The 144,179-nt window shown below is 44.5% G+C and overlaps 1 protein-coding gene across 2 annotated transcripts; it reads right to left on the bottom strand.

Moving 5' to 3' along the window:
• Window positions 1-53,107: 53,107 nt before the first annotated feature.
• On the bottom strand, window positions 53,108-119,212 carry SLC13A1 (solute carrier family 13 member 1). Of its 2 annotated transcripts, none has more exons than XM_066589889.1 (16): window positions 119,154-119,212; window positions 99,555-99,683; window positions 93,674-93,810; window positions 91,356-91,543; window positions 90,969-91,020; window positions 90,830-90,875; window positions 88,758-88,814; window positions 70,509-70,663; window positions 69,637-69,756; window positions 68,199-68,297; window positions 68,015-68,116; window positions 66,695-66,798; window positions 65,857-65,966; window positions 55,185-55,346; window positions 54,875-55,012; window positions 53,108-54,216 (listed from the first exon to the last, which is right to left on the bottom strand). In XM_066589889.1, exons 1-16 carry the CDS (start codon window positions 119,205-119,207, stop codon window positions 54,052-54,054), a joined length of 1,818 nt encoding a protein of 605 aa, XP_066445986.1. In that variant the 5' UTR covers window positions 119,208-119,212; the 3' UTR covers window positions 53,108-54,051. The 2 variants fall into 2 exon arrangements, with proteins under 2 accessions (XP_066445986.1, XP_066445985.1); XM_066589888.1 differs by lacking the exon at window positions 119,154-119,212 and adding an exon at window positions 106,253-106,370.
• Window positions 119,213-144,179: the final 24,967 nt, after the last annotated feature.

Consider the following 144,179-nt stretch of genomic DNA (forward strand, 5'->3'; position numbering starts at 1 on the left):
GCTGATTATATGCAGCATTAGGATCATCTCTCATGCCCCCTGATTATACTATGGAAGGGGTCTACCATCTCCTCCCCTCCCATTCTAATTTCCTTCTACAGAACTCCAATCTGGCCATAGAATTATTCTATCTGCTCTCTCTATTTTTCATTCAATTGGAACTCCCCATTAACCCTTTGAATTGTTCATCAAACTGTCGGGCGTCTCTTTTTATATGGGCGTGACAGTTTGGGGCTTCTTTTAACCAGACTTCAGCAGCGGATAATCCGTATTTCTGCTGATCTTTTAGCTGATTTTGTCCGTATTGTATCACATAATTCTTTACAACTAGGACTTTTAATTTATTTATTTATTCCACTCATCTCAATCACTCACACATTCGCTTCATGCAATATAAGACAGCAATACAAATAGTACATTATGTTAGTAGGCGGCCGCCCTCTTCATATTCTTAGTTACTCTATAACACAATATCAAAGAGAAAGTAATAGAAAGATAAGAAGTAAAGTTCCTGGACACCCCTGTGTCCCATGACGTCATCTAACCACTTTTTACGTGTCGCACGGAGTTAATTCTTTCCTGTAGCCTTCTCACAATGGCTATGGTCTCACATAGACTACTGCTATTGCCCCTTTGGCAACCCATTCGTCTATACTTCTCATTTACCTTACACATTTCACATAGACTACTGCTATTGTCCCTTCGTCTATGATTGCCTCTCATTTACCTTACACATTGTAAATTCTACTAACACTAAAGTATACAGAAGAAGAAGAAGAAGAGAGAAGAAAAGTTTAACCATTGTTATACTTACTACACGTTATCTGGGAGGCTTCCAAATTCTCCGGCTAGTTCGGAAAAACGTCACTGTTTCAGACAGGATGCCCGACTGGCCTCTAATTACGTCTAAGCAAGACGGAGGTCTTTTAATGATCGGAGAGTACTTCAGACCCACCTTTTCACAGCCAGGCTGTCCTCTCCCTCTGCAGTGAGTGATTCCGGCTCGAAGGACCAAAAATGTAAGGAGAATTTATGTGTTTATCAAAGAGAAGATGATCCCAGATCCCGTGCAGAAGTCTGAGCCCAGGAGAAATTCAAATCAAACCAACTTTATATGGTATCAAGTGATTTTCTGCTTTATTCTGAGGTGGACAAAGCATATATAGCCTAAATGACATCATAGCAAAACGTATATACCTTCAAGATGGATAGAATATATGATAGGCTTAAAATAAAAGTGATTAACATAAGTTACACCTCCTTAAGTGTATCTATTACATACAATAAGACCATTATGAATTCAGGAGAAAGGAATGCATGTAATGCTTTCCAGACCTACCCCCTGTATCTATAGTTTCCTGTCTACAGATATGCATACATGGGGGGTCTAGTAGATTCTCATCTTTCCTGAGAAGACATGGAGGCCTAAAGAAGGGTTACATTTAACCCCTTACTCATACTAGTATCATGCTCTACAATGCAATATAGAATAATTAACTGATACATTGATCTACAATTTTCTTAACAGTCGCTCGTGGGATTCCCAGCTCTTGGCTCTCTTTTGTGGCAGAACCACCTCTTACACGGAAGCTGCATCATAGACACATGCTCCTAACATTCTCTATCTTTTATAGCTACGTTCCTGACCTCCTGTATACCACTCCAATGCAATCTGGACCACACGCCACATTAACCCTTAGAAACAGCCAATCTGCCTTTTTATTGACCTCACTAATGGGCTTTAAACCTGCATATACATCTTTTTAAGGCTGTGACTTGGCTGACTACTGGCAACCAGGCTTCTGCTCTTTTTGCCAGGAAAGGGCACATGTCTTCAGAAAATGGATGTATAGTTATCTATTTCATTATAATAACCTTAGTAAACTGGATCCATAGATTCGGCAATGTAGAAGCTTTAAGGTTGGGTTCACACTTGGCGTATTCCCGTCGGAAATCTCGCGGTTTGGCTGCAGCAAAAACCGCGAGATTTCCGCCGGGAGAACCGTCGCGGTTTAAGCTGCGGCGGCTTTGAAGCAGCCCGGCCGCTTGCTTTTCCGTTGCGGCCGGCTTTCCCATAGAGGAGAGCACGGCCGTAACATAAAAAAAACAAAAAAACGAAAGTAAATAGACATGCTGCTTCTTTTGAAACCGCAGCTGCGGCGGCCGCAGCCGCGGTTTCAGCCGCACTTACCGCAGCGGATTAGCCGTCCCGTGTGGACGAGGTTTCTGAGAAACCTCGTCCACATGGCTGGCTAATCCCCAGATTAGCGGCCGCGGGCGGTTTTGCCGCGGGCGAATCTGCTGCGGCAGAACCGCGGCAAATCCGCCCTGTGTGAACCTAGGCCAATTGTTGACCTCATAAGTCCTAGGGAATTTATTCCCTTCCTATAACAATACCACATGGAACCTGACTAATCATAAAGTCAAAAGGAGAAATGCATGGACTAAACTGTGTTTTGAAACTTCACAAAAAATGTTATGGTTAAATGTTTCATACAATTTCTACGGTCCTGCGAGATACTTGTTACTGTTTATTTTATTTTGATATATACAGAAACTTTAATAAAAAGGGATTAAACATAAGTAATGCAGTGTACTATCCTAGTGATTGAACGATTGCATCTTCAAGTTCCCTTGAGGGAATAAAAGATAATGTCAAAAAACTAAACATCCTGACACAGCACACCTCTAATTACTGGGAGAACCAGTACCACTTCATTTTCGGACTGTCTGTTGACCGTGGAGAGAGTCATTTGGCTTCAGACCATCTGTGTGCTCTATCTGCCTGGCAGTGAGGCTGCAGTGTAGACTGACTGTGGAGCTGAAGGGAACTAGAAGTGCTGCAGGAACCCCCTCTCCCACAATATCAGCTCTAGCACACTTGTTCGACTTGCAGTTCAGCGTAAATGGGGAGGTGGGGGTTGTGGCACTGTTGGGGTTAACCTACTGAGCAGCCCTCTGTGCTCTATTGACTCCTCCCCTGAGGAGCAGGGCACTCTTGCTAACAGGCTACTCTGGTAACAGGCAAGCACAGACTATTTGTGTTCAATAGGGATGAGCGAGTATACTCGCTAAGGCACTACTCGCTCGAGTAATGTGCCTTAGCCGAGTATCTCCCCGCTCGTCCCGAAAGATTTGGGGGCCGCCGCAGCTGACAGGTGAGTTGCGGCGGGGAGCGGGGGAGAGCGGGCGGGAGAGAGGGAGAGAGAGAGATCTCCCCTCCGTTCCCCCCCGCTCTCCCCCGCAGCTCCCCGCCCCGCGGCGGCACCAGAATCTTTCGGGACGAGCGGGGAGATACTCGGCTAAGGCACATTACTCGAGCGAGTAGTGCCTTAGCGAGTATACTCGCTCATCCCTAGTGTTCAACATTATCAGTGGACACTTTTTTAACTGGCTGCTGTCTAGTAGCTGAGCTTGATGGCTGATTGTTGTATTCTGCAAGTATCCTGCTCTTTGCATATTCTGCTTGTGTGATAGGTTTTCAGCCAGAAACACTTAAGGACCATTTACACGGGAGGATTATCACGCAAAATTCATCCATACGAACAAACATGCATGATAATTGTTGCATTTAAATGCAAATCCATTGTTTACTATTCATTTACTTATCGTTTGTCGCTCATTTTCAACCAGCATAAAAAAATCATCGCTGGTTTACTCCCTTCTTGATGCGCCTAAATGTTCCCCGTCAGCCCTTCACATAGACTGTCAGAGACTGTCAGCAATACTCAGAAGTGACCTGTCTGTCTAAAAGCTCTGAATGAATGTTAACAACTAGCGGTGACATCAGCGTCCATAGTCATCTCGTGTAAATGGGGCATTACTGCTGCACCTATTAAAACAGAAAATTTTTCTTCTCTTCCCAAGCTGCCGTATGTGAGACTACATCATCACATAAAGCCATGGTTAATTTAAACCTGCATTCTTGATCATATATGGCCCCAAAGCGACTCATAAATCAGCCATGCAAATCAGTTTTTGTCATTTTTTGCAATATGTATAACAGACATTCTTGATTAATCGTGTAACAAAAAAGGTGGCAGCATATAATGATGCAAGGTGAACTCCTTGTCTAAAGGAACATGCTTTATTGTTTCATAGTTTTAAAATTTAGGCGACGTTTCGACCTACAAAAGGTCTTTTTCAAGCCTACAAAGACAATAGCAAAAGTGTATAACACTGGATATAAATCTACACATGCATATCTAAAATATTTACATGGAAATAAAACCACAAGAGACAGTCTAAAAACAGAATGATACGCACCAAAAAACTGCTGAAACACGGTATGGAATCCATGTTCCGTATGCCCACTGGGTGCAGCAGCTAGCTCTTAAATAGCATAGTGGTAAAAAGGTAATAGACATAGCTCCACCCATATGATGTCATATCCGGTTTGCATTAAATAAGGAGTTGCTTAGTAACCAACAAACAAAGGGCAAGGCCTAACCACAAAACTGTCAATGTATACAAAAGTATTTATTCATGCTACTGTGTCACATAATGCAGTTATCGCTATTAACCAGGCGCTACCAAGGAATAAATTTATATAGCTGATTAATCTATTCTTGATTAATCTATTTGTGGACCACAGCAGTAATTCCCCTTTTCGATGAGTCGATTCTCATTTGAATGAGTGAGTGACATAACTGCTACCGCGTTTGTACTCATTCAGCCTGTTTAGACAGGCAGATCATCGTTGAGAATCATTCACTTCTCGTTCAGTGTTTCACATTTTTTATTCTCCATCCTCGCAGACCTTGAATTTGGAACTTGGGAATCTTTGGGCATAAGGAAAATTGGAGATTTTTGTGAAAAAAAAAAATCAATATTAGATTTTCCCACACTTTATAAGTCGTTTCCAATACCTAGTAGTAGTATTTTTTGCCTTTCTAGGATTGCAACACACTCTTCGATGCCTAGATGTTCATAAGCCTATTTTCCCCAAGTCTGCTCTATTTTTTTTTTCTTTGCCTCTCCATCTTTTATCACGATTTTTTTCCCCTAGCTTCTCAAAGCAAATCTTTTCATATGCAACTATGTGACTAGAGCTTTAAACATCAATTCCAACTGGAGGGAAGAAGGATAGCACTGTCTTGGACTAAAACACGTTTCACATGGAATCAGGGCAAAAAAAAAAATACTTATATGTTGATATCTAACTCCTGCTAGACTTGCCGAAATGCGTTGCTTATGCCGGGCCTGTATGCCATGGGAGACAATATGGTCTGTTGTTTTGTTCTGTTCAACCCCTTCTTCATTCTGTTTATTTTTATTTTTCCTTTCAATGGTACTCAGTGATGGTAGACTATTTACTTCTACCCCTATCCCTATTATTATTTCTAATCTGTACTCATTATCTCTTCTCAACACCCGTTGTTCCCATATTGTGATATGTCTACCGAGTCTTTGTTTGAGACTCAGGCTGTTACCTCTCAAGTTTGTTTTATGTTAATTATTTCAAAATAATTTCAATAAGAAAATAATTATTCAAAAATAATGTCAAAAAGGTTATATAACATTTTATTTAAGGAAACTAAATTGCAGTTAAAAAAATATGTATTTTTTTCCCACAAAAAACCATTTTAAAAGCAAAAAATACCAAAACATGATTAAGAAAGCAACACCTATTAGGTGTTACCGTGGTCATAACAACCAAGACAATGAAAATATTTTGTTATTTTTCACACAAGGTAAAAGCCATAAAAAGAATTTAAGAAAGTAATGTCAATTTTCCTATTTCTCTTTTGTTCATCTCCCAAAAACCACAATAAAAAGCAATTCAAAAGTCACATGTATCTCAAACTGGTACCAATAAAAACTGCACCGCTTCCGGCAAAAAACAAGACCTAGCAGAGTTCCATTGCTAGAAAAATAAAAATGTTATGGCTTTTAGAATTGGTGATGGAGATTCAATAGTTTTTTTTAAAAACATTTTTATTGTGCAAAAGTAGTAAAAAATGAAAAAATCTATATAACCTTGGTATCACAATAATTATGCTGATCCAGATAAGAAAGTTATCATATTTGATAAATCGTGAACACTGTAAAAACAAAGGCAAATAGCAATGGCAGAATTTCTGGACATTTTTTCCATCTCTGCCCCAAAAGAAAATTTCATAAAAATTATATGTACCCCAGAACAAGCCCTCATACAAGTATGTCAACGGGCACTGCAGAACCCTGTCACTTATTGACATCTGTGCACTCCTCCTGTAATGGCAGAGTTTGGCCGTTTTCACTCTGTACCATTCACTGAACATTAAATTTAACAAAGGACCTGTGGGGTGAAAATGGGACTGTTGGAGGTACCCCAATTTTTGTGCTTGTTATCTCTGATGGGAAGCATTTTTTTTCACCTCACGTTTCAAGAGCTATAACTTATGTTTTGCAGGACAAGGTAGCATTTTAATGCATCATATAATTTATTGGAAAAGTTTAAAAAATTTGTAAATGGGTGAAATAGGAAAAAAAGGTGAATGCACCATTTTTCAGGGGGTTTGCTTTTGCAGCATTCTTGGTGCAGTAAATGACATGTTAACTTTATTCTATGGGTGAGTACTAGAGATGAGCGAGCACCAAAATGCTCGGATGCTCGTTACTCGAGACGAACTTTTCGCGATGCTCGAGGGTTCGTTTCGAGTAACGAACCCCATTGAAGTCAATGGGCGACCCGAGCATTTTTGTATATCGCCGATGCTCGCTAAGGTTTTCATTTGCGAAAATCGGGGCAATTCAAGAAAGTGATGGGAACGACACAGCAACGGATAGGGCAGGCGAGGGGCTACATGTTGGGCTGCATCTCAAGTTCACAGGTCCCACTATTAGGCCACAATAGCGGCAAGAGTGGGCCCCCCCTTCCAACAACTTTTACTTCTGAAAAGCCCTCATTAGCAATGCATACCTTAGCTAAGCACCACACTACCTCCAACAAAGCACAATCACTGCCTGCATGACACTCCGCTGCCACTTCTCCTGGGTTACATGCTGCCCAACCCCCCCCCCCCACCCTCCCGCACGACCCAGTGTCCACAGCGCACACCAAACTGTCCCTGCGCAGCCTTCAGCTGCCCTCATGCCACGCCACACTCATGTCAATGAGAAATCCAATCCTGTGCCACCGCCATCTGGAGCTGCACACCTGGGTATAGCAATGGGGAACCTATGTGCCACACACTATTCATTCTGTCAAGGTGTCTGCATGCCCCAGTCAGACCGCGTTTTTTTATAAATAGTCACAGGCAGGTACAACTCCGCAATGGGAATTCCGTGTGCACCCACAGCATGGGTGGCTCCCTGGAACCCACCCGCTGTACATAAATGTATCCCATTGCAGTGCCCTGGACAGCAGAGCTAACGTCCGATTAAATGCAGGTGGGCTTTGGCCCACACTGCATGCCCCAGTCAGACTGGGGTTCTTTAGAAGTGGACACAGATGCATTTACAACTCCCTGTGGACCCACAGCATGGGTGGCTCCCTGGAACCCACCGGCGGTACATAAAAATATCCCATTGCATTGCCCAACACAGCGGATGTAACGTCAGCTGTAATGCAGGTGGGCTAAAAATTAATTTGATTACACTGGAGGCGAGGGCCCACAAAAATTGCTGTATCAACAGTACTAATGTACATCAGAAAAATTGGCCATGGCCAACCAAGAGGGCAGGTGAAACCCATTAATCGCTTTGGTTAATGTGGCTTAATTGGTAACTAGGCCAGGAGGCAGCCCAGTTAAAATAAAAATTGGTTGAGGTGAAAGTTTCAACGCTTTAATGAGCATTGAAACGTATAAAAATTGTTTAGAAAAATTATATGACTGAGCCTTGTGGGCCTAAGAAAAATTGCCCGTTCGGCGTGATTACGTGAGGTTTCAGGAGGAGGAGCAGGAGGAGGAGGAGGAATATTATACACAGATTGATGAAGCGAAAAGGTCCCCGTTTTTGATGGGGATACAGAACGATGCTTCCATCTGCGGGTGCAGCCTACGTATTGCTTAGGTATCGCTGCTGTCCGCTGGTGGAGAAGAAAAGTCTGGGGAAATCCAGGCTTTGTTCATCTTGATGAGTGTTAGCCTGTCGGCACTGTCGGTTGACAGGCGGGTACGCTTATCTGTGATGATTCCCCCAGCCGCACTAAACACCCTCTCTGACAAGACGCTAGCCGCAGGACAAGCAAGCACCTCCAGGGCATACAGCGCGAGTTCAGGCCACGTGTCCAGCTTCGACACCCAGTAGTTGTAGGGGGCAGAGGCGTCACGGAGGACGGTCGTGCGATCGGTTACGTACTCCCACACCATCCTTTTACAGTGCTCCCGCCGACTCAGCCGTGACTGGGGAGCGGTGACACAGTCTTGCTGGGGAGCCATAAAGCTGTCAAGGGCCTTAAAGAGTGTTGGCCTGCCTGTGCTGTACATGCTGCCTGATCTCCGCGCCTCCCCTGCTACCTGGCCCTCGGAACTGCGCCTTCGGCCACTAGCGCTGTCGTATGGGAATTTTACCATCAGTTTGTCCGCCAGGGTCCTGTGGTATAGCAACACTCTCGAACCCCTTTCCTCTTCGGGTATGAGAGTGGAAAGGTTCTCCTTATACCGTGGGTCGAGCAGTGTGTACACCCAGTAATCCGTAGTGGCCAGAATGCGTGTAACGCGAGGGTCACGAGAAAGGCATCCTAACATGAAGTCAGCCATGTGTGCCAGGGTACCTGTACGCAACTTCCTCACTAGGAAGATCACTTTCAGGATCCTCCTCCTCCTCCTCCTCCTCCTCCTCAGGCCATACACGCTGAAAGGATGACAGGCCAGCAGCATGTGTACCCTCACCAGTGGGCCAAGCTGTGTCTTCCCCCTCCTCCTCATCTTCCTCCTCCTCCTCCTCAACGCGCTGAGATATAGACAGGAGGGTGCTCTGACTATCCAGCGACATACTGTCTTCCCCCGGCTCTGTTTCCGAGTGCAAAGCGTCTGCCTTTATGCTTTGCAGGGAACTTCTCAAGATGCATAGCAGAGGAATGGTGACGCTAATGATTGCAGCATCGCCGCTCACCACCTGGGTAGACTCCTCAAAGTTTCGAAGGACCTGGCAGATGTCTGCCAACCAGGCCCACTCTTCTGAAAATAATTGAGGAGGCTGACTCCCACTGCGCCGCCCATGTTGGAGTTGGTATTCCACTATAGCTCTACGCTGCTCATAGAGCCTGGCCAACATGTGGAGCGTAGAGTTCCACCGTGTGGGCACGTCGCACAGCAGTCGGTACACTGGCAGATTAAACCGATGTTGCAGGGTGCGCAGGGTGGCAGCGTCCGTGTGGGACTTGCGGAAATGTGCGGAGAGCCGGCGCACCTTTCCGAGCAGGTCTGACAAGCGTGGGTAGCTTTTCAGAAAGCGCTGAACCACCAAATTAAAGACGTGGGCCAGGCATGGCACGTGCGTGAGGCTGCCGAGCTGCAGAGCCGCCACCAGGTTACGGCCGTTGTCACACACGACCATGCCCGGTTGGAGGCTCAGCGGCGCAAGCCAGCGGTCGGTCTGCTCTGTCAGACCCTGCAGCAGTTCGTGGGCCGTGTGCCTCTTATCTCCTAAGCTGAGTAGTTTCAGCATGGCCTGCTGACGCTTGCCCACCGCTGTGCTGCCACGACGCGCGACACCGACTGCTGGCGACGTGCTGCTGCTGCTGACACATCTTGATTGCGAGACAGAGGTTGCGTTGGAGGAGGAGGAGGAGGAAGGTGCTTTAGTGGAGGAAGCATACACCGCCGCAGATACCACCACCGAGCTGTGGCCCGCAATTCTGGGGGTGGGTAGGACGTGAGCGGTCCCAGGCTCTGACTCTGTCCCAGCCTCCACTAAATTCACCCAATGTGCCGTCAGGGAGATATAGTGGCCCTGCCCGCCTGTGCTTGTCCACGTGTCCGCTGTTAAGTGGACCTTGGCAGTAACCGCGTTGGTGAGGGCGCGTACAATGTTGCGGGAGACGTGGTCGTGCAGGGCTGGGACGGCACATCGGGAAAAGTAGTGGCGACTGGGAACTGAGTAGCGCGGGGCCGCCGCCGCCATCATACTTTTGAAGGACTCCGTTTCCACAACCCTATACGGCAGCATCTCCAGGCTGATAAATTTGGCTACGTGCACGTTTAACGCTTGAGCGTGCGGGTGCGTGGTGGCGTACTTGCGCTTGCGCTCCAACACTTGCGCTAGTGACGGCTGGACGCTGCGCTGACAGACATTGCTGGATGGGGCCGAGGACAGCGGAGGTGAGGGTGTGGGTGCAGGCCAGGAGACGGTAGTGCCTGTGTCCTCAGAGCGGGGTTGGATCTCAATGGCAGGTTGGGGCACAGGAGGAGAGGCAGCGGTGCAAACCGGAGGCGGTGAACGGCCTTCGTCCCACCTTGTGGGGTGCTTGGCCATCATATGTCTGCGCATGCTGGTGGTGGTGAGGCTGGTGGTGGTGGCTCCCCGGCTGATCTTGGCGCGACAAAGGTTTCACACCACTGTTCGTCGGTCGTCTGCACTCTCAGTGAAAAACTGCCAGACCTTTGAGCACCTCGGCCTCTGCAGGGTGGCATGGCGCGAGGGGGCGCTTTGGGAAACAGTTGGTGGATTATTCGGTCTGGCCCTGCCTCTACCCCTGGCCACCGCACTGCCTCTTCCAACCTGCCCTGCTGCTGCCCTTGCCTCCCCCTCTGAAGACCTGTCCTCAGTAGGCGTAGCAAATCAGGTGGGGTCAGTCACCTCATTGTCCTGCTGCTCTTCCTCAGAATCCTCGGTGCGCTCCTCCCTCGGACTTAATGCCCTTACTACTACCTCACTGATAGACAACTGTGTCTCATCGTCATCGGCCTCCTCACCCACTGAAAGGTCTTGAGACAGTTGCCGGAAGTCCCCAGCCTCATCCCCCGGACCCCGGGAACTTTGCAATGGTTGGGCATCAGTCACGATAAACTCCTCTGGTGGGAGAGGAACCACTGCTGCCCAATCTGAGCAGGGGCCCGAGAACAGTTCCTGGGAGTCTGCCCGCTCCTCAGAATGTCTCATTTTCATGGAGTGAGGAGGGTGGGAGGTAGGAGGAGCAGCAGCCAGAGGATTCTGAGTTGCAGCAGTGGACGGCGCAGAACTCTGGGTGGACGATAGGTTGCTGGAAGCACTTTCTGCCATCCACGACAGGACCTGCTCACACTGCTCATTTTCTAATAAAGGTCTACCGCGTGGATCCATTAAATGTGCTATGAATGTGGGGACGCCAGAAACGTGCCTCTCTCCTAATCCCGCAGCAGTCGGCTGCGATACACCTGGATCAGGAGCTCGGCCTGTGCCCACACCCGGACTAGGGCCTCCGCGTCCTCGGCCGCGCCCACGTCCTCTAGGCCTACCCCTACCCCTCAGCATGCTGTATTACCAGGAATGCAGAAACACAACACTGTAATTAAATGTGCCGCTTATTGGCCTGTGGTTGGAGGCTGAGTTCGCTTACGGAACGCCAGGAAATAATTTGCCGCAAGCCTGCTGTAACACTTAGCTGGCTGCGTATTTATCTGTAGAACTACTACACCCAGCAGACACAGACCCAGAACACTGAGCAGAGTGACAGGCAGGCCAAATAGATTTTTTTCCTATATTTTTTTTCCAAAGGACCACTGCGTATATTCAATCTATAATATATGTCTTCTGGCCCTGCCTACACAATTCTGTCCCTGGACTGTGTGACGGAACTGCAGTGTTGCACTGTTATTAACTGCAACAGACCGGTGATTTCAGAGCCAGGAAATAATTTGGCGCAAGCCTGCTGTAACACTTAGCTGGCTGCGTATTTATTTGGAGAACTACTACCCCCAGCAGACACAGACCCAGAACACTGAGCACAGTGACAGGCAGCCCAAATAGATTTTTTTTCAAGATTTTTTTCCAAAGGACCACTGCGTATATTCAATCTATAATATATGTCTTCTGGCCCTGGACTGTGTGACGGAACTGCAGTGTTGCACTGTTATTAACTGCAACAGACCGGTGATTTCAGAGCCAGGAAATAATTTGGCGCAAGCCTGCTGTAACACTTAGCTGGCTGCGTATTTATTTGGAGAACTACTACCCCCAGCAGACACAGACCCAGAACACTGAGCACAGTGACAGGCAGCCCAAATAGATTTTTTATTTCAAGATTTTTTTCCAAAGGACCACTGCGTATATTCAATCTATAATATATGTCTTCTGGCCCTGGAGTATTACTGCAGGGCGCAATGCTCTGCACGGCCGATATACCAAAAAAAAAAAAAAGTGCAACACTGCTAAAAGCAGCCTCCACACTACTGCACACGGTTAGATGTGGCCCTAAGAAGGACCGTTGGGGTTCTTGAAGCCTACACTAACTCCTAACGCTCTCCCTGCCTCCACACTTCTGTCCCTGGACTATTACTGCAGGGCGCAATGCTCTGCACGGCCGATATACCAAAAAAAAAAAAGTGCAACACTGCTAAAAGCAGCCTCCACACTATTGCACACTGTTAGATGTGGCCCTAAGAAGGACCGTTGGGGTTCTTGAAGCCTACACTAACTCCTAACACTCTCCCTACAGCAGCTCCAACACGATACCACTGTCCCTCAGCTATCTCACAACGCATCTGAGGCGAGCCGCGGGAGGGGCCGATTTTTATACTCGGGTGACACCTGATCTCCCCAGCCACTCACTGCAGGGGGGTGGTATAGGGCTTGAACGTCGCAGGGGGAAGTTGTAATGCCTTCCCTGTCTTTCAATTGGCCAGAAAAGCGCGCTAACGTCTCAGAGAGGAAAGTGAAAGTAACCCGAACATCGCGTGGTACTCGTTACGAGTAACGAGCATCTCGAACACGCTAATACTCGAACGAGTATCAAGCTCGGACGAGTACGTTCGCTCATCTCTAGTGAGTACCATTATAACAGTACTATGTCTACAGATGTTTTGTTTTTGCTTTAATACTTCAAAAGAATTAAAACTTTAAAAAAAAGTTTTCTATCATAATATTGAGAGCCCCATAACTTTTTATTTTTCCATCAGTGGGGGCTCTTTTTTAAGGAGCAAGATATAGTTTTTATTGCTAGCATTTCTGAGTAGACGTGGCTTTTTAATAACTTTTTATCCAATTTCTATTGGCAGATGCAGTGACCAAAAAACCCACAACTCTAGCATTTTTGTTTTTTTGGTTTCTTTACAGTGTTTCTTTGCAGAGATAAATAATGCGATATCCAGCTAGTTCTCACTTTTTTGGAAGTGGCAGTACCAATTATGTCTATTTTGTATTGTTTAGATTGTTTTGTGGAAAATAGGAAAAAAGGGTTTTTGAATTTGTTATATTTTTAAAAATTTCATTTCACTTAAATTTTACAATTATTTTAGTCTCCTTAGGGTATTTGAAGTTGCAATTGTTTGATCGCTTCTATAATATAATTTTAATGATCAAATACTAAGCCTCTGCCCCAGGCAGGATTTAATATGTTTAAATACATTGTAGTCTTGGAAGCCTTCACTAGGCCCAGGGCTACAATGGCATTATGGCAACCATTGGTAGCCCAAGATTGCCTCACAGAGGTCCAATGGTGAGGTATAACGAGGGACATTCCCCCTCTGGCCGACAACCTACATGTCATGGTTTGATCATGCATGGCCATGCATGTAAGCGATTAAGCACCCACTAGTTAGCTCCCTATCCTATGGCTAGAGGATAACTTGTTTCTTTGTTAAATCCCAATTTATATAGTTTTCAACCTTCTGTGTATGCAGGGATTTGTTAAATTTCAATATTTGACTTATGTACAGGGGGATGTACATTTCTTAGGCCCTGTTTTAACCTTGGTAACCACTTCACTCATGAAGAAAAGTGCACCTTCTGTGGACTTTGTATGAATTTATATTTTAATTTCTTTTATATTTTACAGCCTGTTTTAAAAGAGGTCCAAGTACCAAAATACTGGAGCAGTCCTTTGATATCATAATGGAGATAAGTTGAAGCCATAGACAAGCCTATGTTTGTGCTGTGTACATATAATGTTGTATATAACAGTAATACACAGTATTAATATACTAATACCACAGTTAATGAACAGTGGATTTGAGCTGGTGGAAACTTTGAACATAGTTGCCTTGAATGCTTTCTTTTGACTAGCATTGGCACAGTTTTTCACACTTAGAATTGAATAATCATGTTGTGAATGGTCTTGCCAAATTTCATGTTTGTACAACAGTGGGAAGTTAGAGAATTAGTGGTCAGTCAGTCAGTGAGGGCTTTCGCCTTTATATATTGTAGAGGTGCACTACAGAGAATGGCCTGTAGGGGCAACAGACAGGCATTCTGGTGCCTGAGACAAAGGAAAACACCCACAGGTGTGGTCAGGAAGTAGGATCTAGGTGTTTATTCCTGCTACATTCAGGGGTAAAATGGGCTGCAAGCCAGAGAGAGGTCAAGAGAGAGACCTGGGCTGAGAGCCAGAGAGAGATCTAGAAAGAGACCTGGGCTGAGAGCCAGAGAGAGGTTTAGAGAGAGAGACCTGGGCTGGAAGCCATAGAGTTGTCCAGAGAGGGACCTGGACACCAGAGATACTGACCGTGTGCCTCAGGAAAGTTGGGTGAAGCATTCCTGAGAAAAAGGCTGTGTAAGATCTGAACTGAAGACAACTGGATGAAGCTGCCCTGGAGAGTGGGTGAAAAACACAGTTGGACTGTTTATTGAACTATATGAAACAAAAGGACATTTAAGTTTATTTGCTAAAGAGCTGTGCTGAAGCAAGCTGATATTGCTGTGAAGGTGAAAATAAATCAGAATTTGGAGTTTAACCCATTGGTGTCTACCTGTGATGTGAGCAAATGATCCCCGGGTTGCTACAATACATATAGATGTAGACTTTGTTGTATGGATTGATTATTGCTTTGATGAGCTTTTATAGGAGACATTGGAAGTATTATGAAATATGCGCTATTGATTAAATTGTTCTAAATGATTACAGTGTCAACCGATTACTTATGATGTACATTTTCTGACCCACAATATTATAATGTGTGATAAACCTATGCACTTTAATATGCTTTAGAAAAGCAAATTATCCTACCGAAACATTGTCTCTTTTATATGTGTGACACTGCATAATAAATAACAATTAGGCACCAAGAAGCCCCTGTGGCGCTGTAATCTTCTTATCATTTGGATGCTATGGGATTGCACTTCTGTGGTTATTGGCAGAAAGGGACTGAACCTCAGTACTGACTCTTTTTCTATATCTATTAGTTAAAAGCTGCCTATGAATGATTTATAAGAGCACGTGTAACAGCAGCATATAACAATAAAGCTAAGGGTCATGGAAACTGAAGAAGAAAGATGCAAACAGAATTGTTGTATAGGTTTAAACATTGAATCACACATGGTAACCATAGAAACATGATAGACAAGATAACCTTAGGATTATTAGTATGAAATTTTATTATATTTTGGCAGGATTTCCAAAGATAAATTGCTGCAGAACAGCTTGCAATTCTGGGTGTTAAAGGGGTTCTGTCATTAAAAACAAAAAATTATATACTTACCTATTGCTCCCCAGGCAACCTTACCTCTCCTCTTCTCCTCCCAAATCTTCTCCTGAATCGTCTAGCAGCCTGTGTCACGTGACCTGCAGCTACCCGATTTAGCTGGATCCGGTGATGTAACGTACATTGCGCTACATTCTGCTTCCTGCAGGTCAATGTACGCATACGTCACTAGTGACGTAGCGTTCATTGCCCAGGCAGGGAAGTGGTGGGTGTACACCACTGTTGGGCTGCTTGACAGCCAGGTGACGCCCCCACTTCCTCATTGGCTGGGCGCATTAATAGGGGGGTACCGGAAGGCACAGGGGAGAAGGCACAGCAGCGGCAGCGCAGAGGAGCATCAAGGGACAAGGCAGAACAGCGGGCCAGCAGCAAAGGCTCCTGCGACACAGGAGCTTCAGAGTGGGGCTCCTTCAGCGCCGGAGCATCAGGGGAGAAGGCAGAGCAGCGGTACAACAGCGGAGGCTCACAGCGGGGGAACGACACAGCCGGAGCAGTGGACCAATAGCGGAGGCTACAGCACCGCAGGGGAGCGTGACAACAGGGGACGGAGAGCAGAGCATCAGCAGGGCAGATCCTTGTCTGCAGGGGGGGAGGATGGAAGAGCCAGGAGCAGGAACTGAGCTCCCGCCCCCTCTCTGCCTCCTCTCCGCCCCTCTGCACTATTTGCAATAGGAGGGGGTGAGACGGGGGCGGAGCTAAGTCTCGCCGCTTAGCTCCGCCCCCGCTCCTCCCCTCCCATTGCAAATAGTGGTGAGGGGGCAGAAGCTCAGTTCCTGCTCCTGGCTCTTCCATTCTCCCCCCCTGCAGACAAGGACAGCATATATGTATGTATGTGTACATATATATATTAGAGATGAGCGAACGCGTTCGTCCGAGCTTGATATTCGTGCGAATATTAGGGTGTTCGGGATGTTCGTTATTCGTAACGAACACCATGCGGTGTTCTGGTTACTTTCACTTCCTTCCCTGAGACGTTAGCGCGCTTTTCTGGCCAATTGAAAGACAGGGAAGGCATTACAACTTCCCCCTGCAACGTTTAAGCCCTATACCACCCCCCTGCTGTGAGTGGCTGGCGAGATCAGGTGTTCGCCTAATATAAAAGTCGGCCCCTCCCGCGGCTCGCCTCAGATGCGGTGTGAGTTAGATGAGGGACAGTGCTGTTTATACCGGAGCTGCTGTAGGGAAAGAATTGGTAGTTAGTGTAGGCTTCAAGACCCCCCAAAGGTCCTTATTAGGGCCACTGATAGCTGTGTGTTGGCTGCTGTTAGCAGTGGCATTTTTTTTTTTCTCAAAATCGCCTCTGCAGACCGTTGCACCTGGCATTAGGGACAGAAGTGCTGCATAGGCAGGGAGAGTGTTAGGAGTGAGTGTAGCCTTCAAGAACCTCAACGGTCCTTTCTAGGGCCATATTTATCCGTGTGCAGTACTGTCCAGGCTGCTGTTGGCTGTGCTGCATTTTTTTTGGGCTTCTCAAAATCGCCTCTGCAGAGCATTCCACCCTCCATTGATACTGCAGGGAAAGAATTGTATAGGCAGGGCCACAACACAGTTATTATTCATAGAATATACGCAGTGCTGCCTTTTGGTGGGAAAAAACTGAAAACAAATCTATTTGTCCAGCCTCTGTCCGTCCTTACGGGCGGTGGAGACGTGTGAGCTGCGTGAAAAACATTGCTAAATCATACGCACCCAGCTACGCTTTACTGCTGGCTTCGCCATTTGCTTTCCTTAATTGGGAAAAAAAATTCCTGCTCTGCCAGAGTTATAATAACTCTGCTACCCTCACGTTCTGTGACACATAAGCAGGGACACAGCACAGTTATTAAACTTCTCATGTTCATAGAATATACGCAGTGCTGCCTTTTGGTGGGAAAAAACTGAAAACAAATCTATTTGTCCAGCCTCTGTCCGTCCTTACGGGCTGTGGACACGTGTGAGCTGCGTGAAAAACATTGCTAAATCATACGCACCCAGCTACGCTTTACTGCTGGCTTCGCCATTTGCTTTCCTTAATTGGGAAAAAAAATTCCTGCTCTGCCAGAGTTATAATAACTCTGCTACCCTCACGTTCTGTGACACATAAGCAGGGACACAGCACAGTTATTAAACTTCTCATGTTCATTGAATATACGCAGTGCTGCCTTTTGGTGGGAAAAAACTGCAAACAAATCTATTTGTCCAGCCTCTGTCCGTCCTAACGCCTGTGGACACGTGTGAGCTGCGTGAAAAACATTGCTAAATCATACGTACCCAGCTACGCTTTACTGCTGGCTTCGCCATTTGCTTTCCTTAATTTGGAAAAAAAATTCCTGCTCTGCCAGAGTTATAATAACTCTGCTACCCTCACGTTCTGTGACACATAAGCAGGGACACAGCACAGTTATTAAACTTCTCATGTTCATAGAATATACGCAGTGCTGCCTTTTGGTGGGAAAAAACTGAAAACAAATCTATTTGTCCAGCCTCTGTCCGTCCTAACGCCTGTGGACACGTGTGAGCTGCGTGAAAAACATTGCTAAATCATACGCACCCAGCTACGCTTTACTGCTGGCTTCGCCATTTGCTTTCCTTAATTTGGAAAAAAAATTCCTGCTCTGCCAGAGTTATAATAACTCTGCTACCCTCACGTTCTGTGACACATAAGCAGGGACACAGCACAGTTATTAAACTTCTCATGTTCATAGAATATACGCAGTGCTGCCTTTTGGTGGGAAAAAACTGAAAACAAATCTATTTGTCCAGCCTCTGTCCGTCCTAACGCCTGTGGACACGTGTGAGCTGCGTGAAAAACATTGCTAAATCATACGCACCCAGCTACGCTTTACTGCTGGCTTCGCCATTTGCTTTCCTTAATTGGGAAAAAAAATTCCTGCTCTGCCAGAGTTATAATAACTCTGCTACCCTCACGTTCTGTGACACATAAGCAGGGACACAGCACAGTTATTAAACTTCTCATGTTCATAGAATATACGCAGTGCTGCCTTTTGGTGGGAAAAAACTGAAAACAAATCTATTTGTCCAGCCTCTGTCCGTCCTTACGGGCTGTGGACACGTGTGAGCTGCGTGAAAAACATTGCTAAATCATACGCACCCAGCTACGCTTTACTGCTGGCTTCGCCATTTGCTTTCCTTAATTGGGAAAAAAAATTCCTGCTCTGCCAGAGTTATAATAACTCTGCTACCCTCACGTTCTGTGACACATAAGCAGGGACACAGCACAGTTATTAAACTTAGATTATTCATTCACTAGAGGCAGTGGGGCCTTTCGTTTTCCAAAAAGGGCAAAAATTATATTTGGCCTGCAGTCTTGCGCCAATTTATTTCCTGCCTGTGAAATCAAATCACTGGTAATACAGCATGCTGAGGGGTAGGGGTAGGCCTAGAGGACGTGGACGCGGCCGAGGACGCGGAGGGCCAAGTCAGGGTGTGGGCACAGGCCAAGCTCCTGATCCAGGTGTGTCGCAGCCGACTGCTGCGCGATTAGGAGAGAGGCACGTTTCTGGCGTCCCCACATTCATCGCCCAATTAATGGGTCCACGCGGGAGACGGTTATTAGAAAATGAGCAGTGTGAGCAGGTCCTGTCCTGGATGGCAGAAAGTGCTTCGAGCAACCTATCGTCTACCCGCAGTTCTGCGCCGTCCACTGCTGCCAATCCGAATCCTCTGTCTGCTGCTCCTCCTTCCTCCCAGCCTCCTCACTCCACTACAATAACACCTGCTCAGGAGCGGGAGCACTCCCAGGAACTGTTCTCGGGCCCCTGCTTAGATTGGGCAGCAGCGGTTCCTCTCCCACCAGAGGAGTTTATCGTCACTGATGCCCAACCATTCGAAAGTTCCCGGGGTCCGGGGGAAGAGGCTGGGGACTTCCGCCAACTGTCTCAACAACTTTCTGTGGGTGAGGAGGACGATGACGATCAGACACAGTTGTCTTGCAGTGAGGTAGTAGTAAGGGCAGTAAGTCCCAGGGAGCAGCGCACAGAGGATTCGGAGGAAGAGCAGCAGGACGATGAGGTGACTGACCCCACCTGGTGTGCAACGCTTACTCAGGAGGACAGGTCTTCAGAGGGGGAGTCAAGGGCATCAGCAGGGCAGGTTGCAAGAGGCAGTGCAGTGGCCAGGGGTAGAGGCAGGGCCAGACCGAATAATCCACCAACTGTTTCCCAAAGCGCCCCCTCGCGCCATGCCACCCTGCGGAGGCCGAGGTGCTCTAAGGTCTGGCAGTTTTTCACAGAGACGCCTGACGACCGACGAACAGTGGTGTGCAACCTTTGTCGCGCAAAGCTCAGCCGGGGAGCCAACACCAACAGCCTCACCACCACCACCATGCGCAGACATATGATGGCCAAGCACCCCGCAAGGTGGGACAAAGGCCGTTCACCGCCTCCGGTTTGCACCCCTGCCTCTCCCCCTGTGCCCCAACCTGCCACTGAGATGCAACCCCCCTCTCAGGACACAGGCACTACCGCCTCATGGCCTGCACCCACACCCTCATCTCCGCTGTCCTCGGCCCCATCCAGCAGTGTAGTTCAGCGCACCGTTCAGCCGTCGCTTGCGCAAGTGTTCGAGCGCAAGTACGCCGCCACGCACCCGCACGCTCAAACGTTAACCGTCCGCATAGCAAAATTCATCAGCCTTGAGATGCTGCCGTATAGGGTTGTGGAAACGGAGTCCTTCAAAAGTATCATGGAGGCGGCGGCCCCGCGCTACTCAGTTCCCAGTCGCCACTACTTTTCCCGATGTGCCGTCCCAGCCCTGCACGACCACGTCTCCCGCAACATTGTGCGCGCCCTCACCAACGCGGTTACTGCCACGGTCCACTTAACTACGGACACGTGGACAAGCACAGGCGGGCAGGGCCACTACATCTCCCTGACGGCACATTGGGTGAATTTAGTGGAGGCTGGGACAGAGTCAGAGCCTGGGACCGCTCACGTCCTACCCACCCCCAGAATTGCGGGCCCCAGCTCGGTGCTGGTATCTGCGGAGGTGTATGCTTCCTCCACTAAAGCACCCTCCTCCTCCTCCTCCTCCTCTGTCTCACAATCAAGATGTGTTAGCAGCAGCATGTCGCCAGCAGTCGGTGTCGCGCGGTGTGGCAGCACAGCGGTGGGCAAGCGTCAGCAGGCCGTGCTGAAACTACTCAGCTTAGGCGATAAGAGGCACACGGCCCACGAACTGCTGCAGGGTCTGACACAGCAGACCGACCGCTGGCTTGCGCCGCTGAGCCTCCAACCGGGCATGGTCGTGTGTGACAACGGCCGTAACCTGGTGGCGGCTCTGCAGCTCGGCAGCCTCACGCACGTGCCATGCCTGGCCCACGTCTTTAATTTGGTGGTTCAGCGCTTTCTGAAAAGCTACCCACGCTTGTCAGACCTGCTCGTAAAGGCGCGCCGGCTCTGCGCACATTTCCGCAAGTCCCACACGGACGCTGCCACCCTGCGCACCCTGCAACATCACTTTAAGCTGCCAGTGCACCGACTGCTGTGCGACGTGCCCACACGGTGGAACTCTACGCTCCACATGTTGGCCAGGCTCTATGAACAACGGAGAGCTATAGTCGAATACCAACTCCAACATGGGCGGCGCAGTGGGAGTCAGCCTCCTCAATTCCTTTCAGAAGAGTGGGCCTGGTTGGCAGACATCTGCCATGTCCTTGGTAATTTTGAGGAGTCTACCCAGGTGGTGAGCGGCGATGCTACAATCATTAGCGTCACCATTCCTCTGCTATGCATCTTGAGAAATTCCCTGCAAACCATAAAGGCAGCTGCTTTGCGCTCGGAAACGGGGGCGGGGGAAGACAGTATGCCGCTGGATAGTCAGGGCACCCTCCTGTCTATTTCTCAGCGCGTACAGGAGGAGGAGGAGGAGCATGAGGAGGATGAGGAGGAGGGGGAAGAGACAGCTTGGGCCGCTGCTGACGGTACACCGGCTGATTGCCTGTCATCCTTTCAGCGTGTATGGCCTGAGGAGGAGGAGGAGGAGGAGGAGGAGGAGGAGGAGGATCCTGAAAGTGATCTTCCTAGTGAGGACAGCCATGTGTTGCGTACAGGTACCCTGGCACACATGGCTGACTTCATGTTAGGATGCCTTTCTCGTGACCCTCGCGTTGCACGCATTCTGGCCACGACGGATTACTGGGTGTACACACTGCTCGATCCACGGTATAAGGAGAACCTGCCCACTCTGATTCCCGAAGAGGAAAGGGGTTCGAGAGTGTTGCTATACCACAGGACCCTTGCGGACAAGCTGATGGTAAAATTCCCAGCCGACAGCGCTAGTGGCAGAAGGCGCAGTACCGAGGGCAAGGTAGCAGGGGATGTGCGTAGATCGAGCAGCATGTACATCCCAGGCAGTGCAACAGTCTTTAAGGGCCTGGCCAGCTTTACGGCTCCCCACCAAGACTATGTCACCGCTCCCCAGTCACGGCTGAGTCGGCGGGAGCACTGTAAAAGGATGGTGAGGGAGTACGTAGCGGATCGCACGACCATCCTTGGTGACGCCTCTGCCCCCTACAACTACTGGGTGTCGAAGCTGGACACGTGGCCTGAACTCGCGCTGTATGCCCTGGAGGTGCTTGCTTGTCCTGCGGCTAGCGTCTTGTCGGAAAGGGTGTTTAGTGCGGCTGGGGGAATCATCACAGATAAGCGTAGCCGCTTGTCAACCGACAGTGCCGACAGGCTAACACTCATCAAGATGAACAAAGGCTGGATTTCCCCAGACTTCTGTTCTCCACCAGCGGACAGCAGCGATACGTAAGCAATACGTAGGCTGCACCCGCGGATGGAAGCTACGTTCTCTCTCACCATCCAAAACGGGGACATTTCTGCTTCATCAATCTGTGTCTAATATTCCTCCTCCTCCTCCTCCTGCTCCTCCTCCTGAAACCTCACGTAATCACGCTGAACGGGCAATTTTTCTTAGGGCCACAAGGCTCACTCAAATAATTTTTCTTAACAATTTTTATAAGTTTCAATGCGCTTAAAAGCGTTGGAACTTTAACTTGAACCAATTTTTCGTTACACTGGGCTGCCTACAGGCCTAGTTACCACTTAAGCCACATTAACCATTGCTTACATGGAACGAAGACTGCGCTCCCGCTATACTGCTGCTTCAGAATTGTTACTGGGGCCTGTCTTGAGTGCTACTATTGCTTACATGGAACGAAGACTGCGCTCCCGCTATACTGCTGCTTCAGAATTGTTACTGGGGCCTGTCTTGAGTGCTACTATTGCTTACATGGAACGAAGACTGCGCTCCCGCTATACTGCTGCTTCAGAATTGTTACTGGGGCCTGTCTTGAGTGCTACTATTGCTTACATGGAACGAAGACTGCGCTCCCGCTATACTGCTGCTTCAGAATTGTTACTGGGGCCTGTCTTGAGTGCTACTATTGCTTACATGGAACGAAGACTGCGCTCCCGCTATACTGCTGCTTCAGAATTGTTACTGGGGCCTGTCTTGAGTGCTACTATTGCTTACATGGAACGAAGACTGCGCTCCCGCTATACTGCTGCTTCAGAATTGTTACTGGGGCCTGTCTTGAGTGCTACTATTGCTTACATGGAATGAAGACTGCGCTCCCGCTATACTGCTGCTTCAGAATTGTTACTGGGGCCTGTCTTGAGTGCTACTATTGCTTACATGGAACGAAGACTGCGCTCCCGCTATACTGCTGCTTCAGAATTGTTACTGGGGCCTGTCTTGAGTGCTACTATTGCTGACATGGAACGGACACGTGGAGAGGACACGTAGTGCCTCAAAAACATCCCCCTCCTCCTCCAACAGGGAAAACATTGTTGGCAAATGCCTTTGCATTGGTTCGTCTGGTGGCAGTCCAAGAATTTCACCTTTACCGACACTACAAGAGAGCCCCCCCACCATCCCCCCGCCACGGCCCACTTAATCCTGGCCACATTCCGAAAACCAACAAAATACAACCGTGGTACTAGGTCCGCAGTCACCACCACATTACCACCAACGCGGTTACTGTTAAGGTGCATATAACCAGTCTGACTGGGGCATGCAGACACCTTGACAGAATGAATAGTGTGTGGCACATAGGTTCCCCATTGCTATGCCCACGTGTGCAGCTCCTGATGGCGGTGGCACAGGATTATATTTCTCATTGCTTCTGTACAGCATTGTGGGCTATCGCCCCGCCCCTATTAAAGAGGGTCGCTACCTAGCCGTGCCAACCCTGTGCAGTGTGTGCCTGCGGTCCCTCGTCGTGGCAGACGCACTTCTAAATAGACATGAGGGTGGTGTGGCATGAGGGCAGCTGAAGGCTGCGCAGGGACAGTTTGGTGTGCGCTGTGGGGGGGAGGGGGTGCGGTTGGGCAGCATGTAACACAGGAGAAGTGTCAGTGGAGTGTCATGCAGGCAGTGATTGTGCTTTGTTGGAGGTAGTGTGGTGCTTAGCAAAGGTATGCCATGCTAATGAGGGCTTTTCAGAAGTAAAAGTTGTTGGGGGGGGGGGGCCCACTCTTGCCGCTATTGTGGCTTAATAGTGGGACCTGTGAACTTGAGATGCAGCCCAACATGTAGCCCCTCGCCTGCCCTATCCGTCACTGTGTCATTCCCATCACTTTCCTGAATTGCCCAGATTTTCACACATGAAAACCTTAGCGAGCATTGGCGAAATACAAAAATGTTCTGGTCGCCCATTGACTTCAATGGGGTTCGTTGTTCGAAAAGAACCCTCGAGCATCACGGGAAGTTCGTTACGAATAACGAACACCCGAACATTTTGGTGTTCGCTCATCTCTAATATATATATATATATATATATATATATATATATATATATATATATATATATATATATATGTGTGTGTTTTATAAATATCTAGTGTGTGTGTGTATCTCTATCTGCGTCTCTGCGGCTATCCATCTCTCTGCTTGTGTATATACAAGCATATACATACATATATCTATGTGTGTGTGAGTATATGTATGTATGTGTGTTTGTATATATGTATATATGCACTTGCATATTTGCCTTGTGAAAAGTTGGTCTGAGTTACTTGGACTGAAATAGTGCTCACTTATGTAAAATCAGCCAAAGATTGTAAGGAAGATCTGGAAGCCCTTGGGAAGTGTTGGGTGTTCAGGGACAGAGGCAGGGAGAAACACTATCAGATTTTGGTGGACTGCAGGCAGGGCTGCACAGCTCCAATCACTGCACTGGATGGGCAGAAGTAGCTTTGTGAGGGCAGAAGTGGTCAGCACAGCAAGGGGTGCTGGGAAATGACCTAGCAGGAGGGGCTGAACATGTAAACAGACCATGGAGGTGAAAAATGGAGCCTAGGTAAGTGCTACTTCTGAAAAAAACGTTTTGTATGTGTTATTTACCACAGCCTGTGCCGGCAGGGCAGGTTTACTGGAGAAAAAAAAATACAGATTGTAATGACAGAACCCCTTTAATAGATATAATTATACAAAGCAACTCCAAAATGAAAATGCATTTTTAATCAGAAAATAATGTTCCCGATATTTTGATTGGTTAATTAATCAATAGTGAGGAAATTAATTGTGAGGACTTCAAACAATGAATCATTGTATATAATAGCATCCTTTTACATAGGCAGCCATTTAATTGAGATCTGATCAGTGGTTCTCATTTAGATAGACTTTACTTGGCAGATACAGGCTGTATTGGAGACTGAGGATTGTTCGTTTCTAATCAAGTGTCATCTTTATCGACAACACCTCCCTCATTCAAGGGGAAGGGGGGGGGTAGGGGAGGGGGTGCTGTTGTCGACAATATTTTATTCTGCAGTATAAAAGTGCTGGCACATTCACATGTCCCAGTGACGCAGCACACAGACAAACATTCATACCTGATATGAAAGGCTCTTAAAATACTGTAAATATAGTAAAGTTTTCAATAGAACAAAGATGCCTCAAATGATATATATTTGTTGGTGTTTGTGGGTTTTCCATGTTAATCTATGTATCGTACACCTAATGCACTGAGGTATTAAGCGGAGATCATGGTAGAGTCACACTATAATAACACTGATGAAAAAACCTATATCTAAATCTACTGGCAATTTATGGTCACTAGATGTCAGTATTGAGAACATCGTTGACTATGCATGATAAGTGACTAACAAAAACAGAAAGGCACCTTTGTAAATGGAGGTATGGCAGCACCATATAGCGTGGAATCAATAGGAATTAGGTGAGGCCTGTCTTCAATGTATATTGTACTATTTGGGACACTTTTTATCCTGCACTGTTTGTTCTATTTTTGAGCTCACTAGTTGACTGCACTTTTTATAAGAGGTAAAAGTTGAATACATTTTGTAGAATCAAAGGGCTCCATATTTTCAGTACTCGGCTGGGAAGTGAAAAGCATAATAAGCATATGCCATTAATTCAGTTTTGTTTTTGCACAAAGCATTTTAGAATAAAAAACATAAATTGTGATTTTTTTTTTAATATAACTTGTCACATTATGTTCATTTTGGTTTTATTGCTCTCTAAAACTCATCAACAGTTCCTCCCCTGTTTGGCAAGTTGCTAAGGATAGGGGCATACATAGTAGAAATCTTTGCAATCTTTTATATATTTGTCAATGTCTGTCTAATTGTTGGAGCATCATGCACATACTGTACTACCAATTGACATGACATTTTGCCCACAGAAGGTTATAGGCTAAAAAATTCTGAAATTTTGTTGTCTTGGCAACCTTATTTGCTTTTTTTTTTGCCTTTTCTTGAATTTTAATGCAGGAGCCCCAAATTTGCTGTCACCAATGGAATCTACGGACTCGATTTAGTGTTCCTGGTTATTTTGAACAAGTAATTCCCACTAGTAGAGTCATACTGAGCGCTGACAATTTGTGCTTCAGGACTGCTTTGTAGCCCCAGTCTAACCCTGGTGGAGCCACCAATCATTTGCACATTTTGTCCTTCCTAATTCCGCCTTGGATGTTCATGTGGATAGCAGTTTGAAAAAATGATATGTCCCCAGACAGGAATACATGAACCTTCATTTATCAAAACTGTCTAACAGGAAATCAACAAACAGAAGAAAAAACTGTTTTTGGTGCCCATAGCAACCAATCACAGAGCAGCTTTAATTTTATCTTAGCACTGAGTATTTAAAACTGTTGCCCATAGCAAAACTTGAATATGGTGTGCTGTGCTGTCAGCTTGCTCACTTCATACATGTTTCACAATCCAGGTCCTGGGCTATAGCAATAAGAAATTCCATGCAAGGAAAGAGTGTAATCCACGCTTGCTTGCAGAGTAAAATTTGTAATCTTCCTTTATTTAGTCATATTACAATTGCCAGGTATACACATCTCTAACCAGACGTGTATCGGCTGCTGGCCTTCGTCAGTGGTACCTTACCAACCAATTGCAGCACAGGTTAAATTTTTTTCTCAGCACTAAGAGGTTTAAAAGCTGTTGCCCATAACAACCAACCAACCACAGCACAGCTTTCATTTTACCTCAGCAGAATAACAAATGAAAGCTGAACTATGATTGGTTGCTATTAGCAACAAAAAATGCCAAATTTAACTCAAATGGGACCAGAACTGGCGATTTGTATACAACACAAACAAACAGATTTTGTGTTTTAGATAGAAGATGCCAAGCAAGCGAAGGACCTGTTTGGGCGGAAGGACAACAGCCGCACTTAAAGTAGCAGCCACTTGAGGAGCTGCAGCGCGGAAGCAAACTAACGCCCGACTCGAGAATCAACGCACTCGACAAACCACTGCTCGACTAGCTGAGACACTGGAGCAAACTAACACCTGACTCAAGAATCAACGCACTCAACAAGCCACCGCTCGACTAGCTGAAACGCTGGCGTAAACTAACAGCCGACTCGAGAATCAATGCACTCAACAAGCCACCAACAATCAGCATAGATGTCCTTTGATGTATTACTTAAAGTGTGACATTTTGGATTGCACGCGTTCTGTATCGGGGACCCGTGCTAGTGTTCTATAAAGCCACACTAAAATCCGCAATGAAATCCATACATGACTTCATTGCAGTTTTTGCACCACAGATTGAACTAATTTTATTGCAGTGTATGGAATCCACTGTAAAAATCTACTGCGTTTCCGCAGCAGCTAGAGCATGATGGGTATTTGAAAATCCACAGCATGATTAGATTCAAGTGTGGATTTCTTCTGCTGTGAGAGAATGGGGCTTTTTAAAACCACATTCCCTTACTTTGTACTGTACTTTGTTACAGAATTTTACTGAGCATTCCGCAGCTGAAATTTAGTAGCAATTTTGCAATGTGTGAACACAGCCTTAGGGTGCCTTCAGACGAGACATCATTCATTCGGCAAGAGCTGCCTGTGATTGGCTGAAGTGCCCAGCCAATCACATTCAGCCATTTCAGCAGGCGGGAATTTTAAATCCCCGACTGCTGATAGATCAGCACTACAGAGCGGGGGACAGCAAAAGAAGATGTGGCTGAGCCCCGGCAGCTGAAACAAGGTGAGTGTATATATATATATTTTTTTTTTTTACAGCACGTTTACTGGATTTTCAGGGAAGGGCTTCTATTTAAAGCCCTTCCCTGAAATCCATTGACGAGGGTGCCGGCAGCATGATCCTCTACCGCAGCTGTCATGTGTGACAGCTGCGGTAGAGAATTGAAGAATCCCTCTGCTGCATCTGTCACAGATGTGGCAGATGTAGCATCAGGGAATTCTTTTTACTAGGGCGGATGAAGGAAACACTTGCTGCATGCGGCAGATGTGTTCTTAATCCCTGCGGGGGTCATGGCAGCGGCAGACAAGTAAGTTTATTTATTTTTTTACACTAAAATGTTTGTTTTTCAGGGAACGGCCTATATGTAAAGCCCTTCCCTGAAAAACAATGCAGGGGTGTCGGCAGACCATTGTTTTCAATGGAGCCGCCAGCAGCAGCCACGGCTCCATTGAAAACAATACACGAACCTGCATTCATGCGTGCTTTTGCACGTACATGGGTGCGCACTTATGAACGCACCTATGTACACACAAAAATACGCTCGTGTGAAGCCACCCTTAGAGTATGTTCTCACATTGCAGAAATGGTGCACACTATCCACAGTGGAAATTTTGCTGTGAAATCCATGCCAAATACCATATCAAAATCTCCACAACTGGTGCACAGCTGTCATCTCAAGGAAGCCTATCTGATATAACTTCACTCCCTTGAACTTCTGAACATCAATCATTAGGCAAGAAGAGGGGCTGAGGAGGATCCAGGAGAAAAAATCATAACCTGTACAAACTGTAAGAATACCCATTGAATGCCTTTCTTACAGCATATGGTGCATTAAAGCAGTGATTTCTCCATGATGGTAGTAATTTCAGGTGAAAATAAGGGTTTAATTAAACTTGGCTTCTTAGTGCCTGCCTACCTGTTGTTGGGACTGGTTTATGAGCATCAGTTTTGCTGACAGACTTCCTTTAAAGTGATGAATAATAAGAGTGAAAAGACTAGCTTTCTAGTTTGTGATAGTGATTTGTTTTTAGTTATTATGACTATAAAAGGACATATTAACCACATCTAGGAATTTCAGCATATTTTCAATATTTCAAGAAGGCTGAGAAAAATATATATTTGTTAGAAGAAATGATGCTTGTGGCCACTTGTGATAGATTTAGTTGTTCTATTTGACTGTAATGTAAGTTTATTATAGCTTAAAAACTGTATTGGTGAGACAAATCGAAAATTGATAGAAACACTGTAGCATTTTCTAAAATATCAGTTTCCAGCCAAGAAACAGTGGGAGAATACAAACCATCTGTTAGTTGGTTCTTGGCATGGTAATCTAATTAAAAAGTCAGTGGGTTTCCTTTTGAGGTAAGCAACACAGATATGCTGATTAAAGCAAATACTTTATAGTATTTGTAAAATCAGATATATAAAATGTGAACATGGGATACTGTATATTCCAATGTTGTATTTCAGTTCTCTTACAGGGCAAACCTTCTATGGTTGTTTACATAAAAGACAAAGTAAGATCACTGTCTAAGACAGGGGTGAATAACTTCTTCTGGTCTGAGGGCCACATTGCTGTACTGAACAACTTCCAAGGGCTGTAAGGGTATTCCCATCGGAGACATTTATGGCATATTCTAAGTATATACCATAGTAAATAAAAGTAAGTTCTACTTCCAGGACGCCCACCTATTGGGAAAATGGCGTCACCTTAAAATAAAATTTGATAAATAAGGGAAAATAAGGAGAATGCATCTAATGCATCATTAAAACAGACACTGTTGACTTATGTATTTAAATATTGGTATCAGAAGATTTAATTAAGGTAGATATATTTGGTGCAATGAATAGAGTCATACAGTTTGGAAAGAAAGGGGTTACAGTAACAGGACTAATACCAGAACAAACACTAAATACACTTATAGGGATAGTTCAGGCTGAGAAAATAAAATTTCCAAGTTGGTGTCATTGAATTAATTAATTATTTGGATCTGCCTGAATAATTATGGGTAAAGGTTAAAACAGACGTGGGCCTCTTAAAGGTAGCTCCAGTAAAAATTAGACTAAAATAAGGAGTTACACCAGTATGTATTAAAGGGTATCCCCTGAACAAAAAGCAGCAATTTCAGCTCAGATTGAAGATTACCTACAAAATGGGTGTTTTGAGTGAATGCTGATCCCTTTATAATGCACTTCTTTTTCAGGTAAAGTAGAAATGTATACCTGGACAACTGCAGGTGTATTGTTTGGTGCATGATCTGCAAGAGATTAACAAACTAGTGTTCATGAATACTGCAATTATACCAAACACACATACACTGTTGAATTAAATCCGCTCAAGTGCGGTCTATTTCACAATAATAGACTTGGCCAATACTTATTTTTTTAGTAAAAATTGAAAATGAGAGTCAATTTTTGCTGCCCATTAGCCATGAGAGTAGATTGCTATGTTGGTCAAAGTGGCCACAAGGAGGAGCAACATCTCCATCAGCCTTTTCTGAAGTATTAACTTATGAACTAACATCTTGGCATCCACAAAATGAACAGACGCAATTGCTACAGCATGTTGATGACTTAATGCTTTGCACTTCAACTACAGAAATTTGCTTGATAGAGACTTGATCCCTTCTCATAGTTTTGTGCAGTGAAGAGTGTAAGGTCTCGAAAGAGAAACTACAGATTGCAAGAACAAAAGTTGTGATCTTAGGATACTGCCTTTCAGCATTGATAAAACATATTACTGTTAGAGGAAGGTGCCAATTGCAGAAGCAGCAGAACCAGCTAGTTTAAGAACACATAGTGTTCTTATACTAGCTGGTTCTGCTGCTTCTGCAACCTTTCTTGGGTTAGTCAGTTATTGCAGGGAATGGATTGCATCCACAAGATCCTTGAATCAGCCTTTGTTTGAAGTTTTAATCAACTGCAATAAAGGACAGCCATATGTCCTCACAGCAAAAGCAAAGGAAGGGTTCAGAAAACTAAAGATGCAATTGTGTTGGGCTATGGAAGGTGGATACCAAGTTGTGCTTACCTTCAGTACTACACCCAATGACCTGTGCGCTGTCCCATGGGCCAACATATTTTTCCAAAAAAGGTATGGTAAATCTGGTAAAACAACACTGGATAGACCCAGGGTTCCATCATGCTGCTGCCAGATTTGTGGAAGGATGTGTTATTTGTGCTTGCCATAATTCTAGAAAGACTGTAAAAGACTACTAAGTCTAGATCCATTTCAGCTGCTGAAAATCGACTTTATTCAGCTTCCAAAGGTTGACACTCACAAGTATGTTCTCGTCTGCTTGGATTTGCTCTCAGGGTGGCCGGAAGCTTGGACATGTCATTGGCCAAAGCCAATTTAAAAACTGGGGCTGAGAAACTTTTATCAGAAGTAGTCTGTAGGTATGGCGTACCAGACATAATTGAGAATGACAGAGGTACTCATTTTACATCAGAAGTGTGTCAAGAAATTATGCAGGCACTATGAATAGAGCAAGCATTTCACACTCCTTATCACTCACAAAGCAGAGGTAAGGTAGAAAGGCTAAATGGTACACTGAAACTGAAAATTTGAAAAGCTATAGTAGAAAAATTTGGTATCAGCGCCTCATGTTTTTGGATACTTAAGCACAAGTGAATATTAAGCCAATCCACCTGGTGCTCAGTGGGACTCTCGGTCCTGAGAACCCACTGGCACCTGATATCCACCATCGCCTATATAACCAGCCTGGGTTCCAGATCCGGATAACCGGAGAGTCGTTTATTGGATGCAGCCCTTCCTAGGGCTATGGTCCAATATAGTAAACAAAAAGAATAGCAAAAATCCCCGCGCTCTTGGATCCCAAGGATTCAGAAAAGGACTTTTCTGAATCCTTGGGATCCGAGAGCGCAGGGATTTTTGCTATTCTTTTTGTTTACTATAAAAGCTATGGTAGAAGCATACAAGTCATGGACAGAATGTATTCCTGTGGCTCTACATTCTATAAGGGTAACACCAAAGAAGAAACATGCGCTGAGGGCATAGGAAACACAATTTGAGGGTCCTTATCAAGTTCAACTGATTACTACAACCTCTGTGAACGTTGAAGGAAAGCCAACATAAATAAAGGTTTCTCATTGCAAAAACGTCACATCTTTCCACGTTAATTACAATCATTACATGTATGTCTAGTCCACTAGCAGGTGATAGTATGGATAAAGTGGAACAGGGATGGAGTAATAAGTTCATTAAGTATCATGGGATTGTATCACGCATCTGTATCTTACCTGATTGTTGGCTATGTTCACATTCTCCTGTTTCTGCTAAAATAATGCAGTTTATTGCAACTCCTTTGTCAAAAGAAGAATTATTCATACATACATATTGGAATGTAGCACCCTTATCCTTAGATGAGGAACCAAGTAAAACTGCAGTAGCATTGCTGAAAGAGGATTGACAAAACACTCTTGGCGGCAAGTGAATTTAACAAAATAGATAAGTTCTTTGAACTAAAAGATGAGGGTGGAAGATGATATAATAAACCACTTAGCTTGTTAGAACTGTGAGAAATTCCTACTCAAGAGTTGCGGATTAGTTTTTCTGTTCAGTATGAGATAGAAATTGAAAACTCTGAGAAAAAGACTGAAAACTGTGAGATAAAAAGGTTCCTCCCACTTTTAAAAGAGAGATACACAATTCTACTTGGCCATATACAGCTAAGTTTCCTTTAGGCAATAGAACAAATTGCAGAGACATTGGTGGACATTTTGTAGGAAATGAGGATTTGAAAGAGCCTGGCCACTTGGGTGATTGAATTAATCATATGTCTATAAACCCAAGAAGAAATAAACCTTTACGCCAATGTGAGTCTTCAATATATTATGAAGAAATTACTACTGACAGAGTAGTCTTGGTGTATCTTTTATGACATTACACTTTTAATTTCTGTTGTAAGTGCTTTTATCTATTTGCCTGAAGGAGTTTATGCAGTGTGTGGGAAGAAGGCTTGTAGGTGGAAACCTAGGGGTTGTTAGTGAAATGAATATGAATCCATGTTCTATCCTATGCGTAGCCATATTGTGTTGGGTAGCCATTGTATGACTCTTTCATATACATTAATTTTCCCTTTAAAATGAGACTGATTACTGACATTAAATAGTTGCTCAAAAAGCCTTGAGTGAACAGTCGAGGCCAGAGCTGCAGCTGATAGCTATGATGCATCCAGACTGACTGGAATGTCAAGATGACATGTTCCTTGCTGTTCATGCATGTTTCTAAACATTTTGTTGTTTTACATTCCTGTATGCGTGTTCCGAGAAGCTAATGCTATATGATCCCACCGCGGCTAGCGTGTGTTTGACATTTTAGATGTTAAATTCTTTATCATGCATATTCAGTAGAGATGAGCGAAAGTACTCGCTAAGGCAAATTACTCGAGCGAGTATTGCCATTTTCGAGTACATGCCCGCTCGTGCCAAAAGAGCCCCCGAATCTTTTGGCACGAACGGGCATGTACTCGAAAATGCAAATTACTCGAGCGAGTATTGACCTTAGCGAGTACGCTCGTTCATCTCTAATCAGATTTGTGTTTAGTTTTATGAACCAATGGTAATAAATGAATTATGATAAATTTGAATTGTTGTAATTGACGCATGTGCCTCTATAAAAACTGCTACCTGTCAATAAAAGATAGATAACTTTTGATCACATCCAGTCTTCTTGTGGTGGAGGTTATTTCCAAGCTTGGCCTATATAAACAACCTAATTAGAATCCCAAAGACATACTTTGGAAAGCAATCTTTAAACTTTCACGAACAGGGTACAGGAGAAATATGTACATTAGCAAAGTTAGAATTAGCCACATGGGTATGGAAACATGATGAGTTCCATTATCAAAATGTACCCAAACACGTTATTTAAATGCAGTTCAGAGAAAAGAGTACATTTTATGCACACACACTGGGCATGTAAAATAGTTCAACTTGTTCTAATTGCTCAACTTGGATTGATGTTCAATTCAATTAGGAACACTCAGCTCATAGAAGCATTAGGAGATGCTATTGACAACATTACAGATTTTTTGTTCAATGCTATTGATATACAGAGTGCATACACTAAACAATTAATATTGGTAACTAATCAGCACACTGTAGTATTAGATCACCTTACCGCATCACAAGGTGACCTTTTCCAAATTGTAGCTCCATCATGTTGTCACTATATTGGCCCTTCAGGAATGTTGCAAGTTACTCATGCCATATAGCAGGCTAGAAAAGTGAAAGAACCATATTGTAAAGCAAATTCAGAATTCGATTCAGCATGGCCAAAATGGTTGTCCTTTACAAACCCACTTAATTGGTTTAAAGGTTTAGGTGGCATGATATCTAGAATGTTTCATATTTTCGTACAAGTTGTCCTTGTCATCTTGATTGCCTGCATAGTGATGAAGGTTTTGCTTGTAAACCCTTAAAGAATTCTACAATCTAATTGCAAATGTTTTTCAGGAAAAACCTCATTTAAACCTACATCACAATCAAAGCCTGAAACTCATGCTATAACAATCACTACAGCCAAACACCTATTTACATTATGTGGGAAAGAATCCCTTGAAGATATCAAGAACTGCATGCATTGTGGAAATCCACTGACACCTTACACTTTTACCTATGATGAACTATTACTCGGATATATTATTTGTATTAACATTCCTGATGTATGTTAAAAGAATCAATGTAATACTACATGTATGTTAAAAGCATATGCTATTATACTGTTACTATATAACATTGTAGTTTAGCATATATTTTGTAAGAATAGCACGGCCTGAACCAGGAAGATGTTTTAGGCAAATCCAGTGTTTTGGATCTTGTGAGCTACAATGGACAGCCTCGTAGGTTCATCCTGGGGCAGACCTTGGGATAGGCAGGGATAGAGCTGGCATCCCTCTTGGCCTGGGAGAAGGTCAAGCTCCTATGCTTAAGAGATGATAAAAAGAAGGAAAATGATATTGAAGTCAAGCAGCCTTTAATATTCTATGGACTTGGTTCTTCATAACTAGAGATGAGCGAATATACTCGTTTCGAGTAATTACTTGCTCGAGCACTGCGATTTTCGAGTACTTCCGTACTCGGGTGAAAAGATTCGAGGGGCGCTGGGGGGCGGGGGGAGGCATGATGAAGCGGGGGGTAGCAGCGGGGAACAGGGGGGAGCCCTCTCTCTCTCCCTATCCCCCCCCCACTCCCCGCTGCAACCCCCCACTCACCCACGGCGCCCCCCCAAATCTTTTCGGAATTACTCGAAAATCGCGGCGCTCGGGCGAAAAAGGGGCATGGCCGAGTAGGTTCGCTCATCTTTATTCATCATAACCTTTACTCTACTTTCTGGTTAAACTTTGTTTGACTGGAATTAGGTAGCATTAATAGGAAAGAAGGGTGTTTATATGCTTGGCGTATCATCTCTCAAGCATATGGGAAATCGCAACTGTTAGGAGTATGTCAACATAAAGTTGAACATTTGATTAATGGTATTATAATATGTCAACTTTCGTTATTTCCCACAACTACATATGTGTAGATTATATACATGCCAACGTCTTGTCAAAACTGATTTATTATTCTGCTTACTTTATATCTGATGTCTGTATAATGGTCTCTCATATGAAAACTTTAAGAGGATGGGTAAAACCAGACTTTTAATGAAATCAGCAAACATCTGTCTCTTCCTTTAAGATATACAGACTGGCTAGTCAATTCTTAATCTACCTAAATCATAATTTCTCTAATAACGTCTACATTATATCCCAAAATAAAGTGTAATTTAAAAAAATATTGTACAATCATATGTATTGATATTAAGATGGCTATAAGTTAACCTCCCAAGTGCTGTGAACTTTTATCAATTATAGGTAGACACAAGAGGAATACTTTCATGCTATGGTTTATCACAAATGCATGATAGAGAATTCCTCTTTACTATCTTCAATTTTTGGCTGAATTCATTCAAAACATATTTGGGGTAACCCTGTTTTTCTTTTTACTTTTCCCACAGTTCTCATTTGCTCTTTTGTACCATTGTCCTGCGGTAGAACACAAATAGTGAGTGATAAATATTTCTTCATATACAATTACGGATACTGTACTGAATGCTTTACAGAAGAAGTTGTCCTTTTGTCCTATTGCTGATATTGATCAGTTCCAGTTAGAGATTGAACTAAAGACTCTTAGGCAATTAAGATTTAGACCAATATAATTGTCTGACAATGGTGTAAATAACAATGCTATTATAGGTACAGATTAGTAGATAGTAAAGATTTATGTGAGCTTTAGTTGAAGGATGTTGGTCTTTTCTCTAACCAACCATAGTGTTCCTCCTGGCATAGGGCACCAGTGTTTGGCTTCTGATGCGGCACCATAACAAGGCACCTGCATTGAATGAAAACCCATTAGTGACCACCGTTAAAAGGTGTATAGGTAGTCACTAACTCGTAAAGAATTAGGGCCACAGGAGGAGCTCTATTACTAACTGAGGCCACAGAGGAGCCATTACTACTAAATGGGGTCACAGAGGAGGCACTATTACAATGGAGAGGAACTGAGAGGGGCATTCGGTTAGTGATAGAATGGGAAACATGTGTAGAAACATGGCTGCAAGAAGTCTTGGTGGTAGTTTAGACTCAGGTAGAAGAAAACGAAAAATGTACAACTCTGATTAAAGAATTTGTCAACTTTGTATTCACTGCCATGACAGCTTCAGATGAGCATATTACAAGCACATTTTTATGCCTGTAATGAAGACAAGTATCTCAGGCCAACCTCTATATTATCTGAATTAACATTGCATAACTGTAATACTGCATAAACATGCACAATTCTTAGTGGCCATTTTAATCAAAATACGTGAGCCCATCTGCCACATCAAAGCAACTCTTTTGTAGTTGGGAACCTACACTGACTGACTCAAATCATTTTGGTCCTAAACCAATAGATGTATTCAGGGAAAGTGTAATCCCACCAGATGCTGTAATGGGATGTGATGTTATCCAGTGATAGTATAGCAGTGTTATCCAGTCACTATTTGATGGTAACATTTAGTCCCTGTACATATTATTAATAATTACAAATATAGCTACTCTGTATATGCAGATTCAAGATTCTGGTACAGCATAAGGTCTCACGTATTTCCCAAAAGCAGATCACCCCCTACTGTGTACAAACACCCTAACACTAACCAATTCAATATGATTGCTCAGAAATGAGCAAATCATGGTGATAATTGTGATGTGCAAATATGCCTTTAATGGGACATATTCAAGCTTAGTGTCTAGGGCAGGATAAGCTGTAAATATAGCCCTACTTGTAGGTGCACCATTGGCACATGCTGAGTTCATGTATTGTGCTCAAATTTGATTTTTAACTCTGTTTTGTTTTTGTGAAATTATTCTGGATTTGTGTCATTGGAATTAACAGGAACCTCTAACTGATTTCTCACATCTGTGTGTAGTAAGTTGTTTTAAATTTTTTTTTGCTTATTTGCTTTTAGCACTCTCTGTGTAGTTGAAGGCATTTTACATAGCTAGCAATGACTAGCACTGTAAATATGCATAATGCTTTTCATATAATTCCAATGGAGGCTTTTACAAAGTTCACAATTGAGGTGAAATTCAGATGGAACAATGAGCACAAGGTAAACAGTAAAATAAGACAGCAGGTAATTCTCTCCATGAGAGCTTACAATACTTCAAGCACAATGCATCTTGAATGCAGCAGGTGCAAGGGGCTGTATTCAAAGGTGACATCAGGGATATGAAGTGTGCCTATGGATTAGTGTGGGCAGAAATACTGTAGGTTAATGAACAGATTGTTTCATAAGATTGCTTAAATATCTAGTTTAACCCTTACTAGTGTACATTGCTATCTAACACATGGCCAACTAAAAAATATCATGCTCTCGACTAGCTGAACATTTAATTCAGGTACTAAAACTATACAACAATCAACCATAACATTAAAACCCTTGACAGGTAAAGTCCATAATGTTATCTTATTACCATGACTCCTGTCAGGAGGTGGGTTATAATAGGCAGCAATTGAACAGTCAGTTCTTGGAGTTGATGTCTTGGAAACACGACAAATTGGAAATTGTAGAGATCTGAGTGACTTTGACAAGGGAGAAGTGGTGAGGATAGGTCACCAATAGTTTTGTCATGGGAAACACCTTTAAGACTTTAATGTATATCCTTAGCAAATCCCAGAAGCAGGATAGCTGGTTGTTGCATCAGAAAAATGCTTGAGGTAAGTGTCATTGAAGAGTTCTGTAGTGGGTGGTCCAACAGTTCTGGTTCCAGAGCCCAGTTGCACTAGAGATCGTGCAATGGCTTCCACTAAATGAGGTATCTAAATTTTATGTGTGTCCCATGCCCTAACTTGATGAATTAAACCTTTGGATTTTGATGTGTAACTGAAAATGGCTTAAGCCTGCTTGCAATTACACATCAATATCCACAGGTAGCCCTGCAGATTTGGATGTGGAATTCCGTAGCTCCGCATTTTGCAGTGTGTCCTGGCGGAATAATATTGCCCATGTGAAAGGTCCCTTAGGAGGAAGTGTCCAGCTTGTAGCCTGGAGCAAAAGGTATGTGTAAAAGCTTGAAAGAGTTAGGCGGGCTTCACACGAGCGTATGCGTATTTGCACACATCTGAGGGCTGCTTTTTTGTGGAATGAACGATGCTTTCTTGCATGCACACAAACATATTTTACTGTACTTTTTGCGCCCACAAGCCATGTTCATTTGCGTGCGGCAAGCAAAGAAGCAGCGATTGAAATGGCTATTAAGTTCCAGGTGTGTTATTTTTCCAGCGCAATTCTGCAGTGTTTCCCGCATCTCCTTGTGCATTGTGCATGTATTTGCGCTCATTCCATTGACTTCTGTGGGGACCTTTGGTGTGCAAATATGCAAAAAGCAGAGTATGTACTTTTTTTTTTTCCCGCGACTGAAATGCAGGCACAAAATACAGAAATGTGAACACCCCATTGTGATCAATGGGTTCTGTTCTCTGCATGTTGCACGCCCAAATACGCCCATGTGAAGCCGGCCTTAATCTGGTGACAGAGAGATATCCCTAACCATATTTCAAAGGATTACCCTTGTGACTGCCCTCCCAGCAGGCACATGGTGATCAACAGCATACCTAGGCTGTTTGCAGGGGGCGGAGTGTGTGGCATCTGTAGTGTGCGGAGACTGGTTGTCTGCTGATCCTCAACTCTGTTTACCAAGACTGATTTTATACTCCCAGCTGGGTGAGGGCTAACCCTTAAGCCTTATGTCCTCGGGCATTGGGTAAAACGCTACGGGACTCCCTGCAGCATTTTACCGGTGTTTGTATCAGAGGTCATTCAAACGAACGTGCTTTTAGTGCAGTATAGGTGCGTGAAAAGATTGTGGCTATACTGCACTAAAGATCGCGTAAACGGGTGATTTCCACCTATCAATTGCCCATTCATATGATCGGGAGCTGCGTGGTGCATGTTATCCAGCTCCCATAGGAGTCTATGGAAACTCTTGCGCATCACGCACCAAAGATAGGCCAGATCCTATCTTTTCACGCACCACAGACCTTAGATGCGAGAATTGCAGTCGCATGTCCTATCTTTGTTGGGTGCAAGTATTTTGTGCGTCTAAAATTCCTTCATGTGAACGCTTCTACAGGAAACCATTAGTTCTATTAGACACAATCTTTTCACGTGCCTATCCAGCGCTAAAACCATACTCGTGTGAACGAAGCCTCATACACACGCAGTCATGCGCAATGTGACTCTGTTTTTTTTCTTAATTTTGTTTCAAAGCGGGGTTGTATATGAATAACCGCCCATATGCAATGTATTGCGTATTGTGAGGGATTAGCGTTTAGGGTCAGTAGCAACTTGGGCATAAGCAGTCAGAGACAGTGACACATAGGATAAAGTCTTTAGTCCAGACTTTGCCTGGGTTTATTTCCAAGCAAACAAAAGCAAATTACAGGCCTTAACATCAGGCAAACATAACGTAAATCCTGCTCGTCTGAGCACTTACTATACATGTAGCGTCCCTGTCTACACACTGGTAACCAAATAGCTCCTGCACACAGCTAGCCAGGACTCTCAGACCTGCAGAGGTCTCAGCCCTCCCTAGGCCCTGTAGGCCCAGGCTTTATATGGCCTGGTACCAGCCCCACCTGGTACGTGGGAGTGACCATCCCACCCTTCACTTTGGTCACTCCAGGAAAAGCCGGCCCGGATTATGTGGCTTGGAGCCACTTACATACTACTGGCTTAATGCTACTAACACAATACTGCCGGCTTCCTCCACCGAGCCCAGGCTGCTCGGTGGCACGCATCTGCCCAAGCGCTCCCCAAAGCAGCATAGGAGAGCATCCTAGGCGAGATATACCTTCCCTCCAGCACCTTGCCGGTCACCGTCTCACATACCCTCCCCCTCTGTTCGAGCCTGTGGGGTCGGACACCTTTAGCCGCCATGCAATGCGTCCTTGACAAGGCATCGGCATTGCCCTGTAGCTTTCCGGCCCTGTGCTCTACCGAAAAACTAAAGTTTTGAAGGGTCAGGAACCATCTAGTGACTCTGGCATTTCTTTCTTTTGCCTGTGACATCCAGGTTAAGGGGGAGTGGTCTGTGATCAGCCTGAAGTGCCGACCTAGCAGGTAGTATTTTAGGGATTCCAGGGCCCACTTGATGGCCAGGCACTCCCGCTCAACGATACTGTAATTCTTTTCCGGTGGCGTGAGCTTCCTGCTCAGATATATCACGGGATGTTCCTCTCCCTCTACTTCCTGGGACAGAACTGCTCCCAGACCCACATCGGACGCGTCTGTTTGGACAATAAATTCTCTTTTGAAATTGGGTGTGACTAACACTGGACGTTTACAGAGGGCCCGTTTTAACTCTTGGAACGCCTTTTCTGCGTCAGGGTTCCACTTGACCATGACTGACTTGCTGTTCTTGGTCAAGTCTGTTAGGGGTGCTGCTATGCTAGCAAAGTTCTGCACGAACCGCCTATAGTACCCTACAATGCCTAAAAAAGCTCTCACCTGCTTTTTAGTAGTGGGTTGTGGCCAGTCCTGAACGGCTTCAACTTTATTGATCTGGGGTTTTATAATACCCCTGCCTATTACATACCCCAGGTATCGTGCTTCTTCGAGGCCTATGGCGCACTTCTTTGGGTTTGCTGTGAGCCCTGCTTTTCTAAGGGAGTTCAGTACTGCCTGTAGTCTTCGCTAAAGATGATGATATCATCTAAATATGCTGACGCATATTGACGATGGGGTTTGAGTATGATATCCATCAATCTTTGGAAGGTTGCTGGGGCTCCATGCAAACCGAAGGGTAGGCAGATGTACTGAAACAACCCTTCTGGTGTGGCAAACGCAGTCTTTTCTTTCGCGCTCTCTGTAAGGGGAACCTGCCAGTAGCCTTTAGTAAGGTCGAGAGTGGAAAAGTACCTGGCATGACCCAGTCTCTCAATTAACTCGTCCACTCTCGGCATTGGGTATGCGTCAAATTTTGACACGTCGTTTAGCTTCCGGAAGTTGTTACAGAAGCGCAGAGAGCCATCAGGTTTTGGTATCAGCCCGATAGGGCTGGACCATTCGCTTTTCGACTCCTCAATTACTCCGAGGTCTAGCATTTTCTTGACCTCCTCTGAGATGGCTCGTCTGCGGGCTTCTGGAACCCTGTACGGTTTCAACTGAACCTTTACCCCTGGTTCAGTTATAATGTCGTGTTTTATGACACCAGTACGCCCTGGTATATCAGAGAACACATCTGAATTACGCTGTATAAATTCCCTCGACTCTTGTTGTTGGGATTTGGACAGGGACCCTGATACACACACCTCTGGGACCGCACCATGGGGGGTGCTCACTGCAGTCAGGGCTTCTCTGTCCTTCCATGGCTTAATTAGGTTTACATGGTACAATTGTTCTGGTTTCCGCCTACCTGGCTGGTATACCTTTAATTTACCTCTCCGACTTTCTCAATTATGTCATAGGGCCCTTGCCATTTTGCTAGGAATTTACTTTCTAGGGTGGGCACCAACACTAGTACCCGATCCCCAGGGTTGAAGGTTCTCACCTTGGCGGACCGGTTATATACCCGGCTTTGGGCTTCTTGAGCCTGCTGTAAATGTTCTTTAACAATGGGCATGACCGCCGCAATTCGATCTTGCATGAGGGAGATGTGTTCAATAACACTCCTGTAGGGGGTGGACTCGTGCTCCCAGGTCTCCTTAGCTACATCAAGGAGCCCTCGGGGATTTCTACCATACACTAATTCAAAGGGAGAGAACCCAGTGGAGGATTGTGGGACTTCACGGATTGAGAACATTAAATATGGCAGCAGACAGTCCCAGTCCTTCCCATCCTTATTGACTACCTTTTTTAGCATGCTTTTTAGGGTCTTATTAAATCTCTCAACCAGACCATCCGTCTGTGGGTGGTACACCGACGTCCGTAAGTGCTTAATATTCAGCAGCTTACACAATTCCTTCATGACCTTTGACATAAAGGGGGTTCCTTGGTCCGTCAGGATCTCTTTTGGTATGCCCGTGCGGGAGAACATGTGAAGTAGTTCCTTTGCAATACCCTTGGATGACGTATTGCGTAAAGGAACGGCTTCGGGGTAACGGGTGGCATAGTCTACAACCACTAATATATGTTGGTGACCCCGGGCAGACTTTACCAAGGGCCCAACTAGGTCCATAGCGATCCGCTCAAACGGCACCTCTATGATGGGCAAGGGCACTAAGGGGCTCCGGTAATGGGGCATAGGAGCTGTTATCTGACACTCCGGGCACGACTCACAGTAACGTTTTACATCACCATGTACCCCCGGCCAGAAAAAACGCTGAAGGATGCGTTCCTTAGTCTTTTCGCTCCCGAGATGACCTCCCAGCACATGCTTGTGCGCCAGGTCTAAGACCATCCTACGATAGGCCTGAGGTACCACCAGCTGTTCCACAACCTCCCCACGGACCTTGTCAACCTGATACAACAATTCTTGGTTGACTGCAAGGTGTGGAAACACAGTATCAGCCCCTGGGAATTGAGGCTCCCCATTTATCACTTTAACATTTTCCCTAGCTTTTACTAAGGTGGGGTCTCGGAGCTGCTCAGTTCCGAAATTGGCACGTGAGACCTCTAAGTCAGGCATAGCAACTACTTCATCCTGTACCTCCGTCTCACCCGCCAATACTGTTAAGGGAAAGTTATCCCCATTCTCTTGGGTCACCCCTACTGCTGGAACCGTACCCTCAGGGTCAAACGGTTCTGGACACACATCATACACATTTGCATTATCATGAGCCTTATTTGCAGACGACCCTCGGTGTCGCTACAAGTCCCAAAATAGGGGAAAGTCTCTCCCGAGGATCACGGTGTGCATTAAGGATTTTACGACGCCCACCTCATGGGTGGCAAGTCCACACGGAGTATCAAGTCGTACAAGGGCAATAGGATACTCCTTGGTGTCCCCATGCACACAAACAACCCCCATGCGACGGCTGGTGAAGGTTGTGGGATCGACCAGGCTGGAGTGCACCAGCGTAACCAAGCTCCCTGAGTCCAGTAGAGCTGTCACCGCAAAGTCATTCACCTTTAGGTGACATAATGGTCGATCAGTCTCTGACGCAGTCTCTGCAGAACACACTGGCCGTGCGAACATCGACCTCCACCGGGCAGAGTCACAGTCCATTGGTTCCACGGTAAGTGGACAGTTGGCAGCAAGATGCCCGGGCTCATGACAGCGCCAACAACGTATGGAGGCCCGGTCTCCTTGGGGTTCTACCCGGGACCCGAATGTCCATTTGGGGCTCCTCCTCTGCCCCAAACGATCCCCCTCTGAGCCGCCTCCCCTTGGGACACTTTTGACACCCCTTACATATGGAACAGTTTTACTAGGGGCTCCAGCCGACTTGCTGTTCCCGGGGTTGGAACGTCCAGGAGGCACGGCTTGCAGTAAGTCCTCCGTGGCTTTATACCTCTCGACGAGGCTCACGAGTTGGCCCACATCCTGGGGACCCCCTTGTCCCACCCAGCGCTGGATTGCGGGGGGCAACGAGCGGATGAACTTGTCCAGAACCACTCTTTGTACGATCTCCGCCGGGGACGACTCCTCTGGCTGCAGCCACTTTCTCACCAGGTGGAACAGGTCGTACATCTGGGAGCGAGCTGGTAGGTCGTCCGTGAAAGTCCAGGCGTGTACGCGTCAGGCCCGCATATGGGTGTCCACGCCCAAGCGGGCCAGGATCTCACCTTTGAGTTTATTATAGTCCTTGGCATCCTGCTCCCCGAGGTCAAAGTAGGCCTTTTGGGGTTCTCCTGTCAGGAAAGGCGCTACTATCTCTGCCCACTGAGGCGCTGGTAATTTCTCCCTCTCGGCCACTCTCTCAAAGACCGTGAGATAGGCCTCGATGTCATCGGTGGCCGTCATCTTTTGTAAGGCCGCCTGTACCGCGGTACGGGTGGTGGGGAGCGAACCAGACGACCTCTGCACACTTTGCGCCAGGAGAGCATTAGTCTCGGCCTGAGCTCTCATGGCCTCCTCATGGATCTTTTGCTGGGTCGCCGCCACTTGTTGCTGCTGGGCTAACGCTTGCTGTTGCTGCACGTTCATTTGTACCAGCTGCTTTATCAGTTCCTCCATCTTGGCAGTATCTGATGGCTGTGCCGTTGCAGCTTTCACCCAGGACATGGGGGTTACAGCACTCTCCAGTCAATCTCTCTTGGGCGGTTGCCCTTAGCAACGGTTCTCCAGCTGCTGCAGCAAAATGTCCATTAATTGGTGTATGTCTCTTTAAGACCGCTGCCCACATCCAAACACCATATGTGAGGGATTAGCGTTTAGGGTCAGTAGCAACCTGGGCATAAGCAGTCAGAGACAGTGACACATAGGATAAAGTCTTTAGTCCAGGCTTTGCCTGGGTTTATTTCCAAGCAAACAAAAGCAAAATACAGGCCTTAACATCAGGCAAACATAACGTAAATCCTGCTCATCTGAGCACTTACTATACATGTAGCGTCCCTGTCTACACACTGGTAACCAAATAGCTCCTGCACACAGCTAGCCAGGACTCTCAGACCTGCAGAGGTCTCAGCTCTCCCTAGGCCCTGTAGGCCCAGGCTTTATATGGCCTGGTACCAGCCCCACCTGGTACGTGGGAGTGACCATCCAACCCTTCACTTTGGTCACTCCAGGAAAAGCCGGCCCGGATTATGTGGCTTGGAGCCACTTACATACTACAACATGTTAGTGGCTTAATGCTACTAACACAATACTGCCGGCTTCCTCCACCGAGCCCAGGCTGCTCGGTGGCACGCATCTGCCCAAGCGCTCCCCAAAGCAGCATAGGAAAGCATCCTAGGCGAGATATACCTTCCCTCCAGCACCTTGCCGGTCACCGTCTCACAGTATCGACAGCGTTTGCATACGCTGCCTAAACAAAAGTATATAGGGCTTATGCTGCTTGGTACGCAGATACATACATAGAGGTTGCTGTGATCTATTCCTATCTACACGCAGTGTCCACACACTCATCTGCATGGATCAATGAAAGTCCATAGACTTCCATTGACTCCACTCACCACATATTACACGGCCGTGCGTCGCAAGCGTAATACGCTCTGAAAAAACACCCGTGGACAGAAGGCCTTATGCTTATATTTGGGTTTGTTGGACTTTAGCTGAAAAAAACATGGGGCCTGCTTTGTAAAGAAACCTGCACTGTGTGTAAGGCCAAGTTCACATGACCGTCAGTGTTGGCATTCAGTGCATGAATCTTTCACGCACCAGCACGCAGCGAGTATGTAATGACATGCATACTTGCTGCATGCTGCCAATCCCCATGCACCATCTTGGCATATATATGTGTGTAATTGGTGTGAAGAGAGAACATGCTGTGATTTTTTTCCTTGCGCAAGTAATATGCGCGCAAAAGAAAATCTGGTTTGAATGTCCCAATACAAATGAATAGTGTGTCGCACGTTACATGTAGAGATGAGCGAACCTACTCGGCCGCGCCCCTTTTTCACCCGAGCGCCGCGATTTTCGAGTACTTCCGTACTCGGGTGAAAAGATTCGGGGGGCACCATGGGTGAGTGGGGGGTTGCAGCGAGGAGTGGGGGGGAGAGGGAGAGAGAGAGGGCTCCCCCCTCTTCCCCGCTGCTACCCCCCGCTCCGCCACGCCTCCCCCCACCCCCCGAATCTTTTCATCCGAGTACGGAAGTACTCGAAAATCGCGGTGCTCGATCGAGTAATTACTCGAAACGAGTATATTCGCTCATCTCTAGTTACACGCCATGACAATGAACCTGTGGGAGAGCAGCCTAATAGAAAATACCCCAAACTATTACAAATATGGATGTATATTAATATTAATATATTTTTACATCACATGATTACCTTTCAAAATCCTAGTATGAAAGGAACACTGAGTACTCCGTTTCTATAATTACTATGGATGGACTAATGAAGATAACAGCAGTGATGCCATTAAACTCCCAGGAGACTGTCATTTCCAGATAATTAATGGTGCTTGTGTCAATTACTGCTGCGATGATCCTAATGGTGACATGTACAGGATGAAGCACCACTTTGCCACAAGGCAAAATTATTTTTCTCTGAAATTCTAGAAATAGATATCATGTCAGTTTTTTTTGTGTTGTGATCATCTACTTGTGTGTGCCGAGGATTCCATTATTTGACAGATGAGCCTTCAGAGACACTGTAATTAATTAATGGTTCGAAAATATTTTATTAGACAGCTACATTCACAGTAAGGAGCAGTTTTACATCATGTTAACAGAGTATATAAAGTTGAAATGAACATACATTCCTCTAATTGACTCATAGGGTGTAGCCATCGCCTTTTAATAATTTGTCCATTTATAAAAGTCATATACCACCAACCAGCAGCAGAGACCTTAACTCTATAGTAACCAAATTAAAGGGAAATAGTGGGGGGAGAGAGAGAAGAAGAATAGGAAAGAGAGGGAAAAATTAAGTAGAGACAGCTTATCCAGCAGAGAGAGGAATCCGGCTCTAGCTTGATTACATTTTGAATAAGAATATTTTTATTAAAAGTGATGTTTAAGTTACAACACCATTAAGTAGCCAATGATTCAAGCGGCACAGCATCATCCAAGATCCCCAGTAGAATCTTGTGTATTTGTTGTCATCGTTAGCACTAAGCTCCTCCATGTACATTATAAAATCCAGAGCTGTCAGCCAGATCAGTCTTGCGGGAGGTGACATTGATCTCCAAAACTTTGGGATAATTTGGCCCATTGCCAAAAGGAAAAATCTGAGTACACTACTTTTAACTCTCTTAATAGGACCCGGGATCATACATCAGAGAGCCATTTCTGAGGAAAAAAAGATTGATGTTTTGTATATCGAGTTATACAGTAAATTTACTTTCTGCCATAAGGGGGAAATTAATTGACAAGTCAACAAAATATGAGTAAAGGTGCCTCTGTCCAGAGAGCACCTCCAGCACTTATCTAAAGTCTAGGGAAACATCTTGGCCACCCGAGTTGGAATTCTATAATACTGGGATAAAAGTTTGTAGTTCAGCTCTCGGGATCTACAGGAGATGGAGAATTTATGTGTCAATGCAAAAGACTTGGCCCAAAACTCTTCGGTGAAGGATCCACCCAAATTCCTTCTCCCATCCCCGTCTAAAGACCAGCACATCATCTTGCGTTTCCTCCGCCACCAAAATTAGGTAGAGAGGTTCCAACTGTCTGTGTTGTGGATGATAAACAAAGTTTCTCAAATTGCAACAATGGAACAAGTATTTGTGATATTGGATATAGGAAGTCTATATAATTATAATTTGTATGTATTGGAACCATGTCCCAGCAAACTGATCCCGCATCGCCCACACAAACCCCCTACCCACCAACTCATGTAGAAGCTTCACGCCTGCACTCGATACCAAATCTTGTATTCGAGGTAGGGGAAATTTTAGTCTGGTGAGTAAGGGAGAGCCTTTGAACAATGCCGAAAGGGAAGTAAGTGGACATGGATAGATACATAGTTTAAACGTGTCGCAAAGTTATTCCAGACATCGAGGAGTTGGCAGATAAATGGTGATAAGTCAGGAAATAATTCTGTGTGGGCAAGCCAAAAAACACCCTCAGTCTGGTAAGGAATGGAGTCCTGCTCTAATTCTACTTATAATTTAACCCCTTGAGTGGCGGGTTTCCTACCACCCTGTCGTGCCCACCAGGGCAGGTTTTTTAAAATGGTCTAATCATTGAATGTCAACTAATTTTGCAGTTGCATCTCAAGAGCCATAACTTTTTCATTTTTCCATTGACATGGCCATATAAGGGCTTGTTTTTTGCGGGACAAGTTGTGATTTTTTAAACAGGGGGGAGGAAAAAAAGAAATGGGGAAAAAAGAAAAAAAGGGGCCATGTCATTAAGGGGTTAAATAATGTATTAACTTCCTACGATGCACACGGATACCACATGTGTGATTGTATTTTTGATTTTTTACAAAGTAAAGGGAGACAAGTGTTTTTATAATTTTTTAAATAATTTTTTAACTTTTTTTTTTTTTGTCCCTTTAGGGGACTTCCACAGGGACCCATCAGGACCCCTGATCACATTCCGGGGGTCCGGTGGTGACAGCCCTTTACATGCTGCAGTGACAGGCCTTTACATGCTGCAGTCACATAGACTGTAGCATGTAAAGGGTTAACACAGCAGAGATCGGAGGTTTTCTCTGATCTCTGCTGTAAGAGCTGGTACCTAGCTGTCCTCTGACAGCCAAGCACTAGCTCTTCCTGCCACAGAGACCATCGGCTTGCTTCTGACAAGCCGATGGTCTCTGTGGCAACCTGTAAACAAAGCAGGAGATTGCCGGCAGATCGGCAATATCTTCTGCTGGTTTTGCAAAGCCCTTGCTTTGTTCTCTGTGGGTCTGTGCAGGCAGAGCACACTGTCACAGCTTTTGGCATTGTGCTCTGCAGCTCCCATAGTGATACATAGCCCGGAAATCTTCCGGGCTATGTCGCTATGAGCAGTGGAGCTTGTCCCGGAAAATATCCGGGCGTGCCACTCAAGGGGTTAAAGGAGTGTTTGTGGAAAATATTCAACACAAATACATATATTACAGCTCTATGGTAAGTAGAAAAATTAGGTAACCCCACTCCTCCCATCTCCTTGCAACATATTAGTATCCCAAATTTCAGGTGTGGTATGATACTTCCCATATGAATTTTTAAGGAGACTTTGCAAATATGATTCAAATAAGACCTGAGTAGTCTCATTGGTAGGGTTTGAAATAAGTAGAGGTACTTAGGGAGAGGAGTCATTTTAAAGGGGTTCTGACATGAATAATGTTTTTATGCATTAGCAGCCATTCTTCCCTGGTCTGCGTAATGGACACAGGGAACCCAGGGTTTAATGGCTGTTAAAGCATAAAAACATGATACTTACTTTGTGTCCTGTTGTTGTTGACATAGGGGGGGGGGGGGGGTCATCTCCCGGCAGGCGCTGTTCTTCCTCTTCTTCCTCCACAAGCCGCACCGCTCCGGGATCGCGCGCATGCGTAGTGGAGAGGTGCCCTCTGACAGGAGTCAGGACGGGCCGCGTCTCCACTGCGCACGCGCAGAATCTCAGAGTTCATCCAGGACGGACGGGCCGCCCACAGCAAGCACTGCTTGTGACGTGCTTGCTGTGGGCGGCCCGTCCGTTAACCTCGGAAGTGGCTGACGGACGGAGCAGACCAGGAAGCGGTCATTTTGACCGCTCCTGCTCTGCTTCTACAAGCCACAGAAGAAGATGCCGGCTGGAAGGGACATGCCTGGCGATCGGTCCTGGCCAGGCAAGGTGAGTACAATTTTTTTTTTTTAGTGTCAGAACCCCTTTAAGGACATTTATCCTACCAAACTGTGAAAGTGTAAGAGTTAACCTATGTTTAGGTTTTGGATTACCTCAAGAATTTCAGCCTCAGTCACAATCTAGTGCATTTACCTCTTCATTCGGGATAGGATCAGGGGCATACCTAACTGGGTATGCTTCAACATTCCCGACAGGTTAAGTATAGAGTTTGCCTATATTACTGTTAGGGCTCTGGGTGTGGACCCACTGTGCTAATCAACCAAACCTGGGTTTTAGACTAGACCTGGTATAGCTGGCAGCTGATCCCAGTAATCAGAAGTATAGAAGCAGGCAAAACTCAGATGGGTAACTTGCCCTTAGCTAAGCAAGAAGACCCCTACCTATAAGTAGAGTAGGCATCCCGATAAGAATGACTTCGTGCTGCAACCTTGGGGCTGACTATCCCTGGCAGGAAACAGAACAGTGTACACAAAGCACAGAACACGATTGCCTACCACAGAATCGGGAACGATGCACAGACTGGATAAAAATAAACAAACGCACACAGGCTAAGGCATAAGGCTAAGGCTTCATTGCCGGTCATTTGTTCTTTCCTCCGGCGCTGCAGAGAGACGGTCGTCTTCAGGTACGTCTGTCTCCTTCCTGCAGTCACACGGGTGCATCGGCGCCGGTGTACGGATGCTGATGCGCCCGTGTGACTGAGCCCTAAGTGACCACACAATTTTGCCAGTGAACACTCTTAGACTAAATTCATGCAAGGGTTTTATTGTCGCTTTTTTGCAGCGATAAAACCGGCTGAAAATCGCAACCATCTGAGGCGATAATAGGATATCGCGGCCGAATACACCGGCCGATGTTTTGACATGATGGTCTTGACCTATCTTTTGGCCACGATCAGCAGGCGGCTCCCATCAGCATAGGAAGTTAGTGTAAAAATTTAATTTCATTATTTGAATTGTGCATATTTTACATTAAACTGGTTTGTCCTGGATAATCCTCTTTTGCTAGAAGGCTTTCCCCCCACCAAAAAAAGAATTATCACATGATATCTCATAGCAATCAGAAGTAATCTACAGGAGAACCCAATAGTTAGAGTTCAGTTACCTCAAGGCCCATTTACATGCAAAGATAATCTTTCAAACGATTGAAAGTTTTAGCGATCTTTTTGCATGAAATATTAATGGACACTAATGTTTATTATCTTATACACTTTATCATCTTCATTTGCATGTAAAAGGGCTTTCAGGAGCTGTTTGCAGAGTCCTACATGTGATTAGTCACACAGCTGCATTGTTCTGCTCAGGGCTGCCTGGCTCTCAAGGAGAACACAGCATGCAGTCTGTTGAAAGACACTTTATCTCTCTGTGGCTGTACCATGGATTTTAAGTTCACCTTAAAATCATCGTTCAGACAAAAAGTGCACGATAGCAGCGTTTACATGTAACGATTATTGCCCATTTTCGGTCATTTGAAAGAATTTTGAGCGATAATCGTTGCGCGTAAATGGGCCTTTACAGAGCTAACAGCCTAATTTAATTTTGTATGTGTTCCCACTTTGCATCTAACACTCAGCAAAGGTGCAGCTGAAACTGTACCATATGCAAATTGGCACAGTCTTCTGCATCCAAATCTAAATCTAATATGTGACAGATATGTTTGTGGTAAACAGTCACACCCCATGTAAATCCATCCTAATTGAATGCAGATAAAAGCAGTTTAATTGTAAATTAACATGCGGTATTGTAGCTAAAACATGTAATACAGCTTGGCCATTTCCAATCAAACTGTTTTTAGTTGCAGTCACTTAGATAATTGAATGCGCTGTGGTTTGAGCTGCACCGCAGCTGGTGTATGGGGGGAGCGCAAGGTGTGATCACAGCCTTAACACCCAAAGAAATCAATGGCCTGTGTATCTAATGAGCAGATGTGCCAAGATAGATAAATACACACAGAATAAGTAAGACACACAATAGTGTATAGAATCATTTATAATCCATAAATGACCTCATAATTTAATAGTTTACAATGAGTCAAATGAAATTAACCAGCTTATAATTTACACAAGAAAAATGCTCACAATATTTAAAAAGGTTTTAGTAATTATTGCAATAATTCTCTCCTGAGTTAGTCCTCTTTCAGGCGAGTGTATTTGGTCTGTGTTTTGTGAGCCTATGGCATTTGATTCAAACAGAAATGCATACGTGCATTATCAACTTTGTGATACCGGTAGATACTATGGTGATGCTGAGTGAGTGTGAGGTGTAGCGTGTAGTGATACACATGAGGGCATCACATCAAGTTAAGCTGTATATATACAGTCGGCAAATGCAGATCAGTATTAATACAAAACAATGGCAGCAAAAACTGGGGCAAAATACAGGTCAAGAATTAATTAACTTAACGCTGTTGCTGTTAATTTAAACGTTAATAGCAATACCAGGCTAAATATATCACAGAAGAAAGCCCAAAAATCTTTTCAGGGTCTCTGATGTAATACAATATAATGTCTTCTGTTTTTTTAATGCTTTGGAATATAGTAATTATTCAACCACAGGTAATTAGCATTCATCTACTAGATGTGTTTTTTTGGCACATAGCTTCTACAGGTGAGAAATTGCAAAAATGCAAAAAGTTATGGTAAAAAATGTTTGCAAAAGTCCAAAAAGTTATGGTAAAAATGTTCGCCCTTTTGTAGCACAGTAATTTCTCATATAACTAATAGATGGTGCTTTTCCATGTGTGTGAAAGTAACCTAAATATGTCTTCTTAGCCCTTATATAGATCACAGCCGTGAGAAGGCACTAACTATATAATTACGGTAAGACAGTGGTGAAGAATGCAGTATACATAATATAGAAAAGTGTGCTATCTGAATATAGGATGTGATGTGTATAAGGTAATATATAAACATACAAATATTTAATAGTTCTCAAAAAAGTATACACTAGAAAATATATAGTTGACAGTAATTTAATAGAATAATAGAATTATATCTTACAAAAGCAGCTCGTTATATAAAATTTTAAAAAATGGTACACTAACATTTTGCATTGCATAACGTCATACTTCAATGGTATCATCTATGGCTTTACATTTTATAAATATTACATTTTAAAAACTATTTATTATTCTAAGGGGACTTTGTCCTGAATGTTTTCAAACACAGCATTTATATATACACTACATTTATTTTTCCATAGTTTGTTAAAATATCTACATATATACATTAGAAATTATGTCCTACATAGGCCTAGTCCTACAAAGGGGTATTTAAATATGGGAGTGCTTAAAGTGCACCTATCATGAGTTCCATGAACTTTAATCATAAGCTTACAAGTGTCCGTGAACAAGATATCCATGGAATACCCTATTGGGTACTAAATGTCCCCTATGAAGCCATCTTTGGTTCGGTTCTTGTATTAGTAGAGATTAGTGAGTACCAAAACGCTCGGGTGCTCGTTATTCGAGTCGAGCTTTTTGTAATATTCAAGAGCTCTATTCGAGTAACGAACCCCAGTGAAGTCAATGGGGGACTCGAGCATTTTTGTATTGGACCCGCCGGGTGCCAAGCTCTCTCTCTCATATTGCTGGGGACGTGCGCATGCTGGCACGTCACAGCAGGAAGTGGTAATGCGGTGAGGCGTCAAAACGGGGAAGGGTCGAACTCGGCGTGGTACTCGCTTGGGTAACGAGCACCATTGAGTATGCTAATACTCGATCGATCATCAAGTTCGGACGAGCATGTTTGCTCAACTCTAGTTACAAGTAAAATGTATTTTAAAAGGTAGAACTAGAAAGCACGAGTATCTTCGATATTCTTACCCAAGTAAAATGAAACTACAGTATTTTCCTAATGTGTGTGTGGCCAGTCACAGGTTCATCACAAATTACACATACATATACTTTTACAAATACATGCAAGTTTTCATACAAAGTGAAGATTTGGAGAAAATCCTCACAATAGTCAACGTTCAGATAGCTTGCAGGCATCCAATAAAAAAAACTTGATATGGTATTGTAGATTATTTTGGTGGATGAGAACCTTAGGCCTGAAAGCTGCTTCTCACAGTCATATAGAATGAAAGACCTAAAATAACCAGTGTGGTATTTTCAAACTGTTTTGTAGACAGTAGTTCTTACACCGGTCTAGATGTGGTAACTTGCCATCTCACATTGCAGTAGTAAAAGCTGTCGTAGCCAGAGCTGTGCTGTTCACAATGGTAGGCGCCCAGGATGGATAAATGTTAAGATTAAACATTGGAATCGCCCATGTTGATATACACAGCATTACTACAAGGACTCCTAAAATATTGATGCCCAAACCAGCTTTTACCTAGACAACAAAAAAGAAACAATGGTAACGTTACATCACAAAATTTTGCAAGACGTAATTTGATTATTTCTTACTGCACACAAATAGCAAAAAAAAAGTGTTCTCAAGTGTTTTTTTTTTTTTTTGCATTATTTGTATAGGTACTTAGTTACTGTATACTTATAGGACAGGCGCTCTTTGAAAAAATGTCTATCTTGTTCGGAGCAAAAAAATACTAATCTATTCTCTCTCTCTTTCTCCCCCCCCCCCCCGCTCCGCTCACCCCGCAGCCCACCCGAGCCTGCTCGGATCACTAAGCAGTTACTCGAGAAGAGCGATGCTTGCTCGAGTAGCTACCTTACCTAGTAGGCTTGCTCATCTCTAGAGCTGACACATTGACTTGTAGAGGAGACTATTCTAGACATGTTCTGTGACTTGTGCACAGATAATGATAATTTTGCAGGGAGGGTTGTGGAGTAACAGCAAATCCCTGCTTGTGGATAGTGGATCCTGTGCTATCTACATGTAGGTGTTACCTTTCAGTGTGATGAAACACCAAAAATTCTTAAAAATGTGTTTGACAGAAAAATGTGATTTACATAATAGGTTATTTTCTGATGACCCCTTCCCTTTAAGATTTTTTTTCCTTTAAAACACAATGGACACCATATTTACTTACCATGTCTATGACCTGTAGATGACCATAGGAAAAGACAATAGCATTTGGTGGGTTTGCTACTGGAAGAAGGAAGGCGAAAGAGGTGCAAAGAGTTGTGGGAATGAGTATGTAGAGTGGATTCACATTTATTGCTTCAGCCTGTGTAATACATAACAAAAAAGAAAACAAATTAACATGACATTCATCATTTTAGCTGCTGTTGCACAGTTTTCAGTTATGTAAATTGTTTACATGCAATATTATTTTAATGTCATGCAATTAATTTTGATACCAATGTGTTTGAAGTTGATACAAGAGCTGAGATACTCACCAGTGGTGCTAATATGGGTAGGAATATTGTGATTGTTGCAGGATTACTGGCTACTTCAGTCACTGAGGTCACAATTATGCAAGCAATCAGCACAATAATCCATATCGGGAGTGAGCCAAGTGGAGTCATCTTATTTCCTATCCACTGAGAAAGTCCAGAGACCTTAAAAGTAGATTACATTATTATGAACCATAAATACTGCAATTTTTCTTAATTACTTCTAAGGTGTATCTGGCTCATTATCAGAAAAATAATGCATTGAGAGTAGTGATGAGCGAGCGTACTCGGAAAAGCACTACTCGCTCGAGTAATTTGCTTTATCCGAGTATCGCTGTGCTCGTCCCTGAAGATTCGGGTGCCGGCACGGAGCGGGGAGCTGCAGGGGAGAGCGGGGAGGAACGGAGGGGAGATCTTTCTCTCCCTCTCTCCCGCCCGCTCTCCCCTGCTCCCCGCTGCGACTCACCTGTCAGCCGCAGCGGCACCCGAATCTTCAGGGACGAGCACAGCGATACTCGGATAAAGCAAATTACTCGAGCGAGTAGTGCTTATCCGAGTACGCTTTCTCATCTCTAATTGAGAGGTATCGAAGTTAGGATAACTAATGTGTTGTGTAGAGAAAAATATGATGCTGGGATATTACAACTATGGGAACCTGGGTTTATGTATGTAAATATTAACGAGTTTAGGAATATGGCATAGTTTTAATCAATGAACTGAGGGATACAAGTGGAGAGAAAAATAGAATTAAGTCGAGAGTCTTGGTTTGGAAGTATTCATTTGGTTAATTTATTTCATTCTCTTTCTCTTCATTCATTTTTTCACAATATTATTTTGTACTAAAATAAGAACCTCCCGCCAAAAAAATCTTTCTGCAGCTTAAAAGTGGTGCATTTTATAGGCAATATAGCGTACTTTAGTCATTCCTAAGACAGACCAGGTTAATTTTTGTATGCACTTTTTAAATACTACAAACATTTTCTTACATTAATATCAATGTATTTCTGAATTTTTTAACGGCTACTATTTTATACTGTGTACCTGCCAAAAGGTCACAGAAATTCCTTGGGGAACATTCTACATAGAACACATTATTACACTACAGTTTTGCAGTTTTGATTACTTTCTAGGTTAGTTTTGAGTCACATTTATACAAAAAAGTGTGAATTTGTCACGTTTGCTATCACAAAGTATACTTTCTTCTTCCACAAGAATAGAAAAAAAAAACGTGGCACAATAAATGAGTTGTTATATCTTTAACATTTTAATGTTGGTCTAATCTGCTATTTACTGGCTGGAAAGTTGAAGTACAGAATATTGCATGCGCTTTAAGTGTTAGACGCTTGATGGAAGACGAAAGCGCACAAGTAAAGGTAAAGTTATTTGAGCCACACAGTTGACATATTGTATGTCAGAAAAACATGTGTACTTATTTTTTGAAAATTTATATAAATTTGCTCCTTTTTGTGGAGGGTTGAAGCTTAAAAGAACACTAAACCTTGAAATGATTGAAAGCAGGAAGAAACTTGCTCAAACTGTTTGTTGGGGTGTTTTACATGGACCAATAGTCGCCAGAGTAATCATGGGACTCAACAGGTCAAATGAGTTACTTGTCAGAATTAGAGATGAGCGAGCACCAAAATGCTCGGGTGCTCGTTACTCGGGACGAAATTATCGCGATGCTCGAGGGTTCGTTTCGAGTAACGAACCCCATTGAAGTCAATGGGCGACACGAGCATTTTTGTATGGGACCTATGCTCCGCTAAGGTTTTCATTTGTGAAAATCTGGGCAATTCAAGAAAGTGATGGGAACGACACAGCAACGGATAGGGCAGGCGAGGGGCTACATGTTGGGCTGCATCTCAAGTTCCCAGGTCCCACTATTAAGCCACAATAGCGGCAAGAGTGGGCCCCCCCCTCCCAACAACTTTTACTTCTGAAAAGCCCTCATTAGCAATGCATACCTTAGCTAAGCACCACACTACCTCCAACAAAGCACAATCACTGCCTGCATGACACTCCGCTGCCACTTCTCCTGGGTTACATGCTGCCCAACCCCCCCCCCCCCCCGCACGACGCAGTGTCCACACACCAAAGTGTCCCTGCGCAGCCTTCAGCTGCACTCATGCCACATCACCTTCATGTCTATTTATAAGTGCGTCTGCCATGAGGAGGAACCGCAGGCACACATTGCAGAGGGTTGGCACGGCTAGGCAGCGACCCTCTTTAAAAGGGGCGGGGCGATAGCCCACAATGCTGTACAGAAGCAATGAGGAATATAATCCTTTGCCACTGCCATCAGGAGCTGCACACGTGGGCATAGCAATGGGGAACCTATGTGCCACACACTATTCATTCTGTCAAGGTGTCTGCATGCCCCAGTCAGACCGCGGTTTTTTATAAATAGTCACAGGCAGGGACAACTCCGCAATGGGAATTCCGTGTGCATCCACAGCATGGGTGGCTCCCTGGAACCCACCGGCTGTACATAAATGTATCCCATTGCAGTGCCCATCACAGCTGAGGTAACGTCAGATTAAATGCAGGTGGGCCTCGGCCCACACTGCATGCCCCAGTCACACTGGGGTTCTTTAGAAGTGGACACATGCAGTTACAACTCCCTGTGGACCCACAGCATGGGTGGGTGCCAGGAAGCCACTGGCGGTACATAAATATATCCCATTGCATTGCCCATCACAGCTGAGGTAATGTCATGTTAAATGCAGGTGGGATTCGGCCCACACTGCATGCCCCAGTCAGACTGGGGTTCTTTAGAAGTAGACACATGCAGTTACAACTCCCTGTGGACCCACAGCATGGGTGGCTCCCTGGAACCCACCGGCGGTACATAAATATATCCCATTGCAGTGCCCAGCACAGCTGATGTAACGTTAGCTTTAATGCAGGTGGGCAAAAAATTAATTGGATTACACTGTAGGCGAGGGCCCCAAAAAATTGGTGTACTAACAGTACTAATGTACGTCAGAAAAATTGCCCATGCCCAACCAAGAGGGCAGGTGAAACCCATTAATCGCTTTGATTAATGTGGCTTAATTGGTAACTAGGCCTGGAGAAAGCCCAGTTAAAATAGAAATTGGTTCAGGTGAAAGTTTCAACGCTTTAATGAGCATTGAAACGTATAAAAATTGTTTACAAAAATTATATGACTGAGCCTTGTGGGCCTAAGAAAAATTGCCCGTTCGGCGTGATTACGTTAGGTTTCAAGAGGAGGAGCAGCAGGAGGAGGATGCATATTATACACAGATTGATGAAGCTAAAAGGTCCACGTTTTTGATGGTGATAGACAACAATGCTTCCATCCGCGGGTGCAGCCTACGTATTGCTTAGGTATCGCTGCTGTCCGCTGGTGGAGAAGAGAAGTCTGGGGAAATCCAGGCTTTGTTCATCTTGATGAGTGTAAGCCTGTCGGCACTGTCGGTTGACAGGCGGGTACGCTTATCTGTGATGATTCCCCCAGCCGCACTAAACACCCTCTCTGACAAGACGCTAGCCGCAGGACAAGCAAGCACCTCCAGGGCATACAGCGCGAGTTCAGGCCACGTGTTGGGCTTCGACACCCAGTAGTTGTAGGGGGCAGAGGCGTCACGGAGGACGGTTGTGCGATCGGCTACGTACTCCCTCACTATCCTTTTACAGTGCTCCCGCCGACTCAGCCTTGACTGGGGAGCGGTGACACAGTTTTGCTGGGGAGCCAGAAAGCTGTCAAAGGCCTTAGAGAGTGTTCCCCTTCCTGTGCTGTACATGCTGCCTGATCTCTGCGCCTCCCCTGCTACCTGGCCCTCGGAACTGTGCCTTCGGCCACTAGCGCTGTCGGATGGGAAGTTTACCATCAGTTTGTCCGCCAGGGTCCTGTGGTATAGCATCACTCTCGAACCCCTTTCCTCTTCTGGTATGAGAGTGGAAAGGTTCTCCTTATACCGTGGGTCGAGCAGTGTGTACACCCAGTAATCCGTAGTGGCCAGAATGCGTGTAACGCGAGGGTCACGAGAAAGGCATCCTAACATGAAGTCAACCATGTGTGCCAGGGTACCTGTACGCAACACATGGCTGTCCTCACTAGGAAGATCACTTTCAGGATCTTCCTCCTCCTCTTCCTCCTCCTCCTCCTCCTCCTCCTCAGGCCATACACACTGAAAGGATGACAGGCAAGGAGCATGGGTACCCTCAGCAGTGGGCCAAGCTGTCTCTTCCCCCTCCTCCTCATCCTCCTCATGCTCCTCCTCCTCCTCCTCAACACGCTGAGATATAGACAGGAGGGTGCTCTGACTATCCAGCGACATACTGTCTTCCACCGGTTCTGTTTCCGAGCGCAAAGCGTCTGCCTTTATGCTTTGCAGGGAACCTCTCAAGAGGCATAGCAGAGGAATGGTGACGCTAATGATTGCAGCATCCCCGCTCACCATCTGGGTAGACTCCTCAAAGTTTCCAAGGACCTGGCAGATGTCTGCCAACCAGGCCCACTCTTCTGTAAAGAATTGAGGAGGCTGACTCCCACTGCACCGCCCATGTTGGAGTTGGTATTCCACTATAGCTCTACGCTGCTCTTAGAGCCTGGCCAACATGTGGAGTGTAGAGTTCCACCGTGTGGGCACGTCGCACAGCAGTCGGTGCACTGGCAGATGAAACCGATGTTGCAGGGTGCGCAGGGTGGCAGCGTCCGTGTGGGACTTGCGGAAATGTGCGCTGAGCCGGTGCACCTTTCCGAGCAGGTCTGACAAGCGTGGGTAGCTTTTCAGAAAGCGCTGAGCCACCAAATTAATGACGTGGGCCAGGCATGGCACGTGTGTGAGGCTGCCGAGCTGCAGAGCTGCCACCAGGTTACGGCCGTTGTCACACACGACCATGCCCGGTTGGAGGCTCAGCGGCGCAAGCCAGCGGTCGGTCTGCTCTGTCAGACCCTGCAGCAGTTCGTGGGCCGTGTGCCTCTTCTCTCCTAAGCTGAGTAGTTTCAGCACGGCCTGCTGACGCTTGCCCACCGCTGTGCTGCCACGCCGCGCGACACCGACTGCTGGCGACGTGCTGCTGCTGACACATCTTGATTGCGAGACAGAGGTTGCGTAGGAGGAGGAAGAGGAGGGTGGTTTAGTGGAGGAAGCATACACCGCCACAGATACCACCACCGAGCTGGGGCCCGCAATTCTGGGGGTCGGTAGGACGTGAGTGGTCCGAGGCTCTGACTCTGTCCCAGCCTCCACTAAATTCACCCAATGTGCCGTCAGGGAGATATAGTGGCCCTGCCCGCCTGTGCTTGTCCACGTGTCCGTTGTTAAGTGGACCTTGGCAGTAACCGCGTTGGTGAGGGCGCGTACAATGTTGCGGGAGACGTGGTCGTGCAGGGCTGGGATGGCACATCGGGAAAAGTAGTGGCGACTGGGAACTGAGTAGCGCGGGGCCGCCGCCGCCATCATACCTTTGAACGCCTTCGTTTCCACAAGCCTATACGGCAGCATCTCCAGGCTGATAAATTTGGCTATGTGCACGCTTAACGCTTGAGCGTGCGGGTGCGTGGCGGCGTACTTGCACTTGCGCTCCAACACTTGCGCTAGCGTCGGCTGGACGGTGCGCTGAGAGACATTGGTGGATGGGGCCGAGCACAGCGGAGGTCAGGGTGTGGGTGCAGGCCAGGAGACGGTAGTGCCTGTGTCCTGAGAGGGGGGTTGGATCTCAGTGGCAGGTTGGGGTACAGGGGGAGAGGCAGCGGTGCAAACCGGAGGCGGCGAACGGCCTTCGTCCCACCTTGTGGGGTACTTGGCCATCATATGTCTGCGCATGCTGGTGGTGGTGAGGCTGGTGGTGGTGGCTGCCCGGCTGATCTTGGCGCGACAAAGGTTGCACACCACTGTTCATCGGTCGTCTGCACTCTCAGTGAAAAACTGCCAGACCTTTGAGCACCTCGGCCTCTGCAGGGTGGCATGGCGCGAGGGGGCGCTTTGGGAAACAGTTGGTAGATTATTCGGTCTGGCCCTGCCTCTACCCCTGGCCACCGCACTGCCTCTTCCAACCTGCCCTGCTGCTGCACTTGTCTCCCCCTCTGAAGACCTGTCCTCAGTAGGCGTAGCAAACCAGGTGTGGTCAGTCACCTCATCGTCCTGCTGCTCTTCCTCCGAATCCTCTGTGCGCTCCTCCCTCGGACTTACTCCAATTACTACTACCTGAGTGATAGACAACTGTGTCTCATCGTCATCGTCCTCCTCACCCACTGAAAGCTCTTGAGACAGTTGCCGGAAGTCCCCAGCCTCATCCCCCGGACCCCGGGAACTTTCCAAAGGTTGGGCATTGGTCACGACAAACTCCTATGGTGGGAGAGGAACCATTGCTGGCCATTCTGGGTAGGGGCCCGGGAACAGTTCCTGGGAGTCTGCCTGCTCCTCAGAATGTGTCATTGTAATGGAGTGAGGAGGCTGGGAGGAAGGAGGAGCAGCAGCAAGAGGATTCAGAGTTGCAGCAGTGGACGGCGCAGAACTCTGGGTGGTCGATAGATTGCTGGATGCACTTTCTGCCATCCACGACAGGACCTGCTCACACTGCTCATTTTCTAATAAAGGTCTACCGCGTGGACCCATTAATTGTGAGATTAATGTGGGGACGCCAGAAACGTGCCTCTCTCCTAATCCCGCAGCAGTCGGCTGCGATACACCTGGATCAGGAGCTCGGCCTGTGCCCACACCCTGACTTGGGCCTCCGCGTCCTCGCCTGCGTCCACGTCCTCTAGACCTACCCCTACCCCTCAGCATGCTGTATTACCAGTAGTGCAGAAACAGAACGCTGTAATTAAATGTGCCGCTTATTGGCCTGTGGTTGGAGGCTGACTTCCCTTACAGAACGCACAGCAGAGCCAGGAAACAATTTTGCGCACGCCTGTAGTGAGACGTAGGTGCGTATGACTGAGCTAGTGGAATTCACAGCGCAGAAGCAGTCAAGTGGCCAAAGGCCAGTAGTAGGCCTTAAGTATTTTGCTTCTATTTTTTTTAAATGCTGAGCTGATACAGCAGACAGATACTGTAGGCAGTGTATAATATTATGTATACTGTTTCCCTCTGGTGGGATGACAGCGCTGATGTAACAGAGACAGCAGATCCAGGAAACAATTTTGCGCAAGCCTGCTGTAACGCTTAGCTGCGTATAATTTAGGACTACAACCCCCAGCAGATAGATACTGTAGGCAGCGTATAATATTATGTATACTGTTTCCCTCTGGCGGGATGATGGCGATCATGTAACAGAGACAGCAGATCCAGGAAACAATTTTGCGCAAGCCTGCTGTAACGCTTAGCTGCGTATTAATTAGGACTACAACCCCCAGCAGATAGATACTGTAGGCAGCGTATAATATTATGTATACTGTTTCCCTCTGGCGGGATGACAGCGCTGATGTAACAGAGACAGCAGATCCAGGAAACAATTTTGCCCAAGCCTGCTGTAACGCTTAGCTGCGTATTAATTAGGACTACAACCCCCAGCAGATAGATACTGTAGGCAGCGTATAATATTATGTATACTGTTTCCCTCTGGCGGGATGACGGCGATCAATTTTTTGGAAAAAGCCCACTACGTATATAGCCTGAATATCTCTTTCCCTGCCTCACCAGTACTGCCCCTATACTCTGTACAATGACTGCAGACTGCGGACGCAATGCTCTGCATGGCCGATATACAAAAAAAAAAATTGTGCAACGCTGCTAAAAGCAGCCTCAACAGTACTGCACACGGTCAGATGTGGCCCTAAGAAGGACCGTTGGGGTTCTTGAAGCCTAAAATAACTCCTAACGCTCTCTCTATAGCAGCAGCACCAGCAGCAGCACTTTCCCTGAGCTATGTCAGAATGCATCTGTGGCGAGCCGCGGGAGGGGCCAATTTATATACTCGGGTGACACCTGATCTCGCCAGCCACTCACTGCAGGGGGGTGGTATAGGGCTTGAACGTCGCAGGGGGAAGTTGTAATGCCTTCCCTGTCTTTCTATTGGCCAGAAAAGCGCGCTAACGTCTCAGAGATGAAAGTGAAAGTAACCCGAACATCGCGTGGTACTCGCCTCTAGTAACGAGCATCTCGAACACGCTAATACTCGAACGAGTATCAAGCTCGGACGAGTACGTTCGCTCATCTCTAGTCAGAATCACTTGTTTTTTAGCCCACCTAAAAGCTAAGCAACTGTTGACCCATGTAAAAGGGGAAGTTCAGCCATGAGTGACTGCCTGTTTACTCTGAATGGAGGAGGGTGACCGGAAGAGATCTCCAGTGTGCGCAGCCTCTGATCAGTTAGCGATAATCATTGGCATGACTATTCAGCGCTTAAGCACCTGATGGTTGTCCTGTGTAAAGCCACACTTAGGCTTTACTTACACGACCATATATATGCCGCTATTTAGCGGCGTCAGAAAAAAAATAAGGCAAAATCACGACCATCTGAAGTAATGGATTCCAATGTATTCATTCAGATAAATTATTTTTGGCTACTAAAAAAACAAGCCTGGAGAAATAGCACATCGGCAACCATTTTTGGTTGCTGAGTTTATACGATGTGTCCAAAGATACTTCATGTCCTATCTTTTGCCGAGATACGCTGTAAGCTCCCATAAACTCCTATCGAAGCTGAAAAAAGAGAGGGTGGTGGTGGTGGTGGTGGTGGTGGGGGGGGGGGGGTTACCTGCGTCCAAGGCTTGGAAAAGAAGACAGCTGGCTCTATTTAAGCATAAGTAATCATTTTGCTGAGCACTGTGACCAATCAGAGGCAGCCTGCGCTCACCCAATCAGAGGTAGCCCTTTCAGCAGGCAGGGATTTTTAAATCCCCACCTGTTGAATGCACTTCAAAGCAGCTCAGGAGGACAAGCGCCTGAGCCCCGGCAGCAGTGGAGAGGGGAGTATATAGTTTTTTATTTTTTTACACATTCTAGGAATGATTTTCAGGGAAGGGCTTATATTTAAAGCCCTTTCCCAAAAATCACTGCAGGGGTTGCCGGCAGCCTATTGCTTTCAATGGGGTTGCAGAAGCGCCGGCCCCATTGAAAGCAATGGGAGAAGATTGTGCTCCTGTGCCACAGCTGTGACAGCTGTGGCAGGGGAATTCTTCATCCCAACGGGGAGTCCACTTATCACTGGACACTGTGACAATGCTGTCACATTATTCAGTGATGTGGAGACTCCCCATGGAAATGAAGAAATCCTCGGCCACAATTTATTAAAGTAATGCATTATTTACCCCGCACAGTGAATGCCGTCCGAAAAAAAAAAAATCAAGAATGCCAGAAATGCGTTTTTTTGATCACCCTGTCTCCAATGAAAAAATAATAAAAAGCAATCAAGAAGTCATATGTATTCAAAAATGTACCAACGGTAACTATAGGACACACCGCACAAAATGAGCCTTCACACAACTATGTCAACGGAAAAATAAAGTTATTGTGCGCAGAAGATGGAAACAAAAAATTTTTTTTTTTAGATATTTAATTTTTTAAAATTAAGTAGTACAGTGAAAAAAAACTGTACAAGTTTGGTATCGTAGTAATCATACTGACCCATAGAATAAAGTTATCGTGTCATTTTTGTTGCAGTTTATGCGCCGTAGAAACAAGATGCACCAAAAGATGTCATGTTGTCTTTTTTCCATTTCTCTCTACTTAAAATTTGTAAAAAGTTTTTCAGTACATTATATGGTATATCAACCCTTTGCAATCCAATTTTGAATTCAGGGTTTCCTAGGGTTTTTTCCTCTTTCTGCCATTATACAATTGCGCCACCTCCTGGCTAGAGCCAGTAATATACAGTAAGAATACCCTGCCGGACATCTTCCGACATCGGAGCTGTACAGCCTTCAATCAGAATGTCTTTAGACGTCAGACAGTGGATTGGAAAGGGTTAAATAGTACCATTGAAAAATAGAACTCGTCCCGCAAAAAACAAGCCCTCATACAGTTAGATCGATGGATAAATAAAGAAGTTACAATTTTTTAAAAGGGCGGAGGAAAAAACAAAATTAGAAAAAAAAGCTTTCTCCCTAAGGGGTTAAGGAAAGAATTAAGGGGACTTATTTTCATTCTTTATGCATTTTTTATGTTTATTGTCCCTAAAGTGAATAGCTACACTAGAACAGCAGTTTTAGGATTTTTTTTACCCTCTAAACAGATTAATTTTTAAATATATTTTATAGCATTAATATCTATCAATACACAACAAATTACCTGCATAGATATACATTTAGAAGATAACATTCTGGCCACTAGAAGGAGCATAGGGGATTAGGGCAGAATTTTGAAACAAAAATGACTCTACAATAAGGGGTGGACATTCACCTTGAAGGGGTTGAGAGCTGCAAAAAATGAAGCAACAAATATGCTAAAGTAAAAAAGAAAGGGTAATCAATTCTACAATCCACACCCGATCCAGTGCAGATGCTCCAGTAGTCCCCTACCAGTCTTTGATTATAAGCTGACAGTGATGATGTGCTGTAATGGCATGTGACTATGGCAGCCAATCACTGGCAGCGGTGGTTACATGTCATATTTACTGGCATCACTGCTAAGATAAGGATATCACACACTTTGATGAACCAATCCTTTCCTATACATGTGGGGTGTCTTATGATAAGCATGGGTTAGTGGTGTAGATGTGAATCATATGGTGGCATTGTTGAAATAGACTGCACTGCTTCCTTTACCTCACATCCTTCAGCTAGTGCAAATCCACCACCAACAAGAATTCCAATATCCCATGGCATGCAGGCTTGAAATTCCTTCCATGTAATCAGTGGGGCATAATCAAAAGACTCTAGAATAAAGTAAAATTGGATTAATTACATTTGCTCAGTGATCTTTTTAGATACTTTAATTTTATCTTTCCAGCCTTCTTTTTCTTATTATTCTAATGCATCCCAGTGGGTTGTCCAATAAAGTAATCACTGAACTTCCCACTCTATGACAAGCTATGAGTAAGAAACAATTTCTATGTAACATAATAAAGCTGAAACTTTTCTACTGATTCTATCTGAGTGCTAGATTAAGGCCCAATGTCCACGGGCGGGTTTGATTCGCGAAACCTGCACAGGACACCTGCAAATCAGGACACGCATAGGGAAGCATGGGTGTCCGCAAATCAATTAAAGCATGCGGATTTGTTTTGTGGACCTTTTTGGTACAGAAAACAAATGCAGCATGCTCCATTTTTCGGCAGATTCCGCAGGGACGGCTTCCATTGGCAGGGAAATGCAGGTAAATAAGGCTCACTGGCTGCGGGTAGGGCTGGATTTCGTGTGGAATCCCCTACACGGAATCCGACCCACTCGTGGACATGAGACCTTGTGTATACACCAACAAAATATTGGTGCATGGTTTCTAAAAAAGGAACCAAATAATCAGCATCATGAATGTAATTTTCCATTATTTGCTTTTGAAATTGTCTAATTTAAAGCATATGTAGATACCCATTGTGTGTAGCTACTTAAAGGTAACCATGAATTCATAGCAGGTTGCCAGTAAATTGTCTAGAAAATACTCAACTGATTTTTTCGGCAGTTTTCATTTTCCAGGGATATGCAGGGATGATGAAGAAAAATAGTCCCAACAGCAAAGCAGCTGTTGAATCAGTAGCATAGCCTTTGTACCTACAAATAAAGATAATTAAGACTCTCTAGATATTTTGGACATCTACAATGGAATAAATGCTATAAAATGTATTAGTTAGAAGCCTCTTATATCTTGTTCAGGGGAACTGCTCCCTTATGTGTCTTTTTATCAAAAAAGAGAATCAAACCTCAACACAAGGAGAGGAAAAATATTTCCACTGAAATGTTATGGAATGTATCACCCCTTTCCTGTGCTGTGATTCCATCCTGGTTTTCAATAAAGGGGTTCTGTCATTAGAAAAAAAAAATTAATACTTACTTATTCCTTCCAGGCAGTCTTTTTACCACGTCTTCTCCTCACCGATCTTCTCCTGGCTCCTCCTGTCTCCCGGTTCATGTCACCTCCAGACGATTCTTCTATATTCTGTGATTTGGGTATATTCTCGGCATTCTGCTTCCTGCAGGTCAGTGTACGCTACGTCAGGTGCGTAACTATAGGGGATGCAGAGGATGTGGTTGCACTAGTGATGTAGCACACACAGACCTGCAGAAAGTGAACTGTAGCGAATGGGCGCTACATAACAGGAAGAAGAGGATCCGGATGGCTGGCGGTGAGGTGACCCAGGGGACTGGAGGAGCCAGGAGAAGATCAGTGAGAAGAAGATGCAGTAAGTAGACTACATGGGGACAAATAGGTAAGTATTGAATTTTTTTTTCTAATGACAAAACCCCTTTAAGTTAGCAGATCTCCTGAATGGGATGTGAAAGCAGTCTAATAAGTGCGAAAACTAAATATGTCTGAATTGTTCTCTTATTGATACACTTATACAGTGAGATGTGCTGCAGGCTTCTGTTGGAGGTATACTGTACATTGGGAGCTTTTTCAGTGTATACATATAATGCAGGCTGAAAACATGATGTGCCACGGGGCCTTAGTTATCTGCTTATTCTCTTTTAATTATCATCTTGTATGATTTTTGTGTTGACATATAGATTCAATTACTAGTTTCCCATTGAGTTATGATCCCAAGTTACAATATTTTCCAATTACAATGGTTGTTCTGGAACAAATTGTTACTATTATAACTTGAGGGAGCACTGTAAATGTACACAATCCATTAAAATATTTAATTGTCTACTTGTACGAATGTTTAAATGGAAAGATTTTTCTGTGTTTTGTAACATGATATATGTGAATTATATATCTATATATTATAAGAAAATAAACCAATGTCTAGAATAGGATAACACTTACTCAGGAAATAGTGCAGACCATCCAGGTATAAATCCGGGATCTCTGGTAAACCACAGAAGAGCCATTAGAAGGAAAAGGATGAAAGTCATAATTTCCTGATAACTAGAAAAAAATGAATATGTATTTTGTATTCTACATTCTTGATTTGCTCAATTTTTATATTTATATATATTTTTTTCTTTACCTCAGAGGGCCAAGTTTTTTGTATTCATCCAAAATGACTTTTGCAGAAGCAATTTCCCTTTGTGTTTTTGCTTTGCCGCATTTAAACAGCTCTTTAAAGCTTAAATAAAAAAGAAAAACAATGTGTATATCTGCTAAAGGCTAAGGTGTTACATTGTGACTATACATGTACACAATATCTAACAAAGCATATTAAAGAGCTTCCAAAAATACACATATATACTACAGTTGTAAAATGATTGCCGTTGCATAATGTATGACAAGAGTTACTTCCACTATTACTTTCAGTGGGGAGAAAACTAAAGACTAAAGCTGTGTTTACACTTGTTTGTTCTTTTGTTCTTCTTCATGTATGTCCTATCAAAATACTAAATAAACAGATCTTTATTTGATGAATCACATTCATTTTTGGATGAATACTAATCATGCCAGGCAACTGTGAAATTCCTTTTCTAAGGCCACCTTCACATGGCTGGAAACGGTCAGGAATTTCCACTGGTGGAATCGCTGCGGAAATTCTTCAGTGTTTCCAGTACAGAAATCTTTTGCAGATGGTGCAGAAATTTTCCACAATAAATCTGCAGCATTTTTGAAAGACACTCAGCTGCAGAAATAAAAGGGTTAGAATACGGCTGATCCCCCATTTAAAATGCAACCCAATCTGCACCATTTCACTAAGTGTGAATGTACTCTCACAGTGCCCTACAACAGAGGTGTAACTTGAAGCTCCTGGGCCCCAATGCAAAACCTGTAACGGGGCCCCCAACTATAATGCTTTATTCATAGTACTGGGCTCCCTTTATGGAAGTGAGAATTTATTAATGCAAAGAAGGTGTTGAATCCAATTGATTATTCTGAATATGTAAAAGGGAACGACCGATATTGCACAATGAATTAGATACATGGTTATAGTCCAAGCAGAAAGCCTCTGTTCTGCAGTTCTAAGACAATAAACAGCTATATTTCACAAGAATATCTGTGTCTGAACCGTTGCCTTCTGTTCTGTTGCATTGCACAGGCATTCACATACACTGGGTTTTAGAAATAATGCAATACTGTATTCCCTGATGTATAATTAAAAATATAACAGACCATTAGTATATTTTGTGGCCTGTACAGCGGCTTTCAGGCTGCAGCAGCACCTCATTCGTGAGTTCCAATATTTGTACAATGTACTATGAGAGTTATATTGCTCCATGCTAGCTATGTTAATTAAACAGCATCCACATATTCACAGCATTAAAATCAGAATGTATTCATTCCAATATGTCCTGGCCGTCTACAGTAATAATGATCTGATCTTATACATACTATACACATGTAATGATCAATTTTATAGAAAGTCTGTTAACCTAAGAATTGTCTTGAATTATAGAAGAAAAGTTGCTGAGGGGCATTTAAATATATTTTTCTACCCATAATGAAAATTATATCCTTACTTGAATCCCAAGAAGAGCCACTGAAGCCATAACCATGAAAGTATCATCAAAATGATGGTGATTGGAATGCAGAGAAGAAACCATGTTCCAAAATTAATCTCTGTGCTCCCTGGATAGCGCCTAAAAGAAAAATCCACATAGAAACGGCAAAAGTTGATTAAAAAGTACACTTTGTTTTTCAAGAATCTATATACATTTTAGGTTTTACTTCTTTTTTCCACAAAGCTACAATTTTTTACAATCAAATCAACTTTGAAAGCACATTGGTGGGCACACAAAGATACTTCAGTATCTCTTCCCAGTGCAGCAATCACCACATTTATTAACAGAATACACTCTTTGAACAACCTACCTTGTCTGACACCATCAAAAATGTTGAAAAAAGTAAGAACAGTGGCTTCTGAAATATACCTTCAGAAATCCACATCCCTTTTCTTTTAGTGGGCATTCATGCTGTAGTCTATACTGCTTGGATTTTTTCTGCATGTAGATATTAATTCCGTGTGTGGGAAAAAAAAGAAATGCCATTTCATCTCTTGAAAAGGATTCTACGCATCCAGATTGAAAGGAGCTAAATCCGCATGCGAATCCGGGACAATATATTTACAAAGCTGCTGTAGAAATCTGCAGCTGAGCTGTGGATTTGTGCCATAGTTTTTAGAAGGGAAATCCATTCAGAGAAATCTGCGTCAGATTTTGCCATGTAAACATACCCTTATCGAGGCCTACTAATTGAAATAAAACTTTCCTTTTAATTTATGCTGCAAGTTTTTCTTGGTTCCAAGGAATCATTGTGTAATGTCATATTTTAATTCACTGTCATCCGTTTAGACTATGGAAATAATATAACAGGTGAATAAAAGTTAGCTTACGTTTGAAACGTTTCAGCAAAAATCAAGTTAGTCGATGTTCCAGTAATGGTAGTCAGTCCCCCAATTGTTGATGAATATGCAATGCACAAACACATTGCTTTACACATCATTTGGTCTTTTTTAGTTCTGTATTTATTTTCTGAAACTGGCTGAATCTGCAACAAAACAAAAAAAAAAAATAGAGGGAGAATTTATTAAGGGCTGAGCAACATAATTGTGTTATGAAGGCAAAAAGCAAAAAAAAACAATCTGAGAATTATAGTGTGTGCCATAGTTGCTTATTAATTTGTGACCTTCCACCCTTATTGTGCTTCACTTGCCACTTTTTCAAAGTGGCAGGAAGAGTGGGCACGGCTTAGTGGGAGAAGCAGGGCCCTGTATGACTCAACATTTGTACTATAATTTATCACAGATCATGGCATAAATTATGGTGCAAATCTATGACAGCTCATAGCTGGTGTAAATTTTAATTTCTAGTGCATCAACAGCAAAAGATGAACCAAGCTGATTAAAAGATGTGTGCCACTTTATAATTTTGAAACATCTTTCACATGAAATGTAAATGATAGTTGTTATATTACCAAATTATACTTAAAATGTAAACCTTCAAGGGAAAAAACAATTGATGACATATCATCAGGATAGGTCATGAATAGTTGATCAGCCGTGGTCCATCGCTTGGGACCCTGACTGATCAGCTGAGTGCACACATTTGGTCAGCGTCGCAAATACATAGAGTTTGGAGTGGAAGCCTCTGCACCAACCTCCATATAGTGGTCGGCGCTTGTAAATGCAGGCATGGCTCCCATTGATTTCAATGAAAGCCATGCCTGCAGTTAGAAGTGCCAGCCACTACACGGAGGTCAGCATGGAGGCTTCTGTGTATTTGCAGCGCTGACAGCATGCGCCCACTGAGCTGATTGTTCAGGTTCCAGAGCGACAGACCCCAGCCAATCAACTGTTGGATAGGTCATCAATAGTGTTCTCCCTGGAAAACTCCTTTAAGCTTTAATGACATACATGTATGCCATAAGGTTCTAGGGTGGGTATGGAGTGGGTTTCAAAGCTGAGCCCACTCCATACGCAGTGGATGTGGGGTATGTAAAACAGCCTGCACTGGCTGCAAATGGAGCCAAATCTGATTACAGTGATTTAACCACTTAGAAGTTATGATCATTGCTGACTTTGGTGGAACAGATGGAGTTTAGGGGAAAATAAAGATATTGTTGTAATCAGCAGTACTGTGGCTGCAAAGCTATGTCAACATGGGGACATGACAGGTCCTCTTTAACCCCTTAACGACCAGCCCATAGTGTTTTTACGTCCTCCCGAAGTGGGCTTTATTCTCTGAGGACGTAAAAACATGCGATGTGCCGATGTGGCACGGATGCGCAGAAGGCCGGCGAGCCCGGCAAATTCAAAATCTCCCTGCACCCGGCTGTCACAGATAGCCGAGTGCAGGGAGATATGACTGGGGACCGCTGTATGCGGTTTCCAGTCATATGATCACCGTTATCCATCAGATGACGGTGATCATATAAAGTTAAAAAGTAAAAAAAAAAAAAAAAGTTAAAAGTTTATAAAGTTAAAGTTTCATCTCCCCTTACGGATCATATCCATAAGGGGGGATGAAATTACGTACCCAAGGTCCCCGGATTTGTTCCCTGATGGGATGTTCATCCGTGGACCTTACCCCAGCTTCTGCGCATGCGCCCGTCAGCATGATGGCGGACGCATGCGCAAAAGTGAAATATTGCCCAAGAAATTTAAAATCTCCCTGCTCCTGGCTACCAAAGAGAGCCTGGAGATGTCACGGGGAGCCGCGGTATGCGGTTACTGGTCACGTGATCGCTGTTATCCAATGCATAATGGCGATCACGTAAAAGTTCTTTAAAAAGTGGAAGTTTCATCTCCCCTCACCGATGCGATCGGTGGGGGGAGATGAGACATCTTCTCGGAGGCTTCCGCATTTTAATCTAGATGCGATTATCCTCCATGGACCCTTCCGGCTGCTGCGCATGCGCCCGCCGGCAAAATGCCGGACACATTCGCAGGAGCCGGGGAGCCCAGGAAATTTTAAATCTCCTTGCTCCTAGCGACCAACGATCGCTGAGTGCTTGGAGCAGTGACCGGCGGCCTCGTTGAGCGGTCCCTGGTCACGTGATAAAGTAGCGATCTAACATTAGGCCGGTCACACATGACCGGAGAGGAATTACGGGTTCTGCATGCGCTTGATCAGCAGTAATCCACCCAATTTGTGGGTCGGAATTACGGAATCCACTCGCAGAAACAGAACACGGCATGCTATATTTTACCGTGGATATCCGCGACCTAGAGCCCATTGTGCTCTATGACCGCGGATATACCCGCAGCCCATATGCAAACACATTGTGTACGGGCTGCGGGTACCTGGGTCATCTCTAAGCGACGGCGCGGGAAATAAAAACAAACAACGGTGTACTGCGCATGACCGCCTGTGTGAGTAGACAGTTATGCGCAGTACATTACGTGGCCGTACGCAGGGTCACAGCCGGGCTCACAGCTGGAATCCGCTGCGGGCCTCCGCAAGCGGATTCCACCTAAGGCCGTGTGAGCCCGGCGTTATTCAGACCGCTACCTGTTATCCGTAATTTACAAGAAGCCCCGGGAACGTTCGTCTTCCTGCAGTTCCAGGAGCACCTTGTTGAGCGCCTTCTGTGTGAGACCGCTGCACCGCAGCAAGATTACAAAGCCTCACAGAGCGCCACTTTTTACACCCCATACCTGCCGCTGAGGTTACGAAATACCCCCCAAAAAGCATGAGAGGAGGGGGGATACACGGTTTTCTTGCCCCATGTGCCCAACCCAACCAGCCTCCGTAATTACCCCTGTCTTCGGACATAAAACGCAGTTTATATTATTACCTTTATCTAATATTTAGGGAATGCCAAAAAATGGGGATGGCGGGGGGGGTGGGGGGGGGGGTGAAGGGGGGGGATTATTTTTAGGAAGTCAATTTTTTTTCCGTATAAGTGGGCAATGGGGCCTGGAATTTATTCAGTTCTGCCCTGAAATCCAGCGGGCATTCCCTCCATTATGGGCCTAGCCATGTGTCCTGTAACTAGATTAGGGCCACAATGGATATGTTTCTGAACACGGGACAAACAGGGGTATCCATTTTGGGGTGAAAGTCTTCATTCCTATGTACACTGTACAAAAAAAACAGTTTTTAAATTGACAAAATTGCCAAAAAATGAAAATCGTAATTTTTTCCTTCTGCTTTGCTTAGATTCATTCAAATACTGTGGGGTCAAAATACGCAGTACACCCCTAGATGAATTCGTTACGGGTCTAGTTTTCAAAATGGGGTCACTTGTGGGGGTTTTCCATCGTTTTGGTCACTCAATGGCTCTACAAGTGTGCAATAGGGCCTAAATCTCCTTCTAGCAAAATTTCTGTTCCGAAAGCCACCGGTTGCTCCTTTCATTTTGGGCCCCATTGTGCATCCAGACATATGATTAGGGCCACAATGGGTATGTTTCTGAGCACAGGACAAATAGGGGTATCCATTTTGGGGTGCAAGTCTTCATTCATATATGTGTTGTACAAAAAAACCTGCTTTTAAAATGACAGAATTACCAAAAAAATGAAAATCGTTATTTTTTTCCTTCAGCTTGGCTTAGATTCATTTAAAAACTGTGAAGTCAAAAAAGTCATCTTACCCCTAGATAAATTCGTTAAGGGGTCTACTTTTCAAAATGGGGTCACTTGTGGGCGTTCTCCATCGTTTTGGTCACTCAATGGCTCTACAAATGTGCAATAGGGCCTAAATCTCCTTCAAGCAAAATTTCTGTTCCGAAAGCCACCGGTTGCTCCTTTCATTTTGGGCCCCATTGTGCATACAGACGTAATACTAGGGCCACAATGGGTATGTTTCTGAGCACGGGACAAACAGGCTTATCCATTCTGGGGTGCAAATCCTCATTTTCATGTGTACTATAGAAAAAATTCCTGTCTTTAAAATGACATATTTGCAAAAATATGAAATTTTAGTTTTTCTCTTCTAAATTGCATTGACTCCTAAAAGAAAACTGTGGGGTTAAAATACTCATGACACCCCTTAGTGAATACGTTAAGGGGTGTAGTTTTTAAAATGGGGTCATTTGTGGGGGTATCTATCATTTTGACTCCTATGAGCCTTTCCAATCTTGGCTTGGTGTAGGAAAACAAAGTGTCCCTCAAAATGCTGAAAAGTAATGTTAAATTTGTACGTCTCCTAAATGGTTAAAAAAACCAAAAGTTTTTCCAATGTGCGCCCAAAATAAAGTAAACGGATGGAAATATATATCTTAGCAAAAATTTCTATATTATGTTTGCACATATTTGAGATATTGCAGTTGGAAATGTGAAAAAATGACGATTTTTTCAAAATGTTCCCAATTTTGGCGCTTTTAATAAATAAACACAAATTCTATCGGTCTTTTTTTTCCGCCTAAATGAAGTACAACATGTGGCGAAAAAACAATGTCAGAATCGCTTGGATATGCAAAACCTTTCTGGTGTTTTTCCATGCTAAATTGACACGTCAGATTTGCAAAATTTGGCCTGGTCATTAAGGCGCAAACAGGCTTGGTCACTAAGGGGTTAAGGATTGCCTTTGATAGAGATTAAAAGGCTAACATTAAAAAGTACAATATACTGCAACATAAAAGTATTGTAGCATATTGTACAAGCGATTACATGTTCTAGTGCCCTCGTGGGACTGAAGCAAAATGATGTAAAATTAAGTTTTTATGAAATGTTGAAAAACAAAATAAAATACATTAAAAGTTTAAAAAAAAAAAACTTTTCCTATTAACTAAACAATAAGAAAAACATAAATAGTATCACTGCATCTGTGAAAGTCTGAACTATTAAATTATTGCATTTTTTCAAAATGTCGAATGTGATACAAAAATATATACTCTCAGAATTGCAATTTTTTTGTCTCTCTGTCTCTTCCCAAAAAATTCAAATATAAAACATAAAAAGTACATATATGTGGAATTGGCGCAATCTTACTGATCCTCAGAGTGAAGTGCACAAGTTATTTTTACCACATCTTGAGCGCGATAAGAACAAAACTAAAAAACTACAGCCCAATTGTGCTTTTTCCCCTTTTCACTCCGTTTCAAAATGTGTAAATGTTTCTTAATGCATTGTATTGTAGTTTAAATGGTATGGTTGACAAATGCAACTCGTCCTTCAAAATACAAGCTGTCATAGGGCATAAAAGGGGATAAAAAATTCCCCCCAAATAGCTGGTATTTAAAGGGTTAAAGCATCAAAATAGGGCTTGCCAGTATTGGAGAACCAAATATAAATTATAGTTATGACTATTGATTTACAATACACTACCAATATGTACAATGATGGAACCTTGCTTGGCGCAGAGTGTTAAGGCAGCAGAAATGCAGTCCTAAGCTCTCGTTCACGACCTGAAGGTTGTGAGTTCAATCCCTGCATGGTTCAGGTAGCCGGCTCAAGTTTGACTCAGCCTTCCATTCTTACGAGGTCGGTAAAATGAGTACCCAGCTTGGTGGGGGGTAATAAAAAAATTACCTGAAAGCGCTGTGGAATAAGTTGGCGCTGTACAGATAACAAGATTTATTTATTTTATTATTTTAACCTGATTAGTATCTGAAACATGGAAAATACAGCCATGTGAACAAACCTGAGTGAATAAGGCGTTAGTCTCCAACTAGTTGCCAAACAGCAGTTTTTATGGTTCTTGTGAGAGAATTAGCTGGGGATTGTCTTTGCTGGGGTCAAAGGACACATTTCTTCTCCAGAAATCACAGAGTCAGCAGCTAAGAGTAATGGCCTATTTGCACGTAATGATTATCGCTCACAATCCGTTCAAATGAATGAATTTGAGCGATAATCGTGCAGTGTAAATGCAGAAAATAAAACACTCACTGATCATTTGTAAGTCATTATTGTTGATTTTCAGTCAGCATTAAAACTATCGCTAGATTGATAGCTTCTCGTTTCGTGTAAATGCTCAGCGCTCCACATAGAAGGTGAAGCACTGAGCAAGAAGCCCGCAATCCAGCTGTAAAGTCTGCAAGTGTAAACACTCTACACGAGCGCTAACGACCTTAGCACTGATGTCAGCACTCATGCAGCCGTTTACCTGACTGTCATCCCACGTGAAAGGGCCATAAGTCTAAAGTGACACACAGCCGGTATTATTGTGCATGGTTGGAAGTGAAATATACAGCCTTGCCTCCCTGGCACTTACTAATACACGAAGGTAATACACAAAGACGCCGGTCTATCAGCTCATATAACAAACTGGTTGAAGCAACTGTACTTGCAGTTCAGAACTTAAGCTCACACAGACCAACTTCTCTGTGTTCCCCAGACAGATCAACTCCCTGTTCCCCGAGTGACTCTTAGATAACCACCCCTGGATTAATTACCCAGCAGATGGATCCTCTCTGTTACCTCACGTAAGCAAGGAATCTAGAGGAATGTAGCTTCCATTAATAGCCACTCATATAGTTTTATCACACTGTGAACAAAGTCCCTAATGTCAATAGCCGTGGAGGTCCTCACCACTGGTGCAGCTTATTAGTATTTTGTAACATACTGTATTTATGGCTTACTGTTAGGGATGAGCGAGCATACTCGTCCGAGCTTGATACTCGTTCGAGTATTAGGGTGTTCGAGATGCTCGTTACTCGAGACGAGCACCACGCGATGTTCGAGTTACTTTCACTTTCATCTCTGAGAAATTTGCACGCTTTTCTGGCCAATAGAAAGACAGGGAAGGCATTACAACTTCCCCCTGTGACGTTCAAGCCCTATACCACCCCCCTGCAGTGAGTGGCTGGCGAGATCAGGTGTCACCCGAGTATTTAAATCTGCCCTGCCCGCGGCTCGCCACAGATGCATGCTGACATAGATCAGGGACAGTGCTGCTGATGCTGCTGCTGCTATAGGGAGAGTGTTAGGTGTTATTTTAGTCTTCAAGAACCCCAACGGTCTTTCTTAGGGCCACATCTGACTGTGTGCAGTACTGTTGAGGCTGCTTTTAGCAGTGTTGCACAATTTTTTTTTTTGTATATTGCGCGTGCAGACCATAGGGTCCTCAGTCTGCAGTCATTTTACTCAGTATAGGGGCAGTACTGGTGAGGCAGGGAAAGAGGTATACTGGCCAGATACGCAGTGGGCTTTTCCCCAAAACTTCCAAAAAATACAATATTAGGCCTGCCTGTCCCTGCCTTCAGTTTACTGCGTCTCTGCTGGGGGTAGTAGTTGTTGAATTAATACCCAGCCTTGCGCATAATTGTTACCTGGCTCTGCAGTGCGTTACGTACGCGAAGTCAGCCTCCAACAGGGCAATCGAAATACAGTGTATATCACAGGCAGTGTGGTTGTACCCACAAAGTTTAAAGATATACAAGATTTGGCCTGCCTGTCAGTGCCTTCCGTTTACAGCGTCTCTGCTGAGGGGAGTAGTTGGTGAATTAATACCCAGCCTTGCGCATAATTGTTTCCTGCCTCTGCAGTGCGTAACGTACGTGAAGTCAGCCTCCAACAAGGAAATCGAAATACAGTGTATATCACAGGCAGTGGGCTTTTTCGCAAAAAGTTCAAAAAAATACAATATTAGGCCTGCCTGTCACTGTCTTCCGTTTACTGCGTCTCTGCTGGGGGTAGTAGTTGTTGAATTAATACCCAGCCTTGCGCATAATTGTTGCCTGCCTCTGCAGTGCGTTACATACGCGAAGTCAGCCTCCAACACGGCAATCGAAATACAGTGCATATCACAGGCAGTGTGGTTGTTCCCACCGAATCAAAAAATATACAAGATTTGGCCTGCCTGTCAGTGCCTTCCGTTTACAGCGTCTCTGCTGGGTGTAGTAGTTGTTGAATTAATACCCAGCCTTGCGCATAATTGTTGCCTGCCTCTGCAGTGCGTTACGTATGCGAAGTCAGCCTCCAACCACAGGCCAATAAGCGGCACATTTAATTACAGCATTCTGTTTCTGCTAATCTCGTAATACATCATGCTGAGGGGTAGGGGTAGGCCTAGAGGACGTGGACGGGGGCAAGGACGCGGAGGCCCAAGTCAGGGTGTGGGCACAGGCCGAGCTCCTAGTCCAGGTGTATCGCAGCCGACTACTGCGGGATTAGGAGAGAGGCAAGTTTCAGGGGTCCCCAGATTCAACTCACAATTAATGGGTCCACGCGGTAGACCTTTATTAGAAAATGAGCAGTGTGAGCAGGTCCTGTCGTGGATGGCAGAAAGCGTATCCAGCAATCTATCGACCACCCAGTCTTCTACACCGTCCACAGCTGCAACTCTGAATCCTCGGCTGCTGCTCCTCCTTCCTCCCAGCCTCCTCACTCCATGAAAATGACACATTCTGAGGAGCAGGCAGACTCCCAGGAACTGTTCTCGGGCCCCTGCCCAGATTGGGCAGCAATGGTTCCTCTCCCACCAGAGGAGTTTATCGTGACCGATGCCCAACCTTTGGAAAGTTCCCGGGGTCCGGGGGATGAGGCTGGGGACTTCCGGCAACTGTCTCAAGAGCTTTCAGTGGGTGAGGAGGACGAGGACGATGAGACACAGTTGTCTATCAGTGAGGTAGTAGTAAGGGCAGTAAGTCCGAGGGAGGGGCGCACAGAGGATTCGGAGGAAGAGCAGCTGGACGATGAGGTGACTGACCCCACCTGGTTTGCTAAGCCTACTGAGGACAGGTCTTCAGAGGGGGAGGCAAGTGCAGCAGCAGGGCAGGTTGGAAGAGGCAGTGCGGTGGCCAGGGGTAGAGGCAGGGCCAGACCGAATAATCCCATAACTGTTTCCCAAAGCGCCCCCTCGTGCCATGCCACCCTGCAGAGGCCGAGGTGCTCAAAGGTCTGGCAGTTTTTCACTGAGAGTGCAGACGACTGACGAACTGTGGTGTGCAAGGTTTGTCGCGCCAAGATCAACCGGGGAGCCACCACCACCAGTATGCGCAGGCATATGATGGACAAGCACCCCACAAGGTGGGACGAAGGCTGTTCACCGCCTCCGGTTTGCACCACTGACTCTCCCCCTGTGTCCCAACCTGCCACTGAGATCCAACCCCCTCTCAGGACACAGGCACGACCGTCTCCCGGCCTGCACCCACACGCTCACCTCTGCTGTCCTCGGCCCCGTCCAGCAGTGTCTCTCAGCGCAGCGTCCAGCCGTTGCTAGCGCAACTGTTTGAGCGCAAGCACAAGTACGCCGCCACGCTCCCGCATGCTCAAGCGTTAAACGTGCACATAGCCAAATTGATCAGCCTGGAGATGCTGCCGTATAGGCTTGTGGAAACGGAGGCTTTCAAAAACATGATGGCGGCGGCGGCCCCGCGCTACTCGGTTCCCAGTCGCCACTACTTTTCCCGATATGCTGTCCCAGCCCTGCACGACCACGTCTCCCGCAACATTGTACGCGCCCTCACCAACGCGGTTACTGCCAAGGTCCACTTAACAACGGACACGTGGACAAGCACAGGCGGGCAGGGCCACTATATCTCCCTGATGGCACATTGGGTGAATTTAGTGGAGGCTGGGACCGAGTCAGAGCCTGGGACCGCTCACGTCCTACCCACCCCCAGAATTGCGGGCCCCAGCTCGGTGGTGGTATCTGCGGCGGTGTATGCTTCCTCCACTAAACCCCCCTCCTCCTCCTCCTCCTACGCAACTTCTGTCTCGCAATCCAGATGTGTCAGCAGCAGCACGTCGCCACCAGTCGGTGTCGCGCGGGGTGGCAGCACAGCGGTGGGCAAGCGCCAGCAGGCCGTGCTGAAACTACTCAGCTTAGGAGAGAAGAGGCACACGGCCCACGAACTGCTGCAGGGTCTGACAGAGCAGACTGACCGCTGGCTTTTGCCGCTGAGCCTCCAACCGGGCATGGTCGTGTGTGACAACGGCCGTAACCTGGTGGCGGCTCTGCAGCTCGGCAGCCTCACGCACGTGCCATGCCTGGCCCGCGTCTTTAATTTGGTGGTTCAGCGGTTTCTGAAAAGCTACCCACGCTTGTCAGACCTGCTCGGAAAGGTGCGCCGACTCAGCGCACATTTCCGCAAGTCCCACACGGACGCTGCCACCCTGCGGACCCTGCAACATCGGTTTAATCTGCCAGTGCACCGACTGCTGTGCGACGTGCCCACATGGTGGAACTCTACGCTCCACATGTTGGCCAGGCTCTATGAGCAGCGTAGAGCTATAGTGGAATACCAACTCCAACATGGGCGGCGCAGTGGGAGTCAGCCTCCTCAATTCTTTACAGAAAAGTGGGCCTGGTTGGCAGACATCTGCCAGGTCCTTGGAAACTTTGAGGAGTCTACCCAGATGGTGAGCGGCGATGCTGCAATCATTAGCGTCACCATTCCTCTGCTATGCCTCTTGAGAAGTTCCCTGCAAAGCATAAAGGCAGACGCTTTGCGCTCGGAAACGGAGGCGGGGGAAGACAGTATGCTGCACCCACGGATGGAAGCATCGTTCTCTATCACCATAAAAAACGGGGACCTTTTAGCTTTATCAATCTGTGTATTATATTCATCCTCCTCCTCCTGCTCCTCCTCCTGAAACCTCACGTAATCACGCCGAACGGGCAATTTTTCTTAGGCCCACAAGGCTCAGTCATATGACTTTTGTAAACAATGTTTATGCGTTTCAATCCTCATTAAAGCGTTGAAACTTGCACCTGAACCAATTTTTATTTTAACTGGGCTGCCTCCAGGCCTAGTTACAAATTAAGCCACATTAACCAAAGCGATTAATGGGTTTCACCTGCCCTCTTGGTTGGGCATGGGCAATTTTTCTGACGTACATTAGTACTGTTGGTACACCAATTTTTTGGGGCCATCGCCTACAGTGTAATCCTAGTAATTTTTATGGGCTTCGCCTGCACTCATGCTACAGCAAGGTGTGTGGGGTTGGCCTACACTTTTGCTACATAAATGTAACTGGGGCCTTGTCTATACTGCAACTACTGAAATGTGAAAGAGACTGTTATCTCCCTAAACTGCTGCAACGGGAATGTTACTGTGGCCTGTCTTGACTGCTACTACTACTGAAATGGAACTAAGACTGTGCTCCCCCTATACTGCTGCTAGTGATATGTTACTGGGGCCTGTCTTGAATGCTACCGCTGAAATGTTACTAATTCTGGGCTCTGCCTATACCGCCGCTGCTAATGCTATGTCACTGGGGTGTGGAAACGGAGGCTTCCCAAAGACATGATGGTGGCGAGGCCATTTCCCACCAACGCGGTTACTGTTAAGGTGCATATAACCACGGACACGTGGAGAGGACACGCAGTGCCTCAAAAACATCCCCCTCCTCCTCCAACAATGAAAACATTCTTGGCAAGTACCTTTGCATTGGTCCGTCTGGTGGCAGTCTAAGAATTTCACTTTTACGACACAACAAGAGAGCCCCCCCACCACCCCCCCGCCACGGCCCACTTAATCCAGGCCACATTCCGAAAACCAACTAAATAAAACCGCGCTACTAGGTCCGCAGTCGCCACCACATTCCCACCAACGCGGTTACTGTTAAGGTACATATTACCAGTCTGACTGGGGCATGCACTGTGGGCCGAAGCACACCTGTATTGTATGTGACGTTAGCTCTGCTGTTCAGGGCACTGCAATGGGATTTATTTATGTACCGCCGGTGGGTTCCAGGGAGCCACCCATGCTGCGGGTCCACAGGGACTTCACAATAGTGAGTTGTACCTGCCTGTGTCTATGTATTAAAAACCCTGGTCTGACTGGGGAATGCAGTGTGGGCCGAAGCCCACCTGCATTTAATCGGACGTAACCTCAGCTGTGCTGGGTAATGCAATGGGATATATTTATGTACCGCCGGTGGCTTCCTGGGACCCACCTATGCTGTCGGTCCACACGGAGTTGTAACTGCCTGTGTCTACTTATAAACAACCCCAGTCTGACTGGGGCATGCAGTGTGGGCCGAAGCCCACCTGCATTAAACCTGACGTTACCTCAGCTGTGCTGGGCACTGCAATGGGATATATTTATGTACCGCCGGTGGGTTCCAGGGAGCCACCCATGCTGTCAGTCCACACGGACTTCACATTAGTGAGTTGTACCTGCCTGTGTCTATGTATTAAAAACCCCGGTCTGACTGGGGAATGCAGTGTGGGCCGAAGCCCACCTGTATTTAATCTGACGTTAGCTCTACTATCCGGGGCACTACATTGGGACAAACTACAGGAGCAATACAGTGCTAATGAGACGTGCACAGCTACGCTAGCATTGGAGTCCGCTGTAGGCCCGTGATTGCTGATGGTTTGTGCAGAGGCCTATGTCTTGGGTACAGTGAAAGTCCGCTTCCTGCCTAGGATTGCTGAAGCTGTGGGCCGAGGCCTATGTCGTGGGCGCGGTGCAAGTCTGCCATGTTTGGCCGCTCAGATCAATTTTTGGTTCATGTCTTGGGCTTCCTAGGACCCCCCTATGCTGTTGGTGCAAACTTAGTTCCCATCGCGGTGTTTGACCTGTCTGGCACAAAGGCACTGACTGACTTGGGTAGAGGGCAGAGCGCTGACGACTTTCCCCTTGCAGTGTGGATTGAGCTATGTGACACCTTGACAGAATGAATACTGTGTGGCACATGGATTCCCCATTGCTATGCCCACGTTTGCAGCTCTTGACGGAGGTGGCACAGGATTGGAGTTCTCATTGCTTCTGTACAGCATTGTGGGCTATCGCCCCCCCCCTTTTAAAGAGGGTCGCTGCCTGGCCCTGCCAACCCTCTGCAGTGTGTGCCTGCGGTTCCTCCTTATGGCAGGCGCACTTATAAATAGATATGAGGGTGGTGTGGCTGTGAGGCCAGCGTGTGGCATGAGCACAGCTGAAGGCTGCGCAGGGACACTTTGGTGTGCGCTGTGGACACTGGGTCGTACGGGGGGGGGGGGAGGGGGTTGGGCAGCATATAACCCAAGAGAAGAGGCAGGGGTGTGTCCTGCAGGCAGTGCTTGTGCTTTGTTGGAGGTAGTGTGGTGCTTAGCTAAGGTATGCCTTGCTAATGAGGGTTTGTCCGAAGTAAAAATTAGTAGGGGGGGGGGGGCCCACTCTTGCCGCTATTGTGGCTGAATAGTGGGACCTGGGAACCTGAAATGCAGCCCAGCATGTTGGCCCTCGCCTGCCCTATCCGTTTCTGTGTTGTTTCCAGCACTTTCTTGGGTTTTGCAGATTTTCACAAATGAAAACCTTAGCGAGCATCGGCGATATACAAAAATGCTCGGGTCACCCATTGACTTCTATGGGTTTCGTTACTCGAAACAAACCCTCGAGCATTGTAAAAAGTTCGACTCGAGTAACGAGCACCCGAGCATTTTGGTGCTCGCTCATCTTTACTTACTATATATACCTAACCAGAGGTGTAACTTGAAGCTTTTGGGCCCCAATGCAAAATATGTAACGGGGCCCCCAACTATAATGCTTTATTCATAGTACTGTGTTCCCTATATCAAAAAAAGAAGCCTTATGGGCCCCCTAAGGCTCGTGGGCCCGGGGGTAACCACATCCCCTGCATTCCCTATAGTTACACCCCTGTACCTAACATGCAAGAAGTATAGGACTAAAATGTACTTTAAATTTTGTAAACCAACATATAAAATACATTTCTGAGTGCACAGACTTGCAGTACACTACACCATAAAGGATTGTTTTCACCTATTGACAATGCATTCTATTAAAAAAGGTTTTGGAAGACCATTTAACACCTGCTGTACTGAAGATATTAAGGACAGTATGCTAACAGCATAAGAAACACATCTTAAAGGGGTTGTCCCGCGAAAGCAAGTGGGGTTATACAATTCTGTATGGCCATATTAATGCACTTTGTAATATACATCGTGCATTAAATATGAGCTATACAGAAGTTATTTACTTACCTTCCCTGCGCTGGCGTCCCCGTCTCCATGGCTCCGTCTAACTTCAGCGTCTAATCGCCCGATTAGACGTGCTTGCGCAGTCCGGTCTTCTCCCTTCCGAATGGGGCCGCTTGTGCCGGAGAGCTGCTCCTTGTAGCTCCGCCCCGTCACGTGTGCCGATTCCAGCCAATCAGGAGGCTGGAATCGGCAATGGAGCGCACAGAGCCCACGGTGCACCATGGGAGAAGACCCGCGGTGCATCGTGGGTGAAGATCCCGGCGGCCATCTTACTAAGGTAAGTAAGAAGTCGCGGGAGCGCGGGGATTCGGGTAAGTACTGGATGTTTTTTTTTTTTACCCCTGCATCGGGTTTGTCTCGCGCCGAACGGGGGGGCTATTGAAAAAAAAAACCCCGTTTCGGCGCGGGACAACCCCTTTAAGTTATATAATATAAATGTAAAACTGCTTCTTTTTTGCCTTATAGGAAACTTTCACATTAGTGAGATATGTACTGGAAGTTGAAGGGACACTGTATGGTCGCTGTAGAAGTCTAGTGGGGGCCTGTGCCATATTTATGTGGGCACTGCAAGAAGTTTTTGTATGGGCACTGTATGATACTATTCATAGCGGTAATGAATGATACTATTTATCTTTCAAATTGTGTGGCACTAATCAGACTGTGAAATAAAGAAATTGAAGGCAGTACCCAAATTGGGGCTGCAAATTCAATTATATCATACAGAGATACAACATTTTGGCTAAACTATTTATAAGGGCGCTGTAGCATTATCCTAGCATTCTATGGTGCTGTAGTATAGAGCATAGTATATTTTGGGTCACTATATGGCACTATTTATCTGTTTAGTTCTGCGTATTTTTAGTGCTTAGTGCTCTCGGAGCATTATATCTTGTATTTTATGGGGACCTCATTGCATCATTTAGCTGGCTGTCATGTGGTGCTGTTTGGATGTGGTATACTACAATTTATCAGAGCATTGTACAACACTGTTAAGACACTATATTTAACTATAGGCACTTTGGGACATTCTTTGGACAATGTATTTACTATTTCTATTTTTTATTATACATACTAATTAGGCAGGTTTTTGTATTTTCTTCTGTTTGTCCCAAAATCATGAATTTGAAAACCTTCACTTTAAGAATACTGCATTTGCTCTTGGTATGCAGTACCTCTACCCTGCTGCCATGCCTATAAGGAACAAACAAGCTGTTATCTATTACGTCTTGGTGCACATATTATGTTTTGTCTTTCCTTGGTTTTAAATGTCATCAGGAACAATCTGTAACATTATATTTGATAGAATTGCTGGTACTTCCTCCAACTGCTCCTTATGGAAAATAGTTTTGCTTGGGCTACAGTATGTAAAAATCTTTTGTTCACAGTTATTTAATGACCCTCATTTACTGTATATATGAAAATGAAAATTATTCATCTTCATTTTGGTTTGTGAAAAATAACAGCTGTTACCAACACAAATTGGAAGAAAATGTTCAGTGGAAAAGGTGAAAAAGTAAAACGGGAAGTCAATGAAAACAATACGTTTATGTATCTATTAGTGGCTACATTGTTTCATCTGTAAAGTACAGTATCTTGGAGTATTTATTTAATATATGATTATACATTCTAAGTATAAAGTCCAATATTATGCAAAGGTACTAAAGTAATAATCTGCCTCGGAAAAAATGAAGTCATATAAGGTTGTAAAGGTCAATGACCCATACAGACTTTGTAAGTATTGTAAAGAAATAAATTATAATTTGTCATTGCTAATATAAACTCATTAAGATTTAATCTGCTTGTTGAATCTTGAAAACAGCAGTAAAACCATCAGTATAGATCCTATTTTTGAATAAGCCTTAGGCCGCCTGCAGACGGGCGGAAATTCCGCCCCTGGAAGCTGCCATAGGATTGCGTTAACAAACGCAATCCTATGCAGACGGCTGCGATTTGGCCGCGCGAAATCTCGCATGGCAAACAAATTGCAGCATGCTCTATTTCTGTGCGGGGCTCGCAGGGCCCCCACACAAACGTTACTCACCGGCCGCTGGCTCCGCTCTGCGCATGCGCCGGTTGCCCGGCAGCCGGCACGTGAACGAGCCAGGGCTGCGGGAGAGGTGAGTGCTGCGCTGCTCTCTGCAGACGCTCGGGTCGGGTCTCGCTGCGAGAATTCTCGCAACCAGATCCGACCCGGCCGTCTGCAGGCAGCCTTAAGGTCAACTCTACATATAGCATTTTTCATGGCATCTTCATGGTGTTTTTGCTTTCCACCTTTTTTGATGCCAGATATTATGAGGGTAATAAAAAGCACACTACATAAAATGCAGATTGGTTTGAAACATTTCTGTGCTGTTTGGGTCGGTGTCGTTTTTTTGTTTTTTCCAAAACGCAGCATGCTTCAAATATATATTTTTTGGTATTTTTTGCCTTAGCAAAAAGTGGACTCCAGCACCACAGCAGGTAATGAAAGATTAAAACTTTATGCTTTAAAGATAAACATAATTAAAAGTTCAGGGTATGTACAAATAGAATAAAACACCAGGTTTACGCATTTCACACCTTAGTCAGGTCCTTAATCATATTATAGGTGTTATACAGACAGGGAAAATGCAAGCAATGAAAAGAGCTAAGGGACCAACAGAAAGGAAGAGGCAGGAGAGGGGGATGGGGGAGGGGAAGGAGGGGCCAGTGTCCATGTGCTGTCTCATCTGTATGGACACTGCACATTGCATGTCCTATTCTTGTCCATGAAAATGGATGAAAATAGGGTGTGTAGCATTTCTTTTCACATGAACCACCAGTCCATGTGAATATTCGCTTATGTGTATAGCCTCATATACTATAATGGGGCCTCTGAGGTTTTTACCGCTGTGGGAAATATCTTTGGAGGACCAAATTTACAAATCTGCTCTGCTTGTCATTAAACAAGATGTATAATACAGTAGGTTATGTCCATCTTCATGTTACCCTGATGCATAATCTATACTATTATTTCCAAAACTTGATCTTTGAAGAGCTCATTTTCAGGCCATGTAGACATGCTAAGAATTCTGCCAGGCTTTGGGTTCAGGTTCCGCACCTAAACCCTAGGCGAATCCACTTTTTTTTCTCTGGTAATGCCTTAAAGGCCTATTTAGACACAACGATTATCGCTCAAAATTCGCTCAATAGTCATCTTTTGGGTGATAATTGTTGTGTCTAAATGATCGTCACTGGGACAGGGGGGGTCCTTTAAATGAAATACAATTTCACTGTGAAGGTGCCCCAGAAATATTAGATTAGATAATCTGTTCTATTATTAAAATATAACTTTTATTATAGGACTTTATTTAAAATACACTAAATCACACCACCAAATGGCCCAGCACACATCAGGAAACTAGACGAACATAAACATACAAACACCCAAAGAACATACAGGACAGGGGATAGGTATATCACCTTATCGTGGTGATCCACTATACGGATGTTAATTATCGTTCCCTTAATAGATTTACAGGTACGGTTATATTGCTATTTATACAGTGGTAATAACGGTATAAATTTTATTTCAGAAGGCTAAGGATGATAGACAAATAATATTTAATCGACGCGTTTCTACGGCCCTGATGTAATAAGTGAGCCGATTCATCAGGATCAAGATGAATAGCCTCTGTCTTTTGTACTGAAATGCCCGAAATAAAAAATGGTTCGTAGGGCTTATAACACTTATAAGTAGTTAGTTTGTGATTATTTATATTGTCCTTCTAGAGGTGGTCGGCGCCTGCGACCGATAATACCACTGATTTATACTGCATTTAACATAGTGGTATATTTGCCTGGGCACAGAATTGCCTGAAGTGTTTCTAGTACTTGTGATGGAGTAGTTCAGAGGGTTATGGAGTGTAACTCAATCATATGGGGATATCCCCTCTTTTTGCGATCAGAGCCGATGTTGGCACTTGCATCAAATATGTGGATGATGTGGTATTTGATGCTTATACACACATCTCCAAAGTGTTTATGCCCAATGGCTAAAGGTCGCACTGTTTCTGATTGCTAGACTGGAGTTGGGAAGGAATTGTTTTTCCCTGAAATTAGGAAAAGTGGCTTGTATCTCACGTCTTTTTGCCTTTCTTTAGATCAACGTTGGCGGATGTGGGGGGGGGGGTAATAAGCTGAACTAGATAGGCATATTATGTTATGGTGTTATGTTAAGCCAATACAAAATGTATCTGTAAATAGTCAGCTAAAATTCTGGTCTGTATATACTCTGACAGCAGAAGCAGCGGGACTCTCTGATCCACCAATATCATGTCCACAATTATCTTTATATGACACTTAGATATTACCTCTGGTATTTCTTTTTCGTGTTGACTGCAGGTTTCCGCTCGATAGTCTTCAATAGCCTGATTTAAGGAAAACAGTTGTTTATTTTTCAGATGATCTCATGAATTCTTAACAAATTAAGAGGTTTATGTAGACATTCAAAGAAAAAGGAATCCAGCTAAAAAGGATGTAGCTATATGTAATACCAAGAAGGTACTTATTGGAGTCCACCAGGGCACGTTTAGCCTAGACTTAAAAAATGTTGTGCACAAGGCCTAAAATAGACGTAAATTCCACTCATTTATCTTGTTGTTTGGAATTCATAACAAGACAAATCTACTATACCTGTAGTTTCGTATAGATGGAAATATACAGATATTCATAGCAATAAACAGCCACTTGGCACTGGCAGGCACACAATGAAGACGTATTACAAGACAAAATTAGTTTTTGTTTCCTGGGTTGTGTGAATGCAGCTCATTTACGTGTAACCGGAATAACAGAAGATAGAATAACAGAATAATCAAGCAAAAAGACAATGACTGCTCAAAGGAAAAGGGTTTCAGTAGATCTAGGTAGATAGAAGGTGCTTGTGTAAATAGCTGCCAGCCTCCATTACTGATCCAGTATAAAGGCTATACACATGTCTCCCTCAGTTCACTCCATGACACAAAACTGTTCGCTTCCCAAAATAGATGAATTAGTGTGGGTTGCATTTATTTATGAATGTTCTGTGCTTAAAGCCTTCCTGAATTAAGAGAATAATACCATTTATTGTGCTAAAGCATGCTCTAGGATTATGATTACATCATAGACAACAGGCGTTTGTCTTCTGGCAGCCAAGGTGATTCTAAAGAACAAAGACACTGAGCTCCCTGTAGCATTTCTTCTGCACAGAGGTCCTACAAACCTTCTTTTGTGCATGGAACTGCAGAACAGTTTTATGCAAGTCAAGGTCGCCACATGGGAGAGGTCAGCACTACCCTTGACCATGGGGCCTTTCTGATAGCAACTGCAAAACATAGCTCATGTTACCCTGTCATGTCCCCACAGCACCCTAGCCTTATTTAAGGTGCTGTGAAGACATGACAGGGACCCGAGTATGTTATTTTACTCAACACGTCCCCGCTGACAGCCCGTCTTCTTTCCTGCAGAGGCTGTTCTCACTTTACTGTACTAAAGCAAGACATCGCTGGCTTCGGAGGAGGATCGACTGCCAGTGGGGACCCCAGTAAGTATAGCAATCATATTAAAGCTTTGTAAATGATCGTACTACTTTTGAAACACTCATTTTGTAGTTTGTATGAACAGTTATCTAATAAAATTACTTTGTTATTCATAGATTGATTTTTTTTCCCCCTTGACTAAAACACACAGAGTACCGTAATTTTTAGGGGGGTAGAGGGTGGATGGGCTAGGGGAAAACAGGGTATGACAGGGGGCCTGGTTGGTATTCTACTAAGGGGGCCTCTGAAAAAATGTGGGAGCCATGGTGCAAGTGCATAGTAGTATTTTTGTATCAAAAACGCCTTCCATCCCTTCAGTAAAGTTACGATAAAGTTAGGATTGGCAACTGTTTCCAATTGTTTTCAATGGAAAACCTTGCATTGTACTTCTGTGCACCTCGCACACCGTGTGATGTGTTTTTCAGCCCCATTGAAAACAATGGGTGAATACGTTCCTGAAGATGGGACCTTTCGCTCATGTGTATGATCCCATTCAAAAGAATGGGGTTCATATTTGTGCAAGATTTTCATGGCTTTATAAAGGCGGCCTAAGTGCCTGTAAACTGAAGTTCGTTGTGTTGGCTTTTTATTGGTGTTCTTTTGACTCATAAAATACTGTTTTTCCTATTGCTCATATGAGAGCTGTAGGGAGGTTGCATCACATGTGCTTATTGATTAAGTCTGCCTGCCCTTTGCTTGTAGCACCCAATAGATGAAGACAAGTACCAGGTCAAGATTTCACATTTGTAATTAAAATGTTATGTGTGTCTAAACCAACAATAGGAGAGCATCACATACACATACAGCTCGTTGAGCGTGCTGCATAATTATACTGATAATTACTGGTTAGTATGGAAGTATAAACTCACCGTGCATTTCCCATTGCTATACACTGCCACTGTCCAATTGGCATACCTGTAAGAGATATTCACTGTATATATAAGTCATATTCGACAGAAATAAAGAGTAACTGACAGGCACTAGCAGTTGTGAATTGCTGACCCTTACCCATTAACATGTTTCTCTGGATCACATTTTGTACCCATTTCAGTGTTGTTTTCTGTAAGTCATTAACACAAAGGATAACATTGTGAATTGCATGGAAAGTGTTGTTTCTTTAGTTCTTTAACACATTGTATTATGTGTGTGGCTGCAACAAAACAGTGCTTTGTTAGTTGGCATCAATGTGTATTTATCAGTGCTGTCTCAAACATTTCTTCAGTGGATGATGATCGTCATATTCTTAACAGCATCCTAGAACTGTGATTTTAGATCTATAGAAGGACTCAGTTGAAAAATCTTTCAGTGCAGAGAAAAAGGAATAAATAGACTGATTCAGCTGCAACATAATGGCAATAAAAGCACACACATTCTTAAGTAGGAAATAGTATGTACCGTCAAGTTCAAATACTTCATTGTGAATGCCGTCTGATGAATTAATTTGCATGGCATCAACTTCAGCTTCAGCATTAATGATTTGCTGAGCTACAGCTTCCACTATTGGCATCACCATAGCAGCTGTGGAGGTGTTGCTAAGCCACATGGAAAGGAAGCCGGTGCTGAACATAAACCCCAGCATTAACCTATGGACAAATGTAAAATAAAAATCCTTTACAGACATCTTTACGTATTAAAGCTAAGAGTGCAGCACTGCAGTATGTTGTATTTATGTGTTACACATTATCATATTCTACATATATATATATATATATATATATATATATATATATATATATATATATATATATATATTACTCATGTGCAAGGAAGAGTACTGGAAGGAGTGTACATTTCATCCAGATACTTAGCCTGGGTGAAATAAAACTCCAATGCATCTTCTTTCTGGGTCCCAGAGAGGTAATCACTGGGACATAAAAGGCTACAAACTCAGGTAGTCAAGGCCAGAGCTGGGAGTGAGCACATCTACCTGGTGGACTTCTGCTGTCTGCTGACTATTGCTGCGTGTTAGTAGTCAGTGAGGGTACTGCTGTTTTGTTAGGCTGGCTGCACACTGGCATATTTGGATTGTATAATTCTAGGCGCAGCAAATGCTGCCCATAGCATGCAATGGAAAAGTGCTTTTTCCTGCACATGAGCGGAAATCAATTGCAATTTTCCGCTCGCGGAGGAAAAATCGCAGCTTGTTCTATTTTTGAGTGGTTCCGCTCAGACAGCTTCCATTGTCAATGGAAGCCATCCAACCTGCGGCTCGTCCACAATTAACATTGCGGAAAGGTCACAGGACCTGTATCATCGCCTAGTGATGGAGCCGGAAAATCTGTACTGCGCATGTCCAACGGCAAGCCATCTACATCATACACAGCACAGGTAAGAAGAAAAGAAGACAGGTATGCGGGCTCACCGGCCGGGTACAGGATCAGATTCCGCTGCAGGATCCCAAGTCCGGAATCTGACCCTGTCATGTGCAGCCGGCCTTAGTGCCTTGATTGCAAGTGTTTTCTGTTATCTCTGAATATCCAAGAAAAAGAAAGTTATTTGAACTTTTACATGTACTGAGAGCACCGCTGTGTTGTTGTCAACTCCCATCCCCCATGCAGACATTATATATATATATATATATATATATATATATATATATATATATACATACACATCATGTGTGTATATATATTATTCACATATGCATAAAGAGAGGGAGTGTCAAGACATTTGCCATGAGTTATCTGCTGCAACTACACATTTCTATAACAACAAAAAAATATGGATTTCTTTTCTCTATATACAGGGTATTTAGAATTAAACCAGAGGTATTCAGAAGTCTCTATTGAAATAACTATTGAGCAGAACCCAATAAACATTGGTGTGTGACTATTCAGTGGAGTGTGGAGTTTAGATTTCTTGAAAAAAAAAAATAGTACCAAAAATTGCCACCAAGGGAATATTTGGCACTGTACACAAATAATGCAAATGGTGAAAGGATTCTGTTAATCTGTTACTCAGTTGAGTACAGTAGGACTGCAGGGCTATTACTCTCACACTGCCTGAATAGGCCTTGCTGGTTAAACCTTATTATCAGCGGAGGTGCCCACAAAGTCATTGTACATGTGCGAGGAGCACAGATTAAACCTCATCTATAGATTTTTTCAACATGACAAATCACTGTGCCATCGTAAAGCAAGCATAATCCTGCCCCAAATCACAATGGATGGTTCCTATGGTCCTTTAACACAGGATGACTGTTTGGGTGCTTAAGTGCCCAATAATCACTCCTGTACTTCCAGACAAGAGCAATAATTGCCCAAGGAATGGAGGTGGAACGGGCACAGATCACCCCGGCTGCTCACCTCCACTCACAGTAAAGAGGCAGTCTTTCATAGGTGAATGGCTATCTGTTTACACAAGCCGATTGTCGTTTAGTTTTTATGTCTGCTGAAACTGAGTGACGAACAATTTATTGTTCAGCCGCTGGCAACATTTATATGGAATGGTATCATTCATATTCAATTGTTCAGTGTAAACGCGTACTTAGCCATTATTTTTATGTATATCTTACGCTTCAACAGAGCCACATGTTTTTCCTGGTAGCAATATTTGGTACTATTTTTTGGCTTTCAAGAAATCTAAACCCCATATACCACTGAGCATACACACCAACTTTTATTGGGTTCTGCCCCATAGCTTTTTTGCTAGAGACCTCTAGTTTAATTATGATCACGCTGTATATTTTTCTATAGTATATATGTAAAACATACCATGCAGGATTTACTCCCACCAGCATCACCATCCTTAAGGCAATTCTTTTGTGCAAATTCCATTTTTCTATGGAGGTTGCCAAGCATATCACACCCGTCAGCAAGAGATGAAAATCCTTAAAATATGTAGATGCAATCTGAAACAAAATACATACAAAATGATCTTCATGTAAACTTGATGTGTGCATCAGTGGGAACCGTGCCTGCAGTACCAACTTAGGCTGCTGCATTGTGGACAGCACTATCTGCTTGACTAGCTGATCAGTGGGGATCCCAAGGGGACCACCGCTGATAAACTATTGACGACCCACCCTGAGGATAGGCCATCAATAGTAAACGTTCTGAACAAGCTTTTTAACATTAATTATGGTAAAATGAAATATAAAGTCTCTAGACATTTTGCAATATGTACATTGGGGCAATATGGTCTTGCTAAAAGTGATTCCTATACAGCAACGTCTAGAATCTCTATAAAGATTTTAAAAGAGGAACATTCTGAATTTTCTATCTGAATTGTGTAATACCAAATGGCTTGAATGAAGATATTGAGTGCATTACATTATAGTCATTTTTATTATATTTAAAGATGTTTTTTTTGCAGACTAATTAATGTATTTAGGGATATACTAAGTATTCATTCTCTAATCTTACTTCTGTATAATTGTGTATTTTATAAGACTGTAGAGCTCTCATGGGCAGACTCCTCTTTCTCCCTCTGTATCATAGACTTATAGAATGGTAGAGTTGAAAGGGACCTCCAGAGTCATCTGGGCCAACCCAGTGCAGGATTCACTAAATCATCCCAGACAGATATTTGTCCAGCCTTTGTTTGAAGACTTCCATTGAAGGAGAACTCACCACCTCCTGTGGCAGCCTGTTCCACTCATTGATCACCCTCACTGTCAGAAAGTTTTTTCTAATATCTAATCTGTGTCTCCTCCCTTTCAGTTTCATTCCATTGTTTCTAGTCTTTTCTTGTGCAAATGAGAATAGGGCTGATCCCTCTGCACTGTGACAGCTCTTCAGGTATTTCAGGTATTAGTCTGTCATTTATTTAGCTAAGTTGTTGTTCTTGTATAGTCCCCTGGAATTAATGGTTCTTTAAAGAATAAATAAAAGCTAGAGGACTGTAAGGCCCCTCTCACACATGCAGTCGGCAAAACGCGATATTTTACTTTTGTTTTATGATTCAGTTTCCTGCATCCTACAGCGTGTTTTAGCACACCCCACCATTGTGATGGATGATGAGGTGTGCTAAACGCAGTAAAATAGAGCAGACAGCACTCGAAAATCGCAATGGTGGAAAACACCACAATCAACCGCATGTCTGTAAGACCCCATTGAAATGAATGGGAGTGTTATACCACGATTACTGCGGCGTTCAAAATGGCACAGTAAAACGCACGTGTGAGAGTTTTCTCATACACAATATTGTTTTTACTTTTCGTTATTTATAGGCGTTTTTATTGTAGGTAGATTATTGACTTGATATGGAGCGTTCTTACATTCTAGTATCACTTGGTCTGCATAAAAGTGGAAGTGGAGAAGTTTCATAAAAATGATGGCATTTCCTGTTTTTAGCATGTGGAGTGCAATATTTAATCACTTCCACTTCTAAGTATTCAATGGGGATTAATTTTAGCAAGAGTATAGAGGGGTTTAATATTGGATACATTACTTCTAATTATACATCACTTCTGGTTTTATTGGTACAACAGTGCAGGACTTGCAAATTATATTTTAAAGAACGCTCTATATTGATGTTCCAGATGAAGAGGGTTATCCTAAACAATGTAGAATACTGTTATTTTAAAGAGACTCTGTCACCATCTTTTTGCACCCTTCTCTGAGGGCAGCATAACATAGTGACAGTCACACTGATTACAGCGATACATCTACTGTGTGGATCTGTGCAGTAGTTTTGGAGAAACTTGTATTTTATCAGAAGCAGCACATGCATAGAGGACATGAGCTGGATATTCATGAGCTGCAGGCTAGCTCCACCCACCGCACTCTCCAGCCAATGATTGTCTGGCTGCTCTCTGCATATTACTGTGCATAAAGAGACTGCTGCTAATCATTGGCTGGAGGACGGGTGAGTATGGCTAGAATGGAGGTTATGAATATGCAGGATTAGTTCTGTCTGCTCGGAATGGAAGTTTCTTCTAAACTACTGCAGAGATACAGCAGACATATTACTAATCAGTGTGGCAGGCACTATCTTATGGTGGGCTCAGTAAGGGTTTCAAACAGATGGTGATAGATTCCCTTTAATGTATTTTGTCTGCAGTTGAATAAAGCAATTCCATATATATCAGCTATCGTGAGTAAAGTTACCATTTGGTAGCTGCCTGCACTCCAATAATCCTGTAGCTTGCTCTCCAAAGTTTTTGTTGTGTTCCACTTTTGACCAACCCAAAGCTAGGATGTGATGTCATATGGGTTGTCACTCTTAAAATAGATTTTCAGCAACTGATGACAAGTGGTAACATTATTGCTTGAACATGGTGACAGTATTACTGTACACCATCAGTTTCTCAGAAGATAATTGAAAAGTGACAATCAATATGGCTGCACTTCCTGTTGTCATTTCTAGCCTTGGTTCTTTTAACAAAATGGAAAAATACCATTATCTCTGAAAGTAAAGCAAATGAATCGCCAAATGTTAAGTATTGCATTAACTCCTGATTTAGGGTGACTACCCACTACAGCTCTTTTTCACTGCGAAATTCGCAGCTTTTTTTTTCCTCCATGGGTCTATGGGACTTGTTAATGTTAAAATCGCGATCGCGCAGAATCACGATTTTAACATTAACAAGTCCCATAGACACCTGGAGAAAAAAAACGCTGCGAATTTTCGCAGTGAAAAAGAACTGTAGTGGGTAGTCACCCTTAGGCCTCGGTAACACGACCGTTTTTTGGTTCGATCTGCAGACGCGCTTGCGATCTGCAGATCTATAGACCAAATGCATCCCAATGGGATCGGTCACATGTCCGCTTTTTATGCGGATGTGCGATCAATTATAGGACACAACGATTCGCAGAACGCGCCTATCTGCTATTGAATGACAGCTGAGAGCTGCCTCTGATTGGTCCCTGCGCTCAGCCAATCAGAGGCAGCACTCACTCACCCATTCATGAATTCATGAATGGGTGAGTGAGAGCTGCCTCTGATTGGTGAGGGCTGTGACCAATCAGAGGCAGCTCATTCAGCAGGCGGGGATTTTAAATCCCCGGCTGCTGAATACTACACAGAGCAGTTCAGGAGAACTGCCGGCCGGACGCGGCTGAACTCTGGCTGCAGGGAAAAAGTGAGTATACATTTTTTTTTTATTTTTACACATTTTAGGATGATTTTCAGGGAAGGGCTTATATTTTTAAGCCCTTCCCGAAAATTCATCCCACGCTCGCCGGCAGCCCATTGCTTTCAATGGAGCCGGCTGTATTGCCAGCTCCATTGAATTCAATGGGCGAACATCGTTCTCCTCTGTCACAGCTGTGGCAGAGGATAGCGGGCAGTGCGGGGCTGCTAGGTGCAGCTTTTTCAGCGAATCGTCGGCCCCGGTCACGCGATTTGCGGATGCGCATCCGTTATGCGATCCGCAAATCGCGGGAAAAAACGCCGTGTGACCGAGGCCTAATAAGGTATAAATGTGTATGCACATGGTTAGGCTAGCACAGTGGTGGCTAACCTACGGCACGTGTGCCAGAGGTGGCACGCAGAGCCCTCCCTGCTGACACGCGTCACCAGCGGCCACTCACCACATTAGTGAATACTGGCAGGGGCCGCGGCTGCTCTGCCGGCATTCACTCAGCAGCACTGCTATCTGCACTAATCCCTGCGCACACTGTGACGTCAGTCTGCAGCCGGGATCCTCCTCCCCCATCCCCTGATGTCTCCTACTTGGTTCCGCAAGAGCAGAGGTAGGAGGCGTTCGGCAGCACACTAACGTCAGTGTTCACCTGTGATCAGCGCTGCTGGTAGTGCGCCGGGCAGAGGAGCAGCGGTGTTTCCACGAGGAGGAGGGGATAAGTATGTGGGTCTTGGGAAGGAATGGAGGGCCTCTGTGGGATGTCACTATTACTCTAGGGCAACTGTGGGATGTCACTATTACAACTGGGGCCACTTTGGGATGTCACTATTACACTGGGGAATGTGTGGGATGTCACTATTACTCTGCAACAGCTGTGGGATGTCACTATTACTACTGAGGCCGCTGTGGGATGTCACTATTACTACTGGGGCAGCTGTGGGATGTCACTATTACTACTGGGGCAGCTGTGGGATGTCACTATTACTACTGGGGCCGCTGTGCGATGTCAGTATTACTACTGGGGCCACTGTGAGATGTCACTATTACACTGGGGGCCGCTGTGGGATGTCCCTATTATACTGGGGGCCGCTGTGGGATGTCACTATTACTACTGGGAATGCTGTAGGATGTCACTATTACTACTGGGGGCCGCTGTGGGATGTCACTTTTACACTGGGGGTCGCTGTGGGATGTCACTATTATACTGCGGGCCACAGTGGGATGTCACTAATACTACTGGGGGCCACTGTGGGATGTAACTATTACTACTGGGGCTGCTGTGGGATGTAACTATTACACTGGGGCAGCTGTGGGATGTCACTATTACACTGGGGGCTGCTGTGTGGTGTCACTATTATACTGGGGACCGCTGTGGGGTGTCACTATTACACTAAGGGATGCTGTGGGATGTCACTATTACTGCTGGGACCATTGTGGGGGGTCACTATTACCCTTGGGGGTCACTATTATCGCTAGGGCCGATGAGGGGGTCACTATTATCGCTGGGGCCGCTGGGGGGGGTCACTATTACCACTGGGGTATGTTTATATGTGGAAGAAATGGGCAGGGCTGTTTCAAAATCGACAGTGTGCAGATTAAGACAGCTTTTTGGATGCGGAAATGCTGCAGAATTTTCCACAGAAATTTCCACTGAGGACATTCTGCAGTATTTCTGCATCCAATAAGCAGTCAAAATCTGCACCCTGTCTATTTTGAAGCGGCCCTGTCCTTTTTAGAACGACGGGGGTAAAATCATACGTTGTGATAAGCCCCGCCCCCTGACATGTTGGCACTTTGCGATAGATAAGTGGGTTTTGGGTTGCAGTTTGGGCACTCAGTCTCTAAAAGGTTCGCCATCACTGGGCTAGCACAACCAGAGGAATAAACAATACTTTAGTGGTCTAGGCTTGGAGACAGAAGAAAGGGCTCTTAAAGTTTAGCACAGGACAACTTCCTTTGAAGCTGTTGGTTGTACATGTTACCTGCTGCTGGCGTTTATCCCTTGATTTGGGTTATTTCACAAATATATCAAACAGCCATATTAGGCCGGCTGCACAGGAACATAATTCGCTGCATGCCGCCTGCATGTGAGAGTCGCGCGACAAACAGCAAGTACACAATGACATTGCGTACTTGCTACAGGCCGCTGGTTGCCATACACTATCTTGGTATGTATGTGCGTGTAATGCGCCAAGATAGAACATGCTGCGATCCTTATTGCAGATGTATTTTGCACAATATGTGTGATCAGCAGTATGGGAGCCTATGGCAGGTTGGTACAGCGTATTCTGCAAACAAAACCTACATGCGGAATATGCTGCAACAACAAGGTCATGGGAAGGAGCCCTTTACATACTGTATGGCCTTTACATACTGTATCAACACCAGAGTGTATACATCAGTGAAATAGAAAATATATATATTATTAATAATTTTAAAGTGCCATTAATTCTAAGGCATTCCACGAATTCTACACGACTGTGGAGAAAACTCAGGATATTAACCACATCACGTAGAGCTAAACACCCACATAGACAGTATGCCCAATGTAAGAAGGGCGCACTTACCTTTTTAGATGGTATGACTCCAAACAGCGGAAACATTAAAGCAGGAATAAAGGCTGTCACTGAAAGAGGCAAAGCTTCTGACAGCCAGAACACGGCTACTACAAACAGCACATACGCGCATTCTGCTTCCTGCAATGAGAGGAATACAACATGAAAATTAGCACCATGGAAAATGTATTTGCAGTTCTTACATTGCCGTTACTCTGTTTTCTAACAGTTCCCTTTTATACAGCACGGTTCATCTTCTGTTGTGCTTTTCTACTTATTTTCTCACATTTTCTAATAAAAGTGTATCAGACTTCCCCTTTAGTTTATGTATATGTAAGCTCATAATGATAATCCAATGTTTTAACATAGGCAATTGTGATAACATGATAATATCAGCTGCACACTGACCTAAGCAGAGAGTAAACTTGAAGATCCTGGACACCAATGTAAAATCTGTAACAGGACCTGCACCTGCCATGAGCCATTTAAAATATCTGTGCCTTCTGGTCATGTGTATCTGCTACTACTGCACCCAACTATAGTCCTTAGGCCTAAGGTCACAATTCTTTCTCAATACTTGTATTTTGATAACATTACTACTTTTAGCTTTTATGTTTTACTGACTGCCTGATTCCCATCCGCTTAAAACGAGCAAGGATAATAGGTCATTGTGAAGAAGTACTGTTGCTGAGTGCCTAATGTTTAATGTATTTTAGACACTTTTACACCTATTTGGAAAGTTCTGAAAAGTTTCTATAAAAAGGGTGATAGTTAAAGGGGTTGTCCAGTTGTAAAATATTGAAGGCCTATCCTTAGGACAATCCATCAATAGTAAATTGGCATACTCAAGACCCCTGCCAACCAACTGTTCACCAGGTCGATGTGCTCATGCACGGAGCTAATTTCTGCAGGAAGCAGACAAATCCATTTCCACTCAAGTGGCAAGGCTTGGTATTACAGGCAAAGTTCCCATTCACTCCAATGTAGATTTGGCCTGCAATATCAAACCTGGCCACTGCAGTGAGAACACAGTTGTCTGCGTCCTGCAGAAAATAGCTCACTGCACAAGCACACTGACCCAAAATACACTAAATTGATTAGATGTGAAGTATTTATGACACATAATCTCAGTGTAAATGTATGTGAGCCAAGAGGTGACATAAGAAAAAGTGTCCAGCCTGCCTAGTGAAAAGTACTACATTTATAATTCTGTTATGTTGATAAATTCGGTGCAATTTATGGAATTTTTACCATATGGTAAAATTGGTGCAGCCTACAAATCTAGAGATAAATTACCCCCAATCCTTCGTACAAAATAGCACATTTCTTTATTCAGCATAGATTAAGATAAATTGAAGGCCAAATTCAGGTAATTTCCCCATCATAAATTCAGTTACCTATATTACAATGTATATGTAGTAAGAGCGCAATAATACAATGACATGGAGAAGATTAGTTTCTAATAGTCTGCCATGGCTTGTGAGTCAAACTATCTAACTGAACTCAAAACTCTTAAGGCCCTTTTACACCAGATGATTATTGTTCAAAAAATCATTTAAATGAGCAAAAATGAATGATCATTCAGTGTAAACACGGCCAACAACTGAACGATAATTTGTTCGCTTATTGTTTATTTCATGCAGTCATGAAAATCATTGTTGGCTCATTCGCTAATCGGTTTAAACACCGATCATTCAGTCGTTCTTATTTACTTATACAGCAAACTAAACAACTGAACGATCCTGTAAAAAAATAAATAAATGATTTATCTGTGTGTTTAAACTGACCTTCAGAGCAAACTGTGACATCGTTTACATTGGGCAAATGATCACTAGTGTAAAAGTAACCTTATATAGTACTTTTAATTTGACATGTCAAGTTTAGCTGAGGTGTTTGAACTGCAATTGTAAATAGGATGTAGCCTACATCTGATATTTCACAAGGAGGAAATTTACTCAACTGCTTACTTGTATTAAATAGCTTGTTTATTTAGAGATTAAGAGATTAACATTTTTATTAGGCAGCTAATCTTGCTAATGCATTCATGATGTTAGGAAATAAGGGAGATGTGACATTGTGCTCTGCCTGCACAGACCCACAGAGAACAAAGCAAGGGCTTTGAAAAACCAGCAGAAGATATTGCCGATCTGCCGGCAATTTCCTGCTTTGTTTACAAGTTGCCATAGAGACCATCGGCTTGTCAGAAGCAAGCCGATGGTCTCTGTGGCAGGGAGAGCTTGGTGCTTGGCTGTGAGAGGACAGCTAGGTACCTGCTCTTACAGCAGAGATCAGAGAAAACCTCCGATCTCTGCTGTGTTAACCATTTACATGCGGCAGTCTATGTGACTGCAGCATGTAAAGGGCTGTCACTGCAGCACGTAAAGGGCTGTCACCATCGGACCCCCGGAATGTGATCAGGGGGTCCTGATGGGTCCCTGTGGAAGTCCCCTAGAGGGACAAAAAAAAATTAAAATAAAAAAAAAAAAAAAAAACAGTTAAAAAATTATTAAAAAAAATTATAAAAACACTTGTCTCCCTTTACTTTGTAAAAAATCAAAAATACAATCACACATGTGGTATCCATGCATCGTAATGGCCCAGAGAAGGAAGTTAATACATTATTTAACGCCTTAATGACATGGCCCCTTTTTTTCTTTTTTCCCCATTTCTTTTTTTCCTCTCCCCTGTTTAAAAAAATTACAACTTGTCCCGCAAAAAACAAGCCCTCATATGGCCATGTCAATGGAAAAATGAAAAAGTTATGGCTCTTGAGATGCAACTGCAAAATTAGTTGAAATTCAATGATTAGACCATTTTAAAAAACCTGCCCTGGTGGGCACGACAGGGTGGTAGGAAACCCGCCACTCAAGGGGTTAATGGTTAAGAATTAGAGATGAGCGAACGTACTCGGATAGGCACTACTCGTCCGAGTAATGTGCCTTATCCGAGTACCGCTCTACTCGTGCTGAAAGATTCGGGGCGCTCCGCTGCTGACAGGTGAGTTGCGGCGGGGAGCGGGGCAGAGCGGGCGGGAGAGAAGGAGAGAAAGATCTCCCCTCCGTTCCTCCCCGCTCTCCCCTGCAGCTCCCCGCTCCGCAGCGCGTCCCGAATCTTTCAGCACGAGCGGGGAGGTACTCGGATAAGGCACATTACTCAGACGAGTAGTGCCTATCCGAGTACGTTCGCTCATCTCTATTAAGAAGGTAAAATCACAGCAAAGTAAGTAAAAGCAACACTGTCCGCTTAGGCTGGCTTCACACTGGTGTCAAAATCGCACGAGATTTGTGCGTTGCAAGAGGCACAAATATGAATTCAATTCTTTTGAATGGGGTCATGCACATGAGTGATGTTTTCCTGCATGGCACTGCAATGTGATGCTATGCGGGAAACAAATCGTGGCATGTTCTATCTAGCTGTGTTCTCTCGCATTGTAGTGCTCATTACTTTTAATAGGGCCGCCGCAGCAGCACCAGCCCCATTGAAAGCAATGGGAGAAACTCTGCAATCCTCTGCCACTGCTGTGACAGCCGCGGATCAAGAATGAACATGTCAATTGTTTTTTCTACTGTGAAGCAGATTTAAATTCCAGGCTGTAATAACTACATTGAGAATTTTCATTAAAATCAATGGGATAGTAAGAAGACATGGCTTCTGATGCAGAATCTGGTTTAAAAAATACGCTGTGTGAGTGAGGGCATAAAAGGGACCTATCAGTGTATGTATTCTTGTTTTATTTATAATTTTAAAGTTAGGAGCATCTTTCAAACTTTTAGGGTGCTGTCACACATGTGCGGGGGATTCTACTTTCCTGCTCTGTTCTGGGAGCAAGAAAGGGGAATTCCAGCTATTGAATGGTTCCGTCTCTGGATGGAACCGAACAGTGCTGGGCGGACTCCATTAACTATAATGGGGTCCACCCACTTTCTGCCCACCTGGATGGCTTTTGGACAGAAGAGAAAGCGCTGCATGCAGTGCTTTTTTACCCCCATATTTTTAGCCAGATCTGCGACAGAACCTTCAGCTGGAGGTTCCAATGCAGATGTGAAACACTCTTACATTATTGTCCAAATGCACCTGAAATTAATCATGAAGCAACTTTGCAAAAAGTTCTTTAAAAATTTCCTAGGGTTTTGTGCCAACAGCTCTTATGCAGAGATGTGTGTCTCCACTATAAGAAATTGCAAGCAAATTCTGTATAGTCTGATATTACATTCATGCTCACTTTTATCTTTCCCCTTTTTCTTCCTAAGGCTGCCTTTCCATGAGCGAGAGAATCACGCAAGATTTGTGCATGGCGAGACGTACAAATCTTGCACAAATATGAACCACATTCTGTTGAACGGGGTCACACACATGAGCAATGTTTTCCCGCATGGCACCGCTGTGCAATGTTATGCAGGAAACATGTTCTATCTTTCTCCGTAGTCTTGCATTTCAGCACCTATTGTTTTCAATGGGGCTGGCAGCAGCATCGCACCATGCTCTAGGTGCACACGATACAATACGAGGTCTACCATTCAAAACAATAGGAGAAACTCAGTGTTCCAAGGATCCCTACATCTCCAGAGTGTTGCAAGGCTGTTTTGAATACCCCGGGAATACAGATAGTGGGGAGTGCAATTCATGACCCAATATCACGCTCGCCCATGTGAAATTAGCCTGAGAAGTGTGGGTGATAAGCATGAAGAATCACAGAGATGAAGACTTCTATAATTGAAGGATCAGACTGCACATGGTTTGTTATCTGGTATCAGAGAGACATAGAACTGAATAACAGCTATAAACTTAGAGGTAGGTAATTTTTAACTAAGAATATTTGTAAAGTTGCTTCATGTTAGATATATCTGAGCAATAAACAAAGAATTGGTTGCAAAAGTGGACTTGGTCCTAAAGTACTACATGCAAAGCAAGAGAAGAAACAGTGGAAAGTCAATTTTTATAGCAAAACTTGACTCTCCAGGCTTCTGAATTAAAAATATGTTTGCCTTTCCATCAAATACGCAATATTACATTTTTTAAAATAAAAGAGAGACAATTTTGCCTTGAGAATATTGCTTCCACTACAGGCAATACAGTATGCTTGCTCAATCCAGAAGTCCTGTTTTTAATGGGAAATCAGCATAAATTATGCTCCGTCCTGGAACGTTTCTGCAGTGGAAGTAACTGCCTGACTAGGAGGGCATTCGAGTAGAAACAGTAGCTCCAAGAAGAACAGGAGCCATTGTTTCTTCCTTTTTCTGGCTATGCCTCCTACATTAAATGTACTGTATGCAAATAAAATCCATTATAGGAATAACCTTCCTTATAGTTCCTCCTTCAACGCTGCAGCGTGCTGAATATTCCTGATCTTGTCAACGGAATGTCCTATGTTAATACCTGTGACCTTGGGTACTTAATAATTAATAATAAAGTTTACTGTTTTGCTCTGTTCTTTAAGATCTTACTGAGATGACACTTTGCCCGGTCACAGGAAGGTTCAGAGACATTTCGTCTCGTACACTATGTGCATACACTCGGGCTTAGGCTGACTTCACACTGGGGATAAAATCATGTGAGTAAAACCGCATGATTTTTAAACCAATGATTTTCAATGGTTTCATTCTCATTTGCGATGTTTTCACTTAAGCCATGTTGCGCTAAAAAAACCCTGCAATATCGCCCATTGTTTTCAATGGGGCCGACGGCAGCAACGCCGGTCCCTTTGAAATCAATGGGCGAAAATCGCAATTCCCTGCTGCAGCTGTGACAGTCATGCCAGGGGATTCCTTCAGCGCCGCAGGGATGTAAGGCTGTCTCTATGTGAAAATGCCTCGCATCCAGGGGTTTTCAGAAAAATTGCGAGGGTGATATCGGGCCGTGAATCACAGTTCGATATTACCCTCACCAGTGTGGAGCCAGCCTTAAACAAATGGGTGAAATTTTTGTCCCCTTATGCAGCCGTGAAAATCACGTCCGCATAACGGGACGAAACAAAACCATTCATTTCAATGGTTTCCTTTTCACTATCGGGATTCCCGCACGTTATTACTACGAATGAGAAAAGATAGGACTCCAGTTAATACTACATACGGGAAAGATAGGGTAGCACCTATCTTCCCACTTTCTTTTCAAACTTCTGCACACTAGCATGGAGTTTGAATAGTCCAGAAAAAAAAAATAAGCGTATTAACGCTTGCGTCCATCTGTTACTGCCCTTAGGCTGTGTTGAAGCAATGCAATTTTGATCTAAGCAGCAGAATTTACTGCTTTGGAAATCCGCACCAAAATCCTCATATCTAAATGTGAATTTTGATGTGGAATTGCAAGCAGAATTAAATCATTTTATATTGTGCATCAAAATCGGCATGTTAGATATTAGGATTTTGGTGTGAAATTTTCCACATGATGGCAAATTCTGCTGCCGATTGCGTCTCATGTGAAAGAACTCTATGAGAGCAATCCCAATAATGACATTGCTTTTGGGGATTTCTAGTTAGTAGATATAACAACCTAGAACTTACAGAAAGCATAGACATCATATAAATTGTAGTATACAGGACATGAAAATCCTCCTACTATATATTGAGGGGTTTCCAGTATAAATTTAAAATATCAATAAAACTATATGTCTTGTATCGGAATAATGAACAATGTTCTTTCCTTCAGACGCACTACTGTAAATAAGAGTGTAAAGGGAAATAACATGAATGAGAAAAGAGAACACTACTTACTTTTGTTCTTATGATAAGAGGTACAGGTAGAAGAATTAGTGGCGTTAACACAATCAGTAAAAGCCTCCGATACATCCATATGTAATTGAGGAAAAGCCGCATTGTGGTGGTGTGCTGGTTCTGCTTACCTACTGGAACATGAAAAACTAAGATGACCCTTAAATAGACAAGCTTCATTAATGTTTCTCTACGGAATCATCTTTAACCACTCACAAGCAGTTCTCAGACATAGTCACCAATAAAGTTTTATTGTTTTACTACAGGAATTTCATTATTGATCACATGAGAAATAATTGAGAATAGTGGGAACAGACTTTCCGCTGACTTTTCTGTTATTTAAATACTGTAGTAAGAAAATTAGTTAAATTCCACAGTAAGACAACAAGAACATGATATTTCTATTGTCAACAGATAGCCTGACCATCAGTATGATATTGGTGGCTTCTAACTTCCAGCACCCCCCTTCAATATTTACCAGGCACGTCAATGTATATTTGCAGTGGCTGTACCTCCTATTACAGCTCACTGCAATTCCTTTACATTCAAGTGAATTCAAATGCAATACTAGGCACAGCCACTACTACACGTACAGAGATGTGCCCGGTAAACAGTGAAGAAGACACAGCACTCATTGGAGTACTATGGCTCCTTCAATCAGTTGCTGGCAGTCAGACTCCTACTTATCTGATAAGGATAAGCCATATTTACAATATAGTCCCAGAAAACCCATTCAAGGTAGATACCATGTCAGCTTCATATCATCTGACTATAATAGTCTATCATATTATTACATCTCAATGCTTGAGCTATATTTTTAGTGCCAAAAACAGGATCAGATCCATTAGGGTAAAGCAAGGAAATCTTTCCCAAGCAAACCCTTTCAGAAAATGTTCCCTGCTTTGCTCTGTAAAGATCTGATGGCACAATATGATATCACAGATGGGTGCAACCACCACAAATAAAGCTGTGGTGCGACAATGGATGGGGGGTCACTGAAAATAACACACGAGACAAACCACATTCAAAAAATAGAGCATACCACAAAGTATTAGGCCTAATGTCCACTCGCGGGTCTGATTTGCGGAATCTGCGCAGGTCACCCGCGCGGGAGATCCGCAAATCAGAGCCGCCTATAGGGTTGCATTGGCATCTGCAAACTGTTTAAAAGCATGCGGATGCCATTTTCTCCCAGCATGCGTGTCTCACACTGCGGAAGAAAATCGCAGCATGCTCCATTTTGGCAGCGGATGCCGTCGGACGGCTTTCATTGAAGTCAATGAAAGCCGTCATATCCATGGCACAACCATCCGTCCCGTTTCCATCCCGTGGGAACCCAGTCTTGAAGATCCAAAAAAAAAAACAAATACTTTATTGTAGAATGACGTCCCTGGACACAATAAATTAAAGCACAATTGAAAACAACAAAACACTAGCCAATATACTAGAGAATATTACACCACGAGCAATACTCAAATAGAGACAATATGGGAAAAGAGCAAATTATTATGAAACACCATCACATCTCTGTAACTTCCAGGACACTGCCATTCTGGCCATTCTGTGGTATGGACACCTTTATTCATCCATCAGGTACAAATGTAACCTCAGCACTTATGTCACTGAAGTTGCTTAGTGGAACTGAGTCTTCGTAGCAAGCCTACACTTATTGTTAGAACAAATCAAGCACCTAGAAGTTGTCGTTGTGTCACAAAATACGACATGCAGTTACAACTCAGGCAGATATGCAAATGATTAAAAGTGTCACGTGATTAGATGAACGGTCTTGTCCCCTGAGGCCCTAAAAGTGGTTCCACCCTTGGCCTATAAAAAGGCTCTCAGATGCTACTTGTGTGTAGTGGGCCTCTTTTTCCACTTCTGCAGAGCTTGTTGACCACTAGACGCCTCTACGATGCAATCAAAGAGGTTTTGCACAGTTTGAGAGGGGGCGCATTATTGTAATGTGAGAAGCTGGATGGTTTTATCAGTGCATTGTCTGCCACCTGGGCTATTTTGAAAAGACTGTTATGAGGACGCCCTCAACAGACCACCAGTAGAGAGGATTGTCTGATCCTGTGACAGATCCAACTGTTTCATTGTCCGCCATCCAAAGACAGTTGGCACTATAAATACAGGCCCCTGTGTCTGTCAGAACCATTTCCAGGCACTTGACTGACGGATATTTAGTCTAACAGAGCCAATTACGTGTACTGCTTTTGACACCCACCATTGCCTCAGCTTGCAATGGTGTAGTAAATGATGAAAGTGGACTGCTACAGAGTGGAACTGGGTCATCTTCAGTGACTAATCTAGGTTCCATTTGGGCATTGTCTGCAGATCTAAGAGTGAGCACCTTGAACCTGCATTTGCTATGAATTGCTACACTGACTCCACTACTGGTGGAATGGTCTTGTGGGGGCATTGCAATTGACAGTCAGTCACCTCTAGTAGTGGTTTGAGGGAAAATGACACTTCACTGATATGTTCAGGACATCCTACAGCCACATGTGCTGTCTTCCATGACAGGGCTTCCAAGAGGCATTTTCCAGCAGGATATTGTTTAGCTGTACACAACAAGGGGGTCACAGGAATGTCTCCACAATATTGCCACACTTCCTTGGCCTGACCAGTTGCCAGATTTATCGCCAGTAGAACATGTATGGGACCATCTGCGAGGCCAACTTTGACAGACTATGAGTTTGCACGATCTAGAGCAGTGTTTCCCAACTCCAGTCCTCAAGGCACCCCAACAGGTCATATTTTCAGGATATCCTATAGTAAGAACACCTGTGGCAATGTCTGAGGCATTCACAAGAATTACATCACCTGTGCAATACTGGGGAAATCCTGAAAACATGACCTGTTGGGGGTCCCTGAGGACTGTAGTTGGGAAACACTGATCTAGAGCTCAATTACAGTAATTGTACCAATATGCTGCAGGATACCATACAAAACCTGTATGCCTCCATGTTTGCCCATATCACATTTTGTATGCAAGGTAGAGGCGGTTCAACAGGGTACTAGAACTTCACTTCAAGGAGTCAGTTTTCTGCTGTAAATTAACCTTTTTTTGAGTATTGCAATAGCTTACTTATATTAATGTTACAATCACACATATAAAGTCTCATTTTATTTCTAACAACTCTTTCTAGGTGCCTGATTTTTTTTTGACAATGGGTGTACTATCTCAAGTCAAATATAGATATGTTTGCAAGGTCTGATTTTATGCTTGCTGTCATTGGTAGAGTTCACTACGTACTAATTTATTATAGCAGTTAATGCAAAATGTATAAATTCCTATGCAGTGAACTAGTAGCTGTAGGCAGACAGAATTGTATCATTTAGCTGGATCATATGACATGAAATTGGAGACATATAGGTGAACAGTAAGATCCCATACACTTTTATGCTTGCCACATTACAACTCTGAACAACCTCCAAGTAGGATCATGTTCAAGAAGCTTTAGAATCATAGAATCGTTAAGGTGGAAGTGACCTCCAGGGTCATTGGGTCCAACCTCTAGCTCAATGCAGGATTCACTAAATAATCCCAGACAGATGTCTGTCCAGCCATTGTTTGAACACTTCCATTGAAGAACTCACCACCTTTTGTGGCAATCTGTTCCACTCATTGATCACCCTCACTGTCAAAGTTTTTTTCTAATTTCTAATCTGTGTCTCCTCCCTTTCAGTTTCATCCCATTGCTTCTAGTCCTTTTTTTGTTCAAATGAGAATTAGAGCTGATCCCTCTGCACTGTGACAGCCCTTCAGATATTTCTGGATGGCTATTAAGTCTCCTCTCAGCCTTCTTTTTTGCAAGCTTAACATTCCAAATTCCTTAACCATTCCTCATTGGAATGCAGACTACTCGCCATCCATGTAGCTTTTCTCTGAATTTGTTCCAGTTTGTCTATGTCTTTTTTCAAATTGGGGTGCTCATTTTCCCGGAGGGCCTGATGGTTGTCTTCAAAGGGCCGATTATAATTGTAGGACTGTAGAAATACAACTACTCCTTATCAATTAGCTAAGGAGTAGTTATTTTTATATTAAACCACAGCGGCCTCAGTAGTAACAGTGACCCCCACAGTGGCCTCAGTAGTGATAGTGACCCCCACAGTGGTCTTGGTAGTAATAGTGTCCCACACAGTAGCCTCAGTAGTAACAGTGACCCCCACAGTGGCCTCAGTAGTAACAGTAATCCCCACAGTGGCCTCACTAGTAACAGTGACTCCCACAGTAGCTTCAGTAGTGATAGTGACCCCCACATTGGCCTCAATAGTAATAGTGTCCCACATAGTAGCCTCAGTAGTAACAGTGACCCCGCATTGGCCTCAGTAGTAATTGTGTCCCACACAGTAGCCTCAGTAGTAACAGTAACTCCCATATTGGCCTCAGTAGTAATAGTATCCCACATAGAAGCCTCAGTACTAACAGTGACCCCACATTGTCCTCAGTAGTAATTGCGTCCCACACAGAGGCCTCAGTAGTAATAGTGTCCAACACAGTAGCCTCAGTAGTAACAGTTAATCCCACAGTGGCCTCAATAGTAATAGTGTCCCAAACAGTGGCCTCAGTAGTAACTGTATACAACACAGAGGACTCAGTAGTAATAGTGACCCCATAGTGTCCCTCAGTAGTAATATTCACCCTATCAGCAGCCCCAGTAGTAATATTAACTCCTTCAGCGGCCCCAGTATTAATAATTACCCCTCAGTAGCCCCAGTAATAATATACATTCCTCCCAGTAGCCCCAGTAGTAATATTAACCCCCTTCAGTAGGCCCAGTAGTAATATTAACCCCTCTCAGTAGCCCCAGTAGAAATATTAAACCCTCTTTAGTAGCCCCAGTAGTAATATTCCCCCCATATACCTACCTCCTCCTTTAGTCAGCGCTGCTCCTCCTCTTCTCGGCGCTGATCCCTGGTGCACACTGACGTTAGTGTGTGAGCCCAGAACGTTTCCTTCTCTGTCCTCTCCTGCAGAACTAAGGAGGAGAGGATTCAGGGAAGGAGGATCCCAGCTGCACACACTGATGTCACAGTGTTCGCCAGGATCAGCGCTGCCAGCAGTGCCGCTCCGTGGTTACCAGCTGGGGAGCTACGACATCCCAGCTGGTAATCACAATGAAATCACCTGGCGGCGCACGGCGCTTGTGTGAAAGCCAGCCATGCTCATGGGCCACATAGAACAAGGTGGTGGGCCGGATTCAGCCTGCGGGCCCTGTGTTTGACAAGTGTGCTGTAAACATTGCTAGCGCAAATAAATCTATTTGCTATACAATATGCTTCTGGGGTCCAAATAACTTGTCAAACCACACACGACTTGATGTGATCAAAAGTTATCTGTTTATTGATTGACAGGCAGCAGTTTTTATAGAGGCAAATGCTTTGATTACAATAATTCAAATTTATTATAATTCATTTATTACCATTGGTCGATAAAACAAACACAATATGAATATAAAGGAATTTAACATCTAGAATGCCAGGTAAGGGCAGTAGAAATCCAAAATACTTTTTATTTAGTTTTCAAACAAAACCTACAAGTATATTGCATGTAAAGTGTTCATCACTACAATTACTATAGGATCATGCAACACACACACATACATACATATACATATATATATATATTTTTCTCCACTATACACATATAAAACAAACATCGAGTTAGACCTTGTATACGTGACGTGTATGAATCGACTTATTTCTTGGCCTGTATTACACATCTTCACTTATAATGCAATTGCAAATAATGATACCTAACTGTATAATAGACTCTAACTGTGAATAACTAACAACCTAAACTGTCGCCAAGGTTCCCAAACAGAATTAAAAAGCAGTTTATAGAGTTATAAGATTTAGCGTGAATTTTTTCATATTAGTAATGGTCTGCCAAGGTATCCAAGAGCTCTTTGATATGTGGAGGAGAGCTTACCTTCCAATTTCTAGCAATTATAAGTTCTGCCATCAACAAGTTGTGGCATATCCATATGTTTTGGGTATATTATCACACTCTAGCAACAGGAGTGCAAGTTGAGGACTCTTTCTTACATAGGTGCCCATAATCTTTGGGATGAGGGCAAATACCTCTTCCCAGAAATTTTGAATCATCGGACATTTACATAAGATGCGGAACAGTGTTACCACTCGGCCGCAGTTTCTCCAGCAATCCCAACTATGGCATGGGAAGCTTCCAGCTAGTTTAGCCGGAGTGAACTACTACCTTGTTAGCGTTTTGTAGTGATTTAGTAAAACCACCGCCGAGAGAGTGGATTTATTGTCCCACTCGAAGGATTTCAACCACTGAGCATGAGAAAATCCCCGCTGAAGATCTGATTTCCAGCTTATCAGATGAACTCTTTTTGTGACACCCATGACTCCTGATAGGACATTGTAAAATCTTCTCGTTTTAAACCTTTGTAAAGGCCCATTTAGACACAACAATTATCACTCAAAATTCGCTCAAAAGCCGCCTTTTGACACCCCGCTTGTCTTCTGCATCCTCTGCTCCGAGCACTCAGCTGTATAACAGCTGGGCGCTGGAGCAGGGAAACAGCTTGAGCGACATCTTTTGAGTGATTATCGTTGTCTCTAAATGGGCCTTAAGACATTGTGAGCTATGAAGAAAAACCCCAGATCTTCTAGGAACTTAAGAGATCTCATCCGATTTTTTTTTTTTTTAAAGATTGGATTTGATAATATATATAGTAATCAAAGTCCTCTAGCCCAAATCGCTCTCTAAGGGTGTCAAAGGCGAGTAGTTCCTCTCCCCACAAAATATCTGATATATGTTGAATCCGTCTTCTTCTCCAACCACTAACGTTCAGATCTTAAATAAAGTATGTATGAATCTCTAGTGGGAACTCAAGGGATAATATTCTCAGGGATAATCTTAAACTTATATACATAGTAGTTCCAGGCCTGCAATGTTGCGTGCATAGGAGAGAACACGTCTTCAACCCCAACCAAAGATGGACACTCCGAGTATAAGGATTGGATCAAGCATACCCTTAGAAGGGAAGCCAACAATCTATTTTTACTTAATTGCCTTTCCATAAGACCCCATGTCAGCACTTTGGAGTCCCACAGCCAGGCCCCCATCTGACTAAGAATAGTTGCTTGATTGTATGAATGCAAATTTGAGACACCCAAATCCTCCTTGTCCACGATGTTGGTATAGGATTTGAGCTGCTACTCTGTGTCTCCTGTTATTCCATATATAATTCAATAGTTGTTTTTGGAAGCATGTTATAGTTGCTTGTGGAATTAGGTAAGTAAGGGTACAGAAAAAGTATAGAATTTTTAACATCTTATAGAGCACTATTCGCCCCATCCAGGAGTGCTCCATTTTCTCCAATCTTTATAACTCTTTTTAAGTAGCAGTGTGTCAAGGGCCTAGATTAATAGAAATAATCTTGGACAATGCGGAACACAATTTTTCTGCCCAAATATGGGATTTCAGATTGCAATTGGAAGTGAAATTCTCTCTGGATGTCCAAGTTTAAATGCTTATCTATGTTGATGCCAAGTATTTGCGATTTGTCTACATTTAGTTTGTAGTAAGAAACTTTACTAAACATATCTATGTTTTCTGCTATTTTTCTCAGAGAGTTTAAGGGGTCAGTCAAAGAAAGGAGGACATCGTCAGCAAAGAGTCCAATTTTATGCTGTCTGAACCCCAAAGGAACCCCTCTTATCTCAGGTGTAATTCTTATTGTTTCTGCCAAGGGTTCCATTGTCATGATAAACAATAGGGGAGAGAGAGGACATCCCTGACGCGTCCTATTTGTTATTGTAAATGGCGTGGATAAAGTACCATCCACCAACACCCTTGCGGACAGCAAGGAGTACAGTGCCCGGACAACCCTTAGAAATCTGTCTCCCATTCCAAATTTTTTAAGGGTTGCAAATGCAAATTCCCAGTGTAGTCTATCGAATGCCTTCTCTGTGTCCAGGGCAAGGAGGAAAGAAGGCCCCCAACACCACAATCAAATTTAACGTCCTTCTCGTGCCATTCACTGCCTATCTCCCTTCAGTGAATCCCACCTGGTCTTTATGAATCACCTCTGGCAGAACTCTTAAAAGTCTCTCGGCGAGAATTTTGGAATACATTTTGGTGTCTGATTTGAGGAGAGATATTGGTCTAAAATTAGATGGTGTGGTAGGGAGTTTACCTTGTTTAGGAATTGTGGAGATAGTCACTTGTAACATTTCTGCTGGCAAGGATCCGTTTGCCATTGCATCATTAAATACCCTTATTAGATATGGCGTAAGATGAGGGGCAAATAATTTATGATATTCGTTTGAGAGCCCATCTGGCTCCCGTGATTTGAAATTCTTCAATTCGCATATAGTTTTTGTTATTTCTTATACAGAGATGGGTTTGTCTAATTCCTGAGCTTTGTTGCCTAAGGTGGGGAAGGACATTTTCTTCAAAAATTTGTCGATCATGTCAGAACTAGGTTGGGGATCCGAAGGATCATTTTTTAAATTGTATAGTTTGGCGTAATAGGCCGTAAACTCTTCCGCTATTTTGTGAGGATGAGAGATTTTAAATAATGGGTCATTTGTTTTAATCACGTATGGAATTTCAGCTTTCACTCTTTTTGGTTTTGTGAGGTTAGCTATTAATTTTGAGGGTTTGTCCATATTAGAATAGAAGTTAGCTCTCCAATATACAGTTTTTTTTGTAGTCTTCAAGTAGAATTGTTCTCAGCTTACATCTAAGTGTCATCAACTCATCTGTATGGTTAGTTACAGAGGGAAGTTGTAAATTCTGTTCTAATCTTTTTATTTTATCAAGAATCTCTTCAATATGTTTTTTCTTGTTTTTCCTGTTTTGAACACAGATTTTTAACATTATTCCCCTAATGACTGCCTTGTGGGCATTCCATAGAGTACTGTCCCTATGACTGGGTCTGAATTTAGGTCAAAATATTCTTTGCTGCAAATTGTCTTTTGATTGTTAGGGGATTTGAGTAGATTTACATCATTACGCCAAATTCTTACATATCAAGGGGGGAGCCTAATTTGATTTTCAATAGGATGGGTGAATGGTCTGATCAGGAAGTTGTGCCGATGTCCGACGCTTGGATTAGAGGAAGGGACCATCTATCAACCAATGTGTCGTATAAGCTCTTTTTTGTGGAGCCATGGCTTCAGTGTGGGTGCTGTTCTATTTCTCGCTGTGGAATCAATTAACTTATCGGGTATAATATTAAAATCTCCACAAATTAGCAATTTCCTTTTTTGTATTTTCTCTATTTTTTATACCATTTTGTTCAGGAAGAAAATCTGTGCACTATTAGGGGCATAGATATTTGCTAGAGTAATTATTTGCCCATTTAATTTGCCAACTAGAGTTATGTATCTACCCTTTGAACCTTTTCGCTCAACACAAAATCAATGTTCTCTTCTAAAGCAATTGGACCCCTGCATCTTTCCTTTTTGCGCAAGCCTTAATATTTGCAGAAATTTTTTGTTGGAGAATTTTGGGCATTTTGCCTCCGCAAAGTTTGTCTCCTGAATACACAACACATTAGTATTTGTCTCTTTTGCGTATTTCCATATAATTTCTCTTTTAAACAGGGAATTTAGCCCCTTGGCATTATACGATAATATCTTAACCGCCATTACTCATATACAAACAAAAGATTAGACGCTGCATTGGTAGCTTAGCGACAAACTCATCAAACATAATTTTAAAACAAACAGTACTCAGCAGTGAGTCTCTTCACTACAATCCTTGTCGTTGGACGTTGCTGCCTGTAGTACCTATAGAATAGAAAACTAAAGAAACAAAACCAGATAGCAAAACAGGCATTAACTCCTGCATATTCTTTGGGGGAGAAAGAAAAGTTCGCCTCATGCCTTCAGCCTCTTTCATTAGCTAATTTAAAGGTGTCCCAGCAGTTAAATATCCATACATTAAGTAATTGAAAAGTAAGCAAATTGAAATTTTCAAGTGGGTGAAACACGGGCCCATGTACCTTGTACTTTTTTGGATTGTGATGTATTTGTGGTCGGGTGTTTTTCCATCATCTGAACCCCTCACTTCACTATCAGTTTTCTTCCCTTTTCCAAAGTTGCTATAACATGGAGCAACTTGTCCTTGTACACTAGCAATTTTGTGGGATATCCCCATCTGTGAGGGATATTAGCCGCTCTCAATGAAGTGGTGATGTGAGAAAAAGTTTTTCTGCTTTAAATTGTGAAAGCTGAGAGATCTGCATAAAGATGGATATTGGAGTATGGGGCGGGTAGGGTGTTTGTTTTCTTCGCAGCGAACATTAGCGCCTCTTTAATATGAAAAAAGTGGACTCTCGCTATTACATAACGTGGAGTCATTTCTGGTAGAAATTTCGGTTTAGGTAGTCTGTGTGCCCTGTCAATTATGTGCTCTTGTTCTGAGGTGTTTGGCCGTAGTGATTGCTAAGTTGGAAACTTCATCCACATGTTGCAGACTCAACTGACAGACGTGCGTACAAACGCCTGTGTGACTGAACCCTATATTTGTTTTTTAGGCTGCATACAGTACATGTAATACCCCTTAGTGCAGGAGCCATATATCTAAGTACAAGACTGATTTGTATGGTAAAAATGGGATTCCAATCCCTGTAAGGATTGAGAACCTTAAAAAATAAATAAATATATAATATATATTATAAAATTATTCCATTGTTCAGTTCATGTCTCTAGACCATGACAAACACTAGATACTAAATGGGCCATCAATGTTTGATCTGTGGGGAAGCCAACCACTGGAACCCCCCACCAATCAGCATAGGGAAGGTACTGTCAAGCACATACGTCATCTACTGTTTGTATATACTACTTGTACACATCAGAATTACTACTTATTGTTTATTAAGTTAACATGGCAAATCTAAAAAGTCTTGTATAATGTGAATGACCATGTCTGCATGAAACATAAATGAGATATGTGGGTGCACTAAACCAAATTACAAAAACTAGTAGTATGTGTAATATATACACACAAACACAGTGAAGTCATAACATATGGAAAATAAACATGATATACAGGATACCTTGTTGAGGCATTCATACCTGTAATATGATGTAGAATACACAGCAGCCATGTAGGAGTGGAATACTGCTCATCTACTGTAATCCCTATATTGCAAAGGACGTACAAGGAAATTGGCACCCATGGTCTATATTTGTTGCTTATGGGTGTGTCCAAGCAAAAACAAATTCTGAGACCTGGTTCTGAACTATAAGCATTTCAATATTAATAAAATGCAAATTTTACAAATATGACCTATTAGAAGGAAGTAACAAAACTTTAATTATATTAATATATATTTATCCCTGCATCGGATTATACTGAAGTTCTGTTTGTTCAACAGGAAAAGCACATTCCATCAGTGCTATGAACATGATTTAGGTCTCATTTTAAAGCCATGGCGACCCTTGGCTTTAAATAATTAAATGCAAAAGCATGTCTGTAGCCCTAATAGAAGTGGTGTTACAGCCCTTTGAATTGAGGTCAGTAACACTTAATTTTTAGCTGTCACTTCAGTCTGTGTGCAAAGCAGGGTAGCAGCAGGGACCAGCAAGCAGTGAAGAACAATGTGTGATTCACCTGCCTGTCCCCCTGTCCTATGAGAGGGGTAACATGGACATTTGTTCATGTTATCACCATCTCCCCTATTATCAATGGAATACTATATAGGGGTCTTCCCAGAACAAGAGTTAAAAGATGAGTACTCCCTCATGTAATTACTCCTCTATTCCATTTAACCCCCTAGATGCTGCAGTTAGTGCTGACTGCAGCATAAGATTGGTATTACAGAATTTAAAAAAAATGTTTTTTTCCTTATGTAATTTTTTAAATGTTGAAAAAGGAATAAAAAATTATGCATATGGTACTGCCACATCCATAAAACCCGTAATGTAATAGTACATTTATTTATCTGGAAAGGTGAATTCCTTTTAAAATAGATTGTCAAAATCAAATCAAATTGTCAAAATAGACATTTTTTTGTTCATCATGCTCTCCCAAAATGAAAAAAAAAGAATATATATATATATATATATATATATATATATATATATATATATATATATATATATGTGTACAAATAAAAATGCTATTTATACTTGTAGATATAATACCTTTTAATGGCTAACAAAATACATGATGTTATAGCAAGTGTTTGAACCTACTCAGGGTCCTTCCTCAGGATCGTGAGGAAGAACTCTGAGTAGGTTCGAAAGCTGGCTATAACATAATAGAAAATCGAGCCCATTGATTTCATGGGTTTGTTCACATGCACGTATTTGGAGTGTGCAATTTGGCCATGCAAAAAAAAATACGCAGTATGCTCTATTTTTCAGTGCACAGGGAATGAACACATCTTCAACTTATTAAACTAATAGCCAATTTTAATGATTGAGAATATTGGTGTGTGTGTTTTTTTGTTTTGTTTTTTTGCGCATGCAACTGTGCACGACTTGTGCACATGAAAAGTACAGCTGTTGTGCATGCAACTATGCATATGATCATGTGACACAGGCCCTTGTGATTGTTATGTTGTAAGCTTCATCCACATGTTGCAGAAAAAAGGGTGAAATCTATACTTATATCTTTAGCAAAATCTGCATCAACAGTTGTACACAGGAAATCCATCACATGTGAACATAGCCTTAGCTATCATGTAAAATAATTTGCACTGCAATATATATATATATATATATATATATATATATATATATATATATATATATAATTATAGAAATGTGCTACATTCACAAAATCTGCTAAGCAAATAAACAAAAAGCAGTTCCTGTATATAAGAACAAGTCCATTCTACATTGCACCAGAGTTCTTCAGAATTTAAAGGACAGATAGAAGTTCTTAAGAAAAAGAAGTACTTACTTGCAGCTGGGAAAGATAAAGTATAGTGAATCCAGGGCACTCTCTAAAACCCATGTTTATTCCTGACTGCCTCTGCTGCATTGTTTGGAGATTTAAGCTTCAAGTACCCTGCCTGTAATCTTCCAACAATGAATGCTTTGATTCTAACAAACAGTTCAGGTACGGAAAAAGACAACTAAATGAAGTCATTTACATTCTGGACCATTTGAGCTGGTGTTTTGTAGAAAATAAAAGTGAGACAATTTCTCTGTCAGCAACTAGAATTGAGATTGTTGTATTCCTTCTGTAAACACCACAGACTATATTCTCATTATAACATAAACACTTTCTTTCATGATATTTGTTTTGAATGAAGAGAAAAACATCTAAGATTTCATAAATACAAATGTCAGCTATTGCATACAAGAGATAGGCCTCATGCACACGGGCGGATTTGCATTGCGGAATCCTGAGCGGGCATCCGCCTCCGGGTTCTGCAGCAAATACCATCCAAAGCATGCTATGGAAAAGTGATTCTTCCCACACACGGGCAGAAACGAATTGCGGTTTCCGCTTGCGGATTAAAAATCACAGCATGCTCCATTTTTGCACAGATGGCTACTATTGAAGTTGACATTGTGAAAAAGGTCGCGGATTTTGCATCATCGATGGCGATGACGCAGGAAAAGTAGGAGTTTAAATTTAAAAAATCAGTACTTGCGCATGTCCGACAGCAAGATGTGCAGAATATCCACAATACAGATTGAAGAAAAGAAAGGTACGAGTGGATGCCATTGCTGTCAGGGAAGGATTCTGCTGCGCAATTCCGCATTCAGGATCCGACTTGCCCATGTGCATGAGGTCTTTATAATGGCATGAGAGCTTTGGTCCATATCTATGGGGCTTTTTACACGAGACAGAATAGGCCGCACGATGCACTGCCAGCCACAGTAAACTCGGCCCCAAAATCTGCAGGCTACCTATGGATTTTGATGCGGAATTGAAAATGGCTTAAAACCTGCCTGTAATTCTGCATCAAAATCCGCAGTTAGACCTGTGTGGAATTCCGCAGCTGCACTTTGCAAAGTATTTTTTTCTTTTGTGAAAGGTCACTATTAGGGTGCCTACCCACTTGCGATTTTTTTTCCTGTGATGTTTTGCGTTTTTTCTCAAAAGCAATTAGTATAGAATGTGTTCTTGTCCATCTGGGTTTTTTTTTTCCGTTTCGTGGGGTTTTTTCACATAGGAACTGTCAGTTGCATATGTGTCCTTATTTTTCTCTTAATGCACCCATGATTGTCAATGGAGGGCTGCAAAAATCGCCACGAAAAACGCGCAAAAAAACGTGCGAAAATGCCGCGTTTTTCACGCGCGAAAATCGGCAACGCAAGTGGGTAGGCGCCCTTACCTGTTTTTTTTAACATGAGAAAATGTAATATTCTTTTTTTGTAAACAAATCTTTATAAAATGATGATGTCTTGTGTCAGACTCTGCAGACATGGATCCACTGTGTCATACACTGGTTTGGCTTTGAGCTAGATCTAGTGGCAACACCTAAGGAATCAGGGTCTTCACTCTTTCACCCCACCAATCAGGATCTGGGCTTTGCTGCAGGGTGCCCAGGCCATTAAACTAAAAGTGACCCCTATTTATGTCGCTGCTGATGTAACTACAGACCACGACGCGGTATCTGAGTGTGTGAACAGAGGCATAGTCAAAGGAGTCCAGAATGGAGGCAGGTAGCGTATACTTCAGCATGAGAGACAGAATAGAAGTCAGGGCACACAGAGTAGGCACGGCATGATATAAACAGGCCAGGAGTTGGGGCAGAAAGCAGGGTCCCTCCTGGAGCTTGGATGCAATACTTTCAGTTAAGGGTTTTGTGAATACTCTGACACCTGATGTGAACATAACTAATTCACCTACTCCTTTCAAAGAACTATATATGTCCACAGGCCCTCCAAAACACACAATCTGTTGTTTCAACCCCTAGTGATGAAGCCTGTTTACGCCTTAATGACCAGGCCAAATTTTGGAAATCTGCCATGTGTCACTTTAACTTGTTTAAATATGTTTACATATATTGACGGAGTAATAGAATATAATGTTATAATCATATGTATACACACATGGAGGAGTAATCTCAGGATGATGTCTATGTTGTCATTGGGAGTCTGCTTAATAAATGACATCAGTTTCTGCCAGCAGTATATAGTTCTATGCAGACTTGTTTCATGTGTGTTACCTTCATGCGGTGTTCTTATGGGTGCACTACTACAAAAGTTGCAATATTTTTGGGGGATAAAACATTATTTGCCACATATTGGTGATATTAAAGCTACATTTGTATATTTGTTATAGGTGAATCTATTGAAAGCAGTTGCTTCTTTTACTATGTACCCCATTTATAATATTGCATAGAATCATAGAATAGTAGAGTTGGAAGGGACCTCCATGGTCATCAGATCCTGCTCAGTGCAGGATTCACAAAATCATTCTAGACAGATATTCGTCCAGCCTTTGTTTGAACACTTCTATTGAAGGAAAACTCACCACCTGTCATGGTAAACATAATAACAATGTGGTAAAGAGTCTATTCTTCTGGGTTTTTGTGAGAGAGTTCCAGCCACATGTGGGTACCTTCAACTCCCATGTGGTGAAGAATGAAGGAGGAAATACGGTTCCTGATCTTCTTTGTGCCAGTGACTGTGGAGGAATGAGAGTCCCAAAAGAGAGAGAGTGTGAGCGTGTTGGTGGTGAGTGAAGGCTCAGCCTCTGAGCAGTGGTACTATTTTCCTATGCGACTGTCCTGTACTCTGGGATCACCGCAAAGAGGTACTAAAATTCTGCTTTCCTACATGGCCGGCCTGTGCCCTGGGATCACCGTGTAGAGGTACTAAAGAAGATTCTTGTTCACGTGCACATCTGTCCTATGTAATTTGTGCTTTTCACCCAGTGTTTGATGAGAAGTGAAGTTTTGCCAGGCCCTGACCGCTCCCAGGGACCTGGGGCACGTTATATCAGTCTTCAACTAATTTATTTACCACCGGGCAGCTTTGCAGTGGGTAACGGAATGGTGGCATCACCCATGACAACCCCTATATCTGTTTGCAAGTTTATTGGGCATCCCTTTCCGAGGGATGTCTGGAAGAGGCCCAGTGCTGCCCTGGCCGAGGCTATGTGCGTTCCTCTGAGAGGGAGCATGTGTTGAGGGTCACCGGGATGCTGCAGACACAGTATTCCAGATGAGGTCTGACTAAGGAAGAGTAGAGGGGGATAATTACCTCACGTGATCTAGACTCTATGATTCTCCTAATGCATCCCAGAATTGTGTTTGCCTTTTTGGCTGCTGCATTACATTGTTCACTCGTGTTTAGTCTATGATCTATTAGTATGCCCAAGTCTTTTGCACAAAAATTGCTGCTGCTTAGCCCAATTCCTCCCATTCTGTATGTGCTTTTTTCATTTTTCTTGCCCAGATGTAGGACTTTGCATTTGTCCTTGTTAAATACCATTCTGTTAATTGCCGCCCACTGTTCAGGCTTTTCTAGATTATTTTTGAATACTCTCGCTCTCTTCCCTAGTATTGAACAACACTGGGCCTAGGACAGAGCCTTGTGGTACCCCAATTGACACATTCTTTCACTTGGATGTGCAGCCATTTATGACCCCTCTTTGAGTACGATCACGCCAATTGTAACTCCACCTAACAGTTGCCTTGTCAATCCCATATCTGGTCAATAAGTATGGTATAAGATACTTTGTCAAATGCTTTACTAAAGTCAAGATATACTATATCCACTACTTTTCTCTGATCAACCCAGTTGGTAATTCTGTTATAGAAGGAAATTAGATTCATCTGGCATGACTTGTTTGTTACAAACCCATGCTGGCTTTGGTTAATGACTAGAGATGAGCGAGCACCAAAATGCTCGGGTGCTCGTTACTCGAGACGAACTTTTCGCGATGCTCGAGGGTTCGTTTCGAGTAACGAACCCCATTGAAGTCAATGGGCGACCCGAGCATTTTTGTATATCGCCGATGCTCACTAAGGATTTCGTTTGTGAAAATCTGGGCAATTCAAGAAAGTGATGGGAACGACACAGCAACGGATAGGGCAGGCGAGGGGCTACATGTTGGGCTGCATCTCAAGTTCCCAGGTCCCACTATTAAGCCACAATAGCGGCAAGAGTGGGACCCCCCTCCCAACAACTTTTACTTCTGAAAAGCCCCCATTAGCAATGCATACCTTAGCTAAGCACCACACTACCTCCAACAAAGCACAATCACTGCCTGCATGACACTCCGCTGCCACTTCTCCTGGGTTACATGCTGACCAACCCCCCCCCCCAAACGACCCAGTGTCCACAGCGCACACCAAACTGTCCCTGCCCAGCCTTCAGCTGCCCTCATGCCACGCCACCCGCATGTCTATTTATAAGTGCGTCTGCCAGAGGAAAAGCAGGCACACACTGCAGAGGGTTGGCACGGCTAGGCAGCGACCCTCTTTAAAAGGGGCGGGGCGATAGTCCACAATGCTGTACAGAAGCAATGAGAAATCCAATCCTGTGCCACCTCCATCTGGAGCTGCACACGTGGGCATAGCAATGGGGAACCTATGTGCCACACACTATTCATTCTGTCAAGGTGTCTGCATGCCCCAGTCAGACCGCGGTTTTTTATAAATAGTCACAGGCAGGTGCAACTCTGCAATGGGAATTCCGTGTGCACCCACAGCATGGGTGGCTCCCTGGAACCCACCGGCGGTAGATAAATATATCCCATTGCATTGCCCATCACAGCTGAGGTAATAAATTCATGTTTAATGCAGGTGGGCTTCGGCCCACACTGCATGCCCCAGTCAGACTGGGATTCTTTAGAAGTGGACACATGTAGTTACAACTCCGTGTGGACCGACAGCATGGGTGGGTGCCAGGAAGCCACCGGCGGTACATAAATATATCCCATTGCATTGCCCATCACAGCTGAGGTAATAAATTCATGTTTAATGCAGGTGGGCTTCGGCCCACACTGCATGCCCCAGTCAGACTGGGGTTCTTTAGAAGTGGACACATGCAGTTACAACTCCCTGTGCACCCACAGCATGGTTGGCTCCCTGGAACCCACCGGCGGTAGATAAATATATCCCATTGCATTGCCCACCACAGCTGAGGTAATAAATTCATGTTTAATGCAGGTGGGCTTCGGCCCACACTGCATGCCCCAGTCAGACTGGGATTCTTTAGAAGTGGACACATGTAGTTACAACTCCGTGTGGACCGACAGCATGGGTGGGTGCCAGGAAGCAACCGGCGGTAGATAAATATATCCCATTGCATTGCCCATCACAGCTGAGGTAATAAATTCATGTTTAATGCAGGTGGGCTTCGGCCCACACTGCATGCCCCAGTCAGACTGGGATTCTTTAGAAGTGGACACATGTAGTTACAACTCCATGTGGACCGACAGCATGGGTGGGTGCCAGGAAGCCACCGGCGGTAGATAAATATATCCCATTGCATTGCCCATCACAGCTGAGGTAATAAATTCATGTTTAATGCAGGTGGGCTTCGGCCCACACTGCATTCCCCAGTCAGACTGGGGTTCTTTAAAAGTGGACACATGCAGTTACAACTCCCTGTGCACCCACAGCATGGGTGGCTACCTGGAACCCACCGGCGGTACATAAATATATCCCATTGCAGTGCCCATCACAGCTGATGTTACGTGAGCTGTAATGCAGGTGGGCAAAAAATTAATTTGATTACACTGTAGGCGAGGGCCCCCAAAAATTGGTGTACCAACAGTACTAATGTACCTGAGAAAAATTGCCCATGCCCAACCAAGAGGGCAGGTGAAACCCATTAATCGCTTTGGTTAATGTGGCTTAATTGGTAACTAGGCCCGGAGGCAGCCCAGTTAAAATAAAAATTGGTTGAGGTGAAAGTTTCAACGCTTTAATGAGCATTGAAACGTATAAAAATTGTTTAGAAAAAGTATATGACTGAGCCTTGTGGGCCTAAGAAAAATTGCCCGTTCGGCGTGATTATGTGAGGTTTCAGGAGGAGGAGCAGGCGGAGGAGGAGGAATATTATACACAGATAGATGAAGCAAAAAGGTCCACGTTTTGGATGGTGATAGAGAACGATGCTTCCATCCGCGGGTGCAGCCTACGTATTGTTTAGGTATTGCTGCTGTCCGCTGGTGGAGAAGAGAAGTCTGGGGAAATCCAGGCTTTGTTCATCTTGATGAGTGTAAGCCTGTCGGCACTGTCGGTTGACAGGTGGGTACGCTTATCCGTGATGATTCCCCCAGCCACACTAAACACACTCTCTGACAAGACGCTAGCCGCAGGACAAGCAAGCATCTCCAGGGCATACAGCGCGAGTTCAGGCCACGTGTCCAGCTTCGACACCCAGTAGTTGTAGGGGGCAGAGGCGTCACCGAGGATGGTCGTGCGATCGGCTACGTACTCCCTCACCATCCTTTTACAGTGCTCCCGCCGACTCAGCCGTGACTGGGGAGCGGTGACACAGTCTTGCTGGGGAGCCAGAAAGCTGTCAAAGACCTTAGAGAGTGTTCCCCTGCCTGTGCTGTACATGCTGCCTGATCTCCGCGCCTCCCCTGCTACCTGGCCCTCGGAACTGCGCCTTCTGCCACTAGCGCTGTCGGATGGGAATTTTAGCATCAGCTTGTCCGCCAGGGTCCTGTGGTATAGCATCACTCTCGAACTCCTATCCTCTTCGGGAATGAGAGTGGAAAGGTTCTCCTTATACCGTGGGTCGAGCAGTGTGTACACCCAGTAAGCCGTAGTGGCCAGAATGCGTGTAACGCGAGGGTCACGAGAAAGGCATCCTAACATGAAGTCAGCCATGTGTGCCAGGGTACCTGTACGCAACACATGGCTGTCTTCACTAGGAAGATCCCTTTCAGGATCCTCCTCCTCCGGCCATACACGCTGAAAGGATGACAGGCAAGCAGCATGTGTACCCTCAGCAGTGGCCCAAGCTGTCTCTTCCCCCTCCTCCTCATGCTCCTCCCCCTCCTCCTCCTCAACGCGCTGAGATATAGACATGAGGGTGCTCTGACTATCCAGAGACATACTGTCTTCCCACGCCTCCGTTTCCGAGTGCAAAGCGTCTGCCTTTATGCTTTGCAGGGAACTTCTCAAGAGGCATAGCAGAGGAATGGTGACGCTAATGATTGCAGCATCCCCGCTCACCATCTGGGTAGACTCCTCAAAGTTTCCAAGGACCTGGCAGATGTCTGCTAACCAGGCCCACTCTTCTGTAAAGAATTGAGGAGGCTGACTCCCACTGCGCCGCCCATGTTGGAGTTGGTATTCCACTATAGCTCTACGCTGCTCATAGAGCCTGGCCAACATGTGGGGCGTAGAGTTCCACCGTGTGGGCACGTCGCACAGCAGTCGGTGCACTGGCAGATTAAACCAATGTTGCAGGGTGCGCAGGGTGGCAGCGTCCGTCGTGGACTTGCGGAAATGTGCGCTGACCCGGCGCACATTTCCGAGCAGGTATGACAAGTGTGGGTAGCTTTTCAGAAAGCGCTGAACCACCAAATTAAAGACATGGGCCAGGCATGGCACGTGCGTGAGGCTGCCGAGCTGCAGAGCCTCCACCAGGTTACGGCCGTTGTCACACACAACCATGCCCGGTTGGAGGCTCAGCGGCGCAAGCCAGCGGTCGGTCTGCTCTGTCAGACCCTGCAGCAGTTCGTGGGCCGTGTGCCTCTTCTCTCCTAAGCTGAGTAGTTTCAGCACGGCCTGCTGACGCTTGCCCACCGCTGTGCTGCCACGCCGCGCGACACCGACTGCTGGCGACGTGCTACTGCTGCTGACACATCTTGATTGCGAGACAGAGGTTGCGTAGGAGGAGGAGGAGGAGGAGGGTGGTTTAGTGGAGGAAGCATACACCGCCGCAGATACCAGCACCGAGCTGGGGCCCACAATTCTGGGGGTGGGTAGGACGTGAGTGGTCCCAGGCTCTGACTCTGTCCCAGCCTCCACTAAATTCACCCAATGTGCCGTCAGGGAGATATAGTGGCCCTGCCCGCCTGTGCTTGTCCACGTGTCCGTTGTTAAGTGGACCTTGGCAGTAACCGCGTTGGTGAGGGGCGAGTACAATGTTGCGGGAGACGTGGTCGTGCAGGGCTTGACGGCACATCGGGAAAAGTAGTGAAAACTGGGAACCGAGTAGCGCGGGGCCGCCGCCGCCGCCATCATGCTTTTGAAAGCCTCCGTTTCCACAAGCCTATACGGCAGCATCTCCAGGCTGATCAATTTGGCAATGTGCACGTTTAACGCTTGAGCGTGTGGGTGCGTGGCGGCGTACTTGCGCTTGCGCTCAAACAGCGGCGCTAGCGACGTCTGGACGCTGCGCTGAGAGACATTGCTGGATGGGGCCGAGGACAGCGGAGGTGAGGGTGTGGGTGCAGGCCAGGAGACGGTAGTGCCTGTGTCCTCAGAGGGGGGTTGGATTTCAGTGGCAGGTTGGGGCACAAGGGGGAGAGGCAGTGGTGCAAACCGGAGGCAGTGAACGGCCTTCGTCCCACCTTGTGGGGTGCTTGGCCATCATATGCCTGCACATGCTGGTGGTGGTGGCTCCCCGGCTGATCTTGGCGCGACAAAGGTTGCACACCACTGTTCGTCGGTCGTCAGGCGTCTCTGTGAAAAACTGCCACACCGTAGAGCACCTTGACCTCTGCAGGGTGGCATTGCGCGAGGGGGCGCTTTGGGAAACAGTTGGTGGATTATTCGGTCTGGCCCTGCCTCTACCCCTGGCCACCGCACTGGCTCGGCCTGTGCCCACACCCTGACTTGAGCCTCCACGTCCTCGCCCGCGTCCACGTCCTCTAGGCCTACCCCTACCCCTCAGCATGGTGTATTACCAGTAGTGCAGAAACAGAACGCTGTAATTAAATGTGCCGCTTATTGGCCTGTGGTTGGAGGCTGACTTCGCTTACCGAATGCACAGCAGAGCCAGGAAATAATTTTACGCAAGCCTGATGTAACACTTAGCTGGCTGCGTATGAATTAGGAGGACAACTACACCCAGCACAGACCCAGTACACTGAGGACAGTCACAGGCAGCCCAAATAGATTTTTTTCCCCAAATGTTTTTGGAAAGGCCCACTGCCTATATTCAATAAATATGTCTTCTGTCCCTGCTTTACCACTACTGGCCCTGGAGTATGTAAAATAACTGCAGACTGTTGCACTGTGGACTGGAATGTGATGTAACAGCCAACACAGAGCCAGGAAATAATTTTGCGCAAGCCTGCTGTAACACTTAGCTGGCTGCGTATGAATTAGGAGGACAACTACCCCCAGCACAGACCCAGTACACTGAGGACAGTCACAGGCAGCCCAAATAGATTTTTTTCCCCAAATGTTTTTGGAAAGGCCCACTGCCTATATTCAATAAATATGTCTTCTGTCCCTGCGTCACCACTACTGGCCCTGGAGTATGTAAAATAACTGCAGACTGTTGCACTGTGGACTGGAATGTGATGTAACAGCCAACACAGAGCCAGGAAATAATTTTGCGCAAGCCTGCTGTAACACTTAGCTGGCTGCGTATGAATTAGGAGGACAACTACACCCAGCACAGACCCAGTACACTGAGGACAGTCACAGGCAGCCCAAATAGATTTTTTTCCCCAAATGTTTTTGGAAAGGCCCACTGCCTATATTCAATAAATATGTCTTCTGTCCCTGCTTTACCACTACTGGCCCTGGAGTATGTAAAATAACTGCAGACTGTTGCACTGTGGACTGGAATGTGATGTAACAGCCAACACAGAGCCAGGAAATAATTTTGCGCAAGCCTGCTGTAACACTTAGCTGGCTGCGTATGAATTAGGAGGACAACTACCCCCAGCACAGACCCAGTACACTGAGGACAGTCACAGACAGCCCAAATAGATTTTTTTCCCCAAATGTTTTTGGAAAGGCCCACTGCCTATATTCAATAAATATGTCTTCTGTCCCTGCGTCACCACTACTGGCCCTGGAGTATGTAAAATAACTGCAGACTGTTGCACTGTGGACTGGAATACAGCGGTGATTTAACAGCCAACACAGAGCCAGGAAATAATTTTGCGCAAGCCTGCTGTAACACTTAGCTGGCTGCGTATGAATTAGGAGGACAACTACACCCAGCACAGACCCAGTACACTGAGGACAGTCACAGGCAGCCCAAATAGATTTTTTTCCCCAAATGTTTTTGGAAAGACCCACTGCCTATATTCAATAAATATATGTCTTCTGTCCCTGCCTCACCACCACTACTGGCCCTGGAGTATGTATAATTACTGCAGGGCGCAATGCTCTGCACGGCCAATATACAAAAAAAAAAAAAAAAGTGCAACACTGCAAAAAGCAGCCTCCACACTACTGCACACGGTTAGATGTGGCCCTAAGAAGGACCGTTGGGGTTCTTGAAGCCTAAAATACTCCTAACACTCTCCCTATAGCAGCTCCAGAACCAACAGCACTTTCCCTCCTCTATGTCAGAATAAATCTGTGGCAAGCCGCGGGAGGGGCCGATTTTTATACTTGGGTGACACCTGATCTCACCAGCCACTCACTGCAGGGGGGTGGTATAGGGCTTGAACGTCGCAGGGGGAAGTTGTAATGCCTTCCCTGTCTTTCTATTGGCCAGAAAAGCGCGCTAACGTCTCAGAGATGAAGGTGAAAGTAACTCGAACATCGCGTGGTACTCGTCACGAGTAACGAGCATCTCGAACATGCTAATACTCGAACGAGTATCAAGCTCGGACGAGTACGTTCGCTCATCTCTAATCACTTTGTAATATCTATAGTTTGGAAAATTCAAGACAGTGTTTCTTTAATATGTCCTTGTTGCGACTTGATAAAAAAGTAGCACACCTTGGATCCTACAATGGATCCTGGCATATTCACTTATGTACACACTTGCTTAATTTTATTACTGTTCTCTAAATAAAATCTTTTTGATCAAAAAGACAAAAGCCAGGGCAATGGTCATTATCGATTACTGTGTTCAAATAAAATATCATTTGCAAAATAATTAACTCTACTATGTGAAATATTGAATCATTTCATTGTTGACATTAGTCTGTGTTTAAACATTTTATAGACTTGATCAATTATATTAACTTCTATGAAACGTAAATGTAAATCATATTTCATATAATGTCTACTCTCGTTTCTTTTTATTTGGTACAAACACCCTGAAGGCTTCTGACAGCTAACCAGCTAAATTCACAGAATGTTCGATTTTCTGGTTTGGGCTAATAATTTTCTTTTACTAATCTCTAGAAAACTTCCCAACATTAGTCTTTTGCAAATACTTCTTGACATTTAAACAAGAAATTATTTATAAATAATCTAAAGCCTTTAAAGCCAATAATAACCTAAATAATTGAAATCATTTAAATGTCTTAATTCCTGAAGCTTAGAAATGTTCTATATTTCCAGGGTCACCTTAGGATACTAGTCCCCATTTGTCCAGCCAGAAATGATGGATAGCTTATAACTCTGCTTAAGATCAGGAAGAGAGATGAGCAAGCATACTCGCTGAGGGCAATTGCTTGAGCGAGCATTGCCCTTAGCAAGTACCTGCCTGCTCGAGAGACAAGGTTCGGGTGGCGGCGCGGGGGAGCGGTGAGTAGAGGCAGTCAGCAGGGGGGAGCGGGGGTGAGAGAGGGAGAGAGAGATCTCCCCGCTCTCCCCCGCAGCACCCTGCGTGCCGCCGGCACCCGAACCTTGTCTCTCGAGCGGGCAGGTACTCGCTAAGGGCAAAGCTCGCTCGAGCAGTTGCCCTTAGCGAGTATGCTCGCTCATCACTAATCAGGAAGTGTTTTTAAAAATACATTATCACGCTGGCCAGCATGCGTTTTTCATGCCCATGTGAGGTGTTTTTGATTCAAAAATGCCTCGCATCACTTCTTTGAAATTTGATTCTCAGGCGTGTTTCATTAGTATCAGAGGATTGCAAGTGTTTCCCATTGATTTCAATGGAAAACATCACATCAAATTTAGGATGCATTATTAGGGACCATCCAGCTTGTCATCAGTGCACAGTTCAAAAACCTGTATCTCTGATGGTATGGGGTTACAATAGTGCCTATGGTATGCGGCTTAGTGTACATATCTTGAAAGGCAATATAAATTCTGAGCAGTTTATAGAGGTTGTAGAACAACATGTGCTTCCATCCAGACAATGTCTCTTTCAGGGAAGGCCTTGCATATTTTAGCAAGAGAATGCTAAACCACAGACTGCATCCATCACAACAGCATGGCTTCACAGAAGAAGAGTCCCGCGAATGAACAGTCCTACCTGCAGTCCAGACCTTTCACCCATAGAAAACATTTGGTGCATTATGAAAAAAAATCCAGCAAAGACGACCCAGGACTGTGCAGCAGCTAGAATCCTACATCAGACAAGAATGGGACAACATTCCTCTCCCCAAAACTCCGACAGTTGGTCAACTCACTTCCCACAGGTTCACAGACTGTTGTAAAAAGTAGAGAGGATGCCACACAATGGTAGATATGCCCTGCCCCAACTTTTTGCTGCAATCAATTTCTAAATGAATTTAAATTTGTTCAATTGAAATAGAAAAATGTCTCGCTTTCACCTTCTGATATGTGTTTTGTGAAGAAAATATAGTTATATGAGATCTCCAAATCACTGTATTTTTTTTTTTTTTACATGTATTTACTTTATACACTGCGCCAAACTTTTTTGGAATTGGAGTTGTAAATGGGACCACAGGGTATATCACTGTACTGGGTACCTCAGGGGCCCTGTAAATGCAACATGACACCTGAAAATTATTCCAGCAAAATTTACACTTTTGTATGATTCACTTCTAAATCTCAGTATTCTCTGAGCCAGTGTGGAGAAATTAACTGTTATGATATCTCACATAAAAGGCACATTGAGGGAAGCAGCAATAGCATGGAGGACATTATACAGTAGTACTGAGTGGTGTAACTGTGAATTTAGCACTGGGATGAGATTCCTCCTCCCTCTCTCCTCTTCATATACTTTTATGAGCAGCATCCAACCTTATCACCCCAGTGAGCTGATCTGACAGGGTTTATCAGATTAGTATTTCAGAGTGAAGGATCAGTGCAGGAGTAGGTGCGCGTGTGTGCATGCATGCGTCTGTGGGTTAATGGGAGAAAAAGTGGCTAACAAGTAGTGGAAGAGGAACTTTCTCTAAGGCCGGCATAACATGGTTGTATTTGTGCATGAAAAACACAGAGAATAGAACCCATTGGCTTCATTGGGTTTGTTCTCATTTCCATATTTTCCCTGTGCATTTTAATTGTACAAAAAAAAATAGAACATGTATTAGTTTTCTACATATTTGTGCACCAAAGGTCCCCATAAAAGTCAATGGGAAGTGCGCAAATTTATGACAATACTCAAGGAGATGTGTGAAACACTGTGTAATTCTGCTGTAAAAAGAACACATCTAGGACTAGTTTGCCATTTTAATTGGTGCATTGGTCACATGTGTTGTGGGGGTAAAAAGTATGCTGATGCATGCACAAAAAAGTGTCGTTCATTCCACAAAACGCAGCACTCGTAGACACGCTAAAAACGCTTACCGTTGCCCTCATCCACTCTCGATTATTGCAACTCATTGCTGATCGGCCTCCCCTGCACCAGACTATCCTCTCTCCAATCCATCCTGAATGCGGCAGCCAAGCTCATCTTCCTGTCCAGCCGCTACTCGGATGCCTCTGCCCTGTGTCGGTCACTGCACTGGCTGCCTGTCAAATACATAATTCAATTTAAACTCACCACTGTCATCCACAAAGCCCTCTACAGCACCGCACCACCATACAATACTTTCCTCAGTTCAATCCATCACCCAGCCCGCACCCTCCACTCCGCTAACAAAATCAGACTAAGGACCCCTTTTAATTCGAACCTTTTTTTCCTGCCTCCAAGACTTCTCTAGAGCAACAGTCCTCTGGAACACGCTACCCAAAACTATCCGTGATATAACTGACACACACAACTTCAGGCGTGCTCTAAAAACACACCTCTTCAGGGAGGCATACCATATCCTCTGAACCAAGCCTCTCTTTATCCCGCCTGATACTATTGTCTATGTGTATAGCCCTCCTCACTCTCCATCTCACCATACCTTGCACATCTTCAGCCCCTTTACTTTCTGTATCACCCCATTATTTGTAGTATGTAAGCTCATTGGAGCAGGACCCTCACCCCTATTTTTTCCTTCAATTGATTACTACATGTAACCATGGTTTTGTTTTTATTTCTCCTGTCTTGTAGGTGCTGCGGAATATGTTGGCGCTATATAAATAAAGAGTATTATTATTAATATGCTTGAGAAAGGCCGAGATTACGGCCGAAACGCATCGCAATAAAATAATTTTCGTACACATCTTCTGTATCCTATATGCCATCTTGGATTCAGGGGTGCTTAAACATTAGCACCCCTGCGAAGTAAGTAATATCCGTTATTACATGAATTCCTCTTATTATCTTGGATGATCTGTTCTTTTCCGTGACACCGGAGCGCTGGTTAATTTTCTTTTGTTTCTGAATAATAAATTTGGAAATGCCTCACACTCATTGGAATCCGGCCTTAGACCTTATGCACACAAGAGTTTTTTACACGGCTAATTTAGCTGCGATAAAGAATTGTGACCATGTCAAGCATTGGATTCCAATGCATTCATTCACATGGCCGGTTATTAGCTGCATAAAAAGACCCAGTGTGTTCCACATTTTACCTCCTTCAGCACATCTACCCTAAATCAACACCTGTAATGGTTGAATCACTGACAAGAAGATACCTTCTCCTCTTCGTTAATCCATCAACTCTACCTGCCTGGTTTGTAATACTTGGCACACCATGCAAAACAACTTCTCCCAAAGAAGTCACATTATCTTGTGTATTAGGGGCCCAGTTTGTATCAGCGGATACTTCACCATCTAGATTAGAAAAAACATCATAGGAATTATATATGGATAGTCAAAAATGAGCATGTTCATGTTCCACAACTCACAATCTCCCAAGAACCTACAGTTGCCCATTGTGCCCTACTGCTTTGAGATCTTGGAGGGAGTGGTGGCTGATTACAGGGCACCTTGTCAGCACTCACCGTATAGGATAGCCTTATATCCTCAGACTGAAGAAAACGAACTAATAACTGTAACCTGGAAATGTCACCATCTACAGTAAACCAGATATCTACATTAAAAATGGATGGTGTATCAAGTTTCAAAGACATGTTTATGAATAATTATCCATATTTATTGATTAGAATTACTAAAATCTAGTACTTATCAATACAAACTCCTGATGTTTTTAATCTTATGCCGTTTTTAAGACTATCCAGTTCTGTCTGGTTGCACTTATGTCATGACGCACTCACTGGGAATAAACTCACAGAGCTGCTTCCTTTTTTAAACACAGATACAACTTAATTATGCAAATTAATGTTCGCTTTTTCCTATGTTAATTGGAAGACATCCTTTCCAACTTGGTCAGGAATTCACAGCTACACCCCGATGAATCAGCAACTATTTAGAAATGAACAACAAGCTATGCAAAAACAATGCCATCTCAGAAGTAATAGCCAAATTAATTTCTTACCACCCTGTAATAGGCTGCATCCTTCTTGCAAGCCATCTTACTTGTATAGTGCAGTGATGGCACAGGAAATGTGCTTGCACCTTTACCTGTGGGTGCTGTCTAAATTATGAAATCCCTCACCTGTCACCCGCGCCGGCAGCCGAATCTTTAGACACGAGCGGGCAGATACTCAACTAAGGCACTACTCGCTCGAGTAGTTAGCCTTAGCAAGTATGCTTGCCTATCTCTAGTGCCTACCCACAACAGTTCTTTTTCACTGCGAATATTGCAGCATTTTTTTCTCCAGGTGTCTATGGGACTTGTTAATGCTAAAATCGCGATTTCGCGGTAAATTGTGATTTTGCCGCATTGCAATTTTAACATTAACAAGTCCCATGGACACCTGGAGAAAAAAATGCTGCGAATTTCGCAGTGAAAACGTAACGGTAGTGGGTAGGCACTAGAGATGAGCGAGCACCAAAATGCTCGGGTGCTCGTTATTCGGGACGAAATTTTCGAGATGCTCGAGGGTTCGTTTTGAGTAACGAACCCCATTGAAGTCAATGGGCGACCCGAGCATTTTTGTATATCACCGATGCTCGCTAAGGTTTCCATTTGTGAAAATCTGGGCAATTCAAGAAAGTGATGGGAACGACACAGCAACGGATAGGGCAGGCGAGGGGCTACATGTTGGGCTGCATCTCAAGTTCCCAGGTCCCACTATTAAGCCACAATAGCGGCAAGAGTGGGCCCCCCCTCCCAACAATTATTACTTCTGAAAAGCCCTCATTAGCAATGCATACCTTATCTAAGCACCACACTACCTCCAACAAAGCACAATCACTGCCTGCATGACACTCCGCTGCCACTTCTCCTGGGTTACATGCTGCCCAACCCCCCCCCCTCCGCACGACCCAGTGTCCACAGCGCACACCAAAGTGTCCCTGCGCAGCCTTCAGCTGCCCTCATGCCACACCACCCTCATGTCTATTTATAAGAGCGTCTGCCATGAGGAGGAACCGCAAGCACACACTGCAGAGGGTTGGCACGGCTAGGCAGCGACCCTCTTTAAAAGGGGCGGGGCGATAGCCCACAATGCTGTACAGAAGCAATGAGAAATCCAATCCTGTGCCACCGCCATCAGGAGCTGCACACGTGGGCATAGCAATGGGGAACCTATGTGCCACACACTATTCATTCTGTCAAGGTGTCTGCATTCCCCAGTCAGACCGCGTTTTTTTATAAATAGTCACAGGCAGGTACAACTCCGCAATGGGAAATTCGTGTGCACCCACAGAATGGGTGGCTCCCTGGAACCCACCAGCTGTACATAAATGTGTCCCATTGCAGTGCCCTGGACAGCAGAGCTAACGTCAGATTAAATGCAGGTGGGCTTCGGCCCACACTGCATACCCCAACCTGACCGGGGTTTTTAATTCATAGACACAGGCAGGTACAACTCCCTATTGTGAAGTCCCTGTGGACCGACAGCATGGGTGGGTGCCAGGAAGCCACCGGCGGTACATAAATATATCCCATTGCATTGCCCATCACAGCTGAGGTAATGTCGTGTTTAATGCAGGTGGGCTTCGGCCCACACTGCATGCCCCAGTCAGACTGGGGTTCTTTAGAAGAGGACACATGCAGTTAAAACTCTGTGTGGACCGACAGCACGGGTGGCTCCCTGGAACCCACCGGCGGTACATAAATATATCCCATTGCATTGCCCATCACAGCTGAGGTAATGTCATGTTTAATGCAGGTGGGCTTCGGCCCACACTGCATGCCCCAGTCAGACTGGGGTTCTTTAGAAGTGGACACATGCAGTTACAACTCCGTGTGGACCGACAGCATGGGTGGCTCCCTGGAACCCACCGGCGGTACATAAATATATCCCATTGCAGTGCCCATCACAGCTGATGTAATGTCAGCTTTAATGCAGGTGGGCAAAAAATTAATTGGATTACACTGTAGGCGAGGGCCCCCAAAAATTGGTGTACCAACAGTACTAATGTACGTCAGAAAAATTGCCCATGCCCAACCAAGAGGGCAGGTGAAACCCATTAATCGCTTTGGTTACTGTGGCTTAATTTGTAACTAGGCCTGAAGGCAGCCCAGTTAAAATAAAAATTGGTTCAGGTGCAAGTTTCAACGCTTTAATGAGCATTGAAACGTATAAAAATTGTTTACAAAAATTATATGACTGAGCCTTCTGGGCCTAAGAAAAATTGCCCGTTCGGCGTGATTACGTCAGGTTTCAGGAGGAGAAGCAGGAGGAGGAGGATGAATATTATACACAGATTGATGAAGCTAAAAGGTCCATGTTTTTGATGGTGATAGAGAACAATGCTTCCATCCGCGGGTGCAGCCTACGTATTGTTTAGGTATCGCTGCTGTCCGCTGATGGAGAAGAGAAGTCTGGGGAAATCCAGGCTTTGTTCATCTTGATGAGTGTAAGCCTGTCGGCACTGTCGGTTGACAGGCGGGTACGCTTATACGTGATGATTCCCCCAGCCGCACTAAACACCCTCTCTGACAAGACGCTAGCCGCAGGACAAGCAAGTATCTCCAGGGCATACAGCGCGAGTTCAGGCCACGTGTCCAGCTTCGACACCCAGTAGTTGTAGGGGGCAGAGGCGTCACGGAGGACGGTCGTGCGATCGGCTACGTACTCCCTCACCATCCTTTTACAGTGCTCCCGCCGACTCAGCCGTGACTGGGGAGCGGTGACACAGTCTTGCTGGGGAGCCAGAAAGCTGTCAAAGGCCTTAGAGAGTGTTCCCCTGCCTGCGCTGTACATGCTGCCTGATCTCCGCGCCTCCCCTGCTACCTGGCCCTCGGAACTGCGCCTTCGGCCACTAACGCTGTCAGATGGGAATTTTACCATCAGTTTGTCCGCCAGGGTCCTGTGGTATAGCATCACTCTCGAACCCCTTTCCTCTTCGGGTATGAAAGTGGAAAGGTTCTCCATATACCGTGGGTCGAGCAGTGTGTACACCCAGTAATCCGTAGTGGCCAGAATGCGTGTAACGCGAGGGTCACGAGAAAGGCATCCTAACATGAAGTCAGCCATGTGTGCCAGGGTACCTGTACGCAACACATGGCTGTCCTCACTAGGAAGATCACTTTCAGGATCCTCCTCCTCCTTCTCCTCCTCAGGCCATACACGCTGAAAGGATGACAGGCAAGCAGCATGGGTACCCTCAGCAGTGGGCCAAGCTGTCTCTTCCCCTCCTCCTCATCCTACTCATGCTCCTCCTCCTCCTCCCCAACGCGCTGAGATATAGACAGGAGGGTGCTCTGACTATCCAGCGACATACTGTCTTCCCCCGCCTCTGTTTCCGAGCGCAAAGCGTCTGCCTTTATGCTTTGCAGGGAACTTCTCAAGAGGCATAGCAGAGGAATGGTGACGCTAATGATTGCAGTATCGCCGCTCACCATCTGGGTAGACTCCTCAAAGTTTCCAAGGATCTGGCAGATGTCTGCTAACCAGGCCCACTCTTCTGTAAAGAATTGAGGAGGCTGACTCCCACTGCGCCGCCCATGTTGGAGTTGGTATTCCACTATAGCTCTACGCTGCTCATAGAGCCTGGCCAACATGTGAAGCGTAGAGTTCCACCATGTGGGCATGTCGCACAGCAGTCGGTGCACTGGCAGATGAAACCAATGTTGCAGGGTGCGTAGGGTGGCAGCGTCCGTGTGGGACTTGCGGAAAAGTGCGCAGAGCCGGCGCACCTTTCCGAGCAGGTCTGACAAGCGTGGGTAGCTTTTCAGAAAGCGCTGAACCACCAAATTAAAGACGTGGGCCAGGCATGGCACGTGCGTGAGGCTGCCGAGCTGCAGAGCCGCCACCAGGTTACGGCCGTTGTCACACACGACCATGCCCAGTTGGAGGCTCAGCGGCGCAAGCCAGCGGTCGGTCTGCTCTGTCAGACCCTGCAGCAGTTCGTGGACCGTGTGCCTCTTCTCTCCTAAGCTGAGTAGTTTCAGCACGGCCTGCTGACACTTGCCCACCGCTGTGCTGCCACGCCACGCGACAGCTGCTGCTGACACATCTTGATTGCGAGACAGAGGTTGCGTTGGAGGAGGAGGAGGAGGGTGTCTTAGTGGAGGAAGCATACACCGCCGCAGATACCACCACCGAGCTGGGGCCCGCAATTCTGGGGGTGGGTAGGACGTGAGCGGTCCCAGGCTCTGACTCTGTCCCAGCTTCCACTAAATTCACCCAATGTGCCGTCAGGAAGATATAGTGGCCCTGCCCGCCTGTGCTTGTCCACATGTCCGTTGTTAAGTGGACCTTGGCAGTAACCGCGATGGTGAGGGCGCGTACAGTGTTGCGGGAGACGTGGTCATGCAGGGCTGGGACGGCACATCGGGAAAAGTAGTGGCGACTGGGAACTGAGTAGCGCGGGGCCGCCGCCGCCATCATACCTTTGAAAGCCTCCGTTTCCACAACCCTATACGGCAGCATCTCCAGGCTGATAAATTTGGCTATGTGCACGTTTAACGCTTGAGCGTGCGGGTGCGTGGCGGCGCACTTGCACTTGCGCTCCAACACTTGCGCTAGCGACGGCTGGACGGTGCGCTGAGAGACATTGGTGGATGGGGCCGAGGACAGCGGAGGTGAGGGTGTGGGTGCAGGCCAGGAGACGGTAGTGCCTGTGTCCTGAGAGGGGGGTTGGATCTCAGTGGCAGGTTGGGGCACAGGGGGAGAGGCAGCGGTGCAAACCGGAGACGGTGAACGGCCTTCGTCCCACCTTGTGGGGTGCTTGGCCATCATATGTCTGCGCATGCTGGTGGTGGTGAGGCTGGTGGTGGTGGCTCCCCGGCTGATCTTGGCGCGACAAAGGTTGCACACCACTGTTCGTCGGTCGTCTGCACTCTCAGTGAAAAACTGCCAGACCTTTGAGCACCTCGGCCCCTGCAGGGTGGCATGGTGCGAGGGGGCGCTTTGGGAAACAGTTGGTGGATTATTCGGTCTGGCCCTGCCTCTACCCCTGGCCACCGCACTGCCTCTTCCAACCTGCCCTGCTGCTGCACTTGCCTCCCCCTCTGAAGACCTGTCCTCAGTAGGCGTAGCAAACCAGGTGGGGTCAGTCACCTCATCGTCCTGCTGCTCTTCCTCCGAATCCCCTGTGCGCTCCTCCCTCGGACTTACTCCAATTACTACTACCTGAGTGATAGACAACTGTGTCGTCCTCCTCACCCACTGAAAGCTCTTGAGACAGTTGCCGGAAGTCCCCAGCCTCATCCCCCGGACCCCGTGAACTTTCCAAAGGTTGGGCATCGGTCACGACAAACTCCTCCAGTGGGAGAGGATTCAGAACCATTGCTGCCCATTCTGGGCAGGGGCCCGAGAACAGTTCCTGGGAGTCTGCCTGCTCCTCAGAATGTGTCATTGTAATGGAGTGAGGAGGCTGGGAGGAAGGAGGAGCAGCAGCCAGAGGATTCAGAGTTGCAGCAGTGGACGGCGCAGAATTCTGGGTGGTCGATAGACTGCTGGATGCACTTTCTGCCATCCACGACAGGACCTGCTCACACTGCTCATTTTCTAATAAAGGTCTACCGCGTGGACCCATTAATTGTGAGATGAATGTGGGGACGCCAGAAACGTGCCTCTCTCCTAATCCCGCAGCAGTCGGCTGCGATACACCTGGATCAGGAGCTCGGCCTGTGCCCACACCCTGACTTGGGCCTCCGCGTCCTCGCCCGCGTCCACGTCCTTTAGACCTACCCCTACCCCTCAGCATGCTGTATTACCAGTAGTGCAGAAACAAAACGCTGTAATTAAATGTGCCGCTTATTGGCCTGTGGTTGGAGGCTGACTTCGCTTATGGAACGCACAGCAGAGGCAGGAAAGATTTTTGCGCAAGCCTGCTGTAACACTTAGCTGGCTGCGTATGAATTAGGACAACTACCCCCAGCAGAGACGCAGTACAGTCAGGACGGTCACAGGCAGCCCAAATAGATTTTTTTCCCCAAATTTTTTTGGAAAAGCCCACTGCCTATATAGACTGGATATGTCTTTCACTGTCCCTGCCTCACCACCACTACTGGCCCTGGAGTATGTAAAATTACTGCTGGACGCAATGCTCTTCACGGCCGATATACAAAAAAAAAATGTGCAACACTGCAAAAAGCAGCCTCAACAGTACTGCACACAGTCAGATGTGGCCCTAAGAAGGACCGTTGGGGTTCTTGAAGCCTAAAATCAATCCTAACACTCTCCCTATAGCAGCTCCGGCATCAGCAGCACTTTCCCTGATCTCTGTCAGAATGCATCTGTGGCGAGCCGCGGGAGGGACCGATTTATATACTCGGGTGACACCTGATCTCGCCAGCCACTCACTGCAGGGGGGTGGTATAGGGCTTGAACGTCGCAGGGGGAAGTTGTAATGCCTTCCCTGTCTTTCTATTGGCCAGAAAAGCGCGCTAACGTCTCAGAGATGAAAGTGAAAGTAACTCGAACATCGCGTGGTGCTCGCCTCTAGTAACGAGCATCTCGAATACGCTAATACTCGAGTATCAAGCTCGGACGAGTACGTTTGCTCATCTCTAGTAGGCACCCTAAAGTTGGTATTGCCATAATTGTTATGACCCTTAGAATAAGATCATTGTTTACACCACCTCGTGGTCACCATATAGACAAATCCTAAAAAGCCATGGTGGAAATGCCTCATATATGGACACTCCCACACATTGACTTGCAATTACAAATCCTTATTCTCATTCATGATACAGAGAAAAATAGGATATAGAATGAGTCCTCAAGCCGACTATTGGTCCATGTAAAAAATTGGCACTGTGAAGACAAGGGAAGGGTGAATAATGTCACATTTAAAACATAACCTTTGCTAAGATATGATTAAAATATACGATGCCTTAATAATTCACAAAAAATTGTCAAAATGCAGCACACCAAGAAAGGACATTGTTAATTCCTGAGGACCCGAGGTACTACACACAAGTCTCCATGTTATTTACTCCGCCGCAGTGATTAACGGTGTGTGATAACGGTGGTGTCATGAGTGATATCTACTGCAACCCCCCTCATCCCCTTTATTGGCACTCCCAGCCAAAGGAGTGTTGAATCTTGGCCGGCAATCTACACTGGCCTTGGCAGCGTGTCATCCCTACGGGGCCAGAGCATGGTAAGTGCCACCGTGACACGTCACCACTTAACCCTTCCAGCTCTTCACGTTAGCCAGGTGTCCAGGGTCGACCCTCTGGGGTGTTGCACCTCTGTATGAGGGGCCCTGTTTGTTTTAGCAGAAACTTCACCATCCAGATTAGAAAAAAAAACATAGGAATTATATATGGATAGTCCAAAATGAGCATGTTCATGTTCCACAACTCACAATCTCGCAAGAACCTACAGTTGCTCCTTGTGACCTTCTACTTTGAGGTCTTGGAGGGAGAGGTGGCTGATGACAGGGCACCTTGTCAGCACTCACCGTATAGGATAGTCTTATATCCTCAGATTGAAGAAAACGAACTAATAACTGTAGCCTGGAAATGTCACCATATAACATGTATCAAGTTTCAAAGGGTACTACAGTAAACAGTAGTCTAACAAGTGTTGCACTGCACCCACCCAGACATTTGTATGAGTAATTATCCATATTTATTGATTAGAATTACTAAAAACTAGTACTTATCAAAACTCCTGATGTTTTTAATCTTATGCAGTTTTTAAGACTATCCAGTTCTGTCTGGTTGCACTTATGTCATGACGCACTCACTGGGAATAAACTCACAGAGCTGCTTCTTTTTTTTAAACACAGATACAACTTAATTATGCCACTTAATGTTAGCTTCTTCCTATGTTAGGCCTCGTTCACACAAGCGTTGTTTTGCACGCATACGTGCTGCGCAAAAAGCTGCGCTGCACGGATGTGCAGAAAAACGAGTGAATCAAGCTCTATGTCCACTGCTTTCAATGGGGCCGCCACTGCTGGCGGCCCCATTGAAACCAATGCGCTGCAGGCACCAACCGCAGTTGAAATATAAGACCTTCCCTGAAAATCATGCCTAGCTTGAGTAAAAATAAAAAAATATATACTCACCTCTCGCTGCTGTCGGGCTCGGAACATTTGGCCACTTGGTCCCCAGCACTGTTCTGAAGTTCCTTCAGCAGGCAGGGATTTAAAATTCTGCCCAAATCTTTTGTTGTAATACATCCCCAGAACATACTGGGTGCTGTAAGGCAATCGGGATGCAAATCTTCTCCAATTCTTCTTCTTCTCCTAATGTGCTTTATACCATTTCTGCTGAATAGTTAGATTCTGGTCTCATCAGTCCAGATGTTCTGTCCTATTGTTCCTTTGTTCAATTAGCATGGATTTTAGCCCATTATAATCTTTTAAATCTTTGTTAGAGCAATAAAAATGCATTTTAATGGAATTCTAGCATTTAGGGCTTTAACAGATGGGCGCATGCGCCAATACACTTACGTCCACAGAGCGTATGACTGCATGAATCAGTCAAAATCTTTTTTGATTCTGACATTTCAAATTTCACACTATGGTGCGTGGGTAAAAAAAAAAGTAGAAAGATAGGTCCTGCCCTATCTTTCTATAGCATGTGGAAAAACTACATGTGATCACGCTAGTCAAAATGAAACCATTAAAATCAATTGCTTTGTTTCAAAACCTGACAAAATCACGGTCATCTGTTTAAGCCCTTAGACTTTATTCTTTGTCTGCACTGAACAGTTCTTGCATTCAACTTTATACCACATTGAGTCAATTCATTCTACTTCTGTAACCTAGACACCATCTTTTAACTCTTCTATCGGCACCTAGTATTGTGTAGCTTTTGATGCCTTCATCAGTCCATCTCTTAGGCCTCTACAAAAGTTTTGAAATACTTCCTTTGGTGACATTGCCACTTTTTTCCCCTTGTAATTCCATCATAAGTGTAACCTTGTTAATACAAAATTACAATTTTACATCGCTTTCTGGGTGACCAGTCAACCATTTTACTATGTTCCACAAGCTTATTACACAAAGGAAAACAAAAAAGCGACCAACTTAATAACAATCGCACGACAAAGACAAATGTTCTACTGTCTGCGCCAATACATGATCGTGAGAGCTGAATGCTACTTTGACCTCATTGGTACTATAAACACTTATGCTCATTGGTTATACTCCAGTAAATATCAACCTGAGGCTGTTGTGCTTGCTCTTAATAGTTACTTAGCTATAACTTTGAATAAAATTCAGAAAAGTGAACAAACATTGTTGCATTACATTTTTCGCTAAATTATCTTTCTGATGATATATAATTTTATGGTATTATTACAAATAAAATGAGTTTTGAGCCATCAGACCTTAATGGGGTTGTCTCGCAAAATCAAGTGGGGTTATACACTTCTGTATGGCCATATTAATGCACTTTGTAATGTACATCGTGCATTAA

Source organism: Eleutherodactylus coqui, chromosome 2, assembly GCF_035609145.1.
Source record: "Eleutherodactylus coqui strain aEleCoq1 chromosome 2, aEleCoq1.hap1, whole genome shotgun sequence".
Taxonomy (NCBI): Eukaryota; Metazoa; Chordata; class Amphibia; order Anura; family Eleutherodactylidae; genus Eleutherodactylus; species Eleutherodactylus coqui.

Bases quoted from the DNA above. Each gene is read 5' to 3' on its own strand.
- SLC13A1 (XM_066589888.1), bottom strand. From the start codon at position 106,354: ATGCGGCTTTTCCTCAATTACATATGGATGTATCGGAGGCTTTTACTG. The intron at 66,799-68,014 runs GTAAGTGTTATC...CTTTATTTGTAG, and splicing joins TGGTCTGCACTATTTCCTGA to GTACAAAGGCTATGCTACTG. The intron at 55,013-55,184 runs GTGAGTATCTCA...TGTATTACACAG, and splicing joins TACCCATATTAGCACCACTG to GCTGAAGCAATAAATGTGAA.